Genomic DNA, 144,179 nt, shown 5'->3' with positions numbered 1-144,179 from the left:
TCATGAGTTTACATTCATTTTCCCAATTTAATCTTGTATATTATTCTACCCTATTTTTCTTACGAGGTTTCATTGATCATTAAGAGTTTCATAACATTCACACACCTAATCTCCATCCTTATGCCTGGCATGTTACAAAGGTTATTAATTTAAATCACTTTAATGTCTGCCAAGCCTATTTCTTTGCATCCAGACTGACCCCGTATAGTCTCTATTCCAAAGTAATGCATGTCATCTATAATATCACTTTCTCCTTTAAAAAAAATCGTTTCAGTAGTTTCTCATTAGTTATTAAAGTCATGATTGTCTTATCATGTCTACGCTTTAACTTTATCTCCTGCTACTCTCCCCACAGGCATACCGTGTTCCAGTCCTGTGACACTATATAGAATTCCCCAAAAGTGCCATCTTTTGGGCCTTTGCTTTGACACACTGTTGTTGGTCTTTCGCATGTAGCTTAGACCTGACTGTTTCTGAGAAATCTTTCCAGAGACTCAACTTATTAAACAAAATCACAAAAGTTTCATCACAGCCTCATCAAATATCTTAGCAATTTCACATATTCCTCTGTTGATGTAAACATGCGTGTTGTTTTTTTTCCATTTGCACCAATATAATTTTCTAGTCTACTTTCTCCACAGATCGATTTGGGATGTTACCATTGGATGAGCCTGCTGTTCTTATTAGTGAATTCCTAGACCGTTTTCAAAGCCTTTGTCACTTGGACCTGCAGCTTCCTTCCCTGAGGCCAGAGGACTTGAAAACTATGGTGAGTTTTTCTTGGCTAGTCTCCAGTGGCCTCCAGTTGTCACCAGCTTTTACATGAAGCATTTCTTTCAAATGACAAGAGGATACAGATTGCTATGAAGAGAACTGCTTCTTTGTCTCTCAACTGACTTTTTTCAGTTTCCACCAGAAAGGCGACTATTGAGGGTTTACGTAAATGGGTTCCATTTAAACTTTTAGAAATGCTTCTTTAAGTGGCATAAATTCAGTTTTATCTTGATTTGTTACTTAAACTTTCACAGGAGATGCTGAAATGTCACGTCATATGGTTTCGTGCATACCATTTCCCAAAGAAAGTGCTAGAGGAGAAGTTATATACTTCCTTCTCTCTTGTGAATAGCAATTGTGAAATGTTTTGGCCTGTCTGACTTTGAGTGTTTACTGTCCCATTTCATCACCCAATGGGTACTTTGTGAAGACAAGCTTTACTGTAGGAAATAGAGATATTATTTTGCTTCTTCAATTTGAGAGGCAGTTACGGATTTTAGCACTAAACTGTTAACCTCTCATGCCTACCGTGTTTCCCCGAAAATAAGACCTAGCCGGACTGTCAGCTCTAATGAGTCTTTTGCAGCAAAAATTAATATAAGGGGCGGCCGGATAGCTCAGTTGGTTAGAGCACAGTGCTCTTAACAACAAGGTTGCCGGTTCGATCCCCACTTGGGCCACTTTGAGCCATGCCCTCCACAATTGGATTGAAACAACTACTCGACTTGGAACTGATGGGTCCTGGAAAAACACACCTAAATAAATAAAAGTTTATTTAAAAAAATTAATGTAAGACCCGATCTTATTTTACTATAAGACCGGGAATATAATATAATATAATATAAATAATATAATAATAATATAAATATAAATATACCAGGTCTTATGTAATATAAAACTGGGTATAATATAATATAAAAGACCAGGTCTTATATAATATAATATAAAACCAGGTCTAATATAATACCCGGTCTTATATTGGTTTTTGCTCCAAAAGACGCATTAGAGCTGATGGTCCTGCTAGGTCTTATTTTTGGGGAAACACGGTATTATAAATTTCACCCTGTCCCTAACCAAGGCAATTTTTTTTCACCCTGTCATAGTTCTTTATTATTCTTAGAACAAAAATAAAGACTGTGGTAAGCTCTGTTGTTCTGTCAAAAAGTGAATTCAGTGTCAGGCCAACCTATAAGTAGTAACCTATTTTCATCAGTTGGGTTTGAAGTTTACAGGTTTCAGAGAAAATCTGCTATTGGTAAATTGAAAACAAGTGAGTACTAAGGAAAGATTTGATAATTCCAGGAAAACTGCTTAGCATTGTCAATCAGCAGGTCCAGAGCAATTCAACAAGCATCTGTGTGATATCTTAGCCCAATCCTGAAAGGAAGTGTTCTCTGATCAAGAAAACTTTCATGTCGTTGTCAGAGAACGGGTTCTTGGTTACACAGCAGGAAAGAATTCAAAGACATACTGAATAAGCCGAGCAAGCAGAGAATTTATTGAAAGAACAAGGATAGGATAGTGTACTCCCAGGGAGGTGGGAGTGGGCAGGCTGGGAGAATAGCCACTGCTCCCCAGAGGACTGGGGCTTGGGAATTTTTCATTTTCGAAATGAGCATGGGAAATATTCAAGAATTAGGGGTGGTGTTTTCACAGGTGGATCTTTGCTGACCATTCCTTCTGTCAGGAAGAGGGATTCTTTTTGTCCTTATTTGGTCCTTGTTGCAACTGTCATGGCCACACAGGGTGGAGATTTTTCCCTCCCAATAATGATAATAATATTATAATCCATTATAATTAGCTCAAGTTCACCTTGAGAGATAAGATGGCTTCCGGGGTCTGCTATCGGCCACCTAAATCGAAGTCAAGTTCTCGTCGGTCTGGTAGCTGCACCTTTTCTTAAGAATGATCTCATCTCCTACCTCCTTTGTTTTCCCTTACTTCCTCCTTCCCCGCGCCCTCTCCGTGGCCTACGCTAACAATGTTTGTCATTTCTGTCATGATTTTGGCCTTTTATCATGTGGGCACATCATTGTGTATAACTTTTCTTTTCATGGGGGTTGAAACTTGAAGCCTTTTACCTTGGTTCCTTTGCAGTGCTTGACGGAAGACAAGATCAGTCTTCTCCTGCATCTGCTTGAAGATGAACTTGATCACCGAACCAACGAGAGAAAAACTGCCACCAAATTAGGCTCAGACATCCAAGTCCACGTCACTGCCTGTATTCTCTCTGTGTGTGGCTGGGCGTGTAGGTTAGTCAGCGAATTTGCCTGGGGACACGAACTGTGACAACCTTATACATCCATGTCCATTAGTCACTAACAGTATTTGGAGATCACATGGTGTTTTCTGTGAGAGAAACCGACAACAAGAAACTGAAGGCGGTGGGGGGGACAGTAAGAATCAGTAACATAGCCAGAATTAGAACTCAGGAATTCCTGAACACACTTGAACTTTGTTTCTGTTACTGTCACTTCCCAGCTGGGAATTTGTGTTCCTATAAACAATAAAGCTCCTTTCTGTTTTCAGAAAGGAAGAAAAATCAGTTCAATTGATTAAAAATTACCAAGGGAAACACCAGCTGGAGTCTTCAGGCCCCGATGTTGGTGTTTCCGTTCCAGCTGCTCAATTTGGCATAGACTTTCAGATACAAGACTGTCAGAACCAATCTTTTACTTTAATACGTTTTCTTTGGTAGATTACGAACTAATTTTCATTTAAAAGGAAAAGGCTTTAAGACAGATGGGGAAATTTATAAAGCACAAACTGGAAAATGGTCTTGCCGTAGAAGAGCATACTGAGACCCCTGAGATCAAACAACAGGCCCCTGAGAGGACGTGGTTCCCAGTCACTGGACTGTTCCAGAGATGTGTTTGTTGCGATAAAGCATACCTACAAATCATTACAACTTAGTCCCTTGGAAATGTTACCCTTTGAGAAAACGTCATTCCTTTTCTGTTCCTACCTAGTTCTGCCTTGGAACCCATGCAGCTCTCCCTGATAACATGTTCACAGTGTATGAGGAAGGTGGGGCTCTGGGGCTTCCAGCAAATTGAGTCGTCCATCACCGACCTGGATGCGTCCTTTGGCCTGAGCAGCTCCCCTACCCCAGGCCCTGAGGGGCGGCCAGAGCGCTTCCTTTTGGTGCCTGAGTCTCCTCGGAGGATGATGACTCGGAGCCAGGATGCTACGTTTTCCCCAGGCTCGGAGCAGGTATTGACTTCATTGGCTTGTTTGGAGTAGACTTTTAAAAACCGGCATTCTTGCCAAAAATGTTGTTGATGGAAAAGTTGGAACTTAACTTAGATGGGTAGGCTTCACTTTTAACCACATTGATCAGAATATCACATAGTGGTTTTATTCACCAGTTACAATGGAAAAGCTAAATTTGTTATTTTGTATAGAAATCTAATATTCTTTGAAGAGTTTAGTTATGTAGGCAATTCAGAAACTAAATGCTTAGAGTTTAGACTATCAAATACTAACTTTGACATGCTCCTAGAAATACTTCTGATCACAGCCATTAATAACATTGGTGTACCCCCATTATGTCCCATTTCCTTCAGGCTGAAAGGAGCCCAGGTCCCATCTTCTCCCGGACTCGGAGCTGGGACTCCTCCAGTCCCATTGACCGCCCTGAGCCGGAGGCTGCTAGCCCCACCACCAGAACCCGCCCGGTGACCCGAAGCATGGGAACAGGCGACACCTCCAGCCTGGAAGTGCCCTCTAGTCCTCTCCGGAGAGCCAAACGAGCTCGCCTCTGCTCCTCCAGCAGCTCCGTGAGTTCATCTGCACGTGTGCAAGTCACTGAGCATAAGCAGCCCGACACGCCCTCGCCACCCAGCATGGAGAAGCCCGCCCCTGGTCCCGTGGCTATAAGTAGACCACCTGTATAAATTTAAACATGGGACAGTTGGGTGACCAAAGGGGAAAAAATGTAAGGGTTTTGTCATCTGTTTCTTTGGGATGGATTCTGGAGAGGTCATGAGTATACCAGGCACATGGGACACATAGGGGACAGACCTGATAAGATAAGGTTGATTTGACATGAAGGGAGAGAATTTAAAAAGTGAGAGAGTAACGTAGGCAACATTGAAAGGAGAACGTAAAAGTAGAAACTTGAAATGTGGGCGTCGTGAGAGTCTGGGACCTTACAACTAATAGCCTCTCTGAATTTACACAGCTTCTGCCCTTCATTAACACCATTTCTCGTCCTCCTCCCTCAGGACACATCTTCCCGAAGCTTCTTCGATCCCACATCTCAGCATAGAGACTGGTGCCCCTGGGTGAACGTCATAGTTGGCGAGGAAACCAGGGAGAATGGTGGCACCGAGGTAGACGCCAGCACCCCGGCAGACCCGGGCTGGAAGGTGCTGCTGAACGTCCTCTTGGCCCACAAGCAGTCCACGCAGCCGGCTGAAACTGACTCCACGGTGAGATAAGCCCCTGTCTGACCGTGTGCAGCACTTGCTGTTCATGGGACGAGGAGCAGAGCCCCATCCTATAATTAGCACCCTGCTCGCCCTCAGCCTTCTAAATCACGTTAGACTTAGTCTGGTTCCATCCTAGACGTAGGCATGGAACTGGCTCGGTCTTTCTGCAGTTCAGCACAGGGCCTCCCATCACATTCTGATTAGTTATTTGTCTTCTCAACCAAAATGACTCAAAGGAGAAAAGGAGTAGAGAAATAGGAATCGATGAAAAGGCAGCTGCTCCCCTCATGTTGCACACAGCTGCTTTTTTCCATCAGTGCTGTCACTTGCATTTAGAGCCTGGCCAGTGATTTTAGCTGTCTGTGCTCTGACACCAGGATTACGATTTCATTCCTCACGGTGGACAGGGCGCTTTGCTCTGTGACACAGCCCCAGACTTGTGCACTGAACCTCAGCTAGCCATCGCAGTAATTACTGCTGCTGGTTACAAATGTGGGCAAGTGCCAATCCATTATGACAGCTGAGGAAACAAGTCAAGTGCTTGCGCTGTGAGGGTGGGCTTTAAGGAATCGTGAAAACTGGGTCTCTTTCCTTTGCCGGCTCATTCCCTAAGTTGCCTTCTAGCCTGCCCGGTATAAATACAATAATTTCTCACCTCTTTTCCCTCCAAGGACAAAGTAAAATAATATTCAACAGCAGATGTTTACCAGAAGCGTTCCCAGATTCATGTTTTGTATGGTCACAAGATTTCACTGGAAGGAACTAGTGATACCAAAAGCCCAAGAACATACATGCATACCCTTAGTAAATATACAGATGAAGGTTTTTCAAGATTTTTTCAGGAAAACATCTGCATTTTTCCAATTTAAAAACTTGAAAATATATAAAGCTATCTGAAAACAAATGTTTGACCCTCTTCTCAAATTGGAGAGATTAGATCTATCTTTACACATAAATTCTCTCTGCCTAGAGCCTCATGAAATAGGGTACTGGCAGTTTTTATCAACTCCCCTCTGTGATTATCATACTAACAAGAAACCTCATAGGACTTTTTTTTTTTTTTTTTTTTTTGTAGTAGGAGAATTTGGCCTCCTAATTGGCCCTAGGTTCCAGGATTTTTAAAATCCTTTTTGGTAGCTTATCTTTGAACCTTCCCACAGCTGCTGTGATTGGGAAATCCAAAGCTTAATGAGGCTGTGGTAAAGGATCTTGACATTAAAAAAAAAGTTGATACTATTTTTTAACTGAAGTCTGTTTCAGCTTTACTAACTAAATTCACTTTAGTTACTTTATTGATTAAGATGTCACTTTATTAACTAAATTCCCCTTGGTCACTAGTAAGAGCTCGAACTTTTCCCTCCTGGGACTTTATTTCATGGCGACACTCATCCACAAAGAGGATAAGAAAACAGGGAAAACGTCATCTTAGGTCAGAAAGCAGAGGTAACTATGGATTGTCTTGCTGAATACTGTTTGTGCTCTCACTGAGACCCTGTGCTCTGTCGGGACTCTCAGAGGCAGAGAGAACCAAGTGTTCTGATTTACTGAGAACTTTTATCTTTGAGTGAATTGTTCCATCTCCCTGTAACACCATTTCTCAGTCTCAGATCACTTCATAGGCATGATCAAGTAGCAGTGAGATTCTTCCTATTATTAGCTCTGCTGGCTAAAACATGAGGCTGAGAAGGCCAAAGTCATAGTTTAAACTCTTAAGGGTCATTTAACTTTGTTCTATTCCTTGACCTTGGATTTTACTGTTCACCCCAGCGAGGCATCACTTAAGTGTGGGTCCTTGTTCACAAGAAGTAGTGAACCAGCGCCAATTCAGCATCCCAGATGAGAAGCCAGGGTAAAATGTGTGTGCACTGTGGTGAGTCAGAAGTGTCATTCTCACATACAAAGATTAGGACAAATGCAGGTATATGAGATGTATTTTAGAGGCTCAGTTTGTTAGCAGGCGTCTAACAGTAGAACACAAGCCTCTTAATTGTTAGTCTGGCTTTAAGTGTTATATTATGTATAGCACTATATAACCTGACCTTTTTTACTCAATCCTAGACATACCTAGGTCATTGTGGAAGAAATTCACAGACCAAGCCTTAGAGTTGCTGTATATCTTTTGTCTCCATAAAAGAATTTCTTGTCTAATAATGAGCTTTTCTGCCTGTAGAGTCTGTCTGAGAAATCAAGGAAGGTATTCCGAATATTCCGGCAGTGGGAATCTTTATGCTCATCCTGAAGAGATTCCAGCCCTTCCTGCAGAGAAGGAGAATGAGCGACTTTGGAAAAAAATGTCTGAATTCCCCTTTGATCAGCTGATGCTAAGTTTATCTCCATTCTGGTTTAATCATAAGCAGCTCCTGCCCTTTCAAAGGCAGTGAGTGTCACCATGTGCTGCTGAGAGGAAACCCGTTTCCGCAGGGCTGCGGACAGCATGAGGCACAGCAAGCCTGGTTCTGTTAAAGGAGTGTGAGGTTACGAGATGAAACTAGCCGGGGGACTGAGGACATGAGCACTTGCAATGTCTTTAGTGTGGGGCAGTGTTCTAAGGACTCATATCCCAGGAAGATGACAGCATGTATTAATAAAATGTTTGTTAAAATTCATACTGCTGGAGAACTGTTTTCCTCCTTGCCTTCTGGGCTGCTAGAAAGGAAGTAGAGACTGAGAAAACTTCAGTGGAGCAGTAAACAAACTCAAAATTTTAGTTTTTCAGGTTGGCTGCAAAGCCTAAAATTCATTCGTGATTCTAGTCAAACAGGTATTCCTAAACCAGAGCCAAAACGAATTTGTTATGTCACTAGGTGGTCTCCTGATGTGTTATAGAATGGCAAATCATTTTTTCCCTTCACTTTGATAACAGAAGACTAGACCCAGGGGAAGGAGGCCCTTCAGAAGAGACCCCTCTCCGTGTGCCTTCTCATGCACGGCTTCCCTGAGTGGGGCTCCCCAGGGTTTTCACTGCTGGTGGGGAACATCAGTCTCCATGGTGAAGATTGACCTGCCCCCTCTAAATAAGACTGCCCGCTGATAAAATGACCAGGAAGGCTAGAAAGCAGTTACTCTCTGAAATGTCACATTTAGTGACTATGGTTGGTTTTATAACTCAATCCATTTATGCTGAAGAAAATAATAGACATCGTAATATTCCACCCATGCTAAACTTTAGTTTATAATCTCTAAAAAATAGAATGCTTTTCCTAACATACTACACCCAACAAAAATGAATACTTTCATCTAATACCCAGTCCACAGTCAAAATTCCTAATTGTTCCCAAGACGTTCTTTACATTTGATTGATCCAAGCCAGAATCCAGTTCAAGATCACGGGTTGCATAAATCTGTTTAAAGGACAGTCACTTTTTCTCATGCATATCAGATTTCATATTTGTCATTTCCAATCCTGGTTTTTAAAAGGGTAAGTAGTGTTGCTATTTCCTAGGTCAAGTCTCTGTCAGGCCAGCAGAGGCTGCCTAGGGGTGATTTTTCTAGAGCTGCTCTTCTGCCTGTGCTGGTGGTAATTGACTTGACTGTTGTCAGTCTCCAGGGTCCCCTTACGAACAGCTTTCTAATGCATGCAAAAGTGAGACCTATGTTCCAGGGCGGGAAGCCATCTGGTGACTGAGTTTGAAGTCTGCCCTCTAAAAGCTCATAGCCACTAGGTCACAATTTCTTAAGGAATGGTGTAGAATCCTTAACACAAGGTATTCAAATGGGCCAGGAGCCTAAGTTTCAGGTATAATAATGGGGGTATTTTTTTTTTTTTTTGGTCTTTTCACCACAAATTTTAATCTATACCTCCATCCAAAAAAAAATATACACATTTCTTTAAAATAGACAAGGCTCCACAAGCTTTTTGTTTGTTTGTTTTTGTGTTTTTTAAACTAAATGGAAGCAGATTGGAATAGACTTGGTGTAATTCAAGAAACAGTAAGTCTCTTCCGTGTGTGAGACACTGCAAGACCTTAGGTAATGCAAAGGTAAATGACCACCTGGTTTCTACCCTTAAGAAGTTTATCGTTCAGGCTGGAAGACACATTTACACACAAATGTTGCACAAGACAGAATGTCAAATACTCCAGGAGAAGCATGAAAAAATTCTCATATACGGAATTAGAATTTTGAGGAAGGTGTAGATTTGAGCTTGGAGATGAGTGGCAAGTATAGGTTCCTTGAGAATACGGACTTTTTCTCAACACTTAAAACTGTCTGGTGCCTGGTAGACACTTAATAAAAGAGGGACATTTGAGGCTGAAGGCGCATTGTGAGCAAATGAGCAGAATTTCCTGTGTTCCTGAAAAAGCAGGTACACTGTTGTGACCTGACCTTTCCATTCAGTAGAAGAGAGAGGAAAAGAGAATAGAAGTCGGGGCAGATTGGAGTCATGTCTGTTACACTGAGGATTTGAGTCTTGGTTCTGTGAGAAAAGGGAAGCCATTGAAGAGTTTTTGATGAGGGAAATGACATTCATGCTTAGGAAGATCATTCTGGTGTCTGCACAGGGTGATTTGGGGAGATGGGGAGGCTCTAAGAGGTGGGACGGCAGGGAAAAGAGACAATTGATGGGAATGTCAGCTGTGACTTCAGCATGGTCAGTTTGGGTGTAAGGAAGAGGGCAGGAACCAAGGATGACCTCTAGTTTGTGGCCTAACCAATCAAGATAGAGAATCAGGCGGAGAAGGAAGACAGTAGTTACGTTTTTAACCTTTTGAGTTCAGTATCTATCTAGAACAATGTGTTCCAGAGGGCAGGAGAGGAGGAGTCTGTGTATTGAAGCGGACCATCTGTGTTTCAAATGCTCCGAATCTATAGAGCCACGTAGAGTGAACCCATCTACCCTGTCTTCTTCTAAAGCTCTACATGCCAGCCAATGGGATCATGTACCTGACAGCTCGAAGCTACCTGTCAGTTTCTGGTGAATACGCTGCTAGGCTGGGTGATGGTTAATTTTATGTGTCAACTTAATTGGCCTAAAGGGTGCCCAGATAGCTGGTCCAACATTTCTGGGAGGATGTTTCAGGAAGGGATTAGCATATGAGTTGGTGAACTGAGTAAAGATCACCCTTACCCAGGTGAGTGGGCATCACCCAATTCATTGAGGTCCTAAATAGAACAACAGAAAAATGGAGGAAGGGCAGATTCGCTCTTTGCTTGAGCTGGGATGTCCATCTTTCCTGCCCTCAGACATCAGACGGAGCTCCTGGTTCTCAGGTCTTCAGGCTTGGACTGGAACTGTACCATTAGCTTTCTTTGGCCTCCAGCTCATAAGGCAGGTAATGGGACTTCTCAGACTCTATGTAAGCCAATTCCCATGACAAATCTCTATATGTCTATACAAATCCCATTGATTCTGTTTCTCTGGAGAATCCTGACTAATACAGATGGGATTGAGCTCATGACCTTTGTTCCCAAAGCATCTGTTCTCTTCCACACACTAAGACGTCACCTCAACCCCAGGCTATGATTTATTGTTGTGGGTTGTCCCCAAGTTTTTGGTTTGGCCTTTCTCGGAACCCACTTTTCCTGATTTGATTCTTTATTTGAAAAACAATGCTGTTGTTGTTTTCTTTTGGCAGATCCTTTTAAAGAAGATAATTGCCTACAATTTCATTTCTGCTCCTTTAGTGACCACAAAAAAGTAGCATTATAAATCATCATCCTAAGGCATTTTCCTACTTGCATTAGCTACACTAGGTGGCTTATAGGGACGCTGTGTAATGTCTCCGTTAAATGTCTCCTGCTAGTAAGTAGGACTTTCAACACCTTCCTCTTTACCTCCCACGTCAGAACCTTCTTTTGCAGTCTTGGTTCTAGCGTCAGGGCAGGTGGTGGTATCTTGAAGACCCCTGCTACTCCAGGCTATTCCGGACTCCCTAGTTTGGCCAGTCCTCCCAGCCTTCAGATTCTCCTTTTACTGTTTTTCTCCACTAAGGCCTCTAGGAGTCTATGTCTTGTTTTAACAAAGGCTGCATTTCCCATCCAAGTAGATTTTGCTTTTACAGAGAGAAAGACTGAAGCTCAAAGACATTTAATAACGAGCTCTGTCCTGTAGCTAGGATGTGTCAGAGCAGCTCCTAATCCATGTTGCCGGGCCTCTGTTCTTTCCATTATAACAGGCTGGGAATGTCTTTCAGCACAGGGATTCTGTGACCTTCCCTGCCCAAGCACGAAGTCAAAATCTGCCTCTCATCGCAGAAAGGAATAAGTTGCAACTGCTCATGGGATACTGGGCTCCAGAAGTGAGTCCTTTGCCTGGCTCTTTAAAATGTAGCCAACTTTAATAGACTTATTAGCAGCTGGGACATTCTCTTTGGGGGCTTTCCTCATTTACTCATCAAACTTTTAGACCAGTTGTGGCTGCCTCAGAGCCAGCTTTTAAACCCTTTTCACCCGCTTCCATCTTAGCAACAAAAACAGCTGCGTGTACAGTTTGACCAACAGCAAAAGTACAAACACTTCCTCTTCAGTCTTCTTTACTATTTTTAGGTTTATTCCTATTCTGGGTTTCCTTTGGCTTTATGTGGCTGTTTTCTGGGTCAGCTGACCCATGCCCCCAGAAGTGAAGCCTGCCTCTAAGCCCTTGAATTAGAGGCCATTCATTCCAGCTTTCTCCCCCGCTTTCTTTTCTCTCGTCGCTCCTTGGCTGAAGTGGTGGTGGTGGGTATTGTTCTTTGTACAGTCAGTGCCTCCCTGGTCCAATTAGCTGTAGCCAATTAGGAAGAAAGGGAAAGGGGAACTGAGTTTATAGGAAGGTTTCTGGGGATCCGGTAGGCCACGGAGACTTTGTGTTTTATCCAGAGATTACCCAAAGATTCAGGATGTTTTAATAATATACCTTTTAGTGTTCTGTCCTCTGTCAGCTACCTATCACTATCCCAGTAGGTGGATATGGAATAAAATGGAATACTACTGTTTCCAGCAGTAGGTCAGTAACAGCCATCAAGAGAGTGGAAGTAGGAACAAAGCGTCTGACTTGGAAGGAATTCCAGATTCACCATCAAGGTCCCCTCATGGCATCACAGAGACAAGAAAATCATTTTTAGCCTCCATGTCCATTTGCTAGCCAGTTTTATCCAGCCTAACTAAAGCCAAAGGAGAAGACGGCAACACGTGAGAGTACCTGGGTTGCAGGGTGGGTTTTGAGCCATTGTGAAGTGATAGTGAAGCAAAGACTGCAGCAGGAGTCTGTCTCTTAGTGAGATGTGAGAGAGAGAAGAGTCTGGAACAGGAGAACCCCTGAAAACTGATTTTACTACTACTGCTAATCCCTATCATTACAAGTATGTATGTACTGCTGGTCCAGTGCTATTCTAAACACTACGCATTTCCCCTTATTTAAGCCTCAACAATCCTGTGATGTAAGTATAATTACTATCTCTATTTTACAAACAAGGAAGCAAGGAACCTAAAGCTTAAGTTCAACGTTCTGCCCAAGGTCACACAGCTAGTAAGCAAGAGAGCCAGCGTTCAAACTCAGGCCATAGCCCTCTAAAGCCTGTGCTCCTAACCCTATACTGTCTGCTTCCTAACCCAGAACATAGTTCAAAAGCAGAAAAGATACCCGTGAATATGGTCAATACATGGTTACTTAAAATAAGTTGAAAAGAAACATCTAACAATTAACAGAGTGTAAATCAGTGGAATATAATTTAAACTATTAAAATGGTAATCGTAATGATTCTGTTGCAGTGTGGCGTCTATGAAAAACAATGCAAGGGCATAGATCGCCACTGAGATTTATAGAACTGACTAGAAGGAAGTGAAAAGTCGATGTGTTAAAATGGGGATTTGTAATTTTCTTTGGATTTTTTTTATTGTCACACTACTGTTTGTGCAGTGAATAAAAAAATGTCTCCTTAGACTTTATAATTCTATATAACCAGTAGGTCTAGCAAAGCTTTCCCTCCATCCCCAGTATGTAAAAGTTTTTATGCTTCATTATTTCTCATAATCTTTTTGTATGTCTGTGATATAAGGTAGGCAGAAAGAATGGAAGTGAGGAAAGGGGTTATCACTTTGTGAAGAGTGTAAATATCTATTATGTTGCTATGTACACCTGAAACTAATAAAACAAACAAAAAAAAACATTGGAAATAACAGCAATAAGTGACAGAATTAAGAGAGAAGAATAATAAAGTTCTACCTTGAAAGTTGTCAGCTAATATATTGCCTAATTTGGGTGAACATATGCAAACAAATATTCCAGGAATATATAAGAAAATATTCTTTGTAGCTGACTAGCTCACACTGGGTTTCATTTTCACAGTTTATAGTTTGTGCAGGAAGGTTACCTGTTCTATTTTCGTACAGTAAGAAGAGGAAACTCTGCTCTCTTCTCCCTTCCTTCCATTCACCTTCAATCCACCTTCACTCCAGGTGGAATCTAGTTAATCCTTTTCTGAGTGGAATTTCTTCATAGCTGTTAAAAAGAAATAGCTACAAACCCTGTTCACTGTGGCATTCTTCACAATAGTCAAAAGGTGGAAGCAACCTAAATGTCCATCAACGGATGAATGGAGAAAGAAAATGCGGTGTATACATAACATGGAATGTTCTTCAGCCTTAAAAAAAGAAGGAAATTTTGTCATATGCTACAACATGAATGGACCTTGAGGACATTAAGCTAAGTGCAATAAGCCAGTCACAGAAAGACAAATACTGCATGATTCCACTTATATCTAAAGGAAGTATCTAAAGGAGTCAGAATCATAGAAAGTAGAATGTGTTTACCAGGTGCTAGGAGAGAGAGGGAATGGGGAGTTAAAATGGCCGCTTCTACTGCCACCAACTTCTCTATGTACAAGACCACCACTTGAATTCTGTCCCCTTATTCCTTCCTATTAGGTTTAGGCAGCATCCTTTAGCCTCCCTTTTCCTTTTGTTGACATGTCTGGGGACATCTTTGCTCCGAGGCCTGCCAGCTGTGCCACGGTCTTGGTCTTCCGTGAGCTTGAGCTGCTCCTCTTAATCCAGGCAGAAAATGGATGTGAAACTAATTTTTTAGAGATCCAAAAATTTAAATGTTAAGCGAAAAAAATTAGATGTCAGATATTAATGACTAGAAAACCTGCCCCTCTTAACCATCATGTCACATCCCAAAGAGCTGAAGTCACTGTAAGCTTTCTTGAGCGTCAAGATTCAGGTGTGCGGTGTGGCCTAGGGTCGGGCAGTCATGCAGCTGTACCTTTCAGAGCCACTAGGTGGCCTCCGTGCTCCACATCTGACTCCTTACCTAGAGGGAATTGCAAAGACAAGACAAACCTCACTTCCTCACTTGATATCACTAGCAGGTCAGTACAGTATTTACTTTTCAAATGGCGTATTTGCATATTCAGCATCATTCCTATTTTGTCCCTTTTTTGGAACAGGTCTTCTCTCCTAACCAAACTTATGTTCCTTGAAGTAGCTGAAGCTGCCTTGTTTCTTCTACCACAGGTTCTTGAGACAGACTAAAAGCACTGAGAGAGTCTGTAGGGAGAGAAATGGAAAGAAAGGATGTTTGTGGAGCCAGAGAAGAACAAAATATAAGGTCTGGGTTAGGACCCCATGTCCACGATTAGAAGCAAGGGTAGCAAGGACAAGAAGCGGATGGGGAATTCAGCTGCAAGAAGAAACCCAGAGGACAGTAAGCCCTTGGCAGCCACATGGGGACACACGTGACAGCCTTCCTGAGGTGTCATTCTCATGCTGTTGAAGCAGGGCCTGGTTGGCACCCCCATACTAGAGGCCTCTCCATGTTCCCGGCCTCAATTTTCCTGACCTACCTGTAGCTTAACAATAGATCAATCCCCTGTGGTTTGAGCTCGGAATGTCCCCTGTTGCACCCAGTTCCATGTTTTAGAAAATTACCCTGAAACTTATGATTAATACCCTTAGGCTTATTGATCACAATCTCAGTGGTCTACCAGACTACTTCCATCATTGTTCCTGAGTTCCTGACACCATCAGAGAATCACATGGCCACAGGGAAGCCTCCATGCAGACCCCCAGAACCCTCAAGTAGCCTCTGGAGGAACGCCCAGATTTTCCCTGAAATCCCCCAAACCGGTTTGAGAATGTGAAGGCAGTGTTTGGAGGTGTCAACCCGCTGCCTTCACAGACCACCGGTGCTCTGATAATAAACGCTTATTCTATGACCCATCTCCTGTGTCGGTTTATTGGCTGAGCGGCGCAGGAAGCACGAGTCCCAGACTCGACTGGCCTCCAGTTTCACTGTCACAGCACCAGCACTCCGGGCTGGGTCACCCCAGGGCCAATCTGAAAAGTGAGCAAGCTACTAAGGAAGCTTTGAAGACCTGTCAATAGGGGTGCGTGCCAGCGTGGTATGTCATCAAGGCCACAGTGCCACCCCGGACCCAGCAGATGACCCTCTTCTTGTGAGGGCTCCAAAGTCTGACTAACACTAATTAACCCTGACTCACTAATTAACCCTGAACACAAAGAGGTCATGGTCTCTGCTGAATGGAGTGGGGAAACTGAGGTGTGGAGTGGGGAAGCAGCTTTGCTCTATTAGTCAGTGGCATCAGGCCACACGTTTATCGCTGTCCTGCTCAAATGCCCATGAAGCTGCTGGAGTAAACACTTCCAGCACGGATGCCCAGAGGAGGAGAAGGGAGGGACCTTCCTCTACAGGGCAGAGCCATAGAACTCGAAACTCTCAGTTGCAAAGATTACTAGGCCACATGACCCCCCATCCCCTCCCCGCTTCTACAATGAAGACTCTGAAGGCCAGAGTCAGGAGTGACAGCCGAGACTGCATGGTGGCGGTGTGGCTGCACCAGGCATAGAATCCTGAGATTTGTTCAGTGCTCGGTCCTCTTGCACTGCGGTCCCAACGACAGCAAAAAAGAGGCAGCATCCTGCGAGAGTTATGAGCACTGGCTTCAGATCTGGTAGCCTGGGTTCAAATTCTGGTTTTGAACCCAGGTTCAGTGGTTACCAGACGTGTGCTTCTGAGCCAGCTACTCCAGGCCTCAGTTTCTCCATCTGTAAAATGGGGGTAATGCTAGTAGCTATGTCATAGGGATGTTTTGAGAAGTAAATGAGGTATGTGAAGAAGGACTTTGAACAGTATCTGGCACATAGTAAGTGCTCACTAAAGAGTAGCTATTTTTAAAGTGTTATTTAACTAAGGCAGGTGTGACAATCCTTCACTGCATACCTGACCACTTAGCCACCCTACTGGCTTCAGTCCAATTGTCTCTCTGGCCAAGTTTCTCCAGTTTGCCTGGTCTTTTGGGTCTCCTGAGGGTAGGGGGCACTGAAACAAGAGGTGTTGGGCTCAGGAGAGACATACCAGGGTTTGTTCACCACACGGTTCTCGCTCTGAGTTGGGCTTTTTTAGCCCAGCAGCCTCTGTGACATCATCAGACAACGCAGGTGCTGTGGGCTCAGCTCCAAGCCCAGCTCTAGAAGCACCAGGAAGCTTCTTGAGCAATGAGACACAGACCAAGATAACTACATTCCTGCCAGTCTCCTCGGGCCCTGGCTCTGGGCCTGGCAAGCCCACCCTCAGAAGGTGGTGGTACAGTGACGACAGGAGAGCTAATTACAGTCATCACCCTGCTGGGATGAGCATACCGGCTTGTTTGTCCAGCACAGCTTACCTGAGTCATCCATCCTGTAGCCTGTAACCACCTGGGCCTGGAGTTGGACTTGCAGGCTGCCAGGAGTCTGGAATACTTTCTGCATGCTAAACCTGGCAGGTGCCAGCACTTCCTGCTGCTTCTCCCCTCAGAAAGCAAGTCCAGGCAGTTTGGCTCCAGAGACATAGCTCCACAATGAGCAGAGACAACAGGCCAAAAGGCCCAAAGCCCATTTTGGGGTGAGCAGAACCAGAGCTGAGCCTTTGGAAAATCGCTTCCACCAAGAGGCAGAGAAGAGACAGGGCGGCAGCTTCCTCCCCAGGCCTCCAGGCCACCCGCCACACGACTGAGCCGGTTCCTATGCTCCACTCAGGCACCCTCCCACACACAATTCACCCCCACGCTCACCCCCACGGCACGCCCCAGGCCAATTCTGCCAGTCAGCAGTAATCCGGGCTCAACTCCTCCCGGCTCCCAAAGTAAAATAAGAAATTTCAACAATAGGTGCTATATTTCACCAAAAAAAGAGTTTTAAAATTAGAATGAGAAAACACTTTTGTAAAAGGTATAAAAAATGAGAAAGTCCCCTGTTGCCTGTCTGACTCACTATGTGAGGAAAACAAGAAGGATGTGACAGAGGAGGAAAGAGGTGGGCCCCCTCTGTGGGACCAGGAGGAAGAAGTTTACAGCACTGAGGTGATTTCCACGGTGAGGACCATCTGTGGCACAGCTGGTAAAGGGGAACCTGAGAAGGCCAAATGGGGATGCCTGCGGGTGGAACAGGAGACACAGGAAGCCATGTTTTCAGGCACTAATCCCATAGGCCTAGGAAGAGCCAAAGAGCCCCATAAAACCAAGTACTGACCAAGAGGCTAGCTTCCCCAGGGCTGGGGGACCTGAGAGGGAATTGCTTCCGGCCCTGCCTCCCCACAGCTGTGACTGTTGCATGTCTCCCTCTCCCCCTGCAGCTCCCCAAGTAATTGGAGGCTTGGGGGTGGCACCCCCCTGCCATGCAATCTGTGCCCCATTAAAGCCTCAGCATTCCAGTTGCCACCCATTGCCCCTCATGCTTTCTAGTTTGGCAGGAAGTGAGGCTGACAACAGACTATCCCCTGCGGGAAGGGAGAGGCAGGAGGGTGGAGGAGGGCCTACTTCTGGCCCGGCTGACGAGAATATGACCTCAGTGTCATAATGACTGGCTTTCTGGTTAACCTGCCAGCCCAGCGTGACTCCCAGCCCTGACCTTTACGATGGCCTTACAAAGGAAATTGTGGGTCCTGATGGGCAAGGCCCAATCATGGGCTTCATATCACACAGGTCAGCCAGGGGTGGTCCCAGCACCCTTCTTCACCCACTAAACAAGGCCTCATGGCTTGAATCCCCTAGGACAGGGCCTGGACCCTGGGCCCTGTGACTCCAAAAGACTTCTTTGTCACCACATGCGCTGAGGGGAAAATTGGGACACGTGGTCTACACATGTCCAGTGCTTAGCATGCCAGAGGCACGGGACACTGCTAAGCTGGGTTATGGAGTCTGGCTGTCCCAGTGCCCCAGCTTTGGCTATCACCCTGGTGACTTCGGACAAATCAGTCTCCACTTCATCCTCTATCTGTCCAGTTGGGGTAGTAATATCTACCTAATTTGCTCATTAACAACTTATCAATGGTGCCAGGGAGCCTTTGGAAAAAGTTTACAAGTCTATCATAGACCCACATACACTTATACCAGGTGAGGTGTGACAGGTAACTTAAGGATGTGGGATTGGAGATGTTGCCACAGGGTAGGGGGTGGAGTGTGTGTGTGCGTGCGCGCGGAGAGGAACAGTGGTATCTGAATCAAGAGCAGGGAAAGAACAGAAGTGAGAGACAGTGGTGGAAAGTCAAGGACCAAGGGAAAAATCCCGAGAAATCCAGGGCTGTGGTTTGGAAGACAGTGGGGGCTGAGGTGGTGACCGGGGCAGAGGACGTTCTCTCTCAGGGGCCTGCCTTTCCCTCTGCAATGCCTGCAGTCTTGCTGTCAGTGCCCAGCCTGCCAACTGAGGAACAGGATGTTTGGGCCCTGGGCCTGTGCCCCGTCTCAGAGCTGCTGCCCGCTGAGACAGAAGCAAGCAGCAGAGGTCTGCACACTGTCCTGATGCCAGACCTGGCACTAACTCTGGGGACCAGGTCACCACATCGAGGTTTTCGGGCCATCTGAGGCAAGAAAGACAAGCCTTTGTGAATTCTGATTGTTGTCCCCTACCCAGATGACCTAAATGGGAAATTAGTGCTGCCAGGGCCTCCAGGTCTTTTGGGGAGTCCCAAAGGGGTGCTTCATATGTGTCCACAAGCCAGTCTGTCCCAGGGTATCTTACATTAGAGTCTTTGTCTCTGGCTTCAGCTCCCCTTGGGTGACCTCACATACCCCTAACCCACTTGAGGGAGCCAAAGCTGCTGAGATTTGGGGTGCCCTGAGAAGTTCGGTCCCCTGTCTATGTGGAGACGATAACCCCTCCCCAATTCAGTGCTAAACATTGTTAGTACACCCCATAGCTGCAGTGCATGGTCCAAGTCTCCCAAAGTCGTTCATGAACGGTTTGGTTAGCTTCTGGCCATTACTCTCAACCCATGGGGGCATGAACTTAGACCAAGGATCTGATGGGGAGGGGACACCTATTGGTCAGCCCTCCTCCCCGCTGCCCTTGTCCTTTGGCACCCTAAGGCCATAGCAGCTTCTTGGAGCCAGGACACATCCAACTTCTCCATTCCAGAAGACGCTGTCCCTTAACATTTCCAAATCCACAAAATCAAGTTAAGCGTATTTTCCTGAAACAAAGGAATGGGGAGTTCTCAGCTATACTGACGCTTTATATAGGACAAGCCAAAAAGAAGTTAGTTTTGATTGTCCCCTTAAACTTTGAAAATCTTAAGACGGAGTTTCAGCAGGCCTGTCACCTAAGGGTATGAGAACTAAACAAGAGGAAGTATGCAACTGAGCACTGAAAAATGTGACATTATGTGTGACTTTCCTGTGATCCCTCAGAACTTCTCAACGGCTTCATCTACTCTCTGCTTTGTGGATCTTTCCCAGAGCTGTATCCCCAGCAGGCACAGTGCTTGGCACAAAGTGCTCAGGAAATATTTGTTGCATAAGTGAACAAAAAGATGTCTATAGTTGGTGTAGGAGTTTGGAGGCAGAGCTCACACTTTGTCTTGCACAACCCCGGTGTGGGGACGAGGGATTCCGTTCTGATCCCTCGAAGAACCTACTTTGATTGGGGTCTGGAGGATGTGATTTGGCCTCCTCTTGAGGAGGAGAGGGCAGACCTGTGTAGGAAGTGGAAATATGGGGCTATGTTTGAGCTGAGAAATGAAAGGGGGACCGTGTGCCCCAGCAAGTATGTGACTTGACTTTGACAACATTAGGAAAATTTTGACATACTCTATACTTCTATAGCTCCTGTCCATCTCATTTGATACACTCAACATGGAACGGGTAAATGAGAGAACTTACATGTAAGTTCCTGGGTTTATTTTGTATTAAAACAAAGGTAACCGACCTTGTAAGGGGCTCTATCAGTCACAAAATCCTTACATGTGCATTGTCTCATCCTGATGCTGTAACAACTCCATCAATCGTTCTCTAAACCCTATTGCCTGGTCCCTCTTGCATCTCTCACAGCCTCGTATATTTCCTTCTCCACTTGTACTGCCATCCCCTGGCCCAGACCCTCTTGGCAGCCTGTCCAGATCGCTGTCCAAGATGGCTCTGCCTCCTGACTTCACCTGGTCTAACCCATCGTGCACACAGTCCTGTCAGACGAATCAATCTAAAGTGCTGGTTTTTTTTTTACCAAGCCACCGTCATTCTCAAATTCCTTCAACAACTCCCATGACCTATGGAACTGGGGCGTTCCCAGTTTGATTTCAACAACCTTTGTAAATTTAAATTCGTGAGAAGAGTCTGCTCTCGTCACGCTGGTCTATGTATGTATTTCCTGAATAAACCATACTCAGTCTGGTCTTATGCATATGCCTTCCTTTCTCCCAGGAGTAGAAGCCCTTCCCTGGGTCTCTCTCCTCGTCTAGATTACACCCATCCTTTAAGACTCAGCTCTAATCCCAACTTCACACCAGCTCACATGATGCGTTGCTCTGAACCCCTATCATATTCACTGCCTGTAACACAAACACATTTATTTCTTGCTCACTCATCTTGCAACATTTTTGCTCTATCATTAGCAATTAAGAATGTGGGCTCTCGATTAAAAAAAAAAGTGGAGAAGCATAGGGGATCTACAGTGAGATTCCCTGAGTTGAAATCCTAACTGCCTCATCCATCAGCTAAAGATACTAATACTATTTACTTTATAAGGTTTGATGTGATAATTAAGTGACATAATACAAAAAGTACTTGTAATCATAGAATTGCCATATGATCCAGCAGTTCTATTTCTAGGTATATACTCAGAAGAATTAAAATCAGGGACCCAAACAGATACTTAGACATCAGTGTCCCTAACAGCCTTATCCACAATGATTAAAAGGTGGGAACAACCCAAATGCCCACCAACAGATGAATGGATAAACAAAATATGGTCTATGTATACAGTAGAATACCGTTCAGCCTTAAAAGGGAATGAAATTCCAATGTATGAACATGTATACTATAACATGCATGAACCTTGAAAACATTATACAAAGTGAAAGAAGCCAGATACAAAAGGACAAATATTGTATGACTCCTCTATTGCAGATACCTAGAATCGGCAAATTAATAGAGACAGAAAATAGAATGGAAGTTAACCAGGGGCTGGGGCAAACAGAAATGGGGGCTCACTAATTTAGTGGATACAGAGTTTCTATCTGGGATGATGAAAAACTTCTGGAAATGAATACTGGTGATAGTTGTGCAACATTGCGAATGTACTTAATGCCACTAAATTGTACACTTAAAATGGTTAAAATGGTAAATTTTATGTTATGTATATTTTAGCATTTTTACTATTAATTTAAGCTCTCTTTCCCCCCAAAAAATGCTTAGAACAATAGTTGGCATATAGTAAGTATTCAATAGCTATTAGCTATTACTATTTATTATCTCTCATGTTACTGTCTTTTTTACAGCTTAATAGATGTGAAAGGGAGAAGGCGGCGGTGGTTTGGGGTCACCACGGTCCAACGCCGGACCACACAGATTCAGAAGCATGATCTGTCAGTCCATCTGGCATTGACCAGGCTCAGGAGAATCTACTGGAATAAGTCAAATTCCCTGGAAACCCATCAACCAGCTCTCCAAATACACATTCTCGAAAGCCTTGGAAAAACAGACTGTTGTCTAAATCTCCCTTAGAGTGTAGAATCAGACGCCAGGGGTCAGGGGATTTTAACCACTGGTGGCATTGGGGACTGTTCTCTTAGGGTTCCCTCATGCTCTGCAGAGATGGCTTTTGCTGGCTCATATACTGCTCAGGGTACCTTCTCCCTGGGCTCTCACTGGGGAGCACACCAACTAGGTTTTGCTCTTCAACTTTCTTTTTTTCAAATCACAGATAGGTTTCCCCATGCCCACATCCTGATAGGACATTCTGTCTTTGGGCAAGTTACAAAACCATTAATTCACTTATAAGCCCTTTCAGTTCTCGATGTGACTGTATACCTTTGGATGGTCTGGAGGGTAGCCCCAAGTCTTCAGCACATCTACAAACCCCCTTCAAGGGAGAATATTTTTTCACCTGGTTAAATTGTTCATTTTCATTTCCCTGGGAAGGTAACCGTCTCCAAGTTCTGAGGCTACCCCACGGGCATACATTACCTGCAACCTTCCTTTTCTGGGGATAGCTCCTATTAGAACTTGGTGTATCATTTAATTCATTCATTCAATAAGCATTTATTGGGCACCTACCTGGGTCAGGCATTGTTCTATGTACTGGGGGGGGGGAGGGATACAACAGTGGGCAAAACCAACATCTGCCCTCCAGAGTGTACAACCTCGTGGACCAAAGACAACCAAGTAGTGAGATTGGTTTTCTAACAAACATGCAGAATTAAAAGTCACAACAAAGATCCCCTCCCTCCTTGCCTCTAACAGAGCTGCCACTTCTCAGAACGTTTTGTACATTTTTTTGTTGTTGTTTGGTTTGGTTTTTAGCTTTTCTCATGAAATAGATTTTAGAGCCTCTGGCGTATTCTTTTGAATAACCTCACTACAATACACACGTTTATTTTTTTCTCACTTATTTGGCAACATTTGTGCTCCACCATACTGATTAAGAATTTGGGCGCCGGATTAAAAAAAGGGGGGGGTGGTTCTAGAGTGAAATTCTCTGAGTTCAAATCCTGACTTCGCTATTTATCAGCAGTATGACCTTGAGAAAAGCCGTGAGCGGGTTGGACCCGATCTGACTTTTAGAAATAATTGAAAGGCATTCAGAGTTAAGTCTGGCAAATACTTAGTGTGATAAAGCTAGGCAATAACACTGTGGGTAGAAAAATGAAAAAAATAAATGTGGCTCTCTGGAGACTGATCCCTGTCACGCTCAGAAACGATCTCTGGAAGCGACTCCAACAGTGGGGAGCCAAGAATGTTTGGAGTCACAACAGCATCACTGTTCAGCCTTCCAAAGGTGAAAAGGGCGACACTTATTTGGATGTGAAGTTCCAAAGAATGGCCGGGTTGTTACACTCCACAACCTTGGAGTTCCTTTTAAACTTGAGAGCCTGTGGTTCTATTTTTGTATAAAAATCAATCTCATTACCTGGTAGTTAGGAACTCCCAGGAGGAGGAAGGGGCCTCAGGCAGTACGGTCCCAGCCCCCAGTCTGTGGCCAGCCACACTGAGGCCCAGTTTAGTGCCAGTTTAGTAGCAGGCCAGCCATAGATGCTAGTGCCTGGATTCAAATCTCAAGTCTGTCCCCCCCTTGCTGGGACATAGGGCCGATCATTTAGCCTCTCTGCCTCAGTGTCCTCAGCTTTAGAACGATAATAATGACCATTATGACTTCCTTGCAACCACTGCAGAAGGTAGTTGTGAAAATTAAATGAGTTAGGACATTGTAAGTCTTTGAGAACAGTGCCTGGCACACAGTCAGGCTCAGAAAGTGAAAGAGTAATTTCCAGTGACATTGTTAGTTCTTTAGGAGCAGGGACCAGGCATGCTCTTTTGGTTCTCACGGTTCCTAGCATGAAGCTATCAACATGGTACTTGCTCAATAAAAACTTATTCCAGAATAAAACAGAGCCCCCTTTCCAAGAGCTCTGTGTCCCAACAGACATCTCTGCTTCAACAGACACCAGTCCCTTGCCCACTCCCTTCCTCTTGGGTGCTTTCACAATGATAATGTCTCCCCTTCTGCCTTGGTTCCCAGTGGTATTCAGGTCTCTGCTCTTTGGCAGATGCAGAGCAGTGGGGTCTGGGAAGCAGGGTGAGTCAGGAATGGGGTGAGGGCAGGGAACAGAGGGCCCTCTATTTTAAGCACTTGCCTCAGCTATTCCATGGGGACCATCCTATCACAATTTAATATAGAGCCTTCCTGGAGGCCAGGAGCAGACTGGAGGGCTCTAGACTGCTAGAGCAGACTAGCAAGGCCCATTAGGGCCCCAACTGACGTGGGAGGCCCCAATGTGGCAGTGGGGCTGAACCCTGCAGCCTCCTGGCCTGGCTACCTGCTACAGAGAAGAGTGGCTTTGTTTTGGGGTCAAGTGGTAGCTACCTGACTCAGTGGGAGCTGCCAAGGGCGGTGCTGAAAAGAAGGCTGTGGTTCCCAGAGGGCTGTAAGGCCTCAGGGGCCTCTCCATCACCCGGGAGGGCCTCCGGATCCCTAACCGGCTGGCTTCTTGCTAGCTTGGTTCTATTTTTAGATACCTGTGTGGTAGGTTGGATTACCTCCACTCCTGAACATGCTCCCAAGCCATCAGCATTTTCAGTGACTCAGGCTATGTCTATCTCTTCCCCAGAACTGACCAGAAAGCAAAAAACATAAAGAGCACAGTGAAGGGTGGAAGGTCAAATGTCCAGCTGCCTCTCGGAGGGGTTAAGTCTTAACCTGAGGTGACACCTGCTTACCTTGATCTGGTCCAAACAGTTCCAGGCCCAGCTGTACCTAAACAGAGAGCTGCTCAGTCGCTAAGCCTCCATGCCTCATAGGCCTGTCTCAAAGCCCTGCCATAGACCTGGGGGGCCTGAGAGCAGCCACATCCCTTCCCTTCCCCAGACGGCCTCACTTCCCACTCCTCCTTCAGCAGGTCTCAAACACAGGTAGCTTGTTAAAATCACCTGGGTGGCTTATTAAAAATACAGATGCCTGGGCCCCACTTTAAACCCATTAAATCAGAGTCTATGTGGTGGAGCCTGGCGTCTGGATTATGGAAGCAAGGTTCCAGGTGATTGTGATTCACTCCAAGCTCAAAGTCAATGCTCTCATCCATCAGGTTCTCTTTGATCCTCACTTCTTTGTTTGGTTGAACCGAGAAGCCCCTGAGGCTCAGAGGGGTGCCATACATAATTTCTGCCTCTCTAAAGAGTAAAGTGTCTGTTGAAATTATGCAGATACCAGATCTCTAAAATGAAAACTTCCTATTTGCCTAGGATTGGTGTTTCTGGCCTATTAGACTCTGCTTTTTAAATATAAAATGTGAGGATTATGAGCAAAAGTAACAAAGTCAGGAGAGATGGCCTGGTATAGTTCATTTAGGCAAGAAGCATTTCTTGAGCCGTTAGTCTAAACCAGCCATGATTTGAGGTATTAGAGATACAGAACTGGACAGACCAGAGTGGGTCCCAACCCTTATGAAGCTGACATTTTGGTGAGAGAGATAGTCAATAAATGAGCAAATAAATAAATAAGTTCATTCAGACAGTAATTGAATCAGGATGTTCTCAAACACAAAACGGAAGATCTCAAATGAACCGGCCTAAATGTTAAGGTATTTCTTACTCCACTCTTGTGGACTGAATTGTCCTTTCCACCCAAATTTATATGTTGAAGTCCTAACCTGCGGTCCCTCAGAATATGACTGTATTTGAGATAGTGCTTTAAAGAGATGATGAGGTTGAAATGAGATCATTAAGGTGACTCAATATGACTGGTGTCCTTCTAAGAAGAGCAGATTAGGATACAGACAGGTGTAGAGGGAAGACCATGTGAAGACAAAGGGAGGCGATGCCATCTGTAAGCTAAGGAGAGAGGCTTCAGAAGAAACCAACCCTGTCGAGACATTGACCTTGGACTTCCAGCCTCCAGAACTGTGAGAAAATAAATTTCTCTTATTTAAGCCACCCAGTCTGATATTGCGTTGTCAGACCTAGCAAACAAATGCAGTGATGGACCATGGAACCTAAGTGGTTAAGAGGCACATAAGGACATTAAGATTGTGACACTGGAGTGTTGCTCTGATGAGGTTGAAGATACAATGGAGTGGCAGGTCCCCAAGTAAGTGAACTGGGGAAATAGGAAGTGGTGGTCAGAGTGAAGGATTCTCAGATCCTCAATGTGTCAGCCCGTCCCTCGGGCTGGCTTCTTAGATGACCTCTGTGATGGTTGACCCAGTTCCAGATTCACAGGCAGACTCAGAAACATCTCATAAAACTGGAGGCACTATTTCTTCCAATGCATTTTTAAAGCAAAGAAATCTTTCCCACAGGCCTACAGTTGTCTTTCCTTTATGTCTCAGAGGTCAGAAATTGCATCACCTTTTCATTCTTAAACAAATCGTTAGCATGGGAAAAAGATGATGAATGCTTAGTGAAGCTCAGATCTGTGTGAATGAAGATGGATTTCCCAAACAACATTGGAGGTGTTGCTAAAAGGAAAGGGAGACTCTGCTCAGTACTTTCTATTACCAAGGAGTGGCAGATGTCAGAGGCTGATGGCTTATGCTTTGAGATTGGGTGTTCTGAGGAAGGAGGGAGGAAAAGTGGTTCTGGAGAGATCCTGAGGTTATCTGACCTACCTCCGGACTCTATGGGATATATGTCGAATTTCTTTTCTCCTTCCTCCCTCCCTGCACTCCAGTCAGATGGCCTCACCAAGAGTTCATCTAACATGTTGTGCTGTGCTCTCTCTAAGCACACCATTGTCTCCCCTTCTGCCCTTTAATTGTGATTTTTCTTCTCTAAATAACTCTTCTCCCCACCCCAGATGCTGCCCTACCTAGCCTGGCTCACTTAGATGTTCTTAGATCTCAGCTATAGGGTCACCTCCTCCAGGGAGTCTTCCCTGAATTCCTCACTTTGGTGTAGGTGAGCATTCCACACATGTAGCAGCTATGAACAGTTCAACAACAATTAGGATGCTAAATGTGTTAATTTTTCAAAGATGCTCTTGTTATTAATTAGAATCACCTCGAGCCCACCCACTAGGATTGGAGAGAAGTCTGATAGCAATTATTCCACAGATGGGGTCCATGGGATTAGCACTGGAGTGTAGAAGGGGGTCCCCCATGTTTCCAGTTCTCCAGCAGAAAGAGGCCCTGGTTGGCTCTGTGAGCGAGAATTGCTGCTACAGGCCCTGTTCCCAACCCCTTCTGCCATTGCTGTCCCATGGGATTCTGCAGCCTCCTGGTCCAGCTTCCTGCTTAGAACTTGAGCCTCTCCACCCCTCCCCTAAGCCCCAAGGCCTCTACCAACCTCTTCTTCTTCCCCATCCTTGGGCTATCCTGGTGTCTGGCTGTGGTCCCTTTCCAACCCTCTGAACAACCTTTCTTAGACAATAAAATCTAATCTCACTGATAGGAGATTACACTAATGACTCTCACCATCTCCTATTATCACCTCCTGGAGGTAAAGACTTCCCAGAAATAGGAATAGAGGCCTGTTTACATCTTTCATTCCCTCCTCAGGCATCCAGGCTCACAAAAACAAATACAAGTTGGGGCCTGCCCGCCTGCCCGGTGGCTCAGGTTGTTGGAATGCCATGCTCTTAACACTGAGGTCACGGGATCGATTCCCACATGGGCCAGTGAGCTGTGCCCTCTACAGCTAAGATTGTGAACAACAGCTCTCCCTGGAGCTGGGCTGCCTGAAATGAGCAGCTGAAGTTTGGTGTGAGCTGCTGTGTGCTGCTGCCATGAGCGGCCAGTGGCCACCGACTGACGACTGGTAACATCAGGGGGGAGTGCAAGGCTCATAATACCAGCATGGGCCAGGGAGCTGTGTCCTGCACAACTAGACTGAGAAACAACGTCTTGAACCAGAGTGGGGGAGAGGGTGGAAGAAAGGGAAAAAAACAAAACAAAACAAAAACATAATTTGATTCTCAAAAAAAAAAACACAAGTTGATTCTCAGTAGTAATCTATACATATCATGCTACATATATCATGCATATTTATATATCACCCTAACCGAAAAAAGAACAAGAAGTTTCACCTGTCCTATAATTGTGCATGTCTTGGTCTCTTTGATAGCCTTATAAATATCTTGAGGACAGATCTCCTGTATTACAAATCTTGTATTCCCAAGATAAGTGCATAATAAATGTTGGATGAATGAAGAAGTTGCCTGTGGAATTCAGAACTCTCAGTACAATATTGTACTTACTGGCCATGTTACAAGGCTTAAATACCAAGGCCTCTGTTTGGCATTCTCTTTTACCAACAGAGAGCTCCTGATTTTCAGAGTGTGATAGGAGCTTGTCATCCCAGACTGGGGACAAGTTTCTGTAAGGCGGAATGTTTGTACTAGAATTTTCTATCACATTTGGCAAAATCTTAGCTAGCTTATAAAGACCAGTTCCCCAGTCAATCAATACACTTGACCTTCCTGATTCCAGCAGTTAATAATCAAAGTGTTAATAAATTTAATAAATACAGACTTATTGGAGAAAATTTTCACCCAAGAAAAATATTGGAAGACTATTTGTGTGGATGGGCAGGGTGTGTGTTTGTTTGCTTATGTGTGTGTGGGGGAGGGGAGTGTTTTGTTTTGTTATGTTTTGTTTTGTGTTTACACATCAAAACCCTGGCTTCAAGGTGTTCATAAAACTGACGAAATAATAAACAGCTGAGTCAACACTGCCCAGAAACTGAGGTACCAGGGGATAAAATGTTTCCCCCTATGCTGAAAATGAACATTATTAGCACAACTGACTACTGCAAGTAGGGTTATTTCACTCCGGAAGGCAGGCAGCAAAAGGCGGGCTCCTTGGCACCATCTTCTTAGCACTCCCTTTTTTTTTTTTTTTTTTTTTAGAGGAGCAAAGATTGTTATTAAAGCCAAAGTACAACTCTCTTACGAGAGGGGGTACCTGAAACTAGGATGCCCCTTCTTAGCACTTCTGCCTCAGGACCTCCTTCCCCTCTTCTAGAAACAGATAAAGCGCTTGGAAATACACTCAGTTATCTCAGTAGCAAATTCATTGTTAGCCGTCAGTGAGAGAAATTTCATTCCAGTGATCTGTGCGTGGGGGCTCAAGGGACACCAATCAAAACTCAGCAGGGTTTGAGGGGAAAATATCTAATAACCAACAAACACTTAATTTTCCAAAACAAGTTGTACCAAACACATTTATAGGTTTCCTTTTCCAGTCCCTGACTTAATTACTGATCTATAGTAGATACCTGGAATGCAGTGAGAGGCAAACCTCAGACTGTAATTAGAAATATTCTCTCCTGGATGTTAACACAGCCACTTTACCCATGAGGGTTCTCAGCTGTGTGACTGGGGGCAAGACGACACCAGCAGGGGCTGGGAGCAGAGGCCTCCTCACAGAGGGGGGGCATTCATGGTGGGGACATTCTGTATCTGACGGGTGAGGGAACAGGGCAGGAAGGGGACATGGAAAGCAGATGGGAACTAATATAGGTGGACGAATGCCTCTGCACCACAGGAATTCTCAGAGGCCTCCTTAGATGGCAAGGAAGGTAGGGAGAAAATTCTCCACAGAAACCTGGCCATGGCCACCTGAGATAGAATTCTCGAAAGGTACCTAGTGAAATGAAAAAGGAGGTGAGGGATTCCATCTGAGCGTTGATGAACAAATCATTGTTGAGTACTTGACTATATTTACCAGTAGCTCTGCTGGGCACCAGGAACATATAGTAAGAAAGATCTGACTTTTGCCTGCATGGAGCTTCTGGTACTGGGAGGAAGATGGCCAGCGATCAATTCATTCCACAAAAACAATCATGACCTTGACATTCCACAATATTCTAGTCTTCTGATACTGGCGAAGGCCTTGCCTGGGTCATACTGTGTGTGGTCCAGCTACACAAAGACAGATTCAGCACGAATGACACAGAAGACGTCTCCTTTCCTTCCTCAACATGGCAGAAAGGCAAACTGTTGTGAATGAAGGAGGTTAAGTGCATTTGGGTGGGAGGAGAAGGAAAGAGGGTGTCAATGATTTATTTAACTAATACTGCTGGAGGCTGTGCGAACTTTCTGAAAATCAAGAATCTTGCAATGTGGGGCCGGCCCGGTGGCTCAGGTGGTTAGAGCTCCATGCTCCTAACTTCGAAGGCTGCTGGTTTGATTCCCACATGGCCCAATGGGCTCTCAATCACAAGGTTGCCGGTTTGACTCCCGCAAGGGATGGTGGGCTATGCCCCCTGCAACTAGCAGTGGCAACTGGACCTGGAGCTGAGCTGAGCCCTCCACAACTAAGATTGAAAGGACAACAACTTGACTTGGAAAAAAGGCCTGGAAGTACACACTGTTCCCCAATAAAGTCCTGTTCCCCTTCCCCAATAAAAATCTTGAAAAAAAAAAAGAAAAGAATCTTACAATGTTCACGCCCTTGGCCAACGAGTCCCACTTTATTTGGAATATATCCTAAGAACATTTTAAAAAGTATAGGGTACAGACAAGCGTGCAGTGTTAATTATAACAAGAAAAAAAGGTATGCAACAAGCGTCTATGAATCCCATCAACAGTTAAACACATCCTGGTACATCTATATAATGGAATAGTTCACAGCAGCTAAAAACAATGTTAGGAGCAGGTGCTTATGATTTAGTAAGCAAAAAAAGTTGATACAAATTCCCATATACAACATACTTCAACTATGTAAAAAATATGTGAACAGAAGAATGAAAACCTGCCAAATGTTAAGGAATTTTTCTGTGGGACATGGGATTATGGATGACTGTAACTTTCTTTACATGTTCTAAATATTCCCCACTGAAAAGATAGTATTTTTAAAATCAGTAAAGAGTAATTACCAATGAAAAATAATACTTTCAGGCCAATAAGCCACTGTGGTTGAGTTTTGAATTCTAAATTTTTCTTTGTTTTCCTGTCTGTCTCTCTCTTCTCTTTGTATCCATGTGAGGAACTAAGGGCATGCAAGATAGGGGTGAGCATTTGGTTCAATAAGCTTTGAGGGGCCTCCTGGCACCCCTGGAAAATATCCACTCACCCCTAACCTTGGTAGCCATCTGAAGGAGTGGCAGGCACACAGACAATTTCAGAGGGGGGGGGGGAGAGAGAGAGAGAGAGAGAGAGAGAGAGAGAGAGAGAGAGCAGAGGCCGGGCAGAAGGTGTTAGTTTGAGGCCTCAGGAGGAAGAAATAGCTCTGAGAGTAGTGGGGAGTGTGGAGGGCAGCTGAGATAGGAAAATGAGGTATCTGATGGGAAAGCAGCAAACTGGAGCGTCTGGGGACTTGGTCTGGCATCCTCTCTATGCTGAAGACAAGCATTCCAAAGAGCTATTGCACCCCCTTTCCTCCTTCTCAAGGTTGGGGAGGAATATTTGAGAATTTGGGGTAACCTAGAAGAGCTTACCAAAGGAAATCTCAGGAATGATAGACGAGTCCTGGCATGGTTCTGGGCTGGGCCAACTATGGTACCCACCAGGTAATCATCGGTAACTGGTAAGCAGCCTTGTGGGGAGGAAGAGGCCAGGCCTGTGGTTCTGAGACCCTTGATGTGTTTCAGAAGTCCCTGTGTAAAGGATGTGGGAGGTTTAGCTCCTGTTTGTACACTGGTCAAAAATCCCGGGCAAGGACGTCATTTCAACAATGGAGCACATGCTTGCGTGGAGTGTTTCCTGGTTTTAGCCTGTGCCAGTGAATACCACAAGGCGTTTGCTTCTCAAGACTTTCAAATGCTAGCCGCTCAGAGGTGAGCAGAGCTGCAAACAAAGGCACTGTTACCTGTGTGCCTGGCACAGCCCACAGCTGAGGCGGGGGAGGATGGGGAGGACTGAGGGCCTCCAGGGGAACCGAGGATAAGCTGGTTAGAGGTGAGAGGAGAAGGGAACTGGCCTCAGGGGACCAGAAAGTCTACCATTAACTTCCAGTGGGGGAGAGCCAGAGACTATGTGTTACAAGAGACAACAAATGAAGCAAAGGAGGAAAGACCTCTTAGGCGCTGGAGTGGAAAGACCTGAGGGGACGACTTGGGATACTCTGTTGGCCCTCCTCAAGTATGTTCTCTCATTATTCCTGGTTGCCCTGTTCCAAATGGTCTCGCAGCTAAATAGGGTTTACTGCCCACCTATTTCCCATAAAGGGCCACAGGGGGCCACAGGTTGTCTCCATTTGTTTCATTGATTCACTGATTCATTCAACAAATATTCCTCTGACCTTTTTACATCAATAATTCTCAAACATTTTCAATTAGCAGGCCCACTTCGGGGGAGGCAAAATATCCCTTATGAAACGCATGATTTATCTCAGTGCTTCTCAGATGTTTTGCATCATGGCCCACGTCAGGGTAAACTGTAATATATAAGCGACAGAAAGGATAAACTGACTATGTAAGGCAGGAAGCAATCACCAGGTGCCAGCTGCTCCAGGGCTGTGAAGTCTATCACTCCTTCACACACCTATAACCCACATTTTGGCACACCTTTGGGAATTCCCAGTCTGACCCTTGGAGCCTGGCCACTAGAAAAAAAAAATCCCTATAATGTTTTAGCCACTGGGCAGGGTGGGGGTGGGGGAATCCCTAGATGACAATTTTATTAAATGTCATCTTTCAATAAAAAAATTAATACATTCTTTTTTAAAAAAAACAAAACAAAAACATTTTATTGGGGAAGGGGAACAGGACTTTATTGGGGAACAGCGTGTACTTCCAGGACTTTTTTCAAGTCAAGTTATTGTCCTTTCAATCTTAGTTCTGGAGGGTGCCGTTCAGCTTCAAGTTGTTGTCCTTTCAGTCTTGGTTGTGGAAGGCACAGCTCAGTTCCAGGTCCAATTGCCATTTCTAGTCGCAGGGAGCATAGTCCACCATTCCTTCCAGGACTCGAGGAGTTGAATTGGCAACCTTGTGGTCGAGAGCCCACTGGCCCATGTGGGAATCGAACCGGCAGCCTTCGGAGTTAGGAGAATGGAGCTCTCACCGCTTAAGCCACCGGGCTGGCCCAATACATTCTTTAATGAAAGAAGGCATGTCTGTCATTGATACAATGAGAACCTAAACTATATGTCTTAAATATTGTGAACACATTTTAAATTTATGTCCAAAACAAAATGAGGACATGTTTTGATGGACATAATATGCTGTTATGCCTCTTACCAGTGTTGTTCCTATGAGGTCGCTGCCTGCTTGCTATGCCTACAAGCAGGACTACACTGAGAGAGCCTTTGGCTGGAAAGATGCAGCCTGCTCTGGGCCAAACATTCTATGGTCTCCAGATATTTATTCTAGCCTATGGGGACCATGAGGGCTCATTATCATTATTCTAATATTCATAAAATCTTTCCCAACTATCACAGATTCTGAACTGAATGAAAACAGAGCTTAGGAATCAGATAAATTGAGATGATAATATAGCTTTATTACTTATAAAGCTTGGAATGGAAAAAATGTGCCTGTTACCTGCATCCAAACAGGCTTCCTATTTTTTTCCTCCCAGATTTAAACTTTGACACAGTCTTTGGCAAAGCAGCTGAATAACTGCAGGGCAAACACCCCCATCCTTCCTGCCAAGAACTGGGGGCTCCCCCCATGGAGTGCAGAAGGTCAGCAGAAGGATTAAAACTATTTTTCCAGTACCATTCCCTTCCAGAGAAGTGAGCAGAAGTTTCTATTTAATGGGGCAAGGTAGGAATGCAGGGTGATGAAAATAGCCCCAAGAGCCTTTGAGGGTTTATAAACCCTTTATCCTCAAGTAAATGCATAGTTTGTCTGTCTGGGCTTCCTAGAAAACACAGCTTGAAGCAAAGCTTAAGGGTTAATGTTTCACAGGGGTAGTTGCAAGCCCAGGGCAATAAGGGTGATGGAAATTGTGAGACAGGGAAGGAAGGAAAGCAAATATAAGCTAGCAAAGGCCTCACAAGGAAATCCACGTGGTTGTAGCTCAATCACTTGGGATGTCTCCAAGGAATGGAAGAGTTAGTTGGGGAAAGAGAAGTAGGGTGATCACTTGGCAGCTCCTCCCAGCCCCCCCTCCCTTTTTGGTCAACGTTTACCCTGTGGGTGTTTTCTCCTTTGTCTGGGTTGTGTGGACCCTTCTTCGCAGCTGCTGGGAAGCCAGAGGCTCCTGGAATTCAGTTGATGCTGGAGCTTCTGGGCCCTCGCTCCCCAGGGTGGGTATAGCCAGATCAAGAGCGCTTGGGGAAGGGTGGAGCCTGGCCAATCCAGGAAGGTATACAAACTGGGTCCAGAACACTAAGAAAAAAACTGCCTTGATTCTGAACTTTCTCTGGACCCTAATGATTTGGGCAGTCAGATGTTTGTGACTCTAACTTTGGTAAGCACTGGTTAACAAATAGGATGTGAAGTGAGAGATTTCATGTGTTCTCGCCGCATGATGCAATGATGTAACTGTGGGCAAGGGCCCAGAGGCCCTGCAAGTTTGCGCTGGGCCTGCCGCTGTGCTCATTGGCCCAACCACTGACCAGGTAGCCACAAATATGACATTGGAAAAGTGTCATCATTTTTATTTAGTGTTAATTTTTTTCAAGCTGGATTTGGTATCATTATTATTTATGGAGTTATAATTCACATACCCTAAAGTTCAACCTTTACAACTGTACAATTCAGTGGTTTTAGTATATTTGCAAGGTTGTACAACCAGCAGCACAATTAATTTTAGAACACTTTACCCCAAAAAGAAATCCCATACCCTTTAGCAGTCATTTCCCATTTCCTACTTCCCTAACCCAGGAAACCACTGATCTACTTTCTGTCTCCATGAATTTGCCTACTCTGGACGTTTCATATAAGTGGAATCATACAATATGTGCCTGTCATGACTTGCTTCTTTCATTTGGCTTGTTTTCAAGGTTCATCTGTGCAGCATGTATCAGAACTTCATTCCTTTGCGTGGCTGATTAATATTCCATTGTATGGATATATCACATCTGTTTTTCCATTCATCAATTAATGAACATTTGGGTTGTTTCAACTTTTTGGCTATTATGAATAACGCGTCTATGAATGTGTACAAGTTAGTTTTGTGTTTTCATTTCTCTTCAGTCCATTCTACCTAGGAATGGAATTGCTGGGTCATAGGTTAACTCTATGTCTAACTTTTTGAAGAGCTGCTAGACTGTTTTCCAAATTGTCTACACCATTTGATGTTCCCACAAGCAATCTGTGAGGATTCTAATTTCTATACATCTTCACCAATATTTATTGTCTTTTTTTTTAATTGGGGAAGGGGAACAGGACTTTATTGGGGAACAGTGTGTACTTCCAGGACTTTTAGGGGCGCTGCCCACCATCCCTTGCGGGACTCGAGGAGGTTGAGAGCCCACTGGTCCATGTGGGAATCGAACCGGCAGCCTTTGGAGTTAGGAGCATGGAGCTCTAACCGCCTGAGCCCCGGCCCGGCCCCTATTGTGTCTCTTTGATTATAGCCATCTTAGTGGGTGAGAAGTGGTATCTCATTGTGATTTTGCTTCGCATTTCCATAAAGACAAATAATGCTGAACATCTTTTCATGTGCCTGTTGGCCCTGGAGAAATGTCTAATCAAATCCTTTGCCCATTTTTTAATTGAGGTTTTTGTCTTTTAAATGTTGAATTGTAAGAATTCTTTATGTATTCTGCACAGGGGAACCTTGTCAGATATATGTTTGCAAATAGTTTTTCCACTCTGTGGGTTGTCTTTTCACTTTCTTCATGTATCCGTTGAGGTACAAAACTTCTTAATTTTTAAAAATATGTTAATACATGTCTTTTTTTAATATAAATTTTTGTTGTTGTTTTTTAATCTTTTTTTTTAATTGGGGAATATTGGGAACAGTGTGTTTCTCCAGGGACCATCAGCTCCAAGTTGTTTCCTTCAATCTAGTTGTGGAGGGCGCAGTTCAGCTCCAAGTCCAGTTGCCGTTTTCAACCTTGGTGGGGCGCAGCCCACCATCCCATGCGGGAATTGAACCGGCAACCTTATTGTTGAGAGCTCGCGCTCTAACCAACTGAGCCATTCGGCGACCCCAAAACTTTTTAATTTTTAAAAATATGTTGATGTATGTGTTTTTATTACTTTATGTATGCATATATCAGTGCATTTTTTTTTTTCAAATGAGTTGGTTTAATTCCAGGCAGTACAGAATTTGGGATAGAACAAAGACTGAAGAACACACTTAGGATTCTGGGTCGGGTTTCCTCTGACCTCACAGCTAAGGTTGAAATGGCTGAGTGAGAAGAACTAAACAGATGAGCCACTGCATTATTATTATTATTTTTTACAAAAGTTTATTCTTAAATGTACAACAGACTCCAAAACAACACTTCATTCTAGGTATAGGTGGCAACAGGTCTTATGGCAGGGAATCCAAATGTTAAAACTGGAATGGAATTAAGGATCACCATTGCCCCAGGCACAAGAACAGCGCACTTTTTGCCAGATTTCTTAATTCCACCTATGGCCAGCGGGCCCTTCCCCGCCTTCGCTTTTAACTCCTCAAGTTTCTTCTGCTCCTCTTTTTGCTTCTGCTTGAATGCCTTCTCATCCTCGTCCATCTCCTTGGCCTGCTTCTTGGGTTGCTTCAGGGACTTCTTCTTGCCACCTTCGCGGCCGGACATGGCGCCTGCCGCCCCTTCCCCATCAGTGCATTTTTTATTGAGATATAATTAACATATAACATTATACTAGTTTCAGATTTACGACATGGTGATTTGATATATGTATTTATTGCAAAATGATCATTTTTAACCAAGAAGAAGATGATTGGATCAAACCAATCATCACAGAGTTTGATAACAATCCTCTTTCCTCCCTCTGTCTGCCACCACAGGCCAGTCAGCTGAGGGCACATTTCCTGCCTTTGCCATGTGACCCCTAGAGTAAGGCTGAGGCAGCCAGTGTGTCCTGGACACAACCAAACTGTGTGGAGACTTTGGGAGAAAGTCAGAGGAGAAACACTTAGGAAGGAAAAGGAACCAGGAGTCCCGGTTTCTCACTTTAGCTTTTTTTTCCTTTGGTCAACTAAGTTCATACATTTTTGTTTTCCCCTAATGCAACTTCATCCTAATGCAACTTCATCTCTCCTCCAGCAAAATTAGCAGAAGAGAACTGGCTGGCATTGAGAAGAATCAGAAAAATTTGGTTAAGTCTTTTCAGACTTAATAGAAAATGTTTGAAGTTCCTGATTCAATGTAAACTATTATAAGTGTAACCATCCTGGTATTGCCCAGTTCCCTCCCCCCACCCACAGACAATCTATCAGAAGAGAGCAGATGAAGTCCCCAGGTACCCTGTGACAGCTGGGATTGGAATTCACTCAGGAGCTCAGATTTTGAAGTCACAGGGCCAGAGCTTTCCTCTTCCTTCCCAGAGAACCAGATTGGAGTGCTGGGTGTAAAAGCCCTGAGTCCACACATTCTGCTTTGTAAGTGCAAATGTCTGTTTTAGGTACAGAAAATACAAAGATGAAAAGACAATTCCTACTCAGTGTAGTAGGGAAGCTGGATTAGAAACAAGTAGCCACTCTAACCACGCAACACCCACAAAAAAGGTGTGTACACGTGGAACCTGGCAAGGCTGCCCTGGACTCCAGTAGATGGTCTGAGGTGGACATCTGTGTTTGCCCTTGTGGGGGACCTTGACCTGCAACAGCCCCACAGGCTGGGGGAAAGGGCTAAGCTCACATTTGGTGGGACCAAAGGGGACTCTGCCCCAGAGAGGGCAAAGTAGTATGTTTAGTGGAAAGAAAAGCTGTGGTTCTTCTCAGTCAGCAGACTGGAAGATAAAGGGCCTTTCCCCTAACGCAGGTAAAACTTCCTCCTCTCCACACCTCAGCACCTCTGCTGTGTTCAAAGGGGAGGAGAGGACAGAGATGGGGAGAAGATGGGAGAGGAGGGAGGAGGATATTTGGTCAACATTTATTCCTGCTGTGATCTGGAGCAGGAAGGAAGAGCAGGACTTTCTTTTTTTTTTTTTTTGATAATACCTTTATTGAGCTATAATTCACATACCATACAATTCACTCAAAGTGTACAATTCAGTGATTTTTAGTATATTCACAGAGTTGTGCCACTACCACCACAAACAATTTTAGAACATTTTCATCACCTTTAAAAGAAGCCCTATATCCCTTAGTGGTCACTCCCCATTTTTCCCATTCATCTCAGGCTGGAGGACACTACTGATCTACTTTCTGTCTCTACAGATAGGCCTGTTCTGGATATAAAACGATCATACAACATGTGTTTGATATAAAAGGAATCATACAATATGTATTTATTTTGTGACTGGCTTATTTCTCTTTGCATAATTATTTTCCAGGCTCATCCTTGGTGCAGCATGTATGAGTACTTCATTTCTTTGTATTGCTGAATAATATTCCATTACTTGGATATACCACTTCTTATTTATCCATCCATCAGTTGATGGACATTTGGGTTCTTTCCACTTCTTGGTATTATGAATAATGCTTCTTATAAATATTTGGGAACAAGTTTTTATGTGGAGGAGTAGGACTTTTCAGTTAATCATTACCAATGATTTATTAAATAATTATTTGTTGTGTACATAGCACAGAGATGGGAGTGAGGGTAGGGGGGGGATGTAGGAGGGCAGAGATCCAAAAGAGCTAGGAATGCAAAATGTAATTTCCCAATTGTTTTCTGACTACAGAGATATAAAATCAAAATACATTGGGGAGAGGGGTTGGTAGATGAAGGTGAACGGGATCAAAAAAATGGTGATGGAAGGAGAACTGACTCTGGGTGGTGAACACACAATGTGATATATAGAAGATGTATTACAGAATTGTACATTTGAAACCTATATAACTTTACTATCCATTGTCACCCCAATAAACTTTAATAAAAAAAATCAAAGTACATTATGTGAATCCTCAATGGATTTTGGGAGGAAAAAAAGCCATGGGGGGGGCAGTTAAGAACATCTAATTATGGACTTTAAATTAGATGTTAGGGAATCATTGCTCTTTTTCTAATGTGTGCTAATGATATGCGTATAAAGGAAAATATCCTTATTTGTAGGATATGCATGCTGAAGATTGTTGGGCTGAAGTGTCATGGTGTCTGAAGGTTATTTTCAAAAGGTTTAGGGGGAAAAAATACACACACACACACACACACACAGACACACACGCCTACATGCAGGTAAAACAAAAATGGTAAAATGTTAACAGTTATTAAATCTGCATGGTGGTCATTGTACTCTATGCCCTCAAATTTTCAGCATATTTAAACATTTCCAATAGTAAAATTAAAACCAAAGATAAAATAAAAATCTTTAAAAAATTACCAAAAAACTACAGCAAGGTAAGGAGATGAAAGTAAGGGTATACCTTTTAAAACAGGGCGGTCAGGGAAGGCCTCTTTGAAGACCGAACATTTGAATAAAGGTCGTAGTGTAGAAAGCAGGGAGTCGACTGTGAGGATGTGGGGGAAGGGCATTCCAGGAAGAGGGAACAGCCAGCTCAGAGGTCCTGACGTGGAAACGAACTTGGGGTGTCCAGGGACATGAGCACCTAGAATGGCCGAGGGGATGTGAGGGAGGCAGGAAGTAAGGTTGAAAGAGTAGCCTAAGCCCAAATCATACAGCATCGCAGAGGCCACAGAATTGAGATCTCAGTCTGAGTTTAAGGATGACCCACAGAAGACTGTCAAGTGGAGAGTGACTTGGGCTGAATTATATTGTAAGACATCTCTTTGGCTCCTGGGTGGAGAATAGATTGTGAGGTGAGGGTGAGGGTGTTATGGCAGACAACAGTGGACACAGAGAGGCCAATAGATGGACTTACTGCAGAAAGGATGGTGTCTCAGATTCCGTGATAGACACAGGGAGAAGAGATCAGGTTTGGCAAATAAGTTGAAGGGAGTTCTCATGGAGTTTGCTGATGAACTGGGTGTGAGGGTGAGGGAGAAAACAATAGTCAAGGGAGACTTCAAGGATAGGCTGAGCAACTGGCCAAATGGGGCCGCCGTTCGCTGAGATGGGGAACACTGGAGAGGAGGCACAGACTTTTCCCTTTCATAGCAACGTTAGTTTGGTTTAGAATAGCCTGGAAGTCTTCATGGTCATAAAGAAGGTAGAATTTAGGTTGGGCCTTCAAAATAATGAGTTCATCAATGTCAACAAATTAAGATTTTCATGTGAGTTAACAAACAGAGTAGCACAGCAGAGTGTAAGAGGCATGGGCTTTGGAGTTGGGGACCTGGACTTGAATTCTATGCTACCATTTACTGGTTATATGACCTTGGACAAATTACATAACTTCTTTGAACTTGAGGCTCTTCATCCATAAAGTAAGCAAAATAACATCTATCCTGCCAGGTTGTTTGGTTGTAAGCAACCTACGTTGGCACAGTGCCTGGCACAGAGTAGGTGCTCAGTATACAAGGATTCCTGCCACTCCAAAGAGGCCATTAGGAAGAACTAACTTTGTGAGTTTCCAAGGGACTGCTTTAAGCTGTTCATCTTTTGTTGCCTTTTTAGCTGGATTCTTCCTTTCTTCCTTTTATTCATTCAATATTTGAGCCCTTGCTGTGCCCCAGGTAGTGTTTTAGGCATTGGCTATATAGCAGTAAATGAAACAGACAAAATTCCTATTTTCCTGGAGCTTACATCCTGGTCGAGAGAAAAGGCAAACAGATAGCTAAGCAAAATACAGTATGTAATATGTAAAATGGTGGTGAATCCTAGGGAGAAAAGCTAAACAGGGAAGGGAAGAGAAGAAGGTGCTGGGGTGAAGTTGGGACTGCAATTTGAGATAGGGTGCTCAGGGAAGTCTCTGTGGAGGTGACTTTTCTGCAGACCTAAAGAAGATGAGGGAGTAAGTGGTGCTTTTATCTAGTTGAAGAACGTGTCAGGCTGAGGACAGCAAACGCGAAGCCCTGGGGCAGGAGCCGACTTGGTATATTTGAAGAGCAGTGAGGCCAGTGTGTCTAGAAAGTGGGGAGGGAAATGGGTAGAGGCAGGTCCTCTAGGGGCTAGGAAGCCTGTGATGGCTTTGGCTCTGACACAGAGTGAAATGGGAAGACTTTGGAAGGCTTTGAACAGTGCAGAGACAAGATCTGATTTACGGTTTAAAAGGATCACTGGCTTCTAGCTGAGTGAATTCAAGAATTGAAGGGAGGAGACTGGTTGGGAAGTAATTGTAATAATGACAGTAGCTTGGTAGAGGGGAAGGGAAAAGGATTCTACATATGTTTGATAGTAGAGCCAACAGGATGGCATGCAGGGTGTTAGAGAAAGAAAGGGGTCATGGGCCATCGTCCCAGGCCTTTGGCCTGAGCAGCTAGAAAGATGTACTGGGTTAAACCAAATGAAGTTGCTATATTGGACCGTTCTTCACTTTTAAAATGGCAATTTCATATATTTCAACTTAATAGTTGTCATTTACTGAGATGGGTAAAATTATATGAGGAAGAGGTGGGGAGGGTGTCAGAACTTCATTTTGGGACATGAAGGGATATCAAATAGGCAGCTGTATGTATATGTCTGGAGTAGCGCAGCGGGCAAGGTCCCCATCAGAAAGGTAGATTAGGGAGTCAGAGCATAGATGGCAGTTGAAGCTCAGAGACTGGATGAGCTCACCTAGGAATTAAATGTAGATGAAAAACAGAGGCCTGAAAACTGAGCCTGGGGCTTCGAGCGTTTCCAGAACGGGGAGATGAGGAAGCTGCAGAGGAAACACAGGTGGCCTCGACTGGCAAAACAAAGGCTCCAAACAGGAGAGTTGGCCCAGGTGAGGGCTGCTGGATGTAGGTGTCAATAATTTCCAACCTTGTTCCCTCCTTGAGATTTGGCATTAGTAAGTGTGTGTGTGTGTGTGTGTGTGTGTGTGTGTGTGTGTAGAGGGGATGTAATCCTATCTTATATAAAACTGGCACTTTGGAGGTTGCAACGTTTCCTCTATTTGATCTAGGTAAATGGAATGCAGCTGCTATCATCCTATCTTACAGATGAGTAAACCGAGGCACAAAGGTTAGGTTATTTGCCCAAATTCCAGCCCTACCTCATTTTATTGCACTGTGCTTTATTGTGCTTCATAGTATGTTGTGTTTTTTACAAATTAAGGACAAGATCCTCCACCAGCAGAAAGATTACAAGTTGCTGTATTGCAATAGTCATTTTATTGCAGTGATTTGGACCGAAAGCCACAATATCTCCGAGGTATGCCTATACATTAATAACAGGTAACAGACCTGAGACTAGAAAGGGTTGTTTGTCTCTAAGTTCTATGCTCTCACTGAATCATGCTGCTTTTGGGGGGGTTGGTGTTTGCCCAAGGAGCCTGTTACAGAGGTACTGTGGAAATGACAACAATGTAGGAGGTGAAATCTTTCCGTCCTTGCTACTGTGTGGCCTGCATTTTCCTGCGCTGACACTGACTGCTTCTGTGGGGACAAATTGTAACAGGGTTACGTGGAAATGACTTGAAATGAGTTTTAAGCTTTTTATTTCTATAGCAGCAAGGAAAATGCTAATATTATTGCCCTTAGAGGGGCCTGGACCCAAGATCTCAGATGCCAAGAACGCTAGCTCAAATGAACCTATTTCCTGCTAGAAATGGTCAAATGGAATCAAAAGGTCTTTTTGGGAGGACTTTCACATTGGGTGGGGTCAGTGATAAATGTACTTGGTTTTAATGCCATTGGGTCAACAGGTACCTTCAGACATAGAGCAACTTCTGGGCTCTTCCACTCCCTCCACCAAATGATAGGTTTCATCTTACTCCCTCTTTGTGCCTTGCTCAAAGCATTACATTCTCTCCAAACTTACATTCTCGCCTTGGAGAAGCTGCTCCTGAGATCAGAGGCTCCCCTGGTCAAGTTTGGCTCTGCCCTGGGGTGAGATAAACAGGCCCAAATACATTTCCCAGATTGCAACACTGGTGAGTCAGGCAGGGTCGGACAGCTGTTCCCTCACAGCGTCCCTGGTCGTTCCTGATAAGGAAGAACATGGCTCATGCCAGCGTGCTGCCGTGTGTGTGCACATATAAACAGAAACTCCCAGGCCCCAGTGTTGTCTTAGAGTAAATTATTGACCTTCTAATGGCTGAACATTGGGGAAAAAAGGTGAGCGCAAACTTACTCTGTGCCAGAGGAGTTCTAGGTTTCACAAGCCAAAAATAAGTAAAACCAGGGCTGTCATTTGACACCACTTGGGAGCCACCTTTTGAACCTACCTAGTCAAGGGCAGGTTCAGGAGTCCTCTGAAGCTTTGGGAAGAGGAGGGGGAGGGTTGCAATGGAGGGCGGGGGAGGAAGACGGGAGAGAGGAGATGGATTTATGAAGGAGCAAATGGCAGAATGCCCAGAGAAAAAAGGCGTATTGTAGAAATGCGAACATACCTTCACCACAAAGAGAAGGAACTGACGCTATGACATTTTTTAAAAAACATCAAAAAGAGCAAATTCCCTTTTCCTTAAATGACATACAGTGTATAAGGAGTGGGGCAAATGGGGGGGGTTGATATTAATAATACAATAATACTGCCACCAATATCATATTACATCTTGTAATGAACACTTCATGTTACCTTTATGAAAAGCAATTTATAGTTTACAAGGGTTTTTCCCATTCATCTTTACCATTGACTCCATCAGCCTCCTGAAGTTATGAGCCACATTTTACAGATGAGAAAATTGAGGCTCCAGGAGGATATATGCAATTAACTGAGGCATAATTAAGAGCTGGAGAGGGGCAGGTTTGTCCTAAGTAACCCAGAGCTAAGGCACTTACTAGACACACTAAGAAGGGTAATTCCTTTTCTATTTCCCCCCCTTTCTTCCGCCTCCCCTCCCACTCCGGGTTCAAGCCGTTGTTCCTCAGTCTAGTTGTGTAGGACACAGCTCCCTGTCCCATGCTGGTATTACGAGGCTTGCGCTCCCTCAGGCTGAGACAGTTGGTCGCCAGTCATCAGTCGGTGGCCACCAGCCGCTCATGGCAGCACATGGTAGCTCAGGGGAGCCCACAGCAGCACACGGCAGCCCAGCTCAAGGGAGAGCCATTGTTCACAATATTAGCTGTAGAGGGCGCAGCTCACTGGCCCATGTGGGAATCGAACCAGCGACCTCGGCCTTAGGAGCATGGCACTCCAATCGTCTGAGCCACTGGGTCGGCCCCAATAACTCCTTTTCAATGACTGCTCAGAGGGCTGAATCTCCCTTACATTTCTAGGTAGAACAGCCCTACCTCTTCCAGTGTTGTCCAGAACAAGTTTCTCCAATTAAACACTCCTCTAATTAGTTTTGCTTAGTACTTAGATCACAGTAGCATAGCATCTGTGAGGACTAAAGCATCAGGGAAAATTTTTAGATCCACCTCATGCCCTTCTTTCTTCAGTGTCCCATCCTTGACTCTTTCTAACTGTTCTGGAAGCAACAGCTTTGGATCCTGTAAGCTTGCCACCTTGCTCTCAGGTGGGGAGGAAACATCCTTATTTGCACAGGACACTATGGAAGCACAGGACCCAATTTGAGGGGTCAGGATGGTGTTTTGAAAGTGCCCATACCTACTGGAATCGTCAAGCAGTGGTTGTCAAACTTTGGCCTGCATCAGAATCATCAGGGGAGCTTGTTAAAGACATGGACGCCCAAGTCCCACCCAGACCTTCTGAATCAGAATCCCCACGGGTGGGGCCTGGAAACTTGTGAACTAAACAAGCTCCCCGGGTGATTCTGAAGTACACCAAAGCTTGGGAAGCACTGTCTGAGCATGGAAGCAAGAGTTACTCAGATGAAGGAGAGTGGGGAGCCATACTGGGTGACGAGGTAGCAGCAACAGAAGCTCAAAGAGCCTAGAGGAGACTCAGTCAGGAACAATTTTCTGCTCCATTCTTATCTTCCTTTAACAAAGTGGTCAAATAAGGGGAGTTAGAAATTCCTTCATTCAAGCATGTCCTCTTCTGACAGAATTGCTATGTGCAGTAGGAAAAAACAATGCACCACCTTCAGAAGCAGTTAAAATAGCCTATCTTTTTCAGAAAGTAGAATAAAGGTTACCAGGGGCTGGGATGAGTGAGGAAGGAACGAGGAGTTACTGTTTAATGGGTACAGAGTTTCTGTTTGGGGATGATGAAAAAGTTCTGGAAATGGACAGTAGTGATGGTTGCACAACCTTGTGAATGTATTTAATACCAGTGAACCGTACACTTCAACATGGTTAAAATGGCAAATTTGATTTATGTACATTTAGTTCACACACAAACTAGCCGGTCATTTTGAGAGATGGAATGATGGCAGCAAACACCGTTCAACTTTAGCTGATTGCTGTGTGTTTGTGTGTGTGTGTATGTGTGTGTGTGGTTACATAAGGGGACTGACAAAGTACTAGTGGGTGCATACGTAAGATTTTTGAAAATGGATGGTAGTGAAAATGTGATATAAACATAGAGATGCCTAAAACACTCTTGCCTGCCCCTTTTGCCTGGCTGGCTCCTGGGTTTCACATGCCTTTTTTTGGAGCGCCTTGTAGAGCAGTGTCTCTCAAACTTCACTGCTCATAGAAGTCACCTGGGGACTTCATTAAACTGCAAATTCTAATTCAGTAAGTCTGAGGTGACGCTCAAGCCTGCATTTCTAACAGGTTCCCAGGTGATGCTGACACTCTAAATCCACAGACCACATGGGAGAGCTGTGCAAATTTAGAGTCATTCTTAGTTCACCATGATGTCCAGCAGAGTGATCAGTACACAGTAGGTGCTCAATAAATATTTACTGAATGAATGAGTGAGTACGTAGGGTTGGTATAGGAATTTGGAGGGCAATCTTTGTCCTCAACTACAGCATAGGTAAGGTGTTTCTGCTTCTATCAGTCATTCATTTTGTGAAATTACCTCATACTCTGTAAAGGATGTGAGTACTAAATTATGTTTGGCCTTGCCACCTTGCTGCCTCAACACTAATCCTTGAAATAGTGGCCCTATCTATATATACGTGGAGAAAAATGAATCCTGGTTTGCAAGCGCTGAGGAAGCCTTGCTATAGTCTAAAATCGCTGCAAACAAATTATCTCCATCTAAGGAGGTTAGATTGTAGGGAACCTGCTGGAGCCGGAAATTTACTGATTTTTGTGCCGGAGTAATAGCCACCTTGGCCTCCTCAAATCAAATAAACAGCCTTTTTAACAGTGTGTGAGAAGGAGGTTCATTACACTAAAACACATGAAAGAAATAATATTGCCATTATTTACTATTATCGTTTATGATGATGATAACGACACTGGCAGTTGAGCGATTGTGTGTGGGAGAGTTGGGGGAGGGGGCAGAGGGCTGTGAAGGCAGGAGAAAAAGGAACTACATCTCCCAGAATCCCCGACGAAAGTCCACGCCGCGGCGCCCCACCCCTTTCGCTCACTGGACCCGCCCTGCCGATGACGTCACAGAGGTGACGTCACGGCGCCCAGAGCGAGGCTAGGGTAGAGAGGCCGACTGAGCTGGAGTCGTCCGCTGGTCGTGGAGGCTGCTAGGGAGCCAAGAGAGGGTGATCGGGAGAGCAGACGAGAGAGCTAGAGCAGGCAGGAGGCAGCGTCGCGCGGCGCAGAGGAGCGCCGGGGCTGGGCCGCAGCGGAACCCACAGCCGGAGAGGGGCAGCCCGAGCCGGGCGCCGCGGGGTCCCCACCCCCACTCGGCCGGACAGTGCCGGGTGTTCCCCGTGCGGGGGGCGGCGGCTGACTGGACGGGACAGGACCTAGAGGGTGTTGCCACCTCTCCCGCGGAGCCGGCGCGTCCGCGGGCTCCGAGGAGCCGGGGCCCGTGGCCCGTGACAGACCAGCGGAGGAAGGGAGAAAGGCAGCGGCGGCGGCGCAGGCGACGGGGAAGCAGCGGCGACACCATGTCATCCCCCAGTCCGGGCAAGAGGCGGATGGACACAGACGTGGTCAAGCTGTATCCTTCGTGGAGGGGGGATTCAGGCTGTACGCGGGGGGCGGTGTGGGGATGCCCAGGGCACCCCCCTGAAATCCAAGCGAGGGCCCTGGGGCACTACGGGGCACTGTCCGAGGCTCCCTCCCTCCTTCCAGTGCCTACGGCGGCTCCTTGGCACCTCCCATGACCGAGAGCCTTTTCAGCTCCCCCTTTATCTGCAGCACCCCGAAACGTGCGTTATTCCTCGCTCTTCTGCACCCCCAGTGCTCATGACTTCCCACCACGACGTTTGGACTCCCTGAACAGCCCCCCCCTTTTTTCTTTTTTCCAGTACCAGCCACCTCTCTTCACCTACGAGCCCACCTTCAGGGTCTCTCCTTCCTGTTTGCTCTTTTGACTTTAGGGACTCGAGATAGAAATTCCGGAGAGTGAAGCCTTTTCTCTTTTTCTTGAGATGCCTCCCTTCCCTCCACTCAGTGCTTCTTGAACTGGGGTAACTCAAGTGACCTCCTTTATCCCTAATTCCTTTCTATATTAGGAAGAGAGTAGTTTGCTCAGTGCCCCCTCTTATAAGTGATCAAGAGCTCTGAATGTTTTAAATCAGAGACCCCTGTTAAGCTTTCTGGTCCCTAGTAGAAACTCACTGTTTTTCTTTCCACTGACAAAGCCTGTCCCACCCTTAGTTATGTGCGGTGAGGACCCCCAGGCCCTCTAGCAAGCCACCCTCCATATTATGCATATGACAGCTGGGGGAGGGAGGGAAATGATTTCCTTAACAAAATAGCCCCTGTACTAGCCACTTAAGCAAACACCCTTTATGAGGATAAGGTTCTTGGGGAATAATTGCCATTATCTTGCCAAATGACACCCTTTATTTTCCGACCCCCCTCCCCCAACTTTATGTACTCTGGAGGTAGCAGTGGGAAAGCTGTAACTGATAAGAGTCCTTCAGGCAGTGGTTTTGGTTGGAGTCCAGACTGATTATTTCATGACCAGCTAGAGAAATTCGCGAAGGTTCCTGTGACAAATCGAGAAATTTTTTAAGGAGTAATTTAGAGGGTGGGGGGGAGAGAGGAAATGAGCCCAGTGTTCTGGACAACTAATCACTGGGGAGAGGGGGAAACGTGTAGGGAGTGGTAGCGTGTGAAAAGCAGTTAAAAAGTCCTGTCTCTTGCTTCTCTCTCCCTCACCCCCATCCCCCCACCATTTCCCCCTGTTGCAGGGTTTTGTTTATATAACTCAAGTTGTTTGGCTAGATTCTTCAGGTGAATTCCTTCTTTCTTCTTTTTATTTGTTACTGTTTTGATTGGACATTTTACCTCTGTGTAGAGATCGATGATTGTTGTTAAATACTCAGTTATGGAATTTGCTAAAGTTTTAAACAAGTAGTTTTTGCATTTGGTTTGGAAGTGGGGGATGGGAGGGAAGTTGACTGGGCAAGAGATTTTCTTTTTATAATCTTTTCAGGAATAAGAAGGTGTTTTTCTCCTTTCTCAGGAAACTTGGCTGGAAATTAGGAACAGTAGATAAACTTCTAAGTTTAGGGCTTGAAGTTTAGAATTTGGGGGAGGTAGAAGTGAGGATTAGAGAGAGGAGCAAGTAATAAAGTATATATTACGTACCAAACATATATCCAGGCACAAGTGAAATGGACTCTTTATGAACTGTTTGTGGCTCTGATTGAGTTTTGTAAACGTGTGAATGATACCAGTAATGTTGGCTTTTCATAAGGTTGCAGGAAAACTTGTAACTATGGCTGTGTGTACATTTCACACAAAGCAGTTTCGGGTTTTATTTTTGTTTAGAAACTAGGAAATGACATGGTGGCAGAATCTGAGTTATTTTTATCTTGAATTGAGAGTTACTGTCACACCTAATGCAAATTTCTACCTAATGTTTAATTAGGATGGGGGTGGGCAAGAGAATGCCAGCTGTTTTTGATCAATGTCAGATTCTCAAATTATACACATACATATTTTTAGATTGAGGATAAAGGGTGAGGCCTAACTTGACCTGATGCCTTTTCCATACAGTGCCTTTTGTTCATTTAGTAGTTGTGGCATCTAGAATGATTACCGCATTTAGGAGTCGGGTGTGGGGGGTGGAGAGGGAGAGGAAAACAGACAAAGAACAGCAGGGTGTCTTTCTTTTTTTCTTCCCCTAAGTGGCTTATTTCATAGCTTATTTTTAGTAGAAGATGAAGAAAGGCAAAGATGCTTTGGCCTTCTGTTCTTTCCCCATCTTCCTCCTTTCTGACAAAAGAAAGCAGAGGCGCTTTAAAAATCATAGATCTCTGAGATATGAGATAGGAGGACACCAGTCTCACGATTTAACAGGCACAGGTTATCTTTGTTTCGTGTTTGTTATTTTCTGGGCTAACGTAGTTTGGAAGTTAACATTTTTGTGTTTCCTTTTGTGTGTGCATGTGTGTTGTGTGGGTGAGAGATTTTTGTGGCCTCCTTTTTCTGTTGAATTCACACTGGTAGGCCCAAATGGAGCCAACAATTTTTAAGCAACGTATATTTAGCAAAACATTTAAGTAAAAATTTCCCAACCCACTACTAAAATGAGTACAATTGTGTGAGAGGGCTGGGGGTTGAAAATGAAAGATGGTGGAGAGGAAGTAGAAAAGGTCTGAAGGAATGTACTTGCTTTTTGCCCCTCAGTGCCCCTTGATGATTTGTTTGGTGTGGAGGCTGATAGCTAGTTTCATTGCAATCTCCTGTTTCAGCCCATTTTTGGATGTCTCCTGAGCATAATTATGCCACCACGATTTACAGCCTGGTAGGGAACCTATATAGCAGGAAACCTATAGCAGGAAAGTAGCGGTGTGGGGGTAGGGAGAGAAGAGGATGAGTAACTAATGGGCCACTGCCTTCTACCACCTTGATAGGTTCTCTGGTTGTTGTTTGGAGTCGGTGATATTTCTTTTGTGGCAGGTTGGTAGGAGGAGAGCTGACTCCAAGTTATGCAGGGAATGAGTGTTTTGCACCAATGCACTTAATAATCTGCTGGGCGATTATGTTCTGAAACTCTGACTCATTCATTGTTTCTCTTCTGATCCTTCTGCTGAGGGTTGTGCAAACCTCTCCAGGAGCCCAGAAACTGATGTACATGACTTTTGGGCCCTGTAGGAATGTGTCCCAATCAGGAAGCTTGCAGTTAGCCCAAATCCCGTGGAATGGTGGTGAATAGTGTGGCCGTTTGTCTGTCGAGTAGTCAGGTCGCTGGCTGATACGGTGCTGTTTCCAGCCTGGCAACCTTTGAGGTTTCCATCTCAAACCGGGCTTATTATTTAGATTGTCTGAGAACTGGGACTCTGCTGACCTTAAAGCGTGATTTGCCCTAAAGGAATATCGGTTTAAGTCCTCCCTGGTGGAGGAACAAACAGCTCAGATTACACGGGTTTCCTTGTTGGTGGGGGTTACTCGTCTCACCCTGTTGCACAGCCTGGTGATCCTTTTATCTGTGAACCAGTGGCCCCTGCTGAAGGCTGGAGCTGCTTGTTTTGGAAAAGCGTATGCAGGCAAAAGGCCTCAGGCACAGCTCCTCACAACTCATTGGCTGCTCTGTTACTACCCGGAAAAGGAGGAGGGGCGGAGCTACCGAACAGCTGATGGAGTGTGTGGCCAGAACGTGTTTATATACAAAAGAAGTAGGGGCTGGGGAGGCTTTGTGAGTGGTGTTACAGGATCAAGTGTGTTTTCCCGGGGTAAAAGGAGGACAGGAAAACCTGACCAGTTAGAGTGCAAGAAATTTTAAGTTAAATCATAAAAGTGGATCTGATAAGTAATGGGGACTTTGCCTACTCTCTGTGTCAGTGGTGTGAGATTTTGAAACTTATTTTATCGTACCAAGAGTTTTCAAAGATTCCCTTTTTCAGAGGCCGTGTCCTAACTTAAAACAGGATATGTTGCGATTTTAAGTGTACTTAACTGACTCATGAAGGGATTCAGAAGTGTGGTAGAAGAAATGGAAGCTTCCTCCACAAAAGCCTTAAGAGTGGTAGGAAAGGCCAGTGACTTACACCTTCTCATGAACAGCATTAGTGAATTTTACAAAATTCTGGGTATCTGCCTAAGGGTTTCAGAAGCTTTCAATAACAGTTCATCCCCTCAGACGTTTGATTTTGTGCCAGGCATGGTGTTAGGTGCTGGGGGTTTTATAGTGAAAACTGTAGTGTGGGTAGTCAGGATGCTTATATAACTAGTCAAACAGTTTTTCTTAAAAATCAAACGACGGGCTGTTGATAGCAGGTCAGCACGGTATCACCTTCTGTAATAACTTTTTAATCGTTATTTTTTGTAATAACTTTATCATTGTATTTTCGGAATTGACTTTTCAAGGAATAGGAAGGTTAAAATGTGAATTTTATGTGATGGTATGGATGGGAATCTGTGTTCCTGTAATTTAAAAGATGTTAAACAATGGAAATAAACATTAAAATGTGTAGCCATTTGTCTTTGAAACCAACTTTAGTATTTTGCTATTAATCAGTAGTCATTCTATCCCTAAGTTATTAATCTTTGTTACTCTGATTTGTGCTCAAAGTGTAGACAATTATGTAATGTTTTAACCAGCTCCGGTGTCAGTTGGGAACCTGTATTTTGCCTTTTATTTCCGGTGGCCTGTGTTTTAGGAGCTGATGAGGTGGAAGGTGGAACAGTTTAATGGTCTTCAAGCTAAAAGTTACAGCTTTGGCAACTCCCAGTGTTCTGAATTTATCTTCTCTGCCTAGATTTTGGTGACAAATATAACATACTAGTACTTATTTTGGTTAAGCAGGAACCTACATGAGTAAGCATTCACAGCTTCAGGACATCTGATTCCTGCAGTGCAGTTCTAGTAAATTATACGCAAGCCTAAAAATTCAGCTTAGCACAATTTCCCCAGTACCTTGATCTGCATTTATGTATAGTATATATAATTTAGTATCTTGTTCAGTCTTAACAGATTTATTGGTTCCAAGACTCATTGGATTTTTAGGCATGCAATTCAGACCTGCAAAAAGCACTTTAGATTGCAGTAGCTTTTCCACTGTAGACCACAGTGCACATTTTAGTAAAATAATGAGAAAACGTAGTTGGATTATACAAATACTAAGATAATTGAGGGAAATGAAGGTTACAGAAAGAAAGAAAACAGTCACCCATAATCCTATCCTTTAAATAGTGATTCTCAAATTTTAGGGTCATCTTAATTATCTGGAGGGTTTGCTAAAACAGGTTGCTGGGTCCCACCGCTGGAGTTGTCCATTCAATAGGTCTGGAGTAGGGCCTGAGAACTTGCATTTCTAACAAGTTCCCTGGTGATGATGATGCTTTTGCCCAGGGACCACAGTTTAATAACCATTGTCCTGGAAGGTCCTTTTTCTTATCAGTCCTTTTTTTCTCCCAGGATATATTATTTTCAACCTGTTGATTATGCTCTATGTGCCTTGTTTTTGCTTAGTATTTTTGCAACCATCTTTCACAGTTAAAAATACCAGACATAATGCATAGCTGATATAATATGCCATTCCATGTCCTGCCATCGGTTTAATTCTTTGCCATTTTTCTGTGATAAGATTGAAGTTAACCTCTTAGGCATAAGACTTTCCCTGTATTTTTGGATTATTTCTATTTTCTGAAAATAGGATTCTAGATCTAAGATAGTAAACATTTGAATTAAAATATTTAATTAAAAACTTTGGGGCCAGCACTCATTGGGTTTTCATTTTGTTCTGTTTTTTTCTTGGTGTCAATTCAGCGCTGAAGTCAGTCAGCCTGGCATAGTGATGAAAGATGCGTTCTGATCTCTCTGTTTAAACTTTATGTTTTTTGTGATAATGGTAATCCTCAAATTAGGGATACTTTTGTATCCTTTAGGAAGGGATACTTTAGGAAGGGATACTTCCTAAAGTGCCTACTGTGAGGTGGTGGGTTAAATGTATTACATTCATGAGCAGATAGATATGACTGGCCAGAGTTGTAGAATTAGTTTTGATATCTTGAATTTTTTTCCTTTTTTTTTATTGAGGTATAATTGGTATAAATAACTGTGCATATTTATATTTGATAAGTTTTGCTAGTATTACCCATGAAGCCTATCATCACAATCAAGATAGTGAACATATCCATCTTCCATAAAAGTTTCCTGTGCCCCTAGGTAGTCTTTCTCTGCCTCCCCCCAACCAGTGATCTGATTTCTGTCACTATAATGATTTTGTATTTTCTAGAATTTTCTGTAAATTGAATCATACAGTATGCACTCTTTGTGTGGATTGTTTCACTATAGTTTGAGATTAACCCATCTTGTTACTATGTAGTTATTTCCTTTTTACTGCTGAGTAAGTATTCCATTGTATGGCTGTACTACAATTTGTTTATGCATTCACCTCTTTATGGATATTTGGGTTGTTTCCACTTTGGGGATATTACAAATAAAGCTGTATGGACATACGCTTCTCTCGGGTAAGTATAGAGTAGAATAGCTGAATCATTTGGTAGGTATAGATTTAACTTTTTAACAGCTTGAATTTAATTTTTACTGGTTGGTAGTTATTTCATACACAGATTGTGACCTTAAACTGTTGTTTCAATTGTGTATTTTGAAGGAATCCCATTAAATAGCATGATCCTAAAGCACTAATTTCCAACCTGTCTCTGTCAAAGTTAGTTTTGTAGCTGGTCTTCCCTCTCCCCTATTCAAAATTAGTGAATTAAATTTTCATTGTGAAATATTTTTGTTTTGTGGCTCTTTAGAGTGGGATTTTATAATTAAGGTCACAAATAACTTATGTTTTTGCATTTGCTAGTAAGACTGTATACTTTTTTGAAAAGGTGAGCACACTTTTTGTGGACGGTACTCTTTTCTTGCGTTTTGTAAAGTACTGATGAAAGGTTTTTTTTAACATTAATTTTACTTAGCGTTTCCATTTACCTTTACAGCAGTTTACAAATACTTAAACATAGAACTCTGTTAAGGTCTGAATAGTATCTTCAGTATTCATGTGAACTAAACTCAGAGAGAAGCAATAGCAACTCAGTGGCAGAACAGGAAACAGATTCTCAGAGTTAGGTATCCCTTAGTATGTTTTCCTGGAATCTTTTTTAAAGGTAATTTTTAACAAAATGATGGGGGTTTTTGTTTTGTTATTTTTTGGCATCCTATGTGAGTTATTTGATAGGCTAATTAATAGGCATGCCATAATAAAAAAAAATTACACATTGCTTTGTAATAGTTGGTATTATCTTTTTGAAAAAATTACAAATATTAAAATTTATGTGTAGGTGTTTACATGCATGTTGCTTAAAAAATTAACATCTTATTACTGATACCTGGAACGTTTAGCTGCGCTATCAAGAAACAAGACAACCTGGTTTAAGCAATGATAATTATTCAGTGGGAGACTTTGGTTCAGTCATCAGACAGGAAGGTTGTGCTCATGTGTATCAGTGTATTATTTTCAGATTGCCAAAGTGTAATTCAGGTGCAATGTAGAAACCTTTGAAAACACAGGAAAGTCTGCGTGTACTTTTGAGAGGCTGTTGTTACATTAGTGATTCTCAAGTGGGATATTGGGTTTGAGAAAACTTGTTATATTTTTCTGGGCAAATACTTTGGTTATTGTAGTTGCTTTCTCTGTACTTTGCCACTTGCTTGGGAAAGGTGACTGGTTGTTTGCAGGCTGATGCTTATGGTGGTACCTGCCTTAACTGGCAGGAGCCAAATCTTCAAGAGCCAGGTGGTGGAAATCCCTACAGGGCAACTATATGCACAAGTGAGGGATGAAGGATCCTGTTTGTCTTCCTCTGTTTCTAGGTGTCTGGGGCATTAGGTAGGCAGTTTGAATAGGTACTACTGAGCTTTTGACCCGGCCTTGCAAAGAAGTCAGGGAGGTGTAAGAAACCCATGTGAAGGGGAGAGGCTTGGCTGGACTTTGTCATCTTTAGGAAGAGAGGCATGGCTGGGTCAACAGTCTTTGGGCTCACGAAACGTGCTTAGGCTATAGCACTTGTAGGAACCGTATTTGGGGATTTAGAATATTCTTTATTGGTTGGGAATGGAATCTTTGTCTTTTGTTAAACTTCCTGATTTCTAACTTTAAACCTCTTTTTTTTGGGGGGGGGCATTACGTATACAAGTAAGAGACATTCCTACATTTGAAATTGTTATTGATGTTGCAAGTTATGCATTTTCTTTTCAGTGTTAGGCAAAATGTTTCTTTTCCCATGTATCATGTTTTTATCATATATACTTTTCAAGGTTCCTTGGATTATAAAATTTTAGTTGAGGCAATGTAAATAGAAAATTAGATAGAGTGTGGTGGTTCTGTTACCTCAGAAGCAATTGGGTTACTACTCAGTTTAGTGAAAATAAATTTAGTTGTTTTGTCCAAATGATTTCAGTATAATTTTGGTTATCTGGACATTGCTCTCAAACAGTTGACTTTATATTGCATAGACAGTTTCTGAAAGGTTGATGAATTTGAAAATTCAAAAGTTCAGGTAAACATTTCCGTTGTAGTGTCTATCTGTAGAAGGTTGATTTGGTTAGAATCTTGTCCGTAAAAGACTACCAGGTGATTGGATATATTGTTTTATGGTCTTATGGACTACTGAATGTTTAGGACCTTTTTGCTAATTGTTTATCTAACTCTGTTACTAAATTAGCAAATCTCTTTGGCAACAAAGCTTGAAACTACATAACCCTTTTTGTTTCGATCCAAAGGAAAGAAACTGGATTTTGGGTTTTTTTCATTAACAAATGGTTTGTTGGCTTTTAGGGTCCCACAGCTGTGAACTGGTTCGGAGTCCCGCCTTACCCACCAGGTATACGTTCTAAGACTCCCACTGGATGCCTGGAACCATGAATACTATCAAACCCTACATATCCTATGATTTTGCCTGTACGTACATACACTTTCCCACTTCTCTTTGGCATGTCCGAATTGCCAGCATCACTCCTCTAGTGCTTTGGGGCTGTTATTAAATAAAATAAGGGTTACTTAAACACAATCACTGACATACCTCGACAGTCGACCTGATAACCAAGATGGCTACTAAATGACTAAAGGGCAGGTTGTGTATACAGCGTGGATACACTGGACAGAGGCATGATTCACATCCAGGGCGGGATGGAGCCAGACTACGGGAAATGTCTTCCCGCTCTTGGAATACCATGCGACTTAAAATGTATGAATTGTTTATTTCTGGAATTTTCCATTTACTATATTTGGACTGTGGTTGACCGTGAGTAACTGAAACCACAGAAAGGGAAACCCGTGGATAAGGGGGGACTACTGTACTTGGTCAGATCACTAACCCGAACTAAGGCTCCTATAGTGAAATCAGCCCCTGAGGTAAATCTTGGGCGTTTTGGATTTTTATTACAAATTATATTCAAATGGATGAACATAGGAAGGAAATGCATTTTAAATGCAGCATTTTCTGACAAAAGGAGTTTTAGCTCTTAATTGGTGGCTGATCTGTGTTGCTTCAGAATATATTTAAATAAGTATATTAAATGTAGAACATAATACATGTTTGATAACAGAATCATCAATCTTGGCAACACAATTTGACATTATTAGTGTCTGCTAATTCATCCAATTCATCATAGCCACCATATTGATAATGAATAAAGAAAACCTGTATTTTGTTTCTCTCTTCATTTGTATCCTTAGAGATTAAAAACAAAAAAAACTTTCTATTCAGATTTGTTTTATGGGTGTAAGAAGGAAAGGAAGTAGACCTTTGCATGTGTTCTTTAGTCTAATTATCTGGATTGCTGCCCATTTTTCCTAGCAGTAAAGAAAGACAGTTCTTGAATGCTGCCTTTGATTATCAAATAACATATATTGGCATATACCTGGATTGAGTCATTCATGCTCGCGTGAACACAGTTGCTTTTATATTTTCTTTCTATAGGTTTTTAGGTTAGAATAGTTAGGTACCAGATTCTTTCTGTCTTTGATTAATTAATGTGGCTTTTCCTTTATTTGAGATTTAGCTAAGAGTTTTAGAGCATGTAAAACATAATACATCTGGAAGACTACTGGTGGCTCATAAAGACTATAATATCATTTCATATAGTTCAACCTATATGTCTGTTTTCTGTTAGTGTTGCTAGCTTATATTTTGACTAATTTCTAGGAGGTGAGCAAGACAGTTAAATTCACTGGCAGGAAAGTACATAAATATACCCTTAAAAGAGAAGATATTTCCAGATCCTTTACAGTGTCTTCCATTCACGCTTAATTAAAAGTAGTAGGGAAGCCAGATCCTTTTATCTAGAAGTTTGAAAATCAGAGCATACTTGACCTGTTTCTCTTTGTGCAGCGTGGCAGTTATTTATCAAACTCGAACTTACTTCTGCTAAAAATGTTTAGTTACTACTTTGCTATGTATCCTCTGAATGTAAACATAGGCTGTGCCTTAGATTAGCTTGAACTTTGTTCAATGAAGTCAGGCACAGTGGGAATTGGGCACCTGAATTTTGTGTTCCTACACTTTCAAGGTTCTGGTCTCTCCTTGCCTCCAAAGAATTTGTTTTTTCTAAGCTAGTATTATTCAATCTGGTGAGTGTTTCTGAGACTCAGAAGCTGCTATTTTCTTTAAGTCCTCTAGGTAGGAAGTCAAGAGGCCTCTATCACCCAGCATGCTCCTGTGCTATTCAGACAGGTTAAATTAGAGGAGTTCCCTGTCCCTAGGGGATCATGTTCCCAGGATTAAGGTTTGGCCCCTTTGCATCCTGTAATTCAAAGAACGACTACCGAAATACCATGTCTACTTGTGCTTATTCTCCAATTTTTACGGTGACCTGGGAATAAAATGAATATATATGTAGTATATAATAAATATATAAATATGTATAATATATATATATACTCAAGCCTTTGAAAAGGATTATCTTAATTGACAAAGATACATATCTTTCTATTTAATGGGCAATAGAATTAGAAATTCTTTTTCTTTTTTAGGGGAACAGGACTTTATTGGGGAACAGTGTGTACTTTCAGAACTTTTTTCCAAGTCAAATTGTTGTCCTGTCAATCTTATTTGTGGAAGGTGTGGTTCAGCTTCAAGTTGTTGTCCTTTCAGTCTTAGTTGTGGAGGGCGCAGCTCAGCTCCAGGTCCAGTTGCCGTTGCTAGTTGCGGGGGCAGAACCCACCATCCCTTGTGGGAGTTGAACCAGCAACCTTGTTGAGAGAACACGCTCCAACCAACTGAGCATTCCGGGAGATCAGTGGCAGCTCAGCTCAAAGTGCCGTGTTCAATTTTAGTTGCAGGAGGCGCTGCCCACCACCCCTTGCAGGACTCGAGGAGTTGAACTGGCAACCTTGTGGTTGAGAGCCCACTGGCCCATGTGGGAATCGAACCGGCAGCCTTTGGAGTTAGGAGCACGGAGCTCCAACCGCCTGAGCCACTGGGCCGGCCAAAATTCTTTATTTTTTTTTAAAAATTTGCCCCCTTTCTTCTGCCTCTCCACCAACTCCGGTTCAAGCCGTTGTTTCTCAGTCTAGTTGTGTAGGACACAGCTCCCTCGTCCATGTGGGAATCGAGCCGGTGACCTTGGCATTAGGAGCACGGCGCTTCAACCACCTGAGCCACTGAGACGGCCCTTTAAACTTTTTTATTTATTTTAAGTGTGTTTTTCCAGGACCCATCAGCTCCAAGTCAAGTAGTTGTTTCAATCTAGTTGTGGAGGGCGCAGCTCACAGAGGCCCATGTGGGGATCGAACTGGCGGCCTTGTTGTTAGGAGCACCGCGCTCTAACCAACTGAGCTAATGGGCCTCCTCAGAAATTCTTTATTTTGTGGAATAAGAAAATAGTGTATGACTCGTGTGCTTTTAAATTGGAGCTTACTACTCATTTGAATGAATTAGATAAAACGTAATGATTTTAGTAGTCTGTTTTCTCAAGTGTCATTTTTTTCGTTTTGTCAGTTCTGATGAAATCCTGATGACATTTTCTTATGTAAAGTTAAATTTTGGGAGGTATTACACTTACATATATTTTAGTGTGTTTCTCTACTTGGAGAAAACCTGGAATGCAAATAATAATACTGTAAAGCAGCAATTGCTTTCTGAATACAGGGGCTGTTTGGGTTGAAATTAATTGTATTCTTTCTGGGCAATATAGTTTGTGGCCTTAAGTAACAGTTTGAGGAACACAGATGCTTCACTGTACTGCTTCAGATTAAGAGAGTAAACTCTGGTATTTTGTTTTTACTATCGATGGAAAAAATACAAGCCAAAGTTGAAAGAAGGAATCTGCTTTTCATCTGTGACTTACGAAATCAGTTTTACTACTTAGTAATCATATTTGTTACGTGAAAAATTAAAACAGTATAGCCTAATGCCTCAGTTAATTCTGTTTATGAATGTAAGAGTCAAAGGAAAAAATGAAAATGACTTAGTAGGTTTTAATGTAAATGTCCTGGTATCTTTTTACAACAGTAGATTAGATGACATTGCATTTTGTATTCTTGGGGTGTCGGAACTGTATGCACCCTGTCAATTTAAAAACTAAAATAAGGCCTGTAAGAGTACCTGATTGATAGAAGCTTTTATCAGGCTAAAACGGCAGCATGCTGTTCCTTTCAAAAATTTATGTGTTTAATTACCTAAATTATATTTTGTTTTTTAAAAGGTAAATTAGGGAATGGAAGTATAATTGAGTCAAAGAATAGGCCCAGAGCCAGGATAGGATCCCATCAGTCTGAAACAGTTAAGTATTTAAGCATTTAAATATTTTACCTTTATGTCTTTTAATATTCTCCAGATACTTTAAATTCATATTTTGCAAAAAATTTGGGTGCCAACATTTTTATTGATATTTAAGCTCTGAGTACCTATAGTGGATCAATTTTGCTTCGTGTTATAGTAACTTAAATTATTAGTCTCGACACAGCTAAGGATTTATAAAAACTAGATGCTTAAATTTTTAAAAGTTGGGATGAAAAATCTTGGGATATAAGCAGCCCTTCTCATTTTGTACTGTTTTTGCCTTAATGTTTTTCGAGCTTTTGACTTTTTAGATAAACTTCTTATTTTAGATACACAGAAAAGTTGCAGTGATAGTATAGAGATGACCTCTGTGTTACCATTTTATTATTACCATGGGACATTTGTCAAAACTAAGAAACCAACATTGGTACACTGTTGTAACCTAAACTTCCAAGCTTTGTTCAGATTTCACCAGTTTTTCCATGAGGCTTCTTTTTTGTTCCAGGATTCAATCCAGGATACCATAATACGTAAAGTGGTATTCTCCTTAGCATTCCCTAGTCTGTGACCGTTTCTCACTCGTTGTACATGACGTTGGCAGTTTTGGAGTACTGGAGTACAGTTTTGGAGAATTTTTTGGAGTGGTCCTCAATTTCAGTTCATGTGACTTTCCCTCTCACGATTAGCTCTTATAATTGTGAGGTATTAAAATTTGGCAGAATTCATTGTGGGTTTTTGGAAAGAATACCACAGAAGCCCTCATGACATCACGGTTATGTTAACCTTGATCCACGTGGTTAAGGTAGTGCTTGCTACGTTTCTCCACTGTAAAGTTACTGATTTTCCCTCTGTATTCTATTCTTTGGTAGCTTGTCACTAAGTGTAGCTAACACTCAAAGGGACCAGAGGAATTAGGCTCCACTTCCTGGAGGGAATAATTGTTTTTAACCATTGATTGTAAGGTATCATCAGTGCATTAATCTTAGTTATTAGTGGCTTTTGTACAGAAGTTACATTTGATTTTGAATTAAGTGTAAATTGGTACTGTCTCTTTGGAAATAAAATGGGATGTAAATATCTGAGGATGTGGTCTAATAACACAGATTTGGTGGATTTGTTTAGCAATTTCCATGGCAAATTTTACTTTTCTACATTTGGCTGTTTTCAGATCTATAATATTTATATGTGGAAATGAATATAAGCATGATGAATGGCAAAGCTGTTAGGTAAGAGCTTCATAATAACTCTTGCCGGCCTGGTGGCTCAGGTGGTTGGAGTGTCGTGCTCCTAATGCTGAGGTCCCTGGTTCGAATCACACACGGGCCAGTGAACTGCGCCCTCTACAGCGAAGATTGTGAACAACAGCTCTCCCTGGAGCTGGGCTGCGGTGCTGTGTGCTGCCACCAGCTACTTACTGTGTGCTGCTGTGAGTGGCCGGCAACCTGCGTGGGCAGCCGTGAGGCTGGCAGGGAGTGAGAGCTGTTGTCAGTGGCCTACTGACTGCCTCAGCCGAGGGGAGCGCAAGGCTCATAATACTAGCATGGGCCAGGGAGCTGTGTCCTACACAACTAGACTGAGAAACAACGGCTTGAACTGGAGTGGGGGAGGGAGGTGGAAGAAGGGATGGGGGAAAGAGCCTAACTGAAGGAATTCTATAATCTTAAAGAGTTTTAAACCAGAATGAGATTGAGAACTTGGTTAGGTAGTGCTAATGCTATTAACGTTTTCTTCTTGTTATAACTACAGAAAGTCCTGGAATAATATCATTTTGTCATAATATTGATGAGACACGATGGGAACTTAACTCATTGATAAGAGTTAGTCTGTGGTAGGTAAAATGTGTCATTTTGCTCAAAGTCACAGAACCTATCTACTGTGTGAAGTGAATACTTAGACTGTAGTTATAAAATTAACTGGTAAGAGAAGAATATATTCGTATCAGCTGCTAATTCTAGCAAAGGACCATTAATTTGGCCCATAGAAACATTTTATTCTATCTTAAAGCAATGTATTTTTCACCATTTGGATACCTATTTTTTTTTTTTAGCAGTTCTATTTGTAATTTCAGCGAAAATCTTGATATAATTGTATTTGGCAGTTTTAACCAGAAATTCAATTATTATAGGAAGGATTAACTGTAGAACGTCACTTTTTCTTGACTTAAGAATTTTCTAAGCAATTGAAACTTAGTCCTTGAAATGAGAAAACTTGTTTACTTTGACAGTTTTGGTATATTTTTATTTTGTCTGGTGTTTCTCCCATTTTCTCCTTTCTACAATAACACTGATTTTCATATGCTGAAAGTCTTAAAGTATAAACAATACATTGTTTTCTTGAGCAGAGTATATTTATAGCTGAGGCCATTTGGTAAGTGACCTCTGGAAAAGTAACAGTGAGATATTAAAATTGAGCCTAACCCATTTGGTCTAGGTTAAAAAGTTAAGCCAACGTTTTGATCTCTCGGGGGCTTCCTTGAAAATAGTGAGGAAGAAAGGTAGAAATTGAATATTAACGGGGAATATCTCACTAGTTATAAATATAGTGGTAATAAATTCTTTAAGGTAGTAGAGGACAGTTCAGAATTTAGATGTCAACTCAAGGGGAGACCTGTGTTTTCGTGTGGCATATAAGTCAGAAGTGTTTGTAACCAGCTGTTTATTGGTTTAGTAACGCTGGTGGTGCATTTTTAGACCTTTGGCCTTTGCCAGCATCTGGACGTCATGTAAGTGCTAAGAGTCAGTAGTGTGACAGGGTCATCTTACTGGCTTGATGACTCTTGGCAGGTGTTCAGCTAGTTCTTTGGTAACCTCTATTTCCTTTGCTCACTTTTTAAAGTTTGAGTGCCCTAGTGGGCCTTTTTAATTTTTTTTAATCAAGATTATTTTTATAGAGCAGTTTTAGCTTCACAGCAAAATTGAGGGGAAGGTACCTAGATTTCCCATATCCTTCTGCCCCACGACTCATGAAGAGCCTCTCCCATTATCACATCCCCACCAGAGTGATGCATTTGTTGATGAACTTCCATCGACACGTCATTGTCACCCAAAGTAGTTTACAGTAGTGTTCACTCGTGCTGTTGTACATCCTTTGGGCTTGGACCTGTGTATAATGACATGCATCCATCACTGTGGTGTCATACAGAGTACTTAACACTGCCCTGAAAATCCTCTGTGCTCCGCCTATTTGTTCCCCCCACCCCATCCCCTGGCAACCACTGGTCTTTTTACTGTCTCCATAGTAGTTTTGCCCTGTCCAGAATGTCATATAGTTGGAATCATACAGTATATAGTCTTTTCAGATTGGCTTTGTTCACTTAGTATTATTCATTTAAAGTTCCTTCGTGTCTTTTCATGGCTTGATAACTCATTTCTTTTTAGGCCCGAATAATATTCCATTGTCTGGATATACCAGTTTATTTATCTCCCCCCCCCCCTTCCTTCTCTCCCCCATGACCTCCTGCTGCTCACGGCAGCCCAGCTCCAGGTAGTGCCTTTGTTCACAGTCTTAGCTGTAGAAGGCGCAGCTCACTGGCCCATGTCGGAATCAAACCTGCGACCTCAGCGTTAAGAACATAGCGCTCTAGCCACCTGAACCACCAGGCCGGCCCCAGTTTATTTATCCATTCACCTCAGTGGACCACTTTTAGCAACTAGAGTTAATATATATTTTTTAAGTATATATTTTTTCAGTTACAATTATTTTATATTAGTTTTATTTTATATTAGTATTATTTTGTATTAGTTTCAGGTGTACAGTATAGTGGTTAGACATTTATATAATTTATGTAGTGATCCCCCCAATTAATCTAGTACCTACCTGGCACAGTATATGGTTGTTGCAACATTAATGACTATATTCCCAACGCTGTACTTTACATCCGTGTGACTATTTTATAACTACCAATTTGTAGAGCTAATACTCTTAATGGTTTCTAATTTTTTCAGATTCACTTTTGTATATTCTTCAAAAAATCTTTTAATAGCAAGTAACTAAGTTCTATCCTGCTCGTCCATTTTGTCCTCAATTCTACCTTTATTATCCCCTGATACTCGTTCTGTAATGTGCTACTTCTCATTCTAACATATTTCACATTTATTCTTATAGCGTCTTGCTTTGAGATGTGATGGCCCACTTTTTCTGGATAAAAAACCTGATCTACATAGACTGATCAAAAGTACTGAGATGATAGAGTAAATCCGTCTAGTGATGGGTCTGGCGCCAACTAGGCTTTCTCATGCTTTTGTCCTTATAACACACATTTGACTTTGCCCATGAAGTAGGTGCTCAGGAAGCACCTGTTGAATGAATTATGATAAATATAAATAATATACCACAGGGTTTTCACCAAGTCCAGTTTTAGACTAAACTGTGGCACCTGTGTAGAAACAATATGGAAATCATGCTAGAGAGAGGCAGATCTTCCTCAAATGATGGGAACTTCAGTTCTTTTATGTGCAGATGTCATTTCATGTAATGTTTATTTGTGTTCTGAAATTGTCCTTAATGCTGATATAAACATTAGTTTGTTAAGTGCCATTTTCAGATGATTTGTGTTTTAAGATTCTTTGATTCCTGGTTTTATTTAAAATCAAAGGAAATCACTAAGATTGTGGATTGGGGGAAGAAACAGTTGACACTTCTGTAACTTTACTTATATTATAAAATACTGTGTTTCCCCAAAAATAAGACCTAACCGGAAAAATAAGCTCTGGCGTGATTTTTCAGGATGACATCCCCTGAACATAAACCCTAGTGCGTCTTTTGGAGCAAACTTGATATAAGACCTGGTCTTATTTTCAGGGAAACATGGTAGAATAGCTTAAAGCTTGTTAATACTCTTGTGAAGTGTCTCAAATTCCTTTTACAAATTACTGGTTCTAAAGGTGGCCTTTATTATAACTTCAGATTTGATACTGTCAGCTCCTTGGGTCTGCTCAGAACTTCATTGAGGATCTTTATTTTGTGTGTATTTTTACCTTTCACCTGTACTCTGTGGCAAGTAGTTTGTATGTAAGAAATGCTTTAACAGCTCACAACTATAAAAAAAAATATATGTGGCCTGTTTTTAGTTACTTGAACTAATGGTGAAAATAACCAGACATTTAAACTTTCATTATACAGGTGCAAACCTCAAGGTTTAGTGATATATTTAGGCTGCATGTACACATAAGTGTATCTTTTTTCTGTGTGTGTGCATGCATGGACTGTTAGGGAGGAACAAATTTTTGCTCCTTAGATTATTGGTAAGTTCTTTAATCATTTGAACCCTCTTAACACAGAACTTCGACAGTGTTACATGCAGACCCCTGAGAATCCCTGAGACACTTTGAAGGGAGACCATAAGGTCAAAACTTGTTTCCTAGTTACATTCTTTTTTTTGGTCTTTTTTGCTGTATTAACATTTGTACTAATGGTGCAAAACCAACGGTGGAAAAAACTACTGATACCTTACCATACCAAAACTGTATTAGTAGTCATTGTATTCCTTACCACCACACACTTACAGTTTAAAAAAAGGCAGTTTCACTTAAGCATACCCTTGATAAGGAGTAAAAATGATAAATTTTGACTCTTGTGGACATGTTTCTTTAATACTCTGTGTAATGAAATGGGAAGCACCTTTCCTGCATATTAAAGTATGGTAGTAGTTTCGAGAAAAAGCACTTACGTGATTTTGAGTTGCCAGCTGAACTAGCTGCTTTTTTATGCAACACCATTTGTAGTTGAAAGTAAGTCTGACAAACTATAGTTACAGGCTTGGATGTTTGGCAGACATTTTCTCAAAACGAACATAGTGAGTCCATCACTTCAAGGAAAACTGATAGTATATGTTGCCAATGAAAATACAAAGCAAAAATTAGAATTTTGGAAAATTTGTAACTGTTATCATGTGCTTGACAGCTGCGTAATACAGACATTTCTGGTGAGATCAGTGGTGCTATTGAAAACAATTTTTTAATATTGTGCGATGGAATGTGTGAACATTTGGAAGATCTATATATGCTCACTTCTATTAAGCTAGATAGTAAAGAGATTTGCTAAATTGTTTTTGTTTCAGAGATGAGTTATTTTCCCAACAATGATATTTGTTAACATGTACAAGATTTATTACTTTTCAATGAATTAATGTTTTTAATTCCAAGATATTACCACATAAAAAAGCTTTTTAGGGTTAACCATTTTTAAGTATAAAGGGTCCTGAGGCCACAAAGTGTGAGAACAGTTACTCTAACAAATGTACAGTAGCCCCCCCAACCCTTTTCCATGGTTTCACTTTCCTTGCTTTCAGTCAACCGTGGTCCAAAAATATTAAATGGAAAATTCCAGAGATAAACAATTCACAAGTTTTAAATTGCATGCCGTTCTGAGCATAATGACATCTTGTGTAGTCTCCCTCTGTCCTGCCTCAAATCATCCCTTTGTCCAGCATATCCATGCTGTATATATTACCTGCCCGTTAGTCACGTAGTCATCTCTGTTATCAGATACACTGTTGTGGTATCACAGTGCTTGTGTTCAAGTAGCACTTATTTTACTTAACTTCCCCAAAGTGCAAGAGTAATGATGGCTGGCAATTCGGATATGCCAAAGAGAAGCCGTAAGGTGCTTCCTCTAAATGAAAATGTATGTATAGGAAAAAACCTAGTACATACTGTGTTTCCCCGAAAATAAGACCTAGCCGAACCATCAATTCTAATGTGTCTTTTGGAGCAAAAATTAATCTAAGACCCGGTCTTACATTAAAATAAAACCCGGTCTTATTTTAATTTTTGCTCCAAAAGACGCATTAGAGCTGATGGTCCGGCTAGGTCTTATTTTCACGGAAACGTGGTATATATAGAGTTTGGTACTATCTGTGGTTTCAGGCATCCACTGGGGGAGGCACCTTTGGAACATATCCCCTAAGGATAAGGGGGGACTACTATATATTGGAAGAGAAGTCACATTGTTATAAAGTCTAGGCTGTGCTTCATTTGTACCTAGCAAAGTGTTGGCATAATAAGTAGTAGGTTCCTTAATAAAATATTTGGGTCAGGTTGAATTGACTTATACAATAAACCATGTAAATACACATTTAGCCAAGAAGGAAAACTGGTGTTGTGTGAAGATGTTGTTTTTAATATTAGTAAAGAATATCAGGTTTGCACTATATTGTATAGATTCTAAGACATTTTTCCTGCATCTTAACATCTTTGAAATTGAGATGTCTTACAGTTGGTGGTCACATTTTGATTGTCAGTTTTTTTCTTTCATGTCATGTTATGTTGTAAAACGGTGTATCATTGATGTGCTGAAATAAAGTAGCTCTTCTTTTTGTGTGGAGACTAGGAGGAAGCATATTTGGATAGCAGTTTACTTATTGGGCTGCAGGATGTGCTGCATTAATTGTTATTTTATCAGTCACTGAGTTGACTCTGGGCAGTTGACAGTGGGGACCCATTGTTAGAATATTTCATTCATAAAGCAGTTAATCTTTATTCCAAGTTAGAAGACTAGACTTCAGTGGCTTTTAAAATAAAATGTAAAACTGATATGAATTTATTTTAATATGCAAAGCATTTTATTTTTCCATTTAATCATATTGTTGATGGAAAAATAATGGTAAGTATTAAGTTATTCCCATTTCTGTATACAGCAGGCCTTGGGAGATTTTACAGTATAGCTCTTGGAAGAGAAAGAATAATAGCCAAATTAAAACTTAAAAAAAATTTATTTTAATTAAAAAAAATAAATTTATTAATACTTCACTGAAGCTTGGAATTAAATCAGAAGTTTACTTTTGGCTTCTGTTATTCTGAATCTGCTAACTGTTAATATTATTCTACATGGTATTATGAGGACCTAGGAGGTGCAGATCCTCATTTCTTCATCTTAGAGCTTTTTCTGTTCTCTTGAGTAGGTCTATTTAAAGATAAGTTGTTGGATTCTTTTATTAACTCTGTGCTTCTGTTTAACTCTATAAAAACGAGTAGAACCCCAACGTGGAGCTACAGTGGACCCTTGAACCACATGGGTTTGAACTGCGCGGGGCCAATTATATGTGGAGTTTTTCAATAAATATGTATAGTAGTGTAAATGTATTTTTTCTCTAGCTTTACATATATAACACAAAATATGTATTAATCTACTGTTTATGTTATCAGTAAGGCTGTCACTCAACAGTAGGCTATTAGTAATTGAATGTGGGGGGGAATCAAAAGTTATATGTGGGTTTTTGACTGTTCTGGGGGTCTGCGCCCCAACTCCTTTACTGTTCAAGGGTCAACTGTATAACGATACTAAACAAATATATTACATAAGTACCCTTAAAAATACGTTTAAAAAGAGTACGACCTTGGAAAAATATGGAGTTGAGTCTATCAAGCCTTGAGAAGGCTTCCTGGAGGAAGTGGAATGTCACAGAGGCAGGAGGTAAATACGCAAGAGGGTACCCGTGGGGAGGGGAGGTATCTGTCTGGAGGCTTAGCTTGATTTAAGGATCAGAGGTTGTAATTTAGTCACTGTTAAGTATGTACATACTAGAATGCAATGTGACCTAGATTTGTGGGTTTCTGTAAAGTGAATAGGCTGAGCTTTTTGCTTTTTATGATCTAATGGACACTCTGGAACCAGTAGTGCACACCTGATTCCTTGCTGGAGGTGTGATTGCTCATCTGTCAGCAACAGGAGGACTCCCGGTAAAGAATTTACCCGCAGAGGTTGTTGAAATCTGATTGTGGGTTTGCAGAGTTTTAATGGTGTTTATAGAAGGGAATGCATAGGTTTGTGGCACATTATACAAGAAATGATTAAGATATTTTGAAATGCATACCCTTTTTCAGATATGTACTACATTTGAAAAGCAAAATGTAATAGATTGACCATAGGCTTTAGTTACATATTTGGATTTGCATCTGCATTTGGTTTCCTCGTCCAAAAGGTGAAAATACCACATTATAGGATTGCTTGAAGGATCTATGAAATAATGTCTGTGAATGCAGTTAGTTTATAACTGCTTAGTGAATAACTCAGGAATTTTAATTGGCTGCTAGTAACAGATTTGAAATAATGTAGCTGTAACGTGGAGTTAGCAGGTAGGCACAGAAGGCCAAGGCTGATGTGATCAGGACCCCAGGAAGCCAGCTTCCTTCTCTGGCTTTTCACCCAGGCATTTTTAGTGTGTGCATGGCTTGCTTTCTAAAGGGGTCACTCCTATCATTGCAGTTTCCTGCAAGAGGAAGAAGAAGAGGGTGAGTAGGGCAAAGGTACAGGAACTAGCTAAGACTGCCCCCACCCCATCTTTTCTCAGTGCCCACCCCTACAAATTGCACTAACATCCTGGGCAAGAAATGTCAACTGACCAGCTCCAGCTGCAAGAGAGGCTGGGAATCATTGCTTTGTGACCGCCCTTAATAAAATCACAATTTTACTGGTAAGAAAGGGGAGACTAGATACTGGGTTGGTTAATCAGCAGCGTCTGTCACAGTGAATATTAAGTTTTATTTTTCTTGTTTTTACATATGTGGCAGCGTTATCATTTAGGCCTGGTTTCCCATGAAATGTCCCATGCCCCAAATTTCAGTTCATAAAATTTATTTATTTCTTTTATCCCATGTCTTTTAGGTTATGGTTCTGCTGGGGGACTGGGCTTCTACAATAAAATTATTTGCCTTGGGCATGAAGAGAAATGAAAAAATGTTAACTTGGTTCTTTGCTTTATAGTTCAGCTTGTATCTTCACACTTTGACTCAGAGGACTTAATTTGGAAGTTTGGTGTTAGTGTGAAAATTGCTGGCGGCCTGGTGGTTCAGGTGGCTAGAGCGCTGTGTTCTTAACGCTGAGGTCGCCAGTTCGATTCCCACACACTGGCCAGTGAGCTGCGCCCTCTACAGCTAAGATTGTGAACAACGGCTCTCCCTGGAGCTGGGCTGCTGTGAGTGGCCCCAGGGCCGGGCTCACACAGACTGCCCCAGCCTGACGGAGCGCAAGGTTCATAATACCAGCGTGGGCCAGGGAACTGTGTCCTACACAACTAGACTGAGAAACAACGGCTTGAACCGGAGTGGGGGTGGGGGGAGGCAGAAGAGAGGGAAAAAAAAGAAAAAGAAAATTGCCCGGAAGACTGCATAGGTATATTGCCCTTGGCTCTGCTGTTCTATGCCTGTGACCTTGTGCCTTTACTTCTTCCTTGGGTATTTGGTTCCTTATTCATGGAATAAGGAGTTGTCTGAGATGGTTCTGAGATGATTCTAAGGCTTTGCAACTGGAATATTCTGATTTTATCTGTAAACATTTTGCATATAGTGTGTGTGTATATGTGTGTGTGTGTGTGTGTGTGTGTAAGTAAGTGTATAAAATGTAAAAGACTTTCACAGTCATGTATGTTTTGCCTTCTAGGGAATAGAGAATTGAAAATAGCTTTATAACGTAAATTTAAAATCTTATTTTGAATCTTATTATTTTGCAGGTAGATATAGATAGTAAAATAAATAAGTTCTATAGTTTATTACTTTCTTGGTATGAATATTTACTAGGGCTTTTTAGAAGTATGAAATAGAAAACCTTGACATCTTCATTTCTGACTTTGAAATATGGTAGTTAAAGTGTTGCTTCATATTTAGAAAACTGCATCAATGGCAAATTTGAGTAGGAAAACGCTCTATCTTATGCCAGTAACAGTTGTTGCCCTTTCATTTCTAGAAATAGATTACTGGAATTAATTGAAATATTATGAAATTATTAAAGTGTTATCCAATGTTAACTCACCACCTGCTGACCTGAGAATTCAAATGCTTCGTTTACTATGTTTAAGTCAAACTTTGACCAACGCTATGAAAGAAGCAGTTGTTGCCATTATTACAGATGGTGGAATTGAGGCAAGAATGTTATGGTCTTTGTCTGGTAATGAGGAGCAGCCAACCTAAGAATGCCTTCTGATTTTGTTCTTTGGGGCGAGCGTCTCTGTTCACTATGTTTCAGGAGAGGGAAACTTTTGGTTCCCTCATGTCTTACTTCAGTATTATTCTTCATGTAGAGTACATCTTGAGAGGCAGCATGGTTTAGTAGATGGGACAAGGCCCTTGTTCAAATTCTTTCAAACAATTAATGTAGTTTTAAGCTAGTAAATTTCTCATTTATTTTAGTTCCTGGATCCTTGTTGTTACGAACAGTAGATTTTAGAATGCTTCCATGTTTTAGAACCAATCCTATCTAATATCAGTCACCTTAGATGTTTGTAATTGGTCATTGGGATATTTTAGCTAATGATTAGATAAGAACAAGGGATTAAATCATAAATCCTTTTACCAAAATTTGTCTTATTAGTTGGAAATGTTGTGATTAAGCAAATTGGTAATCAATTTTACGATTTTTCTAAATTACTATGTAACTTCTAATCACATAAGAAGTGTCTAAGCTTGTTCAGTAGCAAGAGAGGACTTTAAATTATGATTAATAATATTGCAGAACCAATTCTAGGTTGGCAGTAATACTTACTGGTTAAAATATAGTGGTAGGCCTTTAAGTTGGCCTGTTGTTGATCTTTTTTATTCAGCTGCCCCATTTTTATAAGTAAAACTACAAATGCAGGTAAAACTTCATTTCATTCTGGAAGTTAGTTGGTAAAGGTAATTCAGAGAAAATTGCAGGATGGCAATATTGTTTTGCCAAACAAATATTGACTGTAAAATTTTCTTTGTAGTTTACTATGAAAAATCTTAGATACATAAAAGTGGAAATAATGATATAAGTGAATACCTGTATATTGTGCCACTAGGTGGACTCAGTAATAAACATTTTGCCATATTTGCTTTATCATACGTATATATTTTTATTTGAACCATTTGCGAGTAACAAATATCTTGACACTTCAGCCTAAATACTTGAACGTACATCTTCAAAAAGTCAGGACTCTTCCTATGTAACCACAGTACAATTATCACACCAAAGAATATTAATAATTCCATTTATATCATGTAATTTCCATAGGGGAAATATCTAAGTGATGAGATTACTAGTTTATCTATTTACAGAGGAGGAAAGAATAAGTGTATATATACTGGGGATGTCAAAAAAATGTATACACATGACTTGTATTCATCTTTTCTTATCGGTATGTATTGAGTATTACCATTTTAATACTGTTTTTTCCTTTCTTAAAATGTGTATACATTTTTTTGGCACCCACTGTATATTCTTACTCTTCAAACAACTTAACGTGGTATTAAACAAAATAACGCAGTAATTTAACACAAGTTAGTCCCAAAAAGATTGTTTTAAAGTCTATCCTCATGGGGAAAGTATGTTTCACACATTCTGATAATTTATATACTCAGCTTTTAGACTTTAGCTGTTACGGCTGCACATTTTTAAAAAATTAGCAATTAATGCAGAGTGTACTTGAAGTGGACCCATATTCATGAATTGATATTTTTAAAAACAAAGTGACCAAATGGAGCTTTGATTGGCATTCATTGTACATGTATTTTACACAGACTGCAGAGATAGACTATATTTTAGTAAAATTTCAGTTGTGCGTAATTCTTGGAATAGATTCTTTGGGTTAACTGAGAGTTAAGCAGAAGAACCTTTTTGGTTTAAATGCATATTAAAATCTTTAAAAAGTAGATTAATCCATTTTTCGTCCTTAAAAACGTGGAATGGTGAATACAATTGGATCTTCAAGATTAAAGACAGACAGTGACTGATGCAATCAGCCTAATAGAAAAGTAATGGTACCTGCCACAGAAGGCTGTTGCACCAGTTAAGTGAGATTGTGTACTTAGCTTAGCACAGTATCTGACACACAAGCATTCAAATATATGTTGGAATATATGTTGATTTGGAGCTATGGACACCAGGACATTTTCAAGATTGCTTTTTGTTATGTGTTCTAACTGCTCATTAAAAAATGTTTTTTAAATGATGAAATATTTTGAACACCACAAGAAATCTGAGGAATAAAATAAAGCTAATAGAACAGGATCCATTACCCAGTTTTTTCAGATCTTACCATTTTGCCTTATTTTCTTCAGAAATTGTTTTTTAAAAGGAAATAAGACCTGAAGTTAAATTGAAGCCCCATGTGAAATCCTCCAGTCACCTTTTAACTTTCTTACATTTGTATGTATCCATAAGTAATATGTAGCATTGTTTTGTTTAAATAAATGGTGTCATACATTTTATTGTAGTTCAGTATTACTTTTGAGGTTCTTTGATGTTAACAGAAGTAGCTCTGTTTTTAACTCATTAATAGTAAATTACACGCATGCATCGTATTTTACATATCCATTTTGTTAATGTACATTTAGGCTATTTCCAGCTTTTCATCATTATATAATGAACTATAGGAATGTCAAAAGTGAGGAAAAAGGAGAAATGCTATAATGAACATTTCTGAATGTCTTTTTGAACACGAGTGTTTCTCTAGGGCTGTGTTTTTCAGGCTTTTTTGTTCATTTAGACACAATAAGAAATGTACTTTACATTGATAGCCAGCATATATGTGCTTTTATCTGCATACTGGAAACTATAGTTTTTTTATTTTTTGGAAACTATAGTTTTATAAAATAATCCTTTAAAAAGTATTTACCGATGCAATATGTGAGATGCATACTTGAGATATACCTATAATATACATGATATATATTACTAAATGTATATATTACTATATATATACACTTATTATATATATTATATATATATATATCGCCTCATTTAAAAAGCTAATCAAGAGCTGCCTTTGACAAATAGTGGCTAATGTACATAACCCGAAGCAGAATTGCTGGCCTTAGTAATGCTCTTCTTACTTCAAAGTGGTTGTACCAAACTTTGCATTTCCATCAACAGCATTTGAGACTTCCTGTTTTTTGGTCTCCATGCCAACACTTGTCTAGCTTTCTAATATTTGCCAATCTGTGGGATGTGAAATGGTATCCATGTTTTCTCAGTGTTTTTTAGTCAAGTACTTTGAATGCCTTTTCTCTGTCAGACCCTTTGCAAAGCAGTAAAGATGCTCCCCAGAGAATTGAGACGTGGCTCCTCTATTCTAGGAGAGAGAGGTGAATTTTGTCACCCTGTGAGTGTTAAAGGGACACAGAGGAGGGAGTAATGTGCAGCCTACTTGGAAATGCGGCTGTTGGGAGACATGAAGCTTGACCTTCGTCTTGAAACATGAGTAGACGTTTTCAGACAGAGTTGAAGGACATTCCGGATGGAGAGGCCGGGGCTTGGGGCTCGGCAAAGGCATAGAGCTGTAAAACCACATCACTCAAAGAATTTACTAAGTGTTAATGACTGCGTGGAGGCCCAGGATTGGGAGGCCCAGGAAGCGGCAGACGTGTGGGCCGGCAGGAGGGCCGTACTACAGGCACCGAGAGTCACTGGGAAAGGTTTTAAGCAGGATATTAACAGATTTTGTTCTTTTTAAAGTCTAGAAATGGATTTTAGTATTTTAAAGATTCCCGTCAGTCAAGCTTTTGTTTTCAGTTCCAAACTCATTAGCTTGGCTCTTATTTATTATTGCCCTTTTGAAACAGAGAGAGAGTAGAAATTGATATTTTCCCTTTGAACTGGAGTTGGTCATTTGCTTTCCAAAATAGAAATAATTATAGCCCAGCACGTGATACATTTGTGCTTATCCTTGCTCCTTGGTTTTAAGTGGGACAACAGATGGTCTTCATGGTCTTTTTCTTTCTTTGTCACATAGGAATGGGTGTAGGTTTGTGCAAGGTTGATGATTTTAAGAACTTGTATTTTTTGGACAGTGTCATTCATGAGGATGTTTTCAATCTTCCTCTTTCACTTTTGCTACATCATAACAAGTATGAATATAATTGAAAGAACTTCCTTTAGAAAGTTTGAGTGCCTCTTGTTAACCAACTGTGTGTGTGTGTGTGTGTGTGCGCGCGCGCGCAAGCGCGCGCACAGGAGAAATCTTTGGGGTTCGTGCCACTTTTGACATTCCTCAGCTGCCAGTCCTTTTTAATAGCATTTGTCTTGCTTGAAGGCATGAACATTGAGGCCTGCCAGCACCTCATTTGAATAAAAGCAGTTTTAGAGACCAAGTTGGAGAGAGTTGCAGTATTTTGAAATTCTCAGTGCCTTAAAAGAATGAATGTTAAACATATAGCACAGAACAGAAAACACTTGGTGTGTACATGTGTGGTATTAGCTCTTGGTAATCTCACACTTGTGTTGGTTTTAAGGAGTGTATTTGAAGATAAACTCACTGAGATGTGGGGCAACACTAAGTACTGCACAGACGTTATTTTTAATTTAGGAAAATCATATGCAAGTCTCTTTTTTAAAGGACTTTTCCAAATGTTACGGTTCAGAGTTTTAGTTGTCTTTCCTAGCTACTTGATACTTTAAAAATACACACTTCCCTCCCTAATATCTCTAAAATAAAGGCTCTTTATTAGTTGAGGACTTAAATCAGGGAGGGTGCTTACTGAGAGAACCGTACCTGGCATTCAAACCTCGGGACAAGTTTGTGTCACCCAGTATTCCTACCTTTAGCCTTTCCTTTCAGAAACCCATGGTGTTGCTTCTTTCAGCCTTGTCATCTCCTGTCACCCAGCCAGCCTGTGACACAGACGCAGACTCACACACGCACACACAGTTTGACAGGTGGGGAAGGAGTAGGGACGTGAGGGTCTGTCCTTGGGTACTGTATGACTGGAACTGTTGTATTTATTTCCTGCCGGTAGCAAATATAATACATGTTAACATGTTGGCAGCAGACGGGCGCTGGATCAGTTGGATATAAGGTGACTGTTCTAAAATAAACAAAATGAAACAGCATAAACTTGAATTTGTGGGCAACATCTGAGACTGAGCAAATGAGACTTTTGCAGGTGGTTTGGCCCCTAGCTGCGAGTGCGCTAGCTGTGGACAGGATGTTCTCTGTGTGTACTGTATAACCTTGAGGGCTCGCATCTATTTCCATTTCCCCAGGAATGAAATCTACAACAGAAAAGCTACTTTTCTTCCCATTGGCTTCCAAAACAAAAGTGAGGTTTGTGAATCTGAGCTAGATTGTTCCATCGTGTTGGAGAGAATGGCTGTAGTCCTGGATTGGATTTTTGGTGAGGATTATAGCTAAACAAAAAAAATCGGTTAGCATTTGAGCATTGATAAACTGTTTTAAAAAAGTGAGATGAAAGCACAAAGGCATTAACCAACTGTTGTGCGTGTTCTACAGCAAGTGGCTGAGAAATTTAAAGCAAAGCTGTTAAGGTCTGTATACACTGAGCATGTAGATTTCTGGGGTGGATAAAGCTGGTGCTCCATCTGAAGTTTATTTTCCTATTTTTCTTACATTCCCCCTTGAAGTGGATATGTTTAATGGCAGAGGACTTCTATGTTAAGCCGGTTATAGTGCCCATTAAAACTTTGTGCTTAAGGTATTAAAGTCCTGGATTACGTAAATGCGGTTATCTGCCTATAAACAATAGCTGAAGTTATTTGAAGAAAAATCAACAGGTGCAGGAATATAAGCCATTTGAAAACTTGAAGTGCATCTGAGAAAGCCCTCCGAGAGTCTGAGGATTTTATGGATTTCTTCTGTCTTGTCATTAATAATTGAACTTGGTGTGAAAAGCATGTTTTAGCTGGATGGATTTACAAGACTGCTAAAGGACAAGAACTTCTTTTACTATAGATTGTCTTTGTATTGCCTTTGATCTGTTTCTATATCCTGAACTAATGATTGACAGAAAAATCTGTGGAACGTAGTATCTTCTTTTGAGATGGTGATGGGGCTCACAGATGACTGCATGTTCGGGGCGGGAGGCAGTTCTGTTGAAAGACACGCAGATTTGGGTCGTGGGCCATTTGGCCAAGCGTGTTTGCTTCTGTGTTGGCCACAGGTGCCAGCAGACTGTTTTACAAAGAGTTAAAAAGTTCTGCTTCCAAACAGATGCCTTTCCAGGGTTTCTTCCCGGTGCCCTGAAAACCATATGTGGGGGGAAATAGTCTTCTCTTTAGAGGTTAAGGGCGTTGCCTGCCTGAATGCACCAGTAGTATTATTTAATATTTATTTTATGGTTTGAGGCAACAGATGAAGAAAACTTCCCGCCATTTAACAAAGTGGAGCCAAGCCACCAGTTTTTCTTGGGAAATGTGTTTCTACCACACCTTTCAAGCTGTAAAAGTTAATTTCATAGCCTCAGAGAAAGATATTGCTTTCCCCCGTAACGATCCTTTCTAGGAGGGTTAGAAATTGAGTTGTTGTTTGGTCTGTAACTTACTCGGATAAAAAGCCTCTTTGTGCCAGGCACTGGGCTTTTAGCACCTTAGATATCTTATTCAATCCTCAAAATAACCCCGAACGGTAGATCCTCCTGTCATTTTTCCTCTTTTAAAGATGAGAAACCTGAGGCTTAAGCCCCAATGTCATGCCAAGTAAGTTGCAGAGCTGGGTGATGAACTTAGGCCGTCTGACTCTGAAGCACTGAACTCTCTATTACAGTACTGCTGTTTCTCTGGGCCATGTGGCAAGCCGGGTGGTCTTACTTCCTTGAGGCAGCGGGCATAGAGAAGATGAGTAATTTACTGTCATATGGCCAGTGTTGAAACCAAAATTCAAACCTGGGTCAGTTCAAAGTGAAAGCCTGTGTTCTTTCCACTGAATGTATCATGTTATCTCTTAGAATACATTACTGATTTACTGATACCTGATTTACTAAGTCCTTTTATTTTGTGTGTGTTGGCTGCCATCAGTTTATAGAGGGGCTTGTTTAAAAAGTCCACTTGTGTGGTGGTGGTTTGGAGCTCAGATGTTGTCAGCTGGCAGTGGGTGCTGTACCTGCTTGTGGTTCCAAGGCCAGAGACCATCGCGGCAGTCGGTAGGCTTCACCTTATACCTGTATACCAATCTGGGTTCTAAGACCAGCTTGGAGTTCCAAAGGAGGAAGAGAAGCAGATGCATGCTCCTAGTTGTTTCCAGATTCCATTTGTCCCTTTACACGTGTTGTCTCCCTTGTGTAGGTAACAAACTATGAAGTTTGGGGTTGACAGTGAGTACAGAGCCTCCTAGGTCAGACCTGGTTCTTGGTGTGGTTGTACTGGTACTACAGGTTCTCCTACCCACTCTATACTGGGTGACCTTGGATGAGGCTCTTAACCTTTCTAAGACTCAGTTTCCTCATCTAAAATGGATGGATGCCCTCACGGGGTTATTGTAGGGCTTGAATGACACAAACAGGCATTAGGTGCTCAGCGTGGTATCTGGACATGGTAAATGTTCAGAAAATGATGGTGGAGATGGTGATTTATTGTGCTTTGTGGTCCATTTCTTCCGTTCCCAAGATTTTTGTAGAGGTGAATGCTTTTTGGAGTAGACTGGGATAACATTCCGAATTGGATGTAAGGTACAAAGTTTGGGATTCCCTTTATTTTGTAGTCACATGTAAATCAGTAATTGCTTTGTAATTTAAGGAGTGTATCCTCAAATTATATGGTGTAAATTTTTATATACTTTAAAGTCTTATCTTTCATATACTTAAGTTGAAAGTTTTTTAATGGTTGAGCATAAATTTTGATGAATGGTTTTGATATTAAATGAATAAGTTTCATGAGCCTTTTAAGTTCTTGTTGCATTTAAACATAGTGTATTTTTTGTTTTTTAGATGGAAAAACTAAGGTAGGAAGTAGGGATGGGCCAAATAGTAAAATTTGGGGCTTTGTGGGCCATATAATCTTTTATAACTACTCAGTGCTGCTATTGCAGCACAGAAGCAGCCATTAACAATACATTAGTGGGTGGGCTTGGCATGGTACAATAAAACTTTATTTACAAAACAGACCAGGGGCCATAGTTTGTGGACCCCTAGACTAAAGGAATATACTTAATTTTGCCTCATCAAAAAACCCTACCTTGGCCCTATATCTCTTTGTAGGTTGACATAGGTTTATTAAAGGTTGGTTTTTTCTGGGGCTTCATCTTCAATTTTCTTTTCACATAACACATCCTTTACTATCAAATGATTTATATATATACAGCTTCAGTTATTTCCTAAATCTAGATTAGTATACCTGCCTGCCTTCCAAACTTCCCTCCAAGAATATCCCAACAACAGTCGCCTAAAACTTGAACATGTCTGATACTGATTTCATTACAAAATCAGACTTTAGTTTCTGTGTGTGTGTGTGTGTTCACTCATCTGTTACTCAGGTAGGAAGCCTGGATGTCCCCTTAACTCCCCCATCATGGTTTATTCTGCCCCTTGCGATTGTTACTGTCCCTGCCACCACTGCTATATTCAGGCCCTTGTGATCTACCTGGACTGTTGCAAATCATCTTACAACTTGAGGGCTCCTTGTACCTCCTCTGTGTCTTTGCTGCTAGAGGGATCCTGTTTTCACTTCATGCCATTTCCTGCTTGAAACCCCTCAGTTGTTCTTAAGTGCCTGTGGTTTAAAGCCTAACCTAGGTATACGAGTCATTTCGAAGAGAAGGTGGAGTACCTCTCCACCGTGGAGGTCTGAGCCGTGGCGCTGCAGCCAGCCCTGCAGTAACCAGCCCTCTCAGCGGACAGCTCCTAACTGTTCTACATCGTCCCTTTCTCTTCTGCTGGCTGACTGTCATGTATTCTCAGTATTCATCTCCAGCTTTGCATCTTCTTCAAAGCCTTCCTTGTACTTGTCCCCACATCTCCACATTTGCCTTAGATGCGTCTCCTGTCTTCTGTGTGCTTTAATAGCACCCTTTGTTTTCCCCTCAGATAAGCAGTTACCACTCTATAATCAGCTGTGTGCTTGTGGTCCAACTCCCGCCTCTTACAAGCTTCTCCTTGGAGAAAAGGTCCTGTAGCTTTTATACCTTTGTCCCCAGCTCCTAGAACGGTACATTGTACTTTTGAAGAATGGTAAATATTTATTAATAAAGAGATGGGGCCACAGGTACATTTTTCTTTCTTTTTCTTTTTTTTTTTTTTGGAGGGGGGTGATGGTTCTTATTTCTACTCTTCCAGGGGAATGAAAAGTCTGCAGAAAGTGCCAAAAAAGAAAAGACCCATGGGCTAGGGTCTGTGGTACAAAGAAGACCTGGGGCTCAGAACTGTCCCCTTGGATGCTCTTTGTGGCCTGGCAGCTCATTCCCTAGAATAGTAGTTCTTAATTTAGAGTGTAGATCAGAAACTCATGGGGTGTTTCATCAAAGTGTATATGTCTGATAAATACTTACCAATCCTTCTCTCCACCTAATTATCGTCAGGGTAGGGGCTACCAGTACCCTGGTGATTCTTAACACACGTGTTTCTTCTTCCTATTTCCAGTCATTTCTCCCACCTGACATTTTCTCTCTGCTTCTTATATTTCATAGTTCTTCATGATCATTCTTCTTACATTGTCTGTTTCTCTTCCTCTGAGAGAAGGGCTCTAGGTGCAACACGGTCCAAATGGTGAAGACACCAACATCTCAGTGTAGAACTCCAAATGCAGTTACATTTTCTAGTAGAAACTTTGGTATAGATGAGGATTAATATCCCAAAGATCCAAGAGAGTTAAATTTAAGGTCTTTTTATTTGTGAGAAATTCCATTCTGAGTTAAGTTAATGGACTTAAGAACTTTTGAAACAAAACCGTTAGTCTGTTAGTTAGGGAGCTGCTGTAGAAAACATCCTATCTGTCCCCCATACCCTGTTTTTTTACTTTTACAAATAAAGGCAGCCTTTCTTGGGAGGAATCCCAGGTTGGCCCCTGGAAGGGGTTGGAAAACATGCCTATTTCTGTGGTTCACATTTCAAGGAGGCACACGTGTCTCTGCAGCTAAATCAGAAGGGTTCAAAGAATTATTTGCCGTCATATTTAGAAGTACACTTAGCCGGTTTTGAGATTGAGACTCTGCAGATAGTTAGCTGGAGCCTCTAAAGAAGAAACCTCTTTATTCTTAAGTGATTGCTTAGTAATCTACATAACAAATGAGCCGTTTTGCTTCAGATGATGTGAAATAGGCGGCTATAAATGAATAGTTTTTGAAACTAAAGATGTTAAGACAAAGTTCATCTTTTCACAGTAGGGTTTCTCCAAGAAAACCCTCTTTACTCTATTGAAATGCAGCTCGTTCGAACCAGGAAAGCATATTCCAATAATAGGCCCATGCAATTAGCCTTTATTATAATGGAGTGAATGCTGGAATTTTTTGTGCATTATCATCAATTGGTGTTAGTCCCAGGGGAGCCACATAATAGCTAGAAAACCTTGATAGAGAGACACAAACAAAAGTTTCTGTCTTATTCATAGGCATCCTTTAGTTCTTGAAACTAATAAAATGTTAGGCTTTTAAATCTTACACTTTTTTGGTAGCCATCTGCTGATGGTAAGATTAAGAAATGGCGTTTCAGCACTGTTGTTCTGAGTTAGACGAAAATGTTGAGGAGCACGGCATGTACTGCCATATTCTTACTAGACCTTATAGAAATGACAGTGGTGTGCTGGTAATGTTGAACAACTGCCCTGGGGCAGGGAGCGGGGGATAAAGCCCTGATTCAGTAACTTTTGCTGAAACTTGTTCTGAATTCGGAGGCGTAAATACCCTACTATGGCTGGTGTCATTACCAGTGTGATGTCACTGAACTTGAAGTTGGGAAGAGGTGGTTCAGCACACTGCTGAATTAGCCTCAGCTTTCAGATGCTCAGAATTTTACAGCCTGTATTTTCTTTTTACAGCCTGTGTTTTTAATACTTATCTTATTCCTGTCTCACCTTTGCCCTTTGTTTTCCTTTTAATTGGCCTTACTGACGTATAATTTACATACACTATTTAAGGTGTAATTTGCTGAGTTTTAACAAATGTATGCTCCATCACAATAACGGTATCTTATTTACCCCCTTTTAAACAGTTACTAGATACATTTTTCTAAACTCTTATTTTGCATCCACCACCCACCTGTATAAAACCATCACTGGCCACATAGTCCATAGGAGAAAAATACGAAATTCTGTGGACCGGCCCTCTGCTTTCTTGCCTCTTGTCTGCTTCTCTGGACGCATCGCCTCCTGACTGCCTGCATAAATCTCCTATTCCAAAACACGTGATGAGCACTGGTTCCTAGCACAGTTGCTGCATCTGTGTTTTTGTTTATTTCTGTACTCCTGTCACCTCACCTGTCTTCACTATCTTGCCATTCCTTCAAAGTCGGGCTCAAATCCCATTTTCTTTTTATACAATCCAGTCTTTAGTGATTACTTCCTCATCTGACCTGTCGTACCACTCTTTGGCACTTAACTTTGCAACTTGTATTAAATTCCCACGATTTTTTGTTTGTTTGTTTGGTTGGTTGTTTTGGAATCGTTGGGTCTCTCCTAACAAAGTTGTAAACGATGGTAGGGTAGGAAATACATATTGTATAACTCACTTTTTAGCACTTGGCTTTGCAAAAAACAATAGCAAAACTTTAAAACTGGTTCTTGGTGACATTAAACTTTTCAGTGGCTCTTCCCATAAGTGAATCACAAGCTCAGTGATACTTTGAGGGGACTGTGTCATGTCATGGTCCTCTTAGAGGGTAAAGATTTGGTTTGCCACAGAGTATGGATGTGTCCTAATGTCTCAAAACCAATGTTAGTCATTGAAATACACATTGGAGCTTTTATCTCTTCCTTGAAAATTCATCCAGAGATAGTTAGCATCGTGGACTTTGAACTTTTGGCAAGATTTAGACATTTAAAGTCGATCCCAAAAGAAAATTCTTTGTTCCTTTCTGCCAGCTTTATTTCACTTTTTGAAGTACTGGTAAGATGTCAGTAGGGTGTATCTCACTGACTTCCTTCCTGTCCCAGGAAGCCATATTATGGTATTCTAAAAGAACTTTGTGTCTTTTTCAGTAACATAACTATAAGCAAATTATTTAAAAACTTGTACTGCCTCTGTAAAAAAAAAAAAAAAAAAAAAAGCACATGTACTTGTTGAAATCTTACATTGAATGATAACCTAATAGGTATTTAGAATAATTCTAGATGCCTATCTTCATTTCACAGCCTACCTTGCAAGGTTCCTCTCTTCTGTCCTTTAAATAATGGGTTTACTCAGGTTCCACAGTTGGTCCTCATCCCATTTTAGTTGACACGCTTTTCTTGGGTAATCTCATCTGTTATTGCCTGAACATAAGTGTCTCCAAAATTAAAATTTGTATCTCTTGAGTTTTAGGCTTCGATGGCCAAATGCCTACTGGACATCCCCACTTAGCTGCCCTTCAGAGAATGCAGATTTCAACATGTCCTAAATGGGACATCTCTATAAATCTTATACCTTCTCTTGCTGTATTGTTCTCTCGCTGAATGATATTACCATCCCCAAATAACTTGAGCCAAAAGCCTTGGAATCATCTTTGGCTTCTCCTTCTTCCCTCACCACCTCTGTCGGTCAGATCCACCTCAAACATTTTTCTTAAATCCTTTTCCTTCTCTCTGTTTGAAGTCAGGCTAACCTCATCCTTTGTTGGGTGGGGGACTCTCCGACCCCAAAATATTTAATTGGTGAACTAAGAGTAGATCTACTTCACTAGCCTCAGATTAACCAAGTTTATGAGTCTGAAAGGTAAAATTGGAAAGCTAGTGTATAGTTCAGTGTATGCCAGTATGGTCTTTCCTCGACATAGCTAGGAGCCCATACCATAACTAGAAAGTTATTTGAGAAGGAATCAGAGCAAAAGCAATGGGTTGAATCAAGTGTTTAATGGCCTGTCATAATCAGATGATGCTACCATTTCATAATAGGGAGATCCCTTGTGATCAGAAAACTCTTGTCTATGAGCAAATGCTCCTTCTCCCCTGCCCAGTTGCTTCCGGGGCCCCTGCCAGCCTTTCTCTTCTTGATTCTTAGTCAGTGTTTGCAGGGAGGATCCTTGCTATCGGATAGCTTGTTTCTGTACATGTATGAATACATTCATTCTGGCTCTCCTTGAATCTTGCTATGTGAGAAACCAAGCGTTCTCTGTCAGATGGCTTGCACCCTTCTCTCTTTCAATCATTACGCATTGATCTCAAGTTGAACTTCAAGGGCCATCTTATTTCATGTGTTTGGAGAAAACTTCATTGTAACTGTATCCATGTAAGAACAAAAGGCTAACCTCCCCTTGGGTTCAGCTGGCATCGCTATCTCCTGAAAACAACCTTTCCCTTCCCCACCCTCCTGGATTCGGAGCACCCTTGGCATGCCTCTTTAGCACCCTTTGGGCGACCCTTAAAACGCTCATTTATTTCACTGTTTGCTAATTGTTTGCTTGTTTATTTCCCCACAAGAACTTGCACTGGCTGAGGGCAGGCACTCCTACGTATTTCCAGAGCTCACTCGTAGCACAGGGCCTGGCACCCATTCACTTTATTCACTGAAAGAGTATTTGTTGAGCCTCCACTATATGACAGGCAAAGAACAATTCAGATAAGGTTCCCCCGTCCCTTTGGAACTTGCATTTTATTGGAGGTAAAGAGGATCTGAAGAGACAAAATAGTACTTATGGTAAGATCTACAAGGAAATGGATAATAGGCCTTTGAATATTTGGGGGTCTGTTGGTGTGTGTGCTTCAGGTGACCAGAAAGATCTCTGAGGAAGTGACATTTAAGACACACCATAAAGAAGAAGCAGCAGCTATCTGTAGGAAGAGGGAAGTGACGGCTAACCTGAGGTGGCCATTGCAAAGGCCCCGAGGAGACCAAGAGATTGTTGTCTTTCAAGAAATGAAAGACCAGTGTGGCTGGAAAGGCAGAGAGGAAGAATGCAGCATGAATATGCTGTGTTGGATGAGTGGAGTTAGGCAACTATTGGTACAGTGATTCATGTAGGTTAAGATTGGTTTGGAACTAGGACTTGGTTATCTGTTAGAACTTGTGATTCTAAATGTTCATCTTGCATATGCTTTTCTGGAAAGTTAATTTGTACAAATAATGATTGAAAGAAAACCTAGAATTTCAGTCTTATGTGTTATATGTCCTATAATTGACCAGATACTTAAGAAATTCCTTTCCATGCCTGAATTTCCATCCCTAGGGAACCTGTAATACAGACAGATAAGCCTTCTGTATCATATTGAGAATTTTCACTTAATCTTATTGACCATTGTTATTTTTTGCTGGTTGATCTTCTAGCTGTCTTTTAGCATAACTGTTGAGATAAATACTATTAATGTAATATCCTCATCTGAAAACCAAGATGAGCATAGGTGAGTCATTTAAATTTCTGTGAATACCATTTTTGAATTACATTGATTGATGTGTTAACTTATTTAAAACTGTTGTTTGAATTTCCTGTAAGTGTAAGACTTGTCTCCTTCCCTCCTCATAAACCTGTTTTGTGTCTCCCACCGCACCAGATTGCATAGTATTATTGGGCTTAATGGGAAACAGAATATTGAGAGACAGTGAGCCGTAGCTCTGCTACCCACCAATAATCTTACCTTGGGAAGTGTCACAACCTGGTCATCTTTGTAGTGGAAAGAATGCTTGCACAGTAGGGTTGTTGGAAGGACTAAATGAAGTAACATATGTAAGACTCTAATATCTCTTGGTAGAGGCTTGGTAAATATTTGGCATTTGTTAATCTTCAACTACCGTGTGGGGTAAATATGATTATCTCCACTTTTGTAATGGCGGGGGTGGGGAGCAAGACTTAGAGAACATTTCACTTGCTTTAGGTTGCTGCTTCTCAAACTTTAATGTGCATGCTAACCACTGGGGGATCTTATTAGTCTGGAATGGGGGGCCTTGCTCACCACTTTGAGTAGCTAAGTCCTAGGAAGTGATGGAACTGGGCCTCAAACCAAGGTTTGCTGTACTCCAAAGCCTTCCACCATTCTCTAGAGCCTCCCTAAGTCTCACCAGTGGAACAAGGGTTTTATTGAGGGACCTGTACGTTGATTATTTAATAATTCCTTAGACTGGTAAGAATCTGAAGTTGTAGTTCATTCATTCATTCATTCATTTACTTAGAACCTTTTATGTGTGCTGTCCCCTTTGTAAAGATCTTACTTTCAAAGTAGAATAGGGCTAGATAAAAAATGGGGGATTAATGCTTAATGTTGTCTCATCACCTGACACTTAAATGTCCCATACTGCTCTTATCTACCCATCCCAACCTACTCCTACTTCCTGCCTTCCCTTTTATTGTTGTTGGAACGATGTCATCTACCTCATCTACCAGGTCGGAAACATCGGAGATTCTTGAGTTCTTTCTCCCTCACATACAATTAGTCTTTCAGTTCTTAGAATTCTATCTCATTGCATCATGGCTTCCTCTCCAGCCCTCTGCTGCCTTTCAGCTTTTACCTGTCCTTGCTCTTCAGACCTCAACTGGCCTTTCTCCCATTATTGTCTCCTCTGCAATTTTGCTGGAGTTAATCTTCAGGACGAGTCTGAGTAGGCTCCACCCCTCTCCAAAAGCTCTGTGATCTAGATAGAGAGAGGATTGTAGCATGGCTAATACCGTAAGAGCACAGACTTGAACTAGACACTGCCTGGGTTCGAATCCTAGCTCTACAACTTACTGGCCGGGTGAGCCCGAGCGGTTTACTTAACCTGTCTTTGTAATGACTTGTCTCCCCAGGCTGTTGTGAGGGTTAGGAGTGAGTAGAAAAGGCTTAGAGTGGCGCTCAGCACATTGTAAATGCTAAAAGGGCTAGCCGTTGATATTTGTCACTACAAAGGGGAAGTAGTGATTTAAAAAATTGGGAATGGGCCTTACCAGCATAGAAGCCGAGACAGATGCCATCCTTTGAACAAGTTATAGGTTAATAATCCCCTCATTAGCAATTACTAACATCAATACAGTAAGGACCTAAACACAGTAAAGGTAAAAAAATCACTTATGTACTTAACTCTCCTCAAGATTGGAGAGATGTAATTTCAGCTTTGTAGGTTAGTAACTAAGGTAGATTAGACTAATGCATGCTGTTAAATATGAGGATACTGTTTTTGGAGTATTAATAATAGCAAATACTGAGCCTTTCCTCAATACTGTGATGTATTTACTATTACTCCCTTTTTACATTGAGGAAAACTAAGGCATACAGAGATTAAGTGACCTGCCTGAGACCATTATGACAAGTAACTGATCAAGCTGAGATTCAAATGAATAAGCCCACTCAAATCCTAGAATTCTGGACTGATTTCATTGTGAAATCTTGATTGCATAAGAGCCCTGTTTCTTCGGCGTAGGAGAGTTCTGAAGCCAGGTGATTTGTGAAGCCTAGTGGCAGAGAGGTTAGTTGGGTGTTAGGACTTCTTTGCTGTTTTCTGTCAGTCTCTAACATGGGACTCTTCAGTCCTGGGTTTTACTATCTAGAGAATGCCGATGTTGTATATTTGTTTTAAAATTATGTTAATGGTTCCTTTTTCAACAGAAAAATTCTGAATTACTCCTTGGCAGATTGCAGTCAGGTATTGAACCCTGTCTGGCTTCTTTCTGTCAACTAGCATATTCCTGAGTCACCTTCCTTTGCCATCCAGCCAGCATATGCTTAGGGAGTGCATACTGCCTGATCAAGTCCAAGAGACGGGTACGTTTGCGAGAGAAAACGTTCGAATACAAGTATTCATTGTGATGTGTTTAAACATGTTGAGACAGTTCTGTCAGTAGAGAGGCCGATTAATGATAGACACATTGGTTTCTTGTTTGCTTAGTTTTTTAAGTCAGTGATTATTTCCTTGGGGGGAAAATACTGTAAAGAAAAAACTTAGGAAATCATACAATATTATATAGCTCAGCAGTGAATAACATTTATAATGATCATTAATTACGTAGTCTCTGAATATCAGTTTGACCAACAGTGGTGATATAACTATATTCTGTGGGTAGGGAGATGGAATGTGGGGGTAAGGTGAAAATCCTGATATTCCATAATGAGAAAGTCATTTGATAATATTTGTAACTAGGAAATCAAATAATATGTAAGAATGTTATTTAGATATATGGAAGGTAAATACCACGTCGTATGTTTGAATTTTTCTTTATAACAGCTCTCGTTTGAAGTAGTCAAGGGTAAACTAACTTTTATTAAATTGGAGATTAACATTTCTTAAAATGTTGTATTTATTATATCTGTTGTTGAGAGACTCAAGTCTGTAATTTTTTTGCGAGAATTTATTTTGTATGCTGTAATAACAAACATAGTTTGGTATAAGGAGCTATTTAAAATGTCAGGTCTACCCAAGAAATAAGAAATTAACCTCACATCCTTTTGGGGGCATAGTTCTAGAAGTACAGATGCCTTAAGTATTTAGAGAAGTGGGTAAGATGCTATTCCCGTTATTTAATTAAGTGATGTCATGTCAGACTAAACTCCTTGCTTTTACCTTTTTCTGCCCAGGTTCTGGAGTTAACCTAGCATACGGATTGAGATTTAATTGGCTAATCTTGTCTTTGAGATAGGTAATGGAAGATGCTTCATATCTAGTGCGTGTTCGTTCATGTATCCTGAGGGGCTGCCTTCCCATGTTGTATTAGAAAAGCAAGAAGGAAAGTTAGCAAGAGTGGATCCTTTTCCCTTGGGGGACGCAGCCAGGACTGCAGTTGAATTGGTGAACAATCTGAGAGAACAAGAGCCCTGGGCAATTTGAGGTGCAGGTGGCAATTGGGGTAGTGTTTAAAGATGAACATCATTTCACATGAAAAGCCTTATTCCCAGTATTGATGAGAGTGTGAGGAAAACAGGTTGGCCCGTCTGATGGTATTTAGAAAATAACTGGATACAACTATTGTGAAGGACATTTAGGTAATTTATCAAAATTAGGTGTACAAGGTGTGATCAAACAATATGGCGAATGTTTAAATAAAAACAAATTTATTACAGTAAAAGACACATTGCCATTAATCCCCCCTCAAAATAGTCCCCCTCACTTCAAACACACTTATCCCACCGTTCTTGCCACTTTCTGAAGCAGTTCTGGAAGTCCTCTTTCATGAGTGTCGTTAGCTGCGCTGTCGTGGCTGCCTCGATGTCCTGAATCATTTTGACTTTGGGGAAGAGCCAGAAGTCGCGTGGAGCCAGATCTGGTGAATAAGGTATATAAGGACACACTTTAATGTTTTTGTTTGACAGAAATTGTCGTATACTAGAAGTGGTGTGAGACAAGGAGTGTTGTCATGATAGAGGATGATTTACGGCACTGTTTAAAACACAGCTTCTCTCAACCGTAGCTCACACTCAACTGACTGTGCTGAATAAGTTGAAACTTGTCACACACTGTTACTAAGGTTTGACGCACCGCTTCTTGTATTGAATATCCCTGCCTTTCCATTGGATGGCATTCTGCAGCAGCATTCACTGTATTTGTGATCACAACGGAATTTCTGTCAAAAACATTACAGTGTGTCCACTTTATTCACTGGATCTGGCACCATGCGACTTCTGGCTCTTCCCCAAAGTCAAAATGACCATGTAAGGTAAACACTTTGAATTGATTCAGGACATCGAGGCAGCCATGACAGCGTAACTAAAGACCCTCACAAAAGAGGACGTCAAAAACTGTGTGTTCAAAGCGAGGGGGAATATTTTGAAGGGGATTAATGGCAATGTCTTTTACTGTAATTTTCTTTTTATTTAAACATTCACTGTTTTTCAATCACACCTTGTATATCTGTTTGATTCAGTTCTACTTCTCCTAGAAATTGCAAATCAAAACATGAAAAAGTATAGCAAGAGACATGTACTGGAGTGTTCATTATAACACTGTAGTGACAAAAACTGACATCAACCTACCTGTTCACCAATGGATGCTTAGTTAAATTATGGTACATCGATATTGTGCCGTCATTAAAAAAAGGGGAGGGGAGTTAGATCTATAAATATTGATAAAGATGTCCTCCACCTATTACATGGAGAAAGGTGTTTAGAGAACATTTTACACCTGTGTTTCTGTGGTGATGTGAATGTGTGTATGTATAAACACTTTTCTATAAAATACATGAACAGTGGTTGTATCTGGGCAACATTGTAGTATCTGGGCAGTGGACTTGAGGGTTAGGAGATGGGAAAGCTGCTTTGGCCCTCACATTTTAAAACAATTGAAAAAAAAAAAAGCCTAAAACTCAGTACTTCACTAGATAAGATTCTTTAGTTGTATTGAAAGGTGTTCTCAGAACTATACTCTGCCCTCTGATTGTGGCACCAGAGAACTGTTTGTCTCACTTAGTGGCATCTGAGCCTATCAGTGCTAATTGTACCCATGGTACAAACACGAGAGGGGGAAACCTAATAGTTTTGTCACTTTTTCAATGCCAAATTTTCGTACTATATATACACCCACTTTTGTATGTGTCTAGATTTGTTTTGTCTCGTTCTGCTAAATAACTGATTTTTTTCACATTGTTCAATTATTCAGTAAGCACTCCTTGTGAGAAACTTGATTTTTAATTTCCTTCTCGTACCTCATAACAATACAATCTTTATTCTCTTACTGCTTATGCATATTTAAATCTCAGACTTCTATTTAAATTATTAGGCTAGCTTCCATATTATTTTTTTTTATCACTTTCATATCTTTTAACTGTACCTGACAACCCATTTCTTACTAGATGTTAATCATTTTTGTTGATCTTGAGCTAGCAGTCTTAACTAGCATGACAAGAAAGCTTCCTCTCAGCTCTGTCACCTGTTACTTGTATGATGCTTAAAATAGCTCTGACCACTCCTCGTGTGTCACACTGCACACCTGCTTTACAGTCGACTTGCGCCTCACATCTCGACTGTCCAGGGTTTTCCGCTTTGTAAATCATTGGGGTTATTTTCTTATGGTAGGATTTTTTTGGGGGGATGGGGTTCTCTAAAAGCAGCTCTTTTCCATTTTAAAACTTTCATTTTCACGTATTTTCACTATGGACTTCTTTTAAAAAGCAACCTTCCAATTTCTGTTGAAAGTTTTCATCCCAGTTCTTTCATCCTAATTATTTATAAAGATGATAAAGGTAGCTTATAATAGCTACTTGAACCTATCAATAAGACACTTACCTACTAACTACCTTTTTGTACAATTTTTAAAAATACATAATTTTATTAATTCTTTTTATTAGAGTATAGTTGGCTCAGATAGTTTTTAAGCATAATTTCAATCAAGAAGACACTGCTGTTTTCCACATCACTTTGGATTACTCTTTAATCCTTTTTTACCCAGTTTATCCAGGCCTTTATTAAACTTGGTGCAGATAATTGCTGCTGCCTCTTCCACATGGGTAATAGAAATTAGGCTCAATTGAATGAAGGCATATTCATTTGTTTCGTGATGCAGAGTTCTCTTTGTCGTGAACTGTACTTTAATTTAGTGTTCTATCTAAAGTATTCACCTGTAGTTCTGCTTTTTCAGTATAAAATATTGACAATCATCTTAAATTTGTTCCTTATTCTTTTGCACATGTATTGCTTTAAAAAGCCTGAGTCTGTTCTGCTCTCTTCCCCCTCATAATTTTTATAAAATCAGGGTTAAGTTGTTATTAATATTTGACACCTGCTATGCCTAATGAACGTGGAGTAGTAAATGGAACACCAGGTACCAGTCATTCATGTTTTGGAAAAGATCTAGGGAGTGAGGAGCACTGTGACCAGAGCTTCAGAGCAATGATTTATACGGGCAAAAGAATTGCTTATATGTGCATGTGTGCTATCTTTCCTCCTTTCCTCTGAGTTTCTAGGCATTATATTTGAATTTTAAAGAGTAAGAAATTCTCTTGGAGGTTATTGAAGTCACAAAATTATGATTTGTGTCTAGAGACACAAATCAAAGACAAAGTTTGTGTCTAGAGACACAAACTTGTAATTAGCCAGTACAGAGAAGGAAAGGAAGGAAAGCCATATGGAACTTGTGTTGTGGACATTTTTGTCAGTACCTCCACGACTTCAGAATGTGTTGACTTCCGTGAAAAGAAGATAAATAAACATGTATCTAAGATCTCCTGCTCATTTTCTGTGGTCCATTGTTTTTGACTCTTCTATAATCTTCATCTGCTAAATGGGTACCACTGTTTGGTATTTATTAATTTTTAGGCATCACTTTGCCTTAGTAATATACTACATGTCACTTGAAGAGGAACAAAGAAAATATTTCCTTCAGAATGTCACCGATTACTGGGAATTATTCATATATGCCTTGATTAGAACGTCTGTGGGTAGGGATTATTAAACACTGCTTAGTTTAATTCTATTTTCATTGAGTGACATTGCAGTCTACATGTCAGATGTGAGGGTCAAAACGGTCTACGAATAAGGAAGTAAAGTTCTCAGATTTTCAGAGAAGAACATTGGAAACATGAATACCAAATATACTGCATAGATATTTCATAAAGCCCTATTAGATTTTGCTTAGCAATACTTACCAAAAAGCCACTTCACGACTTGACCTAGGCATTGTGGACGGCGCAGCAAAGAAGCATACAGCCCAGAAGGGGAGATAGGATGTATTTTAAATAGATTATTTCCATTAGGATTTTGCAAAGGGCCATCTGACTATTTGCATGTTTCTGTATCACATAAGGGGAAATTATACGTTGCCCATGACTTCAGAATTTTCAAGTTCAAATGCTGTTATCTTCCTTAAGGTTGTGTTTCCTTTGCTTTTCTTTCCAGTCTACTGTGATTAGGTAGTCTGCCTTTGGAATGACAGGGCTCCTTCTGTTCACTTCTCTGACAAGTGGACAGTGGTTTCATCTACCTCCGTACTGAGGACAGAAAAACCAGAAGTTGTGATTAAGTACCAGTATCTTTTAATGTGTCCTCCTAAAACTGTTCCAAAAAATTTTTTTTAAACAGTTTTTCTTTCTTTCTATTTTTTTAAAGTTTTTCTAGATCATTTATTTGGATTTTCATTGTGGACTTGCTGTCTCGGGGTGTCTTGTGTTTTGAGAATCTTGCAAGAAGTCTTTATTTTTCCTCCGCAGTTCAGAGTTGTATTCCAGGTTTGCAGATTTTAAACTGGATGTTTGACTAGCTGATAGTTCTTTGACAGTGTCACCTTTCCATAGAAATAAAGTCAGATATACACATAAAATCTTCTGAAATGATAGGTATTGGAAATTAAATAAAAGTAAATAATTTATTATGAAAATTTTCCATTGTGCACAAAATTAAAGATTAGTTTAATGAATCCCCATCACCCAAACTAAGATTTTGTAGTTACCATTATTTTCTCACACATCTGTTTCTCTTCTTTCTGAAATATTTTAGGACATTTAACCTCTAAATGTTGTCATTTAATGCCTACATATATCAGTGGTCCCCTCTTAAAAACATGTACATTTTCTTAAATAATCATAATGCTGCTATCACACTTGAGAAAATAAGCGATTCTTTGGGAAGATGATTTATTTTTAACATTCTGTAGTGTTTACCTTTGAATCTAGCTGTTACAAGGAAACCAAATTGTGAAAGTTAAGTTTCTTATTAACCTTTTATGAGTTATTTAAGACTAATGTATTTAGCTAATATACTGTTAGTTTATGTACATGAACTTGTAAACTTTCAGTTAAAAGTAAACAAGATTATACATTCATTATCTGAGCAGTCTATTACTACATGTAATAGATTTTATTTCCAATCATCCATATTTAATAGCAGTAAAGAATTCACAAATGGTAAAAAAGGTAAACAAGAGTCAGTGTTGCCATAAAATAGCAAAGCAGTAAAGTTTGTTTATTTAAAGAACAGTTTCTCTTTCATTGATAGCCTTCTATTTAGAATTCAAACTTTTTAGAAAATATAAATCTTATTTTAGTGTTGACTGTATTTTCTTAGTCTCAAGATGGCATCCTTGTTTTACCTTATTTCCCTTTGGTTTTCTCTCTCACTTTTTCTGCAACTGGGTCATCTCTGACTATTTGACTTTGTTGTCTACTTTATAAAACATTTTGTTGGGCGTAGGGGGGCTTAGGTTTTTATCTTACTTCCTTTTTCTAAAAACTGTTTGAAAAAAATTATTTTCCTTATGACTTAATTTTTTTTAAAATAAATGTACTTTATTATTGGGAATCTGGTTGTAGGACAATGCATCCTGGGAAGAACTATAGTGATGATTCTCCCATTAAAAGAAAATAACACTTAGTTGGACCTTTGCCAGTATTTTTTTACTTTGGTTTCTGACATGGAAGCTTTAAATGAAAGCATAACACTTGAGGGAAAAAATAAATCTCTTCTAAGGCTAGTGTGATTTATAGTCTCCCAGATGGTAAGGAACATGCTTGCTATTTAAATATATTTTGTGACTATCTGTATAAAAATTTTAAAAGATACACTACTTTTTACCTCTTAGATAATGACTCTTTAACTGTTCAGTATACCACAGTAAATAGTCCAAGCTTTTTGCTTTACTTCTAAATAGTACATACTTATTTTGAAATGGCTATTTTTAAATGGAATACCTCCCTCAGAAGTTGTGTGGGAGCTTCAGCCAACTAACTGAATTGTAAACCTGCAAACGAACAGCTAAAAGTTATATCTTTTGTTTATTGGAGAATGTCTTTCTTAGAATGTATTTATCCTCGTGTTTTAAAATAGAATTTCATGAACTTTGGTTATCTGATTTTTATAACCCATCATACATAATTTTAAGGGATGGTAGCCCAGTGACAGCTGTCAAACTTAAAGAAGAAAGAGAAACTAGGAAAAGAACCTACCAATGTCTTCAGCATAACAGGATTGGAAACTTTCTGTAGCAGGAATAAGTTTGTACTTTATTAGTTCCTAAGGGCATCATTGTGTTTTGTAGTACCCAACAGCAGTTATTATTCATACTGATAACTCAGCATCAAGAAAGGCTGTTTCCCTACTGTCTACTTAAGAATTCTGAAAAAAATAATTTTTTCGATGTTATAAAACATTTGAGTGTTGCTAGGGAAATTTTAACCATGTGGGAATTAATTTACTTAGTTTTGTGCATTTATTTTACATTAAAAAAATTGAATTCCTATTGTGTCAGATACTGGGCCAGGTACCTTTGTAGATATTTGAATGAAGTTGACCCCTTCCTAGCTCCACCCCCACCCTTTTTTTAGAGATTAGGAAACAGGCTCAGAGTCAGTGATTTACAAAGCGCCTCCTTTTAAATCACGAGTTTTCCTGTTGCACATAATAATCTCCACTTGGTTTATCCACTTATACTTTAAATTTTAATGTGTTCACAACTGAACTTAGCATCTTGCATAAAAAACGAGTTCCTTCTGTCCCGTGTTCCACTTTGCCATTAATAGTGTCACCTCACCTGTCTGCCAAGGTTAAAGCTATACTTAGGTCTCAGACTGGCAGCTTTAGTGGCTGTCTTGCAACTTCATTCATGTGTTCATTTTATAAATACTGATTTGTGTGCCTACTGTGTGCCAGAAATCTTCTAAGCCCTGGGAATGCAGAAGTGAACAAACCAGACAATCGCTGCCCTTATGGAGCTTGCAGTGTAGTAGCTGGAGACAGATGATCAACTAAATAAAAGTACATAGTATCTTATATTAGATGGTGGGAATATAGCAGTATACAGTTGTAAATAGGGTGGTCCCAGAAGGCTTCACTGAGACAGATGTTGGAGCACATGTGTTTGTTTACATTTAGGAATTAGGAGATTGACATAGAACACTAGCTTGTGTTTCCCATGAAAAGGAGACATTCTAGCAGCGCTGGAACTTTGTACTGGCTGTGCCAGGTCTAGTCAGTTGCAGAGCCTGTGAAGTCTCCATTTAATCTGTCCCATCATTCCCATTGCTGTTATCTTAGTTGAGGCCTTGAACATTTCTCTTCTGCTCTTTGCTTTAATTCTGTTTATCACACCTTCAGCCAGGCCCCACCACACCACAGCTTGGTTATCTCTGTGAAACACAGTTATGTGCACTGTGCATAGAAATACCAACTGTCTCCTTGCTCACCAGATAAAATCCATGCTTCTGGGCCCTTTGTAGTCTGGTCGTCGCCTACTGTCTTAATACTTCCCATGGTCCACTCATCAAAATAAAAGTGCAGTGGTCCCTGTTGTCTGGACCTATCGTTATGCTTCTCTGTGTTTGCTTTAAATGCCTTCTCCCTACCTCTATGGGTCCAGATTATACACTGTTCTAAGGCCAGCGTAAATCTGTGCCTTCCTTGGCAAATCATCCCTATCTCTATCTGCAAGCTTGAAGAAATCTCTTCCTACTCTAAATGCTAGTAGCATTTGATGCCAACACTTTTTTCGCATTTATTCCTTAATGGACAGATCTCATGTTCTCTTGCTAAACTTTAAACTTCTTGAAGGCAGGTGTTTAAGAGGAGTTTTCGTTTGCCTTAAGGCACTTTTGTGGGAGGTGTATCGAATATTTAGTAAACCAACTTCTAATAGAAATAAAATCTATAATCTTTTATGAGTTTAACAGATACTGACACTATATTCTTCTGGCTCAGTGTAACAGGTTCTTATTAATTGATGTGAAAAGCTTAAAATATTTTTGGGGGGCGATGCACGGAATAACAACTGCTTGAGCTTAGGAGATATAATACATGTATGTTGTTTTGTTGGTTGCTCTTCACATTGTATTATTGCTTCCCTCCCAGATTGAGATAAATGAATAAAAATATGTCCTCGTTATTTATACGTATGTATTTCATCACTGGTAGAAATCTTTTCCCTTCTCTCTTACTGCCTTTCATTCTTTTCCCCATGCGTATTTTCTTAATAGCTTTTATTTCTGCTATTTTTATTTCTTTTCCTTTGAATAAAAGTCCCCCCTCCAAATAGGAAGAGCACTAACCTTTAAAAACCTTTTGAAAAAATTTCAAATTTTCATTTCAGCCAGGAGCCTTGGCTTAATTGTCCATGACCATTTTTCCTTATAATTTAAATAAAGGCACATCTTTACTGTTTTACCCAGAGGCTGTTTGTTATGCACATGCAACTCCATGGTCATTCTCCTTCGTTGTGCTTATATTTTCCTTAGACATCTTTTTGAAGCCAATTAAATTTGATTTTTCTAGAAAGTCAGCTATTTACTTACTATCTTGGCAGAGTATTCTTCTCTCTCTTAAATTTTCTTTTTCTTTTTTCCCCCTTTCTTCCACGCTCCCCCCCACTCCAGTTCAAGCCGTTGTTTCTCAGTCTAGTTGTGTAGGACACAGCTCTCTGGCCCATGGTGGTATTATGAGCCTTGCGCTCCCCCCGGTAGTTGGTCAGCAGCTCATGGCAGCTCTCGCCACGCTGCTGGCTGCTCAGGATGACTGCCGGCCACTCATGCTGGCCACCGGCCACTCATGGCAGCACACGGTAGCCCAGGGCAGCACACAGCAGCCCACGCTGACCTCCTGCTGCTCCTGGCAACCCAGCTCCAGGGAGAGACATTGTTCACAGTCTTAGCTGTAGAGGGCACAGCTCACTGGCCCATGTGGGAATCGAACTGGCGACCTCAGTGTTAGGAGCACTGTGCTCCAACCACCTGAGCCACCGGAGCTGGCCCTAAATTAATTTTTCTAATTGAGGTATAATTGACATACCACGTATTTGTTTCAGGTGTACTATAATATGATTCAGTATTTCTATAGGTTTTGAAATGATCACCACAGTAAGTCTAGTTAATATCTGTTACCTTAATATAGGTACAGATTTTTTTTCCCTTGGGATGAGAACCTGTAGGATCTACTCTTAGCAACTTTCAAATATGCACTACAATATTTACTCTAGTCACCAAGTTGTACGTTACATCTCCATGATTTATTTTATGAGTGGAAGTTGGTACCTCTTGACTCCCTTCACCCATTTTGTCCCACCCCCATCCCCAGAGTATTATTCTCTTTCAATATGACGTCTTTGTTTTCTTACACACTGGATCACTTGCTTTGTTTTTCCTCACACTAAATATTGGAACTTAGGAAAAGGTTGGATCATTTCATAAGCTCTTAAGAGAACTCGCTAGAGTAGCTAAGTTTCTTCTGGATTGTTCATGCTTGTTAAATACTAAAGTTCTGATGATACTACATTGATTTTTTAGAACTCTTATGGAAAATTTTAAACATAAACAAAAGTAGAGAGAACAATACAGTGAACCCCCAGGTACCCATCACTGAGATTTGGTAATTATCAACTCAGGGCCAATACCATTCTTCTGTATCTTTCTCTCCTAACTCTACCCACACTAGCTTATTTTGAAGCAAATCCTATATATCATATATTAGTAAATTTTTCAATTTATATCTCTAAAGGAGAAGGATTCTTCATAAACATAACCCCCAAAGTATTGTTTTTGTGATATTTTGCACGTTAATAGATTAACAGATACACCATGCTATTCAAAACAAACAAACAAAAAAACTAGGCAGTGATGGTTGCTGAGTTTTTTTCAACTCTCGTGGTGTGATTAATCTCAAGAAGAATTGGAACCAGACTGGTTTGAACATAGAGAGAGAAAGCTATGCCAATTGCTTCTACCTTCTACACAGAAGCACATTTCTTTACCCCAGTGCCTCATTCATATGGACACAGCTCAGGGAGGACAGCTTCTTTTATTTTATAAACTCCTTCTCAGTAAACGTAGGAAACAGTGCTGTCTGAATCCTAGGGCCTTGACCTGTTAACATCAGTTCTGTGGCACAGGCTTAGTCCTTGGCTCCCTTTCTGGAAAATTCCAGAACTATATAGAAATCATTTCTAAAATCCTGATTGGCACGTTTTGCCAAGAATGTCAGTTATCTCTTGACAGTTTGGCATTAGCCTTTAAATATTAGATTGTGTAATCATAGCGCCAATTCAGGGAAAATAAGGTGGTAGGTGGCTGGCATTTTAAAAAGTAAAATGAACTTGGGTTCCTAGAATATTAATCATTAGTCTACTGAAAATGCTGATACTACTCTTTAACAGTGAAATGCTGAGTAACAAGCAGTATTTCGCAAATAACTTAGATCAGAGGTGAATACAGTGTGACTTTAGGGGTTCTAATATATTTTCACCAGAACAATGTCTGAATGATATTTTCAAGCTTTGAAACTGAGAAAGTAGTGGAGGAACCTTCTAGTGAGTTCCCGCCAGTCTACTAGCCTGACCAGGCCGTCTCAGAGATGGATTACTATTTTGGTCATGTAACCTGCCTTCTCGTTGCCTTTCTTACCCTTGACTTTGCAGCAGAGAGGAGACAGACACTCGCGGCCTCTACCATAAATACACATAGTAACAGTAGTCACGTAATTTTGTATTTGTTGTGGGCAACTCATTCATTCATGATGATGGAACAGCTTATTTTTAATACAATGCTTTTCATTGATCTAAACTTAAATTCTTTTTTCCATCTGATTTAGTGTCTGTACCCCATTCCAGGGCAGCATAAATTGAGCACAGCGTCTCATTTTACCAACCTGGTGGAAGTTGTAAAGGTGTTTATTCAGTCTACTTTTAACTTTTCATATGTGATGGACTATAGTACCTCCTTAATTTTCAGTATAATGTGTAATTAAAGACAGACCCAGTATCTGGCATGCGGGCTGTACCAGGGATTATGGGAAAGAGGAGGTGTGGAGTGAGTGGAAAGGAGAACGTTCTTTGGAAAATAGATAAAAGCACGGACTGTGTCCCAAACAGAATACAAAATGGAAGAAACCAAGACTTGCATCCCTGGAAAGGATGCAAACGGTATTTTCAGTTTGCTAGAGGACACCCATGTGGATAACTTATAATTTTAAATGCCTGATGAAGAGTGATTGCCATAGATCAGTGTCATTCATAGCAAATTAGTTCTGATGGGTGGATTCTGCCTCTACAGATTTTTATATTTTAAAATTAGTTTATAAATTTCGTTAAACTCAATCCTCTGCCATACCCCATGCTTTCATGATCCTTGTATATTTTAGTTTAGTTTTGTTTCATGGCTGGAATATCTATATCTGTGCTATTATGTTCAGTCAGCTACCTGTGGATATCCCAAGGGGAGCAGAAACATCCATCGGAGGAACCCTGCGTGGGTGGGGGTAGACAGCAGCAGCAGCCTGTGGTACAAATGGTTTGTAATTCATTTAACCGGGTTTCTATTGATAACTATTTGGATTATTGCCATTTTTAAGTTGCAGATATTTCACTAAATATATTTGCAGATGTATCAGACACACTGTCTACTTTTAGAGCTGTTTACTAAGCAATGAAATGTGTACAAAAAGTGCACGTTATTTTCATAGCTCAATGATAAATGGAACAATAAAGGCATAATTAGCACCCTCAAAGCCCCCCCCCCCCCAAACCCCTTTCCAATTATCACAGGCCTACTAGGATAACCGTTGTCCTAATTTCTTACACTCTTGATTCATTTAGCCTGTTTGAAATGGGTGTGCATGGAATCGTACCACATATGCTCATTGGTGTCTGCTTTCTTTCATTCACTGTAATACTTGTGCAACTCATACATTTACGTTGTGACAATTTTTTATTGGTGTGTAATATTCTGTTGGGTGACTGTCCCAGACTTGATCCTTTTTATTGTCCATGAACCTTTGGGTCGTAACTTAATTTTTGGATATTACAACTGGTGCTGTGAACATTCTTAGACATGGGTTTTGGAGAGCATAGCTGTACATGTCTGTAGGGAGTAGCGCTGACGGGCTTAGAGTGTGCATATGTGCTGCTTCACCGTGCCAGGTTTTCAAGTGATTGAAACCGCTTCACACTTCCACCAGCAGTGCCTGGTTATTCTGAAAACATGACTTCATAAGAGTGAAATTTGAATAAAAGAGTAAATTCATTTTAAGTTTTGGAATATAGTGCTAACTTTGTCCTCAGGAATACTAATTTATACTCCACTGAACACTAGGTTTTATCCAGTTCTTTCATCTCGATCAATTACTAGTGAAAAATGTCTCATTTCTAAATTAATGAGTTGAACTTTTCGTAGCTTAATTTTGCTTATTTGGCTTTTCTTAACGTGGCTGTTCTGGCCTTTTCTTTGTTAGGGTGTTCCGAATCCTGCTTACTGCTTTTGTAATAACCCCTTATTTTTTTAAAAATACACATTTTTTTGGTCATATGCTATAATTTTTCTTTCTTAGCTTGTTTTTTGTCTTAACTGTCTTTCACAATATAGAAGTTTTAAATGTGTGCTTGCTTGCATCTGCTATTCTTTCCTCGATGGTTTCTTCTGGCTTTGGTGTCATCTTAGAAAAGCTTTTTTACACCCAAGATTTTTTTTTAAGTGTTTTCTTCATGGACTTTGTAGCTTGTATTTAATTTTGCTTTTTGTAACTAGATTTTACTTATTTTTCATTAACACAATGGTGCTTTTCTAAAAGATTTAAAACAATTTAAACATGTTTTACTTCTACTTACTATGTTAGCATTAGCTCTGGGATATTTTGCAGGGTATCAGAGGGTGACTGGTCAGGAAGCATTTAGTATATATCAAAGCTTGCATGTGTGTGTGTCATTTGACCCTGAGAAATGAAGCTGGTTTTCCAGTGTGGATTCTATTTGAATCCTTTCAGTGTGTATGCTAGTAAAGCAGATCAAATTAGCGTATACCAGCTTTTTTATTTACTATCTTTAGTGGGTATTGTTTAAAATTCTTGAACAAGGACTTTGCCAAATATACACTTGGTCTTTCTGTCTATTCCCTGGCCTACAGCACAGAGGATTGGAGAACCAAATACTTAATTTCAAACCTTAAAAATACAACTTTTCTTTATTTAAGAGGTCATTTTAAAATTTCATTGGCTTATTCCTCTTTTGTATGATAGTACATGTAATTTGCACTGCTGATTGAGAAGGACGAGACCAGTCTGTCATATATGGTGTTTTGTTTTGTTTTTTTATGTTGCAGTGGGATTTGAGAGCTCCCTAAAACCCCCACCACCTAAAATTCTTGTCAGATTTATTGTTGGGTTAGAGTACAGAGCAGAGACGTGAAACAGATATTAGAGCAGTAGCCCTCTCTTCTGCTGAGATGTATTGCTTTGGTTTGTGTAATCAAATCTTTGAATCTGAAAGGGGTCAGAGTCTCATGGATAGGTATATTTTTGAGGAAGAGAACATAGAAGAGTCACTCCACTGTAATTATAGCCCCAGAGCACCCAGTTTAAGGGGGATGGAGGTTCCGGAGGAAGGGAAAGAATAGGTGAAAATAAATGCTTCAGACAAGATTAAAAATATATATTTATTTTTGCTGGTCTTTTGCATTGGACTTGGCAATACTACTTGTAGCAAGGTTGTATCTCTAATAATTTTTGTTATTCTCTAGAGCCAAGGAGAAAATTGTGGGGACTTTCCTTAGTAAATCCGTAATTTTTGGAATATAACATTTCCAGTTTAGGAGAATCAGTGTTTTGCTGAGTATCTGAATGTGACTAAAGGGAATACTGGATTTATGTTACAGGCTCACTGGGGATGAGAGAGTACAGATGGGAGAAAACTAACATTAACTGACTGTTTTTCATTTATGTACAGTATGTGCAAAAAGAAGTCTTGTGCATTTTACATGTTTAATCCTCACAGAAATCCTATGAAGTGGTGTTTTCCTGATTTGCAAGGAGAAAACAAAGGCTCGGGGAGTAAGTTTACATTGTTTTGCCTAGGCTCACAAACCCAGTAGATGGCAGTCCTGGGATTTGAACACTGATCTCTGAATCTAAAGCTGTTTCACATTCTTTTCACAAGAGTATCTTGCCTTCTGAATTATCAGAATTATTTTGTGTATTTTATTAGTTTCATATCAAATGTTGGAAACACTTTAAATGGCATATCTTGGAGATGTCATCATTAGTTCTCCCAGGTAAGACAAAGCCTGTGTAATTTCCTTTACCATCCACCTTAGCATTGAGAGTAAGCATGAGGTTACGATCCTGGGAGGACTCAATGAATTTGTAGTGAAGTTTTACGGACCACAAGGAAGTAAGTACAAGTGTTGGTATGTGTTCTTCTATTACAGTCTTTTATTCTTTAACAGACATTGAAAATATCAAAGGCAGATGGCGGAATGTGTAATTTTTGAAAAGTAAATTTAATTGAACTCTAGAACCAGCGAGGAAATCTTGCTGTTATCATAGTTTATATGCTTTTCTCTTTTATCTCTATGTGGCAGTATTAAACATGAATTGTAAATTCTGGGTTTTGTTTTGGATGGTTACATGGATGGTTTAGGAAAACTTTCTTTTTTTGTTTCTGTTTTTCTTGACGGAGTATGGGGTAGACTGAGGTAGGAGGCTATCGCTTACCAAATAATTGATAGTCTTTAATACTTTAAAACAAAAAATCAGGTAAATTTGGGGGAGAAAGTGAATCTTTGCTTATTTTCTAACTCTAGATCTGTTAAAGAAAAGTATTTTAATCTGAACAGAGTTATAAGAAGTCCCTGACTCTTGACGGAATTAATTTGCAAGGTTTTCAAAAGAGATTAAGATTTAATGTTTAACATTTTTACTTTGACTTTCCTTTCAGCACCGTATGAAGGAGGAGTATGGAAAGTTAGAGTGGATCTTCCTGATAAATACCCTTTCAAATCTCCATCTATAGGTAGGTAACCACCCTGTTTCTCTCCTTAGAGAGTTCTGATATCAAAGAGAAAAAGAAAAACCTACATTTTGTGGGAGATAATTATTCCAGAAATGGTTCCTTAACTGAATTTTTCCTTTTTGACTTTGATTAAATTAATCAGTGACTTTTTTGGGGGGGTCTTCTATAGTGTGATAGAAGATGTTCAAATACACCCTTTGCATGATTGTAATGACTATAACTCTAGATTTTTCTGTCTTTCAGGGTCAGATTAAATAAACAATTGTAAGGCCCACCATCCGTTCAGGCTATTAGCACTAGAATAATAAATATATCTTAAATCTCATTTTAAATGCCAGATTGTTGGAATTAATATTACACAGTATCTATTCTAATTCTGTCATTTAAAAATCCTCTCTGTATCCTACTTTGCTTTTCACTCCAGCTCTGGGTACCTACCAATGAAACGACTGTTTTCCATTCTCTTCACTCCCAATCTTTTTAGCCCTTTAAACAGCTGAAGAAATTAGAATAGAAACCTCAGTGGGGTTGGATAAAGAGATACTTTTTCCTCTCCTTCACATTCCTTCTGCCCTAATTGGTGATATTTTTAATGTGTCACTGCCTTTAAGGCATTTAGTGACAATTTAGGTATGTTAGTGTCAGATGCTATAGAGGTATATCTATCTCAGTGAGGGTTGACACCTTTACAGATTTTGAGATTGTAGACTGGTAGTAGCTTAGCTAACTTAAGCTAACTTTTAAAAATTTAATTCTGTAGATGATTTTAAAGTATTATAAAATGTTCACCAATTTTAAGAAAGAAGAAGAAAGTAAAATTGGAATACATTGAGCATTCTCTGAAGGCACCCAAAGCCTCAGTGCAGAATGGCCAGAGCCCACACAGTAGCAAGAGGAGACTGTTGTGGACTTGTCTTTGGAACTAATGCTGGGTCTCCTGGAGATTAGACACACGCTCCTACCCCAACAAAAGGGTTTTTCAAAGAGGTAGATCAAAGACATTCTGAGCTTAATGCTTTGATTGTAGGTCCCCACGTTTCTGCCTAGGATCCATAAAGCAGAAAAGTTAGGATAGTCAGACTAATTCCTAATCAAATGCAGCAGCTTCTCCCCCGACATCTAGCTACTTTACATGCTTTAGAGCTTTAAATGCTGTAAAAATACTACAGAGCATCTAAAATTCCTTCTCTGGCTAGGAATTAGTAGTGTTCATTTTAGGAAAAAACTGGTGATTTCCTCTTACGGTCCGTTAGGTAAGTTTTCTAAACTCAATAATCAAAAAGTACTTTATGGATAATTGAATTGAAAATTCAATTCAACTGCTACAAGGGTCTCTGAACTTGAGTTGCTAAATAGTGAACTAGGAGGGGAACCCTGAAGTGTTGAGTCTTTGAGACAGTCCCCAAGGATACCTGATTTTATATCTGTGTAGTTGGGGCAGCAGCCCTGTCCCAATGCCATTCTAGGTGGTAGAATGTAGGTTTCACTCAGTTTGGAGGGGTCTCCTATCGTGTTGTGGTTCTCTAGTCCCCATTTATCGTATCTTTAGGGTGTTTCTTTCGAGACGGGCATTTTAAATCTATAGACTTAAAATGTAAGTGGAGAGGTATGATCTTTAAACCTGTACAAACAGAATGTCAAACCATATTTCATATGTCAAATATATTTCATAAATACCTATTTACTTAAAAGACTGAAAATTGGCATGCTAAATCTGGTTTTGTTACCCTAATTCCTAGTCAGAAAGGAAACAGTATAGCTTGTTGAAACTAACAATGAACCTATAGAAATGCAATTACATATCCTGTAGAAATGTAGTTATTTCTCAAACCTTGTCTTAACATATTTTTCCAGGTAATACAGTTGTTTCATCATAACTTTCAAAGTAAAAATATGTGAACTTTAGACATTATTAACTAATGCACAACAGAAGCCTATTTACTTTCTGAAATTAATGGTGTAATATGAAATTGGTTGGGACAAATAACTAGGCTAATTTAACTTCATAATTTTTCCTTTGCCTTTCTGTGTGCTTTTAGAACTTGGTGATACCTACACATGTGTACCATCTTTTCTTAAGGAAGTAGTTCTAGTTGAAATATTTGTACAAGCTGTCCTTGTTTCCTCCAAAGGAAGATTGCATAAGAGAGTTTTAATCAGTTGTGTGTGTGGGGTGACCCATTTTCAGGTTGTCAACAATGTAATTACTGTTGGAATGTGCTTTAAACATTTTGAGGGCTAGTGACTCATTTAGAATAAGCAAGGCTTCCTTTCTGAATTGTATAGATAGTTGTAGAATTATACAGAAGGGCAAAGAGATAAGAAAAACCCTGCTTCTGTAGTATCTAGGCAGGCATATCCTTCTTCCTGAGTCAGATTTTGAGCTCTTAAATATAAGATGTGCAAATTTAGATTAAACATCTTTAATGCTTAGATCTTGGAGTTTAAAAATATATATGTATATATACTTTTTTGTATGGTGTGTGTGTGTGTGTGTGTGTGTAGTAATTGTATAAATGCTCCCTACCCATAGTAGTAATGTAAGAAAGTACAGGTGAGCAAAAATAAAGAAAAACTAAAATGTCTCATAATCCTACCACTCAATAGAGATCATTATTTACATGCTGGTATATGTACTTTAAAACATTCTTCTCTGCATATTTAAGTATATATTCAATATAATTTGACAGGCTCATCTTTGGGATAACCTCCAAATATAGTTTTAGAGAGTTTTCAGTAGTTAATGATTCCATGCGATATAACTAAAATGTACTTTTAAAAACAATTTACATCTTTAAATAAGTTTTTTTTTTTCCTCAAAATAGTAGTAAAGCTACTTCAAATCCTCTTTGGAAAGTGAAGGACTATAAACAGACGCATTGGGAGGTTACTCTTACAGAGCCATCATTGTTTCAAACCTTTTAAGCACATCTTTTGGAATTTTACGTTCTCTTTGAATATCATAAATGATGGCAAATCTTGATGCTTTGAAGCTGAGTATAAATTATTTAAATGGCTAAAGGTCATTTAATACCAGAGAATAAAGTGAATGGAAAACTTGCGTAACATCAGTTGGAGTACAAAAGGATATGTAATTATGAAATTGATTTAAGTTTAAGGATTATGATTTGTAAACTGGCTCTATGAGCGCTTTCAAAGAGAAATTATAGAACTCTTTTAGTCAGTGTAACATCATTGAAATATTTTCAGTTTTAAGAGTGACTGCTGTGAAATAAATTATTTGAGTCTTTAAGTTCTGATTTATTTGAAAGTTCAGACCTTTATCTTTCTCATTCAGAAACATTCCCAGAATGCTTAGCAGTGGCGCTCGGAGTCACCACTGTGTAGTTAGGAGAGTGTGATTGGTCACTGGCCTGTTTATCGGGAAAGAGTGGTTCTGGTCCTAGTTTCCCTTAATCATGAGAATGATGCTCATCTGAACTATTGTTTCCTCTTCTAGAAAATGAGATCTTGGAATTAAATGAACTCTGCATGTTTGGTATGATATATGGCTAATCGGATAATTAGGAAGGTTGTTCAAGGCTTTCACTAGTTAGGAGAAATCGACATAAATAAAATACTGCATATGCTTTAGTCACAGTGTGTCATTGTGATTTAGAAGAGGTGTCAGTCAGTGCCTCAGTTGAAGGAGAAATGGTATGGAGGAGATAGACTTAGAAGAAAGGTTGTGTTTCGTGTGTTGAGAATATAGTCTTTACAAAGCTTTAGAGACTTGAAGGTGCACATGAGGACTTTAGAAATACTTTTTCAAAACCCCAAGTAATTTTCAGTCCCTGAAGATTTTGTTTTATGCAAAGAAGTTGCTATAGTGACTGCCATATTCCATGCTTCTCCAGATTCAGTTTTTAGCCATTACGCATGTGCTCACCTATTTCTTAAAGCTTTTGCCAAAGAAAACACTTGCAGTTGCTGTAGTGGTGAAGTAAAGATGAGTGATCATGTATATAAAGAGGGTAATACAGAGCAATTATTTATAAAAATAAAAAATAACCAATAAGCACAGGTTGCAAAATGGCTTTATGTCTAATCCAAAGAATTAAAAAATGAGAATATATGACTTATCAAATTGGCAGTTTAGACATTGTTGGCAGAGGTATTATGATGTAACCATCCTAGTAGGATATATTGATCGGTAAAGATTTTATATCTTTTGAGTGATTTTACTTAAAAATTAAATTATCTTAAGGAAATCAGATATGTGCACTAAGATTAATTTACAAAGTATGTAAATTGAAGTGTTATTTTTAAAACTTTAAAGTTGGAAGCAACCTAAATGATCCAGTTGATAATAAAGTATTTAAATTATGATGCATCTTAATGAACAAAATGTTTTACAGCCTTTACTCGTGCTTTAACACCATCTTTAAAGGAACACACAGAAAAATGTATAACTTTATACAGTGTAACTTTTTTTCCATGCAAATTCCAAGTATGAATGCCAAAATATTGAGTATAGTTATCCTTGGCTAGGGGATTAAAGACATTTTCCTGTAATTTCCAAATATTCTACAATAAGTCCCCTTTTATTATAAAAGTAAATATTTTTAAACATATGGCAATTGCATGTCTTTTGAATGTCCTGTTTACATCCTCGTAGGAGTCTACACTTTTCCTGTCTTTTGTTCTAGAAAACCATCAAGCTATCCTTGGCCAGAATTCCCACCTGGTAGCTTGCTAAGGGCCTGCTGGCCCCATGTTTCCCACCAGCGTCCTTTCTTTTTTCCTCTCATTGTTAATTATGCGTGTGTGTAAGTGTACATACTGTTCTCTTTCCTTTGTCTTCCTGCTTACAGTAGAATTGACTCTATCTTGGGTTCAATCTTTACACCTTTACACATAACTGTTCTTTACTCCTTTTCTGGCTTCCCCTCATTTCCCTTCCTGGGCTGTTACCTCAAGTAATTCTTACCTAGTACTTCTCTTTTCAGTCTGACTCTTCCATTTTTGTTCCCCCCCTCACTCCATTTTTCTCTTCATATGAACCAAAAAAGTCCCCTTGTTCATAGCTAATAATAACAGTGATACTTTTAATAAAGCTAAGCCAAGGGAAATAATTACATCATCTAATAAAATACGATCATAAAATATTAGATTTAAGATTTTCTGTCTCTAAAGGTCTTGACTGTATCTTGAAGTTCCCTTCAGGATCTATAGTAGTCTTCATCAGATCATACTTAACTTCAAATGCTAGCATTTAGGAGAAAATTAAGAAGGCCTTTCGCCTTATTTTACAATGATTACTGGTTAGTATATTAATACAACTGCATTCTACTAATTTCAGATAGAGTTGTAGAGTATTTTAGAATCTCTTGTAAATAACCTTAAGACCAGCCTGGGAACTGTCACCTATTACACTTTTCTTTTAAAATAGAAAACTATGTTGTAAGATCCATCTAACAGGTCTACACACTTAACTTTTGAAATACTGCCTGGACATATATCTCCATTATCAATAATGAGTTCCCTCTCCTGAGAGCAAGCTTTAGGCACTGTGTGTCTGGATTGCACTTGGGTGACCACGCCAAAGCTGAGCGTATAAGAGGAATGGTTGATTGAGAACAGGATTCTGGAGGCACTGCTTAATGGTTTGCTGAGTGTTGATAGACTGGCCAGGGGAAAAACCAGCTCACTCTGCAATGGCATTTGATGGCAATGGCATAGAGCAAGAGCTAGCCAAACCTATGTGAGTGAATGGAGAGAACCTGAAAAAGTCATGGGCAGAAACCACAGTTAGAATACTATATGGCGCTATACTAATGACCTTTACAATTAGGTCAGATTGTCATCTGAATAGGATGGTTTAGGTCTTCTCATCCTATTCCGAGGGAAACAGACTGGCTATAACCTGTCAGAGTCCCTTGTAAATCTCCCAATCTGCCATAGTTTCTTAATTAAAAGATAGTCTCGTAATCAGTGCACCGTATTCTTTTTGTGCCAGCGATTAAGGGAAGTGATTAACCTTTTTCATTGTCAGAATAGCAGACTCGCCTGGTATTTCAAATTTTTTATTTCACTATGGCCAGAAATTACCTCACAATATTTTTGGAATGGACTTTCATAATACGGCGGCATGACTAAGCTAACTATAGAGCTTAGAATATTTACCATTTTAATTTGTGTCTTCCTAAAAGGGAACAGGATGCTCCCTCAGGAACTAGTGTTAAGAACCTAGCTGAGTAGTATGTAGCCAGGGGAGGACCAGGATTTGGAGTAGAGAGGAGTGGGTCATTCATGAGAGGTTTAGGGTTAGTCATTTAACAAAGGCCAACTTGGACTACTATTTCCACAGATAGAATGAATTCTTAGACTGAGGAAGCAAAATTCCATTAAGATTACTTGTATACTTCTCTATTTTCATGACCTTGGGTTTGAATTCAGTTCTTATCTCAAACAGTTAAATAATTGCTACTGTATAGTGATCTATATCTTTTGAATTCCAGAAGAGAAAAACAAATTTCTAGTAGGGAAGTTTTGTAAAAAAAAATACTTTTTTAGATAATGCAATGAAAATGTAAGCAACTATTAAGAGCTCTCTTTTTACTGATGTTATTCTGAAAATGAAGTTTTTCAGGATGGATTTTTAAGAGTACATCTGGCAGTTGAGGGAGAACCTGCTTTCTCAGAAAATGGATACATCTTACATTGTTTCTTCTAATCAGTTCCACAAATTTATGGGATACCCACTGAGTACAGGGCATTATTCTAGGTGCTGGAGATACAGAAGTGAACAAATTGCTCTCTTGACCCTTACATTCTTTGGGAGGAGAAGATAAAGCAAAAGTTAAAAAGTCTGATAGCTTTATGCAGAGAATGGATGTGACAGACTTGATATAATAGCTACCTTAGATTAGGTGTTCAGGAAGGGCCTCTGACAAAGTAAATTCAAGCTGAGGTTTAAATGAAAAGGGAAAAGAAGCCCAGTGCTGATCCTCCAAGATCAGGGATAACAGCATTCTAGGCCGAAGAAATTATGAGGCAGGCAGGCGCTTAGTATGCTCAAGGAAGAAGAAATAAGGCTGGGAGGCTGAGTGAAGAGTGAGACACGAGAGAAGGTCCAAGCGGGAGGCAGGATGATGTGCATAGGGTTTTGCAGGCCAGCTTAAAGGGTTGACTTTTATTTTTAATGAAATGGAAAAGTCATTGAAAGGTTTCGAGCAGGTTTAATGATCACTCTACTGTTGAAGGGAAGCCTCGGTACTAGTGGTTTGGGTCAGGGTTTTGGATCAGACACCAGGATGGAGCAATGTGTATCCAGTGAAGATATACATTGCTTTGAAGAAATTGGCTATATTAAGGACATCATACCAATGTGGGTGGTACCTAAGGAAGCTATAAGGAAGGTTTTTGTTTCTATTTGTTAAATGGGAGATCTGAAGGATGTTTGTATGCTCGCTGTAGGGAGTCCTCCAGAAAAGAGGAGGAGGATTGGAGGAGCGACGCCTTTGAGGTGATAGGAAGGGGCAAGGTCAGAACACAAATGGAGTGTTGTTGGAGAAGACCATGAATATTTGAGTGAGCTATAGAGGCAAGAGAAAGAAGATGTGTGTAGGGAAGACTTTGTGCGAGAAAATGAGGGATTCTGTCAGTTGGGATTCCATTTTCTCAAAGCAGATGGGCGGAGGTATTAAGTCAAAGTGGGAAATGAAGAGGAACAAAGGGAATGGGAGATTTGCAGAATAATGGTGAAATGTACAAGTCATTGGATAACGGGGGAGCGAGCTACGAGAGAAAGGAGAGGGGAAAATTACAGGTGATGTTGAAGCCACAAAAGGTTACTGAGCATACTTTTAAAAGTTGGTTACATTTTTTTATGTCTCTCCTTCTTGCCAGCCTAGAAGATATAAACTACGTGAAGGCAGTCTCTGGGTCTGTTTCACTAACAGCCCTTCTTCCTGCCTCAGTGCCTGGTAAAATGCCTACTCTGTAGAAGAATACAGTTGACCCTTGAACAACGCAGGGGTTAGGGGTGCTGTTGGAAATCCTTGTAGTAACTAAAGTCGGCCTTCGGCATCTATGTGTTCCCAACCGAGGAATTGACCCTTAAACAAGTGGGTTTGAACTGTGAGCGTCAGTTGAAAAACTCTGCACATAAGTGGATTTGTGCGTTTCAAACCATGTTGTTTGAGGGTCAGCTGTATTCAGGAAGTGAGTGAAAGAGTTGAGTGAGTGAGTGAGTGAGTGAGTGAATGAATGAATGAATGAATGAATGAATGAAAATGGCTACTTAGTGGTACCCTGAAGCCCAAGTACAGAGAATGTGAACGATTGGTTCCCTCTCATTGTAAATGGGCATTTTGGAAGGGAGAGGGCAAGGAATTTTCAGAGGATTAGCTAGAGTGTTGATGGTGATGGTTCCTAGATCTTAAATAAGGATGGGGTGAAGATGGTGCTGGTAGGTAGGAAGCAAAAGGGAGGGTCAATGGATTAGAGTTCATAGGTGAAAGAATAGTTCATGGGATGGGACAAGGATTGGAGGCTGTGCTGGGAGCGGGGATGTCTGAAATTGATTTTGGAGGTGAAGTTGTTTGTAGAGATCAAAGTATGGGAATGTGAATGAGATGGAATAGAGAAAAAGCTCAAAGAACCGACTGAGAGGCCAGGGGTCTCTATAGGTGATAATGTCATTAAAAATGACAGGTGTTGGGGGCAGGGAGAGAGACTTGGGGGTCATGTGCTGAAGTTCTCAGTGACAGAAGAAGCCAGTGTTCAAATTGGCCCTAGTAATGAAAAACCTCTGTTAGTGGTCTGTGATGTCTCAGTTCATTCAGCTTCATCTTGCTATTAGCCAGAGTAAAAATAGTAGTTAGCTCTCCATCCCTGTCCTCCAGGCCATTTTGAAGGGTAAGCCTTGCCTTTGTACATGTTTGCTTCTATCAGAAGGGTGTCCCTTTCCTTCTTCAAGCTGGATTATGTCAGTTTTAATTCTGCCTTTGGCAGTTCATTATTATATACTCTTTCCATTTGCTATATAAAAATTCTATTTAACTTGCTGCTTAGGTAGCTCCTACTTTAACTGTAGTAGAGTAGGTGACCTCGAGTTTTTGAGCTGGTTATTAATTCTGACATCTTTTTGGCATTAAATCCATTCCTTGCCCGTTAGGATTGGTATCATAATAAAAACATGTATTCTTGGCTTCCTTTTTCTTTAGTTAAAGTGATATTTTTTAAAAAACAAGAGGAATGTCTTAGTCCCCTTTGAAAAGCTTGTTCACATAAGCTTTTGTTCAGCTTTCACCAGGAGTGTTGGTGAAAACCATATTGCTGGAAGGAACTTCAGAAATCCCATCCAGTCGCCTCATTTTAAAGATGGTACAAATGAGATCAGGGAGGTGGAGGTGATATATCCCTACTATAACTAGTTGCAGTCTACCTCTGGCTTCCAGTCAACATTATAGCAACTGTGTTTTCCATTTCCAGTGTGATGGGCATTATAGGAAACCTAATATCCCATAATCAAAGTGTCCTCTAAAACTCTTGACAATTCCTAACGGATTAAGAGGTGGATATGCAGGGGTAGATATTTTCATTTTTACGATAAGGAAAGTGATTTGAAATTACTTGGTTGAGCTCATTAAGCTAATAGTAACATTAAGTGCTTACCGTGTGCCAGTTACTGGTCAAATGCTATACATACATTCCTTTAACCGTCATGAGTCCTGGGATGTGTAGGTGCCATTTTTTAACCTAGCTTTATGACTAAGGAAACAGAAGGGAAGAGATTGAGTAACTCTCACTTGCCCGCGGCTCACAGAGTGGAACTTCGCCAGTCTGACTGGAGCCTGACTTTTTAACCATGACTTTGTTTAATATGAGAAACTTGACATTGGGTCTCACAATTGCACATCCAGTGTGTTCTATACTGCCTCTGACCATGAAAATAAAAACTGCCTGACTGAGACAGTGTGGTTATATGAGTGACCAGGAGAGTGAAAGATAAAGTACGGAAACAGGAAGAGATCACAAGCTTCCAAAAGTGAAAGTACAGGACTCGACTTCAGGCTGCAGGTTTGGTAATCTGCTAAATTGGTAGAAGGGTTATGCTGTGGAAGGATAACACTTCACCTTTTCTTAGTTATAAATGAACTTTTCTTATCCATCCAGCCCATTCCTCAGACTCCATATTATCAGAGAGAAAGGAAGAAACAGAACAGAGGACCCCTTGTTGAGTTTAGATCTCCTGAACACACACAGGATCAGTTCAGAAGTTCCCATGACACAGGGCATTGAGAGGGAGCTCCTTGCTTGGTTCCTCACCCAAGAAGAGACCGGCCCCGGTGCACCTCTCCCGAGTAGGAAAGGCTCAGCTCTCTGAAGAGACTTCTGCCCGGGTGCAGGCTGCCACGGGCTGGGCCTGGCTGTCTGAGGTAAGATGAAAACCTATCCAAGGGGACGCGCTCACGCACAAAGCTGGCAGAATCCCCACCCCTTTTTTATCTGGAATACCCCAACTCTAATCACCTCCTGCATGCTAGGAATGGAGATCCAAGTGATTGCCCTTAAACATTTATAGTCTGAGATACTGCTAGGGGAGATAAAATTCGATCTTTAATAACTATATTTTAAATCATGATACCTACTTTAAAAAACATAGAATTAATCAGTTTGATTCTGAATGGTCTACTTTATGTGGGCATTTGTCCTGACAATGGAATATGAGAATAATTTAATGTATTCACTTACGGTTTTCTCCTAGGAATTCATAAGCTTATCAATTAAATTGCATCAGCCATATTCAGCCCAGGCTCATTTCATCCCTGGGCCAGAGCTACCGTTCTATGTCTTTGGTGCCTTTCCACCTATTTACGTTAGAGTGGGTTTTCCTGGTTTCATGAGCCACTTGTTTCACCTCATTTTTTGAAGATTATTCTCAATGAAATTTCTGGGCAGATGACTGGCCCTAGGTATTTCATTCTATACACAAATTTGATCTTAAAAAATATCCTCACAAATAAAAGGAGCAAAGGTGGAAAACAATGAATTCTTGCCACTTTTAGTTACATATTGACCCCAATATTAGAAGTTATTTGAAAGTGTGCCTAACTTTGTACGGATCCCCTCCTGGGATTGGACACACAAACGGCTGAAATAAAACCCAGTTTTCAGCATGACTCGGCACGATGTTATTTACCTTCTCTACCTATTAGCCTATCGGTCAAGGTTTGTTATTCTAGACAGTTGAGTATTGGAGTGGAACAAGCCAAAAGCCTGGTGTATTTTTCTATTTTAATAACCTGTGCTTTTATTTTTGAAGATATGTAGTTTTTCATCAACTAAGCATGATTTGGATTCTTCCTCCAGAATTATAAATCACCTGATTCCCTTTTGCTAAAAGAGGACAGAGGTGGTGATCTAAACATTCGTTTTGATTGTCCCCTTGTTTTTACAAGTGCTTGAGCCATGCCGGAGAATAATTGTCCAAAAGATTTAAACAAAGGCGTTCTGAATTTTATCAGGTCAAATCATCAAAATATATCCTTAGCAAATGTCTGGTAGTGCAGAAAATCTTAAATCATGTAGATTAAAAATGACGTGCTGCTTCCACTACCATGTCTGCATGAAAGCAGTTTTCAAAATACGTTCTTTTAAAATATCTTCAAAATAGTTCCTGGTCGAATGGAAACAAGCGTTGGGAAAGTTCTCTTGTTGCAGACATATTCATTAGTGTGGCGTTAGCGTTGCCAAAAGGAAGGAGAACATGCCAGGGCAAACATCCTCAGCCCTGAGAACGTCCCTTCTCTGAATTCCTAGCCTGTTCTTTCTCAGTCTTCTCCCCTCCTCTTCCAGAAGTTCCATTGTTGCCATCGTTATCCAGAATGTGAATGGCTTTGCCAGAAATGCTATGTACAGCTTGTCCAAGAACAAATGTGCAGGAGAGCTATACGCTCATTTCCATTTATTTGCTTTGGGTATTTTTCTAACAATTGGAAAAGCCTGGTATAGAAGAGAGGATTGTAGTCTGGAAATTGTTTTTTTGTTAGGATTGGTCTAGCTGTGCTTGTTCCTCAGAGGCGAGGTTATAAACCCTGTTTCTGCCTACTTTGGAATAGTCAGCGGATTTTGTGTCTCTTGGTGGTATGTTAGCATGTTGGTAGCTTTGTATTTCCTCCAGAATATTTCTGTACCTAAAAAATGTGCCTTACAGAATAAATTTCTTTTAAGGACTTAACCTTTGGGCATTTCCCTTTAAGTCTTCTGTTCTCAGAGCATTGGCCATTGTTACTAAATCCTAGATTCTTAGAGCTGATAGTCCCTTTCCAAACTGAGTAAGACTAGAGATTGTGGAGATGAGATAGTCCTGCTGTTTCTCTTTGCAGGTAGAGAAACAGGCCCACAGAGGGGAAGTGACCCGCCCAAGGCACAGTTAAAAGCAGAGCTGGGACCAGTCTCAAATCCCTGTTAGGACTTTTCTCTTTCCAGTCGGATTCTGCCCTCTGTCTCAGAGCTCAGATACTGTTTTATACTTAGCACAGGCACTGGGGACTGGGCTCCAACCCATTTATTACTGAAGAATATGTTTCCTAAGTCCTCTTTGGCCCTCTCTATTATGTCCTCTTAGACTCAACCAAGCCAAAATCTGTGGAAACTGCATTGATTCCAAATGTAATCTCCAGGAAGGAGGCACCTTAACCTTTCAGAGACAGTTTTGATAAACATGTAAATCGCTTTCACCGTAGCTATTTTCTTGACTTAACACCTTTGATGTTCCCTGTGACATAAGTTGTTGAAGCTTCATTCTTACTATAGGAGAGACAGCTTATTCCGTTTTGCTTGAGATTTGCCATTCCCCATCATTCTTTGCCCAGCAGGTTTCCCACCTCACTTTCACCAGAAGGAAAGCGAGTGTCTTTGAAAGGGCCGGCAAATGCTCATCACCTCTCTGACCTCACTTCTAGTCTTCTGTTCCTTGTTCACTCTGCTTCAGTTTCACTAGTCTTTTTGCTGGTCTTCGAACACATCAAGTAATCTCTTGGTGCACTTTGCACTTGGCTGTTGGTGCTGTGTGGACACTCTTCCCCTAGACACTGAATGATTCCTCCTGCACCACCTTCAACTTTAGTCACCTTCTCCGTAAGTCCCCCCCGACCATCCTGTTTAAGATTGCTGCCCCCACCCCAGCAGTCCTATTCAGTGTGCCCTTCCTTGTGTTTTTCTCCATAACACTTGGCCACCTTCTAACAGCACTTCCATTTTTCAAGAACTCTCCAGATGATTCTTACCTGTAGCCAGCATTGGAAACTTCTGCCATACAAGCTGCTTCAGTTGGTGTTACTTAGGAAAGTTGTAGCAAGATTTTAAGTATTAAGAATGAATTTTAAGTTCTTAAAATGCAAAGGTATTTCAAGCAATATACCTCTCCCATAATAGAACAAGTCTCCTGAATTAAGTTTACATTTATAGTGGCTGGGCATTAATGTCTGCCACTCACCAGAAGGAGTCTTGGCCCTTATAATAGCAGTATATTCCTATATGCAACTAATCTTGAGGACCGAGTGCCTTAGGGCCTGAGGATCTTCTGATTTTTTTGTAATGAATTTGTATTATTTAAATAAGAGTGTTTAAGATATGAGAGCTGAAGCAAAATAATGGATTTCAGCTACCTTTTTCCTTAAAAGGGTCCAGCACTAGATAACCAGTGTGTAATTAGGTCTACTTTAGGATGTTTGCTGTTTATAATTTTTTCTTTGAAAGTGTTTTTTTCAACTATTAAAATGACACTTTGTAGAAATTTTGGCAAATTGGAAGAGTAGTAGCAATAATGGGGGATTCTCTCAAAGTTGAGTACCATTGACTCATGTTTGTTTCCTTCTAGCCTTTTTACATTGCTGTGATCCTAATGGGGTGGGTGGGGGGTGATGTGATTTGAAAAGTATAATGGAGAAAATATTTCCACCATGAAGAATTAAGCACTGTTGACAGCTGTACATATTTGGTTCCACTTTCCTATCTGTGCAGACTTATTTTAAAAAGGGAGCAAATAATATAGAAGCACGTTGTCTTTTTAAAGGCATACAGTGTTATAGATATACTCATCTTTAATTACCATTCCCCATTCTGTTCCCTATTCCCACCATTGGCCCTGCACTCTCACTGAAATAATTACTTTTGTAAGTTTGATATGTTGGTCCAGTGCAGTTTCCATACTTGTTACCATAGAGAATATATAGTGTTGCTTTAGTTTAGTTTATCTAATGGTATCATGGTGCAACCTTTTTTCCCCTCAGCTCGGTCTCATGCCACACCTTGGCTGTACAGAACTCCCGATGTCTGGATGCACTAGTTTCTCCAGTCCCTTTTAATAGGGTTGGATTTAAATGCTTCAGCAAATATCCTCATGGGTCTTCTTGAATACCTGTATTAGTGTTTTTCTAGGGTCATGTGGATTTTTATCCTGCTTTTTCTCCTCTTAACATTCAGACATGAGCATTTCCATTGTATAATCTCTTCATAAACATACCTATTAAATCTAGACTTTGGAACAGCTTTCATTTCCTTAATGAAAAATTAATATGAAATTGTAATTGAACACAAGGCTTTTCTTTTTGCATCAGAGTAATTTAAATATTGCATGGGTTCTCTTACTAGTAGTAGATAAAACAGTAAGCATTTCAACACAAAGGATTAAAAAACAAAAATTAGATGCATAATTCGTTCCTCGGAGTGGCTAGAGCAAGCGGGGACTGGCATATCTGGCATTTCGTTTCTTATTCTCTTTCTCTAAGTCTAGAGAAGTTTGTTAGATTTTTTCTGAGATGTCCTCTGTCGCAACTCATCTTTGAGGGTCCTCTTCTGATGCCACTTTTCTGCATCTTTCTGACACCTTCCTCTTCCCTGCACGCTCCCTGATTGTGTCATCTTTGAGCATGTTGCAGTCACTTCGTGTCTCTTACCACTGCTGCAGTGACCTCCTCGAGAATAGTGTGCTGTCTTATTTATGTGGCATCCTAAACAAGCACAACGCCTGACACAGAGGCATTGACCAAATATATTTTGAATGAAGGAAATGTGAGGTTGGGGTTCAAGGGGGGGAGATGGGCTGTAGTGATTGATGGTCACTTGAGTAAGGAACTTCAATTTACTGAAAGTATGGAATGGAATAGGAAGTCTTAACAGGAAATGAGGTGATAAGGATGACAAAATGACAGCTTTGACAGTGGGTCTGCCTTAGAATATTCATTCACATGCATACAGACTGATCAATCACCAGTTTTTAAGTTAGAAAGTAAATTCTCCTTGGAATTTAATTATCACTATGTTAAAGTCTATACTTGTTTTTCTAGGAATAAATCAGAAAACTTGAATCTTTGACAGATATAGCCATCCTACAGTTTTTGTTTGGTTTTCTTTTTTTTTATGCCTTGCCTCATTTCTTGGTTGCCCCAATTTTAATCAAAACTGAGTTACCTGGAATGAGTGGACTAAAGTTAAAGGAAATATTTTAGTCACCGTTCTTAACGAAATCCTACGTGGTTTGGAAGCGGTACTCCTTTAATGTTTCAACAGCTTCATTCATGTTCCGCACCCAGTGTAGCCAAGTGATACCGGTAACTGAGCTCCAGAAGGAGAAGTTCAAATGCAGAACCTCCAAACTGAGAGATTGAACAAGAAAACTTTTGGGAGGGGAGTCAGAGGCGCTCTCTTAGCTTTCATCGTGGCACTAGTTAGAAACCATTTAATACTATAAATTCTCTTGGCAAGTACCATCCTAGTTCAGAAAACTATTTATTTTAATGATTATTTTGTATAAAAAGCTGCATTGCTCTCAAAGTTTGCTCATTTTTAAAAATAGAACTCTAACATATTTTAAGTAATCGACACTGTCAGGATATACTTGTAGTCTTGTCAGTAACCAAAGGTCTTAGATTGAAGGTAATGACTTAGGGTGTCATCACCTTTTTCCAATACTAAAATTGTTCCTGATACAGAAATACTTTCAAACTAATTGTTCTCTGGGTCCTTTTTGCTGCTAATTAACATCTCTTTTTACAGGATTCATGAATAAAATTTTCCATCCCAACATTGATGAAGCGTAAGTAACTTTTAAAAAATTTTTCAATCTTAGCAGCGACTAACTCTTGATTAGCGTTCTCTCTCTTAATTATACAAAAGCCTCAATTGTCTTTTTGGATTTTATCAACAGAGGACTGTATAAATGGTCACTTAAACTGTAGAATCCAGGAATATGATATGCTAAGCCACTTAGTTCAAATTCTACCATGTTAGACTGCTTAGATTTTCCATTGTCATGAATGGGTCCTTCATTTCCCTTGGTATCTGCCTAGGATTGTAATATTCCACATTTCCATTCTCTTTTTATAGACAGAATTCAGAAATCTGTTTTCAGTATGCAGATTTACAATTTTCAGCCCATAAAGTATTTCTCAATTTGTGAGAGTAAAGCAAACCTGAGTGACTATAGTTTCATTTTGGTTATTGAATCTTAATTATCCCTTTCTTTCCTTCTAATATTTTATTTAGTGATATTTTAAAAATAATACCAGTGCCTCCTATTTTGTTACTTCCAGTGCTGTTTTAGAGTACGTGATTATTCTCCATTTTTTCCTTGTCGTGCACTAAATTTTGATGTTTCGTGCATATGCACACCATGGACGCTTGGGGTATTCTGATCCCTGTGGAGTAGGTTGTATACATACGTCATGCCCCGTTGTCCTTTGATACTTCTATGAACAAGATGTTCTCTTATGTAATTGCAACAGAGTTACCAGATTCAGAAATTGAATGCTAATACAGTACTTTGTAATCTACTGCCATATTCTAGAAATGTACTTTTTAGCACTTTTTTCCCCCATTCAGTAAAAGATCCAGTCCAGGCTCCTGTATTATTTCATTTAGTTGTCAGGTTTCATTAAACTACTTTAGTTCCTTAGCTTTTTATAAAATTGACATTAGTAAAGAATATAGACCAGGTATTTTATAGTAAGACTGGCCCTCAGTTTGGGTTTGTCTGATATTTCCGTACTGTTAGACTCAGAATATGCACTGCAGGCCAGAAAACCCCACAGTGAGATTATGTCCTGCTCTGGGCATCCTGTGAGAGGCACACAGGCCTTTGCCCCTGGTTACCAGCGTTCAGTCTTGTCACCTGGTTAAGCTGTTGTGTTGTCTGCTGTCTCCATAGTATAGTTACTGTTTTTCTCTTTCAATCTGTAAGGAGACACATAAGACTTTGTATATATTCTGTTCCTCATCATACTTACCCCAATTAGGGTAAATCTATTAATACTTTTAAATCTATTAAAGGTATTTTTCTTCATAAATAAAATTAGTTGCCAGATACATGCAACTAACTTTCTAATTTTTTAAAAAATGCCATTCTTTCCATCTGTTTCAGGTCAGGAACTGTGTGTCTAGATGTAATTAATCAAACTTGGACAGCTCTCTATGGTGAGTTTGGCCATGGAATATTTTTTCAGAGGTTTTGAGACACTGCCTTAAAAAAAATGTCGCTTGGCTTTTCTTCTCTGATTTAAGATGTTTTGTTGGGAATGGGAGGGGATTTTTGAAGGCCTGGATGGGAAAGTTTGATCAACGAAAAAAAAATTTCTCATGAGTTCAAACTTTGGTTTAGCAGAAATTTAAAATAATCTCGTGAGACTGTGAAATTAAGGTATAGTGATATACATATGCAGACATACAAATACGTATGCAAGCATTTTTATATGTGTGTGTGTTCAGAATACATATTTATCTGTAATACCCTTTATTTTTAGGAAAGCTCTTAGGAATGTCTCTAGGAAATGACATGCTGTATTAAGGTGTTTGAGGGATCATCTGTTTCAAAGGCCTAAACCTCACGGTGAAGCAAAGCATAACTTATCTTTACCTTCAGTGCTGAAATCAACATCTCTTACAGTGAATCAACAATCAATTGCCTAGCTCTGCAAAATACTCTGCTAGATATCACTGAGAGATACGAGGAGTATCAGACCTTCTCTCCCTGAGCTTGTAACTTGGTTGGAGAGGCTAAAACTATTTTAAAATAAAGGTAATTAGGGATACAACAAATTAATCTGCTTATTCCCCTACATGTCCACATTGTCACACATCATAGACTCTCCCTGCTCTCATGCCCCCACCCCACAGAGCTTCCGCTGAGGCTCCAGCTGAAAGTCATCTCTGGCCACTCTTATGTTTTATAGCTCTTTCTGTGGTCTGCATTTACTTTCTATCTTGTGTTTGTCGCTATGTCTACATGCACTGTGCTGCTAGATTATTCCCTGCCTTGAGAGCCAGTGGAGGTTCACGTCTGATTTGTCTTTGAGTCCTGGCATTCCTAACACAGGGCCTCACACCAGTGTGTTTGAAAGAATGAGTGGTGCAAACAGACAGTTGTGGAGAGGTCCGAGGAGAGGAGGGAAAGATCACTTTAGGCTGGGGTTAACCAGAGATGGCCTCCTCTTGTTGAGGACTTGCAAGACCTTTTAATGAAGGTACGTAAGACGTCTTATTCCAGCCACAATCTGCGAGTCATCTTGCCAGACATCCTTGTACTAGGACGGTGTGTCCCTGAGGAAGGCTGGTCACCCGCAGCACACCGTTAATCCTTGTTTTGTCCTCATCCTGATTCTGCTGTTCAAAAATCATTTCCTCTGCCTGGACTTCTCTTCCCTAAGCTTTGTGTGGCTGGTCCCATCTTTGCTCACCTCAAACATTACTTCTCAGAGAAACCTTTCCTAGCCCACTCCATCTAAAATAATACCCCTCCCACAGCACAGCACCGTTTTAAAAATCTATCTTTAAAACCAGTATTTGTTTAGTGTTTATCTTGTCCTATTAGAGTGTAAGCTCCACAAGAGCAGGGATTTTGTCGTGTGTGTGTGTGTGTGTGTGTGTTGTGTGTGAGTGTATCCACAAACACAACACACACATGCACACAAGTGTCTAAAACAGTGTCTGGTATACAATAAGTGTTCAAATATTTGTTGAATTAATGAGTGAATTCATCATGCCCAGTACTATTTAGCAGGAGAGGTTTAGGGAAGAGGCAACTTATAAGGAGATGGGGCAACAAGAAGGAACATATACTCTGAGGTTGATTAAATGAATTCCTTTTAAGATGTGTTTTTTTTTGGTAAAAATGTCTCATGGCAGGCTGCCTGGAACATCTGATGTAATGATGTCTTTTCTTAAACTGCATTCACATTTTAGAGATGTACATAACAAAATACTACAAGCTGGTTCCAATTACAATAAAGTAAGTTGGATGTTAGTGTAACTAATTCTTTTACTATTGACCAGAAAAGCTTTGCTGACTCTCAAGTACCTCACATCTCAGAACAGATTTATTTTTTTTAAATAATAGCTTCACTGAATTATAATTTACATACATAAAATTCACCCATTTAAAGTGTGTAATTCGATAGGTTTTGGTATATGCACAGTTATGTACAACCATTACCACATTTTTATCACCTCAGAAAGAAGCCGCACACCCTTTAGCTACCACACTCTTATCCCCCTAGCCCTAGGCAACAACTAATCTACTTTTTGTCTTAGATGTGCCTGTTCTGGACATTCTATTTCATATAATGTTTTCAAGATTCTTTCATGTTGTAGCATGTATCAGTACTTCGTTCCTTTTTATGGCCAAATAATATTCCATTATACAGATGACACATTTTTATCCATTTGTCAGATGATGGACATTTGGGTTGTTTCCACTTTGGGGCTATTACGAATAATGCCTATCAATGTTTGTGCACAAGTTTCTATATAGACATGTTTTTATTTCTCGGGTATTTCCTAGGAGCAGAATTGCTGGGTGGAACTGTGGTAACTGTGTTTAACTGTTTGAGGAATTGACAGACTGTTTTCCAGCGTGGTTGCACCATGTTACATTCCCACCAGCAGGTATAAGATGTTCAGAACAGCTTTTACAGCAGAAAGCCAACATAACTAAGGTTTCATCACGTCAGTAAGGTGTTAGAATATATTCTCATGTTACCTCGCAAAGCATTTAGTAAGTAACAAATTAAACCTGACTGGTCAAAGTGAACTTTGATTTCTGTATTACATGTGTATGAGTTATTGTTAAGTGTTTTATAATACAAGAGCATGGACACACTAACATTATGGGTAAGTACAGGAAACTAGAGAAATATTTTTAGAATATAGTCAGAAGTATACTGTGCATGGGAGAATTGTTTTGACATTTTGCTCAAACCCAAATTTTCTTCATCAAGAATATGTTAGAATTTTCTTTAAATTTAAAACGTGTATATAAAGGTACTGGTAAAAAGGATTGGTTCAAATTAACCTTGTTTCTTTTAGACTTATTTGATCTTGAGATCTAAACTAAATTTTTATTACAAACTGTTAAAGCCTCTGGTACTGAGGGTTAGTTCATAACTCATGAATTCAGAAATCACTCAAATTTCTTGCTGTGATTCTTGAGAGAATCTTAGTTCAGTGGACCAAAAAAAAGTAATTTAATATGAAACAACTAATAGGAGAAAGTTGGCATATTAACACAAATATTCAACTGACACCCAAAATGCAACCAAAACTTGTTTCAACACCTCTACTGTATAATAGGGTAAAGAACAGGGAATTACTTGTGAAATTTCCTACAATTAACTATGCCCCAGGGCATGTACTATGCAATGGATATACATATTTATACTGTAACAGCAATTGCAGTTGAATTTCAGATTTATACTTATATAACCTGATAATAAACAATGCTCATGTTTGTAGTAAATTTAGTCCTCTATTCCACGCCCTACCTGCCAAAAGAAAATTGATTTCTGGTAACCCGTTTGACTTATTGCTTCTGTTCTCATCTTGGTTTTCTTTGCCAGGTATACATGCAGTTAATTCATTCAGAAGCTCAAAATCCGTGTAATTATAATTTAATCACCCAGTGATTTTTAATTTTATATTATTTAATCTTGCAAGAGAGCTAATTACAGTGGGTAATTTGGCTAATTTTGTAAAAATGCTTGTCATCAGTATGAAGTTACCTATTGAGTATGAAGTTTCCATTGTTACTCTCGTGACATTAAAAGGAAAGTAGCAGATGCCATCAAAAAGTTGATTCATTTTGGCTTCCTGTTTGATAGCATCTTTTTTTATATCCCTTCCTGCTCTTCCAGACAGCAGTGATAAAAGCTCTGGAAAACGTAAAATACAGCCAAGAGGATCTGGATTTCAGTTTCAAAAACAACTAATTTTAAAGATTGATGGGAGGAAAGTTCATTAAAGCCATAGGTAGCTTTTTAGCTCCCCTTCTGTTTTTCCGTTTTCGTTTTTACTCCAAGATATATTTTATCTATAATTGTCTTTTCAACCCAAACTTCTGGAAGTTCAGGTACCTTTACTGCAATATGGCTTTAATTTCCCTCCCACCCTTCTGGGCCATGCATACTTGTCCACCTGCAAGTTGTGTTTCTCTCTCCAACTTTCATTTTACTCATTTCTTAACTGACTTGGTAAATTACTTATTTTGTGGATTGAATTGTGGATATGTAAAGTGGAAGACAATTTTCTCATAAAATCAGGCGGTTTATCGTTTTATTCTCACTCTTAGGGTTGCTAGCCAATCGACTGGACACTCCTTTTACTTTGGTGAGAAAAATCAACATTTGGGAAATTACTTCCCCTAGGTCTCCTGGAGAGTCAATGACAGACAAATGAAGTTTGACTACAACCAAAGGAATGGTTCAGAGACTTTGAGATTAGACTTAAACAAGAAAAACAAAGTTTCTTTTCCTAGGCATGTAGAAAAAGTTTAAACCATACATTTATTTAATAGTACTATGCTGTGGCCTCATGAATTTAAGCTGCTAAATGGATGTAAGCTTTCCCATGTTGGAAATACTTATTCCAGCCAATGAATCTTTCCAAACAATTCAAATTTTGGCTGAAGGTCACTGTATCTTAACATTATGCTTCCTGGTGAATTAGTGTTTGCTAACTGTGTTTCTAGACATTGTAGTGTAGTTACACAGACACCAGAGATGTCTGTCTGTCTGCCTGGATGATTGGCCAACAACTACTGTCTGAACAGGCTTAAGAGGACAGTATTATTGATCCATCTATGTGGGAATCGCAAACATAATCCTGCCTTTGGAACAGCTGGATGTCATTATGAGTCTCCTAGAAAAGCCAGGGAGACAGCAGTTTCTTTCGGGCCCTATGGGAGAAATGTCAACTGTAGTAGATAAAGCAGAAATATGCTGAGTTTTGGATTTGATGGCTTCAACAGGATTTAGCTCCACAATCCATCCGCACTATGTGTCTGCTTGGAGGTATTCAGCCGTGGGGTGGGTATGAGGCCCAAGAGTTTAATTAGCTATACACTTTAAAACAGGGTCCTTTGGGATTGAACAACTTAGTAGAAATTCTTTTAAAACACCACATTCCCATTCGCTGGTGGTCGACACTGGAACACTGGAGTGGTCCAGGCTTTGGGTCATGGGACATGAACCAGACTGTGAAAGACAACCGCAACTCCATTCTGCTTCCTTTGGAGCTGTAGTTTTAGGGCTCGGTTGTGATTATATGGATTTGTTTTCTCTTCATTTGCATGTGATCACTTTGTATATAGGTAAAGTCTTTCCCCATGCATGGCCACTTATCTTGTAATTGCGTGAAGTTGTTCTTTTTTGATGCTAAGGACAAACTAAATTATTGTCTAGTAATTAAAAACTTTAATAATGAGTTTTAGTATGACTAAGAATACCCAACTAGCTAATTATATATTAACTGCCCTCATTTCTGGCAAGTTAATAACAAATCCTATTACCATGGTTTAGCTTGCAGTCTTTTAAGGTAAGCAGGGTTATACCAGGTTTGGACTAGGGTGACCTCTAAAGAACACCTAAGTAAAGTGGGAAGTGTTCTGAGATTGACGTGCCAACAAGGGGATTGTTTTTAATGAACAAGAGCCTGTTTTCTTCGTTTTAATACAAATAGTAGCATTCATTTTCTTCTGCAGATCTCTACAGTTTAAATACATTGGGCGGGGGGAGCTGCAATTAGGCAATGGATGGGAGATGGTTTTCTAAGTTGGTGGAATGCTTTAAACTGTTCCATGTCATGTAACTCCACGCCTCTGGATGTTGATCTGGCATTTGGCAGAATATATCCGGTAGTCCTCCAGGGTTTAGTACCCGACATCTTTGACATTGCTCTTTCCCACATAGAACAGAAATACCTGTTTTTAGGTTGGAATACTTAAAAACTGTAATGCCACCACTAGCAAAATTAAGTATATCATGCATATTGCAAAAATTCTTCAAAGATCTAACTACTAATTTCTATTAATTCCTACTAATTGCTGTTTGTTTTGAGAGGTGTGAGGAAGGGAGGCTTTGTTTTTTGCCTGCATGACCCTCTTCACGAGACCTCATTCTGTCTTTAAAAGATTGCCGTGGACTAACGTAAGAACATACATACATCGGATGAGGTCAGACTTCTTGTATATTTTATCCATAGAAGACTTGCTCAGTTTAGTAACTGGATACATTCTTGAATTTATAGTCTAGCAGATTGGTGGCTGGATATATTACTCCATTAGCAGCGTGTTTGCTTTCAGTAAACCAAATATAGTATGGCAAGCTGTGCGGCCAACTGGTTCTGTGCCCTGGTACCACAGAAAGTCTTAGTGGTGGCCTGCTCCAGCTCGCCACACGTATGCCCTCAGAACAGCCAGAGAAACAGGCTTTTCCTCCTTAAAGCTGGGTTAAATTAGTTATCGTGGAGAACGTTATTTTCAATCCTAACACCTTTTCTTTGAAGTCCTCCTGTCTGTCTGAGGGCATTGGCTGTACTGAAGGTCTCAAGGGCATGTCTGTCTTCTTTTAGGGCCCAGGGCTTAGCATGTCTTTTTCACGCATCACTGCTTGTCAGATACAGTGCTGCCCCTCTGGCTCATGAGGTACATAGGTTTCTGACTCCTCCTCGTGAGACATAGAATTTTACTGTTTCTTAGTGTTCACAAGACTGTGAGCAGGAGAAAGTAAAAACACTCAGATCCATTAAGATCACAACTTCTTAGAGGCTGATAAACGAGTAGAAAAGTGAAGATCTAGTAGTTAACCTAAAATTATTAAGTAACTGAAGGAAATCTGGAAATTTCATTCCCCTGTTTCAATCTTATTTAAAAAATTGGCTACCTGTATATTTGTATATGTTTCTTATACACATAGTAGATAACACATACACACACAATACTTGCTGAATGCATGAAATGGAATTTGATGGTTGGGTTTTATTCTGAACACATTATAAATTCATGACTTGCTTAGCAGTTCATGATGAATTAATTACAATTCCCTGTAAGATGAGCAAAAGTCAACCGATGGGATTTTGGAAGGTCAGCTGCTGGTTTTCTGTAGTAAATCAAGGATGTGAGTAACGTGGTGGAAATCCCAGGTGATCTCAATTTATTCAGCCATTGGCTTCAACTATAATGGCCAAAAGCCCAGGGCAAGAGATCCGTGTAGGTCAGAGCGAATCATCAGTTCTGGATGCCCAGGTGTTGGTCCACCTTTTTACCTCGCTAATTGTGAGCTTTTCCTTCCCCTACTTTCAGCCTGCTCCCTGTTGAATTACAGAACAGTTAAGTACCTTAGGGAGTTGTGGCTAGCTCGGGGATTCTCAGCTTGGGAAGCCAGGGGTCTTCCTCCGGGGAGGGGCCCGGTGAAATACAAGTTTGTTTGGATAACATGTTTCTGGAACATGAGGAGTGGGGAAGGCAAACAAGAGGAACTTGCTCTTGAAGAGAATGACCTGAGTGATTGTTTCAAGGAAGCTGATTACAAAGACAAGAGTTTATAGCCTGGAAGGCCCATTAGGAGATGGTTGCCCTGATCCAGGCCCGGAATAGTATGCTGGCCTTGATGTAGTCATGTGCCAGGGGAAACAGAAGAGGAACGAGATGTATTTTATACAAGTAGCGAGTCTGGGAAACTGATTGATACGTGGAAAAAAGGAGGAAAGCCCAACCATGGTCCTTCCAGAGGTTTGGGGCCAAGGAACAAGGCGTTGGAGTCAGCCTAGCTATTAGGAGAAAGGAATAGGTTTTTAGGGAAATAATTTTAGACATGTCAGGTTTGATAAGACCGGAAATACAAAGGATAGGGCGGCTGGTTTGCTCAGTGGTTAGAGCACAGTGCTCGTAATACCAAGATTGCTGGTTCGATTCCCACATGGGCCAGTGAGCTGCGCCCTCCACAACTAGATTGAAAACATCGACTTGACTTGGAGCTGATGGGTCCTGGAAAAACACATTCTCCAATATTCCCCAATAAAAATTAAAAACAAAAAATACAAAGGATCGATTAGAAAGATTTTATAGTTATTAGCATAGACTTATTATAAGATGATGAACTTCCCAGAGTAGGAGTGTATGAGGCTAATTCTTTTTCTTTTTTTAAAATTTTATTTATTTTAAGTGTGATTTTTTTTTTTTCCAGGACCCGTCAACTGCAAGTCGCTTAGCTGTTTCAATCTAGTTGTGGAGGGCACAGCTCACAGTGGCCCATGTGGGGATCGAACTGGCAACCTTGTCATTAAGAGCTCGTGCTCTAACCAACTGAGCTAACCGGCCACTTCATGAGGCTGTTTCTTAAAATACAAATACCACAGAATTCACACTGCTGTGCAAGTGGCTGATGTCTTTCCAAACAATTTTTTCAGTATGTTAAATCTGTTTGGCTTTAAAAAGAAGGAACCCAGGGCCCTGGACATCTGGGGGACAAGGAGTAGAATTAGAAAAGGGGGTAAGATAGGTGGCATTTGAGAAGGGAGCAATGGCAGTGCCTGTACTGTGTGATGGCTGTGTTTTGTGAGTTACAGCTCTTTGCGTGTTACATCGGAAAAACAAATGAAGATTATGCAAGTGAAAGCGTCTGAGAGGACTGCCTGCTTGGTAATAGTGGTTCCTCGTGGGGCAGAGCACGTGACGCTTTGGGCGCCCACAGGGTTTTAACCTGAAGATAGCAGCAGGCTTTACAAAAGTTGCCATTTTAATTTTCAAAGGAAATAGAGAAAGAAGAAATAACTTATGGCCACTGGTTCATAAACAACCAAGAATAACACATGAGATGTGTGATTCATTCCCTCTCGTGTTTTCTCCTTTAAGCAATGCGCCATCTTTTTGTGAGTCATCTGGAGTAGAATGGCTTTACTTGAAGAATTGGTGCTTTTTTCCCCCCAATGTGACTCATTTTAATTAACATGTATTCCTCGATGAAATTTCTACTCTAAGAAGATGACATATTTGTATTAATATTTTAGTCTAGTTCTTTGATGCAGTTTGAAGTCTATTTTTTATAGTCAGTCATGTGTAATTCTTCCTTGTAAGGAACTACAGTGTTATACTTCTCTTTTTGCAGATGAAGAAATTAAGATGCAGAGAGAAAGAGACCTGCCCAAGGTTAAAGAGCAAGTCAGTGGAAGGCCTTAGATTAGACTTGGGGTCTTCCAGGTTTTCCTCTGTTTTTCACCACTAAGGCGCCAGCATCCCTGTTGCTGGGGACAGTTCAGCGTGATGGAATTTGCTCTACCTGATGTCACAGAGTGTTAGATGTATCTGTCACCACCCCCTCTTTCCTAAAGCAGCTCTTTAGTCCCCCTCTAAAAGGGATCCACTTTTTCCTGCCCATGGTTTGGAATACCTCCCCCTGGAGGAAGTGATGGTTACTTGAAGGGTGTGCAGAAAAGAACCGTGAAAAGGTCAGGGCAGGCCACTCAACTAGAGCCTCTTCAGCTTGGCTGCCAAGACATTTTCTTGAGCCAAAGAACCCACAAGCAAATAGCCCTCTTCCCCTTTGGTCTCTGGGGATAGGGGGTACATAGGGTAGGTAGTGTTTCCTGGCTGTGTATTTACAGACAGACACATACACACACACACACACACACACACACACACACGCGTGCACACACACACACACCAGCCAATCCCAAATCAGAATCTCTGAGGTGGGTATGAGGCCTCAGCATGCATATTGTGAAACAACTACCAGTAATTCTGGTGGACAAAAAGGCTTGGACCAAGCCTTTTGGACCAAGATTCTCCCCAAAACCATTGCTTTTGAATGAATGGGGTAAAGAACGCTGCCTTTGATGCGAGAGTATGATCTGAATGTTTCTAAAAATGAAATATGAATATACATCACTAGTTGATGTGCCTAAACAGAGAGAGGTATGAGTGTTGTGGTATTGTTACGATGAGTACTGTGAGATCGGGCTGAAGAATCAGTCCCAATGGGCTGCATTTTGGGAAGTGCTGATTTAGTCCAAGGCAAAAGTAAGAGCTGTTTGCTCATCGTAAACCGTACTCCTCAGGGATCTCGGGACTTCTTTAAGAACAAAGGAAGGCAGCTGATCGTAATGGAGCCAGCTGATCCTAATCTCTAGATGGGGTGACCCCTGTCTGGCTCTCTCTCTTTCAAAAAATGGAAGGTTCATGTTTTTTAAAAAAGATTTTTGAACTGATGTTTTTATTAACAATTGTAGGAGGAAAGGTTCATTTTGATGGATTTTTCCAAAGATGAGTATCTTTATTTCATTTTTGGTTTATAGTTCAGGTCTCTTCTGCCAGCACATCTTGAAAGGACTTTTTGTGCACATCCGCATGTTTGTGAGAGGTTTCTTTGGGGAGGGAGGGCCCTCTTGGTGTGATAACCACTGTACTAGCCACTTTTAGAATGCTCTATTGCTTTAACCTCCTGGCCTTCAAAAGCTGTCATCGTCACCTGAAACTGGGCTGCATGCTTTTCCTTTTTTGCTCTTCCATTTTACAGCCATGACTCGGCACATCTGTAAAATGGATCAAAAGTATGTTAATGCAGGAAGAGTAGACACAGGAAAGAAGAATGAACAATCGAGGGTTCTTTTATTTGTTTGAGACATACCTAGGCAGAGCCTCTTAGTGGTGGCTTGAAAAACTTCAAAGTAGTGATGAAGGGTATAAAATATGTTCCTGGAAAACGTGAAACTCCTAGTTAGGAAAACATGTTGTCTGCACTATTTCTTGAGTCCGGAAGCACTTCTGAACATTATTTAAAGCCAATACAACCAGGACTTTATTTTTTTAAAGGTTTGATTGTTGCATGGTAGGTAGGAACACTCAGCTGCTCGTCTTTCTGAGCAGTACCTGCGTGATGACGTGGCAGGAGAAGCCCCGGTCACAGTGTGCAGGTATCTGAACTTCCTGTGGTTGAGCCACTTGAACACAAGCTCACTGGGAAACACCAGACATTTCGGCCACAGACGCCTGAAACACTTCGAGACCATCCTGCTGGCCTTGAACTTATGGCCATCTCTGAGGGTATTTTGATGCCGAGACGTGGGGAGCTTGTGCCCTCACGAAAGTTAAGGCAGTGTTCACGTTATCCATTAACAGAGGCAGCAGAGTGGATAGGCCCATATTTGAAACCCATCCCCTTGAGCAAGTTACTGAACCTCTCTGCCTTAGTGACCCCAGGTGCAAAACCAAGATAGTAATGGCAGCTACCTCATTGGCTCTAGTGACATTAAGTGTGTTTGTGAAGTGTCAGCAGGCCTGGCTTGTAGTCGCCACTGTGTAGGCATCTGTTGCTGCTGCCACTGGTTACTATTACCAGTGTTACTGGGACTCGCACTAACTCTGATCTGGGATCATGTTCAGTTTGTAAACTTCCACACTCCGTGTTTTTGCTTCTTAATTTCCTTACCTTTTGGCATTTTCTACCACTGCCTTAATAACCTGCCTACTCAAGAAGAAGAGGAAAAGAAATTTTTCAGACTTGTCATGTTGTGTTACATGTCAAACATGTAAAAGTGGAAAGGACATGTTTATAGGAAAATGCTATTTTTAAGGTAAAAAAAGTAAAGTCATTTGCAGTGTGAGAAGTAGAAATTATAAGCCTATTGCCCTGACATAACTTAAATATTATATATATATATATATATATATATATATATATATACACACGTATATATATATATACACACTGTACAGTTTTAATTCTAGAGGACATACCATTTTATGGACTTTCTCCACCCAGCATTAAGGCAGAAACATTCTTCTCTGTCCTGTAGCCTTTATAAATAGTTTTCAAATCTTTGTTTTCAGTGGTTTTGTACCGTGAATAATTGTTGGGTTGTTGGATATGTTGCTTCCTTTTTGAAAAAATTGTAAGTACAATAGCAATGAAAATCTTACTACAGATGGTTGGGGGTTATCTTAGAAGGTTATTTGGTGGTGGAGGGGTTCTTGTTTTGTTTGCTTTTTTGACGAGGAATCTCTGCATTTGTTTCCTGGTACATGGGAATCTTACCGTAATGTAGTTCATTGGAAAGTTGGCTTTATGGAGGGGAGCGAGCCCCAGTGCGTGAAATAAGACCAACCTGCCGTGTGTCAGTACACGTGAGAACAGGACTGTGCCATGTAGGACTCGCCATCACGTGACTTCTAAACCTGAACTGTCCAGGACGAGATCCGCTGGCCTCAGATCGTTATTTAAATTAATGAGAATTAAATGAAATGAAAGCTTCAGCTCCTTACGGGCACACCAGCCATATTTCACGTAGTCAACAGCCACGTGTGGGGTGGGCAGTTGAAATACAGAACATTTCCATTGTTGCACAAAGTTCTGTTGAATAGTACAGCTCTAGCTTATTCTCTCTGACCACTCCATTCCTTAACGTGACGAGGAAGAGCCACCTCCTGTTTCTAGTGTTTTCTGGAGCAGATGTCGGCAAACTTTGGCTGCCTGTTTTTGTATATAAAGTTTCACTGGAACACAGCCACACCATTTGCTTACCTATTTATGGCTGCTTTTGTGCTACCACAGCAGAGCTGAGTGTTGAGTAGTTGTTACAGACTAAATGTGGCCCATGAGCCTAAAGCATTTACTGTCCCTATACAAAAAGTTGGCCATCCCCTCTCATCTACACTAGGGTTTCTCAGCCTCAGCACTATCGACATTTTGGTCCGTGTAATGACTCGTCGTGAAGGGCTGTCCAGCGCATTGAGGGGTGTGGAGCAGCTGCCCTGGCCTTGCCCCCCGAGATGCCAAGAGCAGCACCACCTGCCCCCCTCCCCTACCCAGTTGTGACAACCCAACATTTCTCAGACATTGCCAGACGTCCTCTGTGGGGGGCAAAATCACCCCTGGCTGTGAGACCCATGAATCCAAAGTGATGTGGCTTGATAAAATGTCCATTTATAATACTGTTCATTCTACAAAGAAAAAATCCATTAAAAGAGCAGAAGAAATTGGTTTTTCTGCTCCTGTACATTAGCATTCCCTCAAGAAATGGAAATGTTTCTTATAACGTGATAGAGTAACTAGAGTAGGGCAGAGAAATGGAAACACAAGGTCCCAAAGTTCACTGTCTGCTAACTGAGGAGCAAATAGGATGGAGGTTATAGCATCTCTGAAGTTATTTATTGGTTTATTCTACAGGTTTTCTACGTGGTTTATTCTACAGGTTTTCAGGGCCTACTTGATAAAATACTACGTGACTGCAGGGTTTGAGTTAACTGTGTCTGTAGATGTCATCTGGAAAGAAGGGAGTTAATGTTTATTAAAATGATAATAAATGCAGTAAATTAGGACTTATCTGTCTTATTATTTATGATTTTAAGTGGTCCATATAGTTTCCTACCCTCATTACCCAGAATAATTGAAAAATTGGTTACATTTATGTCCATTAGAAGTTATGAGAATTGAATTAAAAGTCAAGGCCTATAAAATTGTGTTCAGTTCTTTTACAATTTGGTGCTTGAATACTTTTCAGAGTGGAGCTTTTCAAAGCTATAGAAAAGGATGATGTTAAGTACAAGTTTTAATTAATGTAGTATTTCTAAAGTCTCAGAAAATAGGTTGAATTAGAATTGGGACAATTGCCTTTCAGAGTGACTATCAGGTATATATTTACCTGGTTCTTCAAATTAAATTAAAATTGTTTTAAATTGGTATCGAAAGGAACATGTAATGCAGATCACATGTAACAGAGCACACATACGGGAACACCTCCGTGTGTCTAGGAAGGGAAGCGCTTTTGACCATTGAATTAGTGAATTTCAGGTGAATGTGCTTGTTCTGTGCATGATGCATTTCTGCTTGTTTTTTCAGATCTTACCAATATATTTGAGTCCTTCCTGCCCCAGTTGTTGGCCTATCCCAACCCCATAGATCCTCTCAATGGTGACGCTGCAGCCATGTACCTCCACCGACCAGAAGAATACAAGCAGAAAATTAAAGGTGAGAAGGCAGACAGTTTAACCTCGAGACAGAAGAACTTAAGTCTATTGGGCTTTGATTATTGAAAGCTCTTCTTAGTTGCTAACAATGTTTCTTAGGCCTAAAAAGAGACAGCCTCTGTAGTTCCAAGGTTCAGAGACGACCTTTGGAAGGCTGGAGGTACCGGTATAGAAGAAGGGAAGGAGAGAGAGTGAAAGGAAAGATGAGAAAGTGGAAGCCTTCCTTGTTGAGTGGTAGTAGGTGTAACCCTGCCAGAAATCTCTGTGGATACCTGTCCACAAGAACCTTTGCTTCCATTTGCTTCCTCTTGTAAAATTAGAAAATTGGACGTGAGAATAAAGTATTAATTGAAAGGTATAATCTTACATTTGTTTATAGACGGTATCATCCTGGCCCTTGAGGAAAGCAGTTAATTTTGGGAGTTGGGAAAGAATAGCCAAATTCATCATTAGACTTCTAAAAAATTTTAAAAATATGTTTTTTATCATTTTACCTACTGATTTAAAAAAACAAACAAAAAACCCAGCTGGCTTCTTTTCTTGGTCCCATACTAATTTGCTTTTACTTTGGGAAGTTTATTTCTAGGCTCATTTCTCCTCTACAGCAGATACCTGGCCCCAGTTCTCTGGTGCGGGGTTTTTCTGTTAACACTTGAAATGTGCTATCAAAGTTAGAAATGTGTTAGTGATGGTAACACTAGTTTCCTCATTCTTTAGGATTTAGAATCCTATGTTTCCATTCTTAAGCAGTTTACATGCTAATGGAGCATGAATTTCATGAAAAGGAAAACAGGTTGCAAAAGAAAACCTCAAGCTTCATACAGATTTACCGGAGTTCATCGTGTCCTTTTTAGCTCTGTGTGTCTGAGAACTTCATAGTGAAAAGTCTAGATACATAAAGTGCCACCAAAAAGGTAAAGAATTCAGAACCCATGAAAACCGGCCTGTTCTCCTTAACGTGTGGCAGGCACTGGTATCCACCCTGTTTTAGCACCACTGGCCCATCTGCAGAGCAGTTCAGAACAGCAAAGTGTGTGGCCCCTCAGGTACATCTGCAAGCGATGGCAGTAGAAATGATTTACGGGAGCTCGACTATTCAGGCCTTCACTCTTCACTCTGCAGGTGTGAGACAAATGGGAGCGTTTGGGGCTACTGGCTGAACATGGTTTTCCTCCTGTGTGTTTTCTCATTCTTCCCTGGTCTCTATAGGGTATTGTCTGGTACTTTTGTTGAGATAAAGTAGAAATAAGTCAACTCTAGTTAATGTACTTGGGTCTCAGGTGCCTTGCAAATTACTATCTAATTTATGCAGCAGAATATCTACATAGTCAAACAAATATATACTTCAGGAAAAAGGCAGTCAGTTTCAACCAGATAAAAAACTCTGTTATGAGACTGTATTAAAAATTTGACAAAGGAATCACTTAACAGTATCTGCAACCCACTATCGTGGTGCAGACGGAGTATATTTCTGTAGTTCTTGTATTCATTGTGGCCCAGCAGTTTAACACTATTCCTGTTTTAGTATATATCTGCTATAGCACATTTTTATCTTAGAATGGCTAGCTCTAGCTTAGGGAGCGCTAGCTTTCTGAAATGTTAATGTTGGCTATCGTTTTGTCTTCCTTAGTAATCTGAGAAAATCATGGCTGTCAGACCTGAGCTCACCCGAACTTCCTGCTGTACCTTTGTGTTTGTGTGTGTGTGTGTCCATCTCCATCTTTTTTTTGTTCCCTCCTACAGGAGATGAGAGATGCCCTGTCTTATTCCTCAGACTCACTCCTCCACAACCTGTGACCTTATTCTCCCATTTATCCCCTTCCTTCTGGTTCCTCCTCTACCCCCAGACTATCAGAGGTAGCCCCATTTTAGAAGCCTTTACCTGCTCCTGTAGACTCCTTTAGGAGTCTTGTTATTTATTTCCTTTCATTTTCAAAGTTCTTGCTTCCTTGCCGTAAACTCCTAAGGTCTAGTTTCTTCCCCCTCCTTTACTGAATCTGTGATCTCATTTCTTCCTAATCTTTGGATCTTTCTCAAGACCCGTTTTCCCGAATCTCTCTGTAGCTTTGATATTTTACCTCCTTCTTTTCTGAAAACTTTTTCATTGCATTCATAAACGTGTTCATTCTCTTAAGATTCGGGCCTTCAGCCCCCCTTTTCCTCCCCCACCCCTTGAGAAGCCTCTTCACCCCTCACAGCTTTAGATGACTCTCTCCATGTAGATGATCCCCCAAGACGTGTGTCTAGGCATAACCTCTCTCCCAGGCTGCCCACCGGACATTTCCAGGCCTCATGTCACATGTCAATGTATGCATCCCTGTTTACCGTGCACATTAATCAGCATTCATATAGAGTTGATGCTGTTTTGTCTTGTGAATATTGGACTGTCTGTAGGATGGGGCATCATTGGAGCTGTCTGAAGATACGTCTTTTTCCTGAGTGGCATCTTAGCCTGCCACACCAGGCTCTCTGCTCCATCTCTGCCTTTACTCCTCTGAATGCATCAGTATGTGACAAGCAGATTGGCTACGTTGCAGATACCAATATATTCGCTTCCTTAGGGAAAGTTTCAGCCCTACAGAAAAACAGAATAGCTTGACCATGTACCCACTACCCAACTATAGCTAAATCTGTACATTTTGCCTTATTTGCTTCAGATTTTTTTTAAAGAAAGGAAACAAATGTAGATCTCTCTTAATGTGTGTTTTAATATCCCAGCCACTTCCTTCCCTCTCTGTGCTTTTGGCCGTTTCCCCTGGGATGGCGTCTGACAGAGCTCCTTCAAGGGCAGTGCAGATGTGACTCCTTCCTGGCTCTCGGGCTAGAGTCCCTCCCTTTACGCTTCCCTCTGATGGCACTTAGCAGCTAACTGCCTTCTCTGTATGTCCTACTTGCTAGACCATGCTCTTCATTTTCCTCTCCTGAAAGGCTTTGTCCCAGTAATCACTTAATACATATCTAAATGTTTCCTTGCATTTACTTAAGGCGATAGTACCAAGTTACAGTGTCAGAGAACAATGTCAAAGTGCAGCCACTAATTTCTACAAAGGAACAAAGTAGCCAGCCCACGAGAAAATTTCTAAGGCTTCAATAAACATTTCTCTCATTCTAAAAGGTAAACTAAGGTCAGTTCCTACCTCCTCAGAGGCTTTTTTTCATCTCATCATCTGTGTAAAATTTTATTATGAATTTGTAGTACTCTAAGTCGGAGGTCTGCTAACTTTGCTTGTACAATGCCAGATTCGACCACATAGAGTCTCTCACCTACTCTTCTCTTTCGTTTTTTATTTATTTTTATTTTTTTAACAACTCTTTAAAAATGTAAAAAATATTCTTACCTAGGTCCCTGCACTAAGTTATTGAAATTTGGTAGGCCTGTTTGGCTATTTACCTTATCTTCTTGCATTTAGTTCCTGTAACTCCATGGGAAGAAAAACAAAGCTTAAGGACGCGAAGATAATGTTTTTCTCCTGCCAGCATTTTGAACAGGATTCTAAGTCTCTTGTCGCTTCATATTGTGTATAGGCTATTTACTTGAGAACAGTATGCCCTTAGGGATTTTAGGAAGTTTAGTTGTTTATTCAGCAGTTCTTAAATTTGGTTGTTGGGTGTGTTTTTTTTCAACCAGCACATTCAGCCTAGGCTATAGCAGCATAAATCTTTAGGTAAATAATACACGGTTAAGTCACTCAGGCTAGCTGTGTCTCCAGATAGCAGCTCATTCCTGAGCAGATTGAGAGACTGTTTTTACCAGCTGCTTCAAAAACCTGACAAGTGGATCTGTTTAGACTAAAATCTATTCCTAAAATAATAGATTTGGGCTGACTATAATCATCATTGCAAATCTAAAAATGATAGGGGATTTCCTTATAAATTACTATGGAATCATAATTAGTCTGGTGCTATTTGGGAGGTGAATAGTTTTATTAACTTGGAAAGTAAAAAGAAAGTGCAGGGTTCTCATTTCCGCAATCCATCACGTCGGGAGGCAGGCCTCCACATTGGTAAGCCAGCAAGGAAGGAGTGAGGGCAGCCTGGCTGAGAACTGGAGGCGCTGTAACATCGTCCTGGGTGTCTGCCGGCCTTCCTGTGCCTTCAGCCGAGGCCCGGCGTCCTCAGCTGCCTGTACATTTCCACCCAGGGATGTTCATCCACCTGGTGGAGGGGATGGCCAAGGAGTTCTATCTAGGACGGCCATGCAGTTTCTTTATTTCCCTGCAATCGTGTGTCCTGCTTTGCCTCTCTTACTAAGGGGGCAAAATGCATAACCTCCCACATCTTCCTGTGGGACTTTCCCCTTAGCTTTCATGACCATGTAACTGTCATCTTCATTACACCAGCATCTAAGGAAAGCTTGCACCTCCCTGGGACTTGCCAGCTTTGGGGTCACTGAAGCACATGCCTGCCTGTTCACTGCCCTTGTGTTTTCTTTACCCCCACCCCATGCAGAGTACATCCAGAAATACGCCACGGAGGAGGCACTGAAAGAACAGGAAGAGGGCACCGGTGACAGCTCGTCGGAGAGTTCTATGTCTGACTTTTCGGAAGATGAGGCCCAGGATATGGAGTTGTAGTAGAAAAAGCACCTGCTTTTCAGAAAGACTATTATTTCCTAACCATGAGAAGCAGACTATAATATTCATATTTAAACAAAGCAATTTTTTTTATTACTAAACCAGGTTTTTATGAATAATAGCATTGATATATATATATTATATATCACCCTTTAGATCTCGATTTCTTGGTCATTTCTCAACCTGAGGTGCATAGCGACCCCCACATTCCATGTAGGCAGCCGTCTGTGGCCCGAGAGCATGCGTTCCTAGGTCCATCTGGCCAAAGCAGCCTCCGTGCTACTGAACTGTCAAAAGAAATAGCCGCTCTCATAGATAGACTGAGTGACAATAACAGGACAAAGTTGCTTCTTTTGTTGATGGTTCCAAAGAAACAAACCAAACCAACCAGCTCTTGGATGTGAAGATAGAATAGTGCTTTTTCCAAGTGGAAAGGAAAAAAAAAAACGGGGGAGGAGAAGGCCTGCTCTGGGAGCTTTTAGAGCCAGCCACGTGAGAAGCAGAGTTGCTCCTGCCTGAGAGCCCTGCCTAGGTGGCCCCATTTCTGTGGAGTAACAGTATAAAACAGGGAGCTCATTGGAGTAGTGAAACGTAAAACCATTTTTTGGCTCGGATTTTCAGTACATTTTTATATGTAGATTCCTGCCCTTCTCGCTGCCTGGCCCTGCAGCCACGAGTGTTTTGCTTTGGAGAACCTTGGGGAAGTGTTTTCTGAACCTGATTCTTTTTCATGGGGTAGAGCTTGTAACCCAGACCTTTTTGGAGGGGACAGGACAGGAAGAGAAACGGGACTGGAAAGATGTTTCCTCTGATCCAGCACGTATGGAGTCACATCCTCAGCCTTCTGGTGGCCGTTTTGAGACCACTGCCCTGGACTAAGCTTTAAATTTGAAGGTGATTATGGGTTATTTTTGTTTTGGGGGTTTGGTGGGTTTTTTTGTTTGTTTTTGGTGTGTGTGTGTGAATTGTGCTTAGACAGGTTGCAGATTTAATCTTCACCTACCAAGAGATGGCCTCCTCCTTGGACAGCCGCTCAGTGGACCATTAGATTTGGGAAGAAGAACCCGTCTGGTGGCTGGGACTCCTGGGGACTCACATTCACGTTTCGGTTTTGTTTTTCCTTCTGCTGCTGCTCTTGGCAGCCACCTGGTCATCATCTGCTTGTGGGAGTGGGAAGTGGATATTTTAGACCCAACACACATTCTAAATTTCAAATGAGTAATAATTGGAACAAATAAAGGTTCTTGTACCCAAAGTGACTCTACATGGGGAAAACAAACACAGCTTTTTTCAGAGAGTGACTGAATAGGAGGAAAGGATTCAGAAATACGATGTAGTAGTAAGACAGGTTTTGAAGGAAGAAAATCTCCTGTATATGTTAAGAGGAAATCAGACAGTTTAAAATGCCTGCTAATCAAATGTTTACTCAGCTAACCATATGTCCAGGTGCTGGCAGAGTTCCTTTCAAATCTGCGTGTTGCCTGCTGAATTTGGAGAGCTCTAGACAGCACCTCTGTTCTTTTTGTGCCGCAACCAATTTGACAAGAGCAGAATTAGCCAATCCTAAAACCTAAAGACAATTTTTGAACGTCCCACTGGGATGGATAATTTTTCTTTCTGATGTGTGTTTTTAGTTTAGAAGTGCTATATTCCACAAGATTTGAGTCGGTGAGGTTGGAAGATATCTTTTTTTTTTTTTTAATTCAAAAAGCACAATCAGTCTTTTCTTTGAAAATCTATATAAAGTACAACTTGCTTTTAGCATGATTATTTTCCTAAATAAAAAAAAAGCAAAGAATTTACTTATTTTATGTTAATGACGGGCATGAAGCAAAAGGTTTTCTTTAATAAAAACAATGTAAGGTGCAGTTCTGTAGGGCTGTGGTTAACTGTACTGAGTTGTCTGTCTAGCATCTGTGGCCTGTGGGAAGGGTAGTATTAACTATTTAACATGTAATGGTGTACTTTCACTCTTATCTAGCACGTTGTCTTCTCAGTACTGTGGGGGAGGGAGGGTCTCTGCTGGCTTACCTGCTGAATTAGCAGTTTGCTTGTGCTGTAACCGTTACTGTAGGTGCGACTTAGGGTAGGCTTAAAGTGCTGGGTGGTGATTTGAGTTCAAACAATAAAAGATTGTATTTTTTCAATATGGTATAAACATATAGTGTGTTCTAAATACCTTTAAAAAAAAAAAAAAGTAATGTCCAGATAATAATTGCTTTAAATCTTGTCCGAAAAACTAGTAGAACCAAGTTTAGGGAGGGTATATGAGCAGTGCCACAGCTCTGCTCCCCAACTAAATTCATGTTTCTCTAACGAAAAGACATCAGCTTGCCTGCGATTGAGAGCTCCAGCACTAGAGATCTGGTGGTGCAGAATTCCCAAATAAAGACTTGTGGGGGGAGGTTGCAGGGGTTAAGAAACAGATCTGAGTATGGCTGGTGTGTGTGTGTGTATGTGTGTCCACCATCCAAGTCTGTGATGAAGGTCATTAGGCTTCTCTGTTAGCACTGGAAGCTTCTGGAATTGCTACCCAAATCACACTGTACTCTCTCATTCTGTGCAAATCTGTCCCATCGGGCACTAACCTTCGTCTCATGCATGTTTTTGGCTCTATGTGGGTCTTTTCCTCTCCACTGCGAAACTGACTTTTGATGAGTTGAAGAGAATCCCTTCTCAGGCTACCTTTTGGTCCCTTCCCTGTCCTGGGAGAGGAAGGAGGTAGAAAACCATACCTACAGGTGCAGAGAGAGTGGAATAAGGCCTGGCTGTGAATCTGAGGACTCTGAGCCCCCAATAATTGATGGTCGAGTAAGGCTGGGGCCGGGGGCGTTTACCATACCAAAGCTTTTCCAGATTGTCCCGTCACAACACTCAGAAAAGCCCCTCAGAAAGGCTGAACATTATTGCTTGACGGTGTGGTGGTAAGTCAGAGTTGCTTCTGGCAGTCTCCCTTTCTTAGTTCCTCCAGTTTGGAAATCCTTCCTTGCAGTTTACCAGCGCAGGCCATTCTTTGTCCCTGTTAAGTGACCGAGCCCCGACTCCCGCCAAACCCCAGTAAGCAGGATGGCTGCAGCATTGAGGCTGCGATGGTGGCAGCCAGCCGAAACGCTGGCCTTGTCACTCTTCGCGTCTTCGGTCTCATTGCCCAACTTGAAGTTACTGTGCAGTTTCAACCAGCATTTTATACTCCTGAGATAATTGTCAGAAGTTGCCATGCATCTCTCCAGTACCTAACATTTTTCTTCCACTTCCAAAGCTGTTCTAATTGCCAACTGGCTGATCTAAGCTCCTGGAGAGTGTCTCCCCTCAAAGGAATGTTTTTCCCTCCAGTCTCTCTGAAGCCCTCTTAGCCTTGGCCTGACATTTGCTTTTTATTAGGCCTCCTATTGGGATGGCTGAGAATCATGCAAGAGATTCTCCACTAGCCTCCATGGGTCAGTTTCTAGACACCAAGGTTCTGGGAACTGACGTTTGATTTTAAATGGCATGTGACCCTTCTGGGTTGTAGGGACTCGGTGAGAAAAGCGAAAGTCTAACAAAAGTTAGCAAAGAGCTTTATTTCATCACTTCGTAACTGAGTTCACAGCCTTGTTGACTGAAATCAAATCATTTCTGATTGGGCACAAAGACTTGCATTTCTTTGGACTTCTGAATCCATGTTTATATGTTCTGGCCGCTGAACACCGCGGCGATTCCAGTCGGGACTGGCTGGAGTGGAGGCCGCTTGGGGCAGGGGGAGTTACCAGCCCTCCACTCACCTGAGAAAGGGCCAGGACTCCTAATTCAGCAACTAGTAGTCGTCTTGGCTGTGGGCTTGGGAAGAGATGGCCATTATTTACTGATTGTATTTGGTACATATTGTGTGATACTTGAAGAGCTAAAAGGGACTTACCCGCCCTTCATTGAAATCTAAGCTTTTGATCACTTATTTTTTCCTCGCCCGATCTCCCTCCCTCCCACCTGTGTCCTCGCATTGTGATGATCTAGTGGCACTTCTGTCAACAGGACAAATGCCGCCTCTGACTATAACCTCTTAATAGTTGTGTATAATGAAAACTGTCAACTTTTTTAAATAAAATGTGTATATACCTTGGCAAATGGCTGGACCTTGATGAATGAGATAATAGCCCCCATGGTTACTTAGACTGTTTTAAATGTCCTTCCTGTTCATCTGACTCCTCTGAGCAGCAGAGTGTGTTTTGGTTTGTTTCGTTTTTTGGATGCGGCCGCTCTTACAAGGCAGGTGACGGGGTGAGGCGGGAAAGGCTGTCGTGTAGGCAGTGATCACCAAGAGCCCTGCCTACAGAGGCCAGTGCTGGCGCAGCAGGGGACTGCTGACTGGAAACGGGGCTGTCTGACGGGCTTCACCAGAGCTCTAAAACGCCACCTCTCACGTGACATCCTATAGCCTGACAGTCCCAGGTGGACCAGCGAGCATGACTCCCATGTTACTGTTAGCCCAGCCCTTCTAGACCCTGTCAGCTGATGCTAAGCAAAGGGTACCCACTTGGCCTGGGGTTCATACTCAGTGCACCTTCCTGCCAGGGGCAGTCTGCCTCAACAGGTGTGCCGCCCCCCCGCTCCCCCCCCCAAGCACCAGCCTCCACTGTTTTTGGTTTTTTTTTGGGGGGTGGGGCGTGGACATTGAATCAGTAGCTGATGGCTGGATGAGCGCCGCGTTTCAATTCCTTCTATAAAACACATGCCCTCTATGGCCACCAGATGGCGATGGTGCCTAGCTTGTTAGAGAATCTACCACTGTGGGATCCTGTCAGAAGGCCCTTAAGACAAAAGGAAGTTTTCCTTTGTCACGTTACCCCCCCAACTCTCCCCCACTGTTTGCTTATTTCCTCCACACTCTTCTTTTCCCTTGCTGCATCCAGTAGGGCCAGCTTTGTATCTACCAGGGAGAAGGAGGGTAGGGCCGCTTGGGAACCGTGCTCAGGTGTGAATAACACAAGCGCTCCAACTAAACCCTCAAGCTACCCTGGCTGCCATCAGTGCCCAAAAGCAAAACATTCAACAGGCTCGTTGCTGGTGGGCAGCACTGACCCCTTAGCCAGGCGTGTGGTGGATCAAAGGACTGAACCAGCTGGGAGTTCTAATCCCACTTACTAGCTGGGCAGCCTCGAGCTGTAGCCTCAGGTTCCTCTGTAAAATAAAGTTCCCTAAACTGGTAAGTTCTGACTGTCACTGTGTGACTCAGAACTTCATCCAGGCCCTGAAACAATACCCTGTTACAGGATTCAGTATCCTGAGAAGAGATGATATCAACCCGAAAAATACCAAGGTTTCAGGATTGGAGGTTAGAGTT

The 144,179-nt window shown here is 40.8% G+C and overlaps 3 protein-coding genes across 4 annotated transcripts in view; 2 read left to right on the top strand and 1 right to left on the bottom strand.

Moving 5' to 3' along the window:
- The window catches only part of ZC3HC1 (zinc finger C3HC-type containing 1), a 15,935-nt gene extending 8,113 nt beyond the window's left edge, over nucleotides 1-7,822 (top strand). The window contains exons 5-10 of one of the 2 annotated variants that reach the window (XM_081038582.1): nucleotides 642-769; nucleotides 2,872-3,026; nucleotides 3,744-3,987; nucleotides 4,341-4,553; nucleotides 5,001-5,207; nucleotides 7,378-7,822. In XM_081038582.1, the coding sequence (XP_080894708.1) occupies nucleotides 642-769; nucleotides 2,872-3,026; nucleotides 3,744-3,987; nucleotides 4,341-4,553; nucleotides 5,001-5,207; nucleotides 7,378-7,446 (1,016 nt within the window). In that variant the 3' untranslated portion in view covers nucleotides 7,447-7,822. The remainder of the gene's footprint in view (nucleotides 1-641; nucleotides 770-2,871; nucleotides 3,027-3,743; nucleotides 3,988-4,340; nucleotides 4,554-5,000; nucleotides 5,208-7,377) is intronic. The other variant, XM_081038583.1, reaches the window with a different exon arrangement.
- Nucleotides 7,823-36,197: 28,375 nt separating this feature from the next.
- On the bottom strand, nucleotides 36,198-36,703 carry LOC308492987 (translation machinery-associated protein 7-like). The gene has a single exon (XM_081038533.1). It carries the CDS (start codon nucleotides 36,685-36,687, stop codon nucleotides 36,400-36,402), a length of 288 nt encoding a protein of 95 aa, XP_080894659.1. The 5' UTR covers nucleotides 36,688-36,703; the 3' UTR covers nucleotides 36,198-36,399.
- A 9,751-nt stretch (nucleotides 36,704-46,454) lies between these two features.
- On the top strand, nucleotides 46,455-142,960 carry UBE2H (ubiquitin conjugating enzyme E2 H). The gene is made up of 7 exons (XM_081038157.1): nucleotides 46,455-46,969; nucleotides 102,351-102,427; nucleotides 102,974-103,048; nucleotides 119,057-119,096; nucleotides 120,420-120,472; nucleotides 134,161-134,289; nucleotides 138,738-142,960. The coding sequence occupies exons 1-7, from the start codon at nucleotides 46,917-46,919 to the stop codon at nucleotides 138,860-138,862; spliced, it is 552 nt and encodes a 183-aa protein (XP_080894283.1). The 5' UTR covers nucleotides 46,455-46,916; the 3' UTR covers nucleotides 138,863-142,960.
- The last annotated feature ends 1,219 nt before the right edge of the window (nucleotides 142,961-144,179 follow it).

The sequence above is a fragment of the Rhinolophus hipposideros genome (genome assembly GCF_964194185.1).
Source record: "Rhinolophus hipposideros genome assembly, chromosome: 25".
NCBI lineage: Eukaryota > Metazoa > Chordata > Mammalia > Chiroptera > Rhinolophidae > Rhinolophus > Rhinolophus hipposideros.
Note: the sequence above shows the minus strand (reverse complement) of the source record. Positions and strands in the feature narration are given on the sequence as shown.

Bases quoted from the DNA above. Each gene is read 5' to 3' on its own strand.
- LOC308492987 (XM_081038533.1), bottom strand. From the start codon at position 36,687: ATGTCCGGCCGCGAAGGTGGCAAGAAGAAGTCCCTGAAGCAACCCAAG.
- UBE2H (XM_081038157.1), top strand. From the start codon at position 46,917: ATGTCATCCCCCAGTCCGGGCAAGAGGCGGATGGACACAGACGTGGTC. The intron at 103,049-119,056 runs GTAGGTAACCAC...CTCTTTTTACAG, and splicing joins TTTCAAATCTCCATCTATAG to GATTCATGAATAAAATTTTC. The intron at 134,290-138,737 runs GTGAGAAGGCAG...CACCCCATGCAG, and splicing joins ATACAAGCAGAAAATTAAAG to AGTACATCCAGAAATACGCC.